This window comes from Vigna umbellata, chromosome 1 (genome assembly GCF_029865625.1).
Source record: "Vigna umbellata cultivar VRB3 chromosome 1, Vumbellata_1.0, whole genome shotgun sequence".
Lineage (NCBI taxonomy): Eukaryota > Viridiplantae > Streptophyta > Magnoliopsida > Fabales > Fabaceae > Vigna > Vigna umbellata.
This window is the reverse complement of record NC_142165.1, coordinates 33,446,260-33,590,438: the sequence shown is the minus strand read 5'-3', so window position 1 is coordinate 33,590,438 and position 144,179 is coordinate 33,446,260. Positions and strand designations below refer to the sequence as shown.

At 31.9% G+C, this 144,179-nt stretch overlaps 6 protein-coding genes, 1 long non-coding RNA gene, 1 other non-coding gene and 1 pseudogene across 10 annotated transcripts; 5 read left to right on the top strand and 4 right to left on the bottom strand.

Moving 5' to 3' along the window:
* The first annotated feature begins 27,694 nt into the window (after nucleotides 1–27,694).
* Nucleotides 27,695–27,768, top strand: TRNAI-AAU (transfer RNA isoleucine (anticodon AAU)). Its single transcript has one exon. It is a non-coding gene; the product is annotated as a tRNA-Ile (tRNA).
* A 5,654-nt stretch (nucleotides 27,769–33,422) lies between these two features.
* LOC148205213 (plasma membrane ATPase 2-like) lies at nucleotides 33,423–40,084 on the top strand. Its single transcript, XM_088103725.1, has 4 exons — nucleotides 33,423–33,575; nucleotides 35,128–35,188; nucleotides 39,477–39,704; nucleotides 39,855–40,084. Exons 1-4 carry the CDS (start codon nucleotides 33,423–33,425, stop codon nucleotides 40,082–40,084), a joined length of 672 nt encoding a protein of 223 aa, XP_087959851.1.
* On the bottom strand, nucleotides 37,614–38,108 carry LOC124823984 (uncharacterized). The gene is made up of 3 exons (XR_007027687.2): nucleotides 38,022–38,108; nucleotides 37,865–37,939; nucleotides 37,614–37,754 (listed from the first exon to the last, which is right to left on the bottom strand). It is a non-coding gene; the product is annotated as an uncharacterized LOC124823984 (long non-coding RNA).
* Nucleotides 40,085–43,056: 2,972 nt separating the features above from the next.
* Nucleotides 43,057–43,620, top strand: LOC148205212 (uncharacterized). The gene is made up of 2 exons (XM_088114744.1): nucleotides 43,057–43,389; nucleotides 43,573–43,620. Exons 1-2 carry the CDS (start codon nucleotides 43,057–43,059, stop codon nucleotides 43,618–43,620), a joined length of 381 nt encoding a protein of 126 aa, XP_087970870.1.
* A 47-nt stretch (nucleotides 43,621–43,667) lies between these two features.
* LOC148205211 (protein MAINTENANCE OF MERISTEMS-like) lies at nucleotides 43,668–44,183 on the top strand. The gene has a single exon (XM_088103719.1). The coding sequence runs from the start codon at nucleotides 43,668–43,670 to the stop codon at nucleotides 44,181–44,183; it is 516 nt and encodes a 171-aa protein (XP_087959845.1).
* A 17,517-nt stretch (nucleotides 44,184–61,700) lies between these two features.
* LOC124823987 (putative trehalose-phosphate phosphatase C) lies at nucleotides 61,701–64,361 on the bottom strand. 3 transcript variants are annotated; one of them, XM_088102904.1, is made up of 10 exons: nucleotides 63,921–64,361; nucleotides 63,661–63,801; nucleotides 63,480–63,551; nucleotides 63,290–63,382; nucleotides 63,134–63,190; nucleotides 62,908–63,009; nucleotides 62,631–62,778; nucleotides 62,440–62,510; nucleotides 62,233–62,325; nucleotides 61,701–62,123 (listed from the first exon to the last, which is right to left on the bottom strand). In XM_088102904.1, the coding sequence occupies exons 1-10, from the start codon at nucleotides 64,191–64,193 to the stop codon at nucleotides 62,058–62,060; spliced, it is 1,116 nt and encodes a 371-aa protein (XP_087959030.1). In that variant the 5' UTR covers nucleotides 64,194–64,361; the 3' UTR covers nucleotides 61,701–62,057. The 3 variants fall into 3 exon arrangements, with proteins under 3 accessions (XP_087959030.1, XP_047152292.2, XP_047152291.2); XM_047296336.2 differs by having other exon boundaries at nucleotides 63,927–64,360; XM_047296335.2 differs by having other exon boundaries at nucleotides 63,134–63,382; nucleotides 63,927–64,361.
* A 19,462-nt stretch (nucleotides 64,362–83,823) lies between these two features.
* On the top strand, nucleotides 83,824–85,815 carry LOC148205210 (uncharacterized; annotated as a pseudogene).
* A 22,830-nt stretch (nucleotides 85,816–108,645) lies between these two features.
* On the bottom strand, nucleotides 108,646–113,422 carry LOC124823985 (lysine-specific demethylase JMJ26-like). Its single transcript, XM_047296333.2, has 12 exons — nucleotides 113,324–113,422; nucleotides 113,078–113,193; nucleotides 112,554–112,653; nucleotides 112,332–112,470; nucleotides 111,867–111,930; nucleotides 111,114–111,786; nucleotides 110,334–110,663; nucleotides 109,771–110,010; nucleotides 109,441–109,513; nucleotides 109,289–109,374; nucleotides 109,009–109,128; nucleotides 108,646–108,801 (listed from the first exon to the last, which is right to left on the bottom strand). The coding sequence occupies exons 1-12, from the start codon at nucleotides 113,420–113,422 to the stop codon at nucleotides 108,670–108,672; spliced, it is 2,172 nt and encodes a 723-aa protein (XP_047152289.2). The 3' UTR covers nucleotides 108,646–108,669.
* Nucleotides 113,423–116,904: 3,482 nt separating this feature from the next.
* On the bottom strand, nucleotides 116,905–120,381 carry LOC124823988 (TPR repeat-containing thioredoxin TTL1-like). Its single transcript, XM_047296337.2, has 7 exons — nucleotides 119,170–120,381; nucleotides 118,871–119,063; nucleotides 118,467–118,639; nucleotides 117,901–118,234; nucleotides 117,603–117,807; nucleotides 117,414–117,514; nucleotides 116,905–117,245 (listed from the first exon to the last, which is right to left on the bottom strand). The coding sequence occupies exons 1-7, from the start codon at nucleotides 120,114–120,116 to the stop codon at nucleotides 117,093–117,095; spliced, it is 2,106 nt and encodes a 701-aa protein (XP_047152293.1). The 5' UTR covers nucleotides 120,117–120,381; the 3' UTR covers nucleotides 116,905–117,092.
* Between the last annotated feature and the right edge of the window lie 23,798 nt (nucleotides 120,382–144,179).

Genomic DNA, 144,179 nt, shown 5'->3' with positions numbered 1-144,179 from the left:
AAATTATATTTAATTTAATCTTTTAATCATTTAATGTAGGGACCAAATTGAAACAAAATAAAAATACAATGACCAAAATGAACAAAATAAAAATACAAGAATCAAATTGAGACAAATGCAATGACACGTGCCTTTACAATGACATGCAAAAATGTTAGTGTCACGACACATTATCATTTCCACGTGACACAATGTTAACATGACACGTAGAAATTTTTTTAAAAAAATAATAAAAATTCAAAAAAATAAATAAAATATTTTAAAAATTCAAAAAAACCACGAGTTGACACGTGGCACCTCTTTAACAGTGTTAGTACAGAACTAACAACAAGGACCTAATTGCTCCAATTTTTCAAAAATAAGGATTCGGTTAAACCATAAAGTAATTTAGAAGACTAATTTATTTAAAGAATTTAATTTTTTTTATATTAAAATAACTTGTGTGATTAAGTATTTTAAATTTAAAAAGTTTTGGAAGGTATTTTAAACTAATAAAATACAAAATTTTTAAATATCTTTAAAATGCATAAAAAATTCGAAATTTCATTCTTATTCACTTCAGTGTAACTCCACTAATGAAGGTCAAGTCGAGTTTGTCTAGGATAAAGGTTAAGCTGAGCCAAGTTCGGCTGGTAACCGATCTGAGTCAGTTTCGGTCAATGGTTGATATAATTCGACTTAGGTCAAAGGTTGATCTGAGTCAGCATGAATCAAAGGTCAATTTGAGTCAGTCCACGTCGAAAGTTGAACCAAAGTTTAGGCTAAGTCAAGCCATAGACGAAAGTCGGTCCTAGTCAAGCTCGAGGCAAAGGTCAATCTGAGTCATGTTGAGGATGAAGGCGATCTAAGTCGACCCGGGATGATGGTCGACATGAGTCGACCTTAGTTTACGGTTGGGGCGAAGTGAGCCTGAGTCAAAGGTTAAGTCAAGTTGGTCAGGACAAAAGGTTGACCCAAGTTTGTCCGGGTTGATAGTTGGGCCAAGTTAAACTAGATTAATTATCGATTTGATTCTATAACGCCCCAAAGTTTAGGGTGTCACGGTTTATTACAAAAACCGATAATTTTCAAAACTTTCTTATACAGCGGAAAATATTTTTAAAAACTCAGCATTTAAACTTGCATCAAATAATAGTTCCAAAATATTTATCCAATTGCATTATTTAAATAAAACCAAAATAACGAAGGAAATAAAATAACTCCAATTACATTGTCTTAAAAGCTCAATTGCAATAGTTTTAAATAAAACCCCAAGTCTGGCCCCCGTCATCTCACGGATCTATCATGCTTTATCTCCATCTGTAGCATCATTTGCTCCCGTATAACATCACACATTGTACGATAATCGCATTCACATGCACACACACAAACATGTATGGGGTAAGCTACTGCTAAAACAATCATAAAAATAAGATATAAACACATTGATTATATCAACCATAACAACCACCTCATACCAAATTATAATAACAATAGGATCCCTAAACCTTTAACACAACAAATCAATCACTATAAATTACTAAATCCTCGAACCCCGATCCTCGATCCTCACATATCTAGACTACAGTCTACCCGTTCACCAGCACCTTTTTTGTCTACACCACATAATCCCATTACTATGAATATAGCATTCCTTGGACCATCATCGTCATTACGATCATTCACACATGTACCTCTATTGATGGAAGCCTGCCTAAGAATTGGAACTCAGAGGTAGCAACTCCAATCAACAAGCAATGATGGTGCAATGGAATGAATGAAGATGAGTGGTGTTTTAGTGTGTTTTGGTGTGTTTTGAATGGAAGGAGTGTGTGCAGATACCTCTCAGCTCAGAAAGCCTTCCTACTATGGAAGGAAGCTAGAGGACATGGTAGATAAAGAGTGACTCAAGAGCAAATAGGGCTGGAATCAAATTCTGCAGCATTTCACTAAAGCTCAATAGTGAGAATTACAAAGGGGAGGCCCTCTTATTTATAGGTGAAGAAGGGCCTCAATTCTGAGCTAATTTCCCTCCAAAATTCAAAATAAAAGATGAGCTTGGAGGCAAAGTCAGCTGGGTCACATGCCAAAACGTGCTTCAGGCTGCTTCGCTGGCGTTGGAGCCCTCCTGTCTAAGGGCACTTGAGCGGCCTTGGTGCTGATTCCTTGAAGAATGCTGTTACCAAATCTGATTGGTTGGCCATGGTTCTTGCCTTTATTATATCCTACAAACAAAACAACCATATAGTATTATAAGAGGAATCCTTCTAAGACATAGAGAAAGAAAATCAAGAAAGAGCCTTTAAAAGTTCTTCTTCAACTTCCCTTTCCTAGCCTTAGCATGAGTTAGTACTCCTTTGGATGGCTTGCCTAATTAGGTTTCCATCATACCCTCCCTCTTGAAGAACGATTTGTCCTCAAATCAGAAAGGTAAAGAAGCACAACTTTGGTTTAGTACTTCCCTCCTGGATCAAAGATATATCTACAGCAAATAGCAAAGATGAATATTAAAAAGATGTATCCAAAGAAAAGAATACAGAATGAAGGCCTTTTATCTTTGAAAAAGACTTTCTTAAAAGTATCCTTGGCCTTTATTTTATTTTTTCTTTCACTTTGTTTTGAACATTCCCCTTCATTATATAATGAAACAAAGGAATGTTTTTTAGAAGAAATTTCAAGGTAATTTACCTTTGGATGAAGAATTTAAAAGCATGCATACCTTTTTCTCCTTTCTCTTTTCTCCTTTAGGAGGTTGTTTATCCAACCTTTCTTCTTCTTTTCTTTCTTTTTCAATTTTCATTTTTATTTTTATTTCATCCTCTTTCCCTTGTTGAGGTGTAAGAGGAATCAAAGTTATTTTACTTCCTTTGTGGAGAAAAGTTATCTTATTGGTGTAGCCATCATGAGTGGAGTTATGATCATATTGCCATGGTCTACCTAGTAGAACATGCCCAGCATACATTGGCACAACATCACATAAAACTATTTCTTCATTGTTTCCAATGGAGATAGGTATGTTTACTTGTGTTTTGACTACTATTTCTTCATCCTCTTTTATCCAATGAAGCTTGTAAGGCTTGGGATGAGGAATAGTAGTTAAGGCCAACTTTTCCACCATTCTAGAACTACAACAATTACAAGAGGACCCACTATCCACAATTAATGAACAAGTATTTTCAAAAACTTTGCATCTTGTGTGGAATAGATTCTCCCTTTGTGATTGTTCTAGTTCTATATGTTGACTTTCAAGAAGTCTTCTCACCAATAACAACTCTCCTTCACAAGGTAAGGCTTCTTCCTCAAATATGGAAGTATTTGAATCACTAGAAGAATCTTCATCTTCATTTTGATGTTCTAGGATATAAGTAGAACTTTTATTAGGACACTCAGAAGCATAATTCCCTTTGTAACCACATCTAAAACACTTGGTCTCTTTTACCCTATCATTTTTAGAAGATTCTTTAGAGGGATATTTTTCCTTTTCTTTTTCCCTAGGTCCCTCTTCTTTTGATTTGAAGGGTCCACCCTCCCTCTTGGACTCTTTCCTAAGGTAGGAAGATTCAGAGTAGTCTCTTTTAGAGGACATTTTCCTCTTCAATTGTTGCTCTACTCTAACACAAAGTTCAACTAACTCATTGATATCATTATAAGGTAAAAGTTCTACCTTATCTCTTATGTCATAGTTGAGTTCACTTTGGAACCTAGCAATTGTTATCTTTGGTTCCTCTCTTATCCTAGCTCTCAACATGAGTAAATCCATTTTTTGCCTATATTCCTCAACACTCATGTTTCTTTGTTGGAGTTTATGGAGCTTGTCCATTAACTCCCTATCATAGTAAGCTAGAACATGCCTTCTTCTTAAGGCAGACCTCAACTCATTCCAATACCTAATGGAAGGTAGGTGTCTCAATCTCAGGTCTTTTACCATGGCAGTCCACCAATATAAGGCATAGCCTTGAAAGCTCAAAGAGGCCATTGTTACTCTCCTCTCATCATCTATTTGTTGACACTCAAACAACTGCTCAACTTTCATCTCCCATTCTAAATACTCTTCAATATCATCTTTACCATGGAAGGGAGGAATCTATTCTAGTTTCCTTTAGGTAATGTTCTTTCTCTCTCTGTGATTTCTCCTAGGAGGTATTTGATAGTGGTCATCATTGTGATGACTACTATAATTCTCAGGTTCACTAGGTGGAGAGGATGTATCTCCAAGGTATTCTCTTTTTCTATGTGCAGACCCTTCTTTCCTTTTACCTTCGTCTTGATTGATCAAAAGTTGACCAATCATATCCTTGAGCTCACTAATCTCTTTGTCCCTTTGTTGGAACTTTTGCTCAAATTCCTCTCTTAGTTGTAAGCTCTCACTTTTAGGTCTCACACTTCCTTGGACACTAGATTGACTCATCCTTGTCAAGTATGGAGAAAAATGTTTTCATAAGGTTTTTAAAATTTTGACAAGTAATCAGTGAAGAGATTTTTCACAAACTTTCTTTGTTTTTTGGTGAAAGATTTCTAAAGAGATTCTAGAGGCAAAAATGTTTCCAAGTAGCTCCCAGGAAGAAGAGGTGAGTCACAATTGGACAAGCTTAGAAACCAAGTTCTTCCTAGCCATAGTTTCCTTAGCATTATCTTTTACCTTAGTTTCTAGGTAGAAATCTTTCAAAATATTTTCAAATGTTAATGAAATGCTCCTAAAAACCAAAAGAAGGTTTAGCTAGATGCTATGCAATCTTATATACCACAGAGACTTAAAACATAAAGATCAACAAACAATTTAAAGAAAGCAATAAAAATGCAAAATGTAAATGCTAGACGACCCTAAGTGAAAGTGCAAGTGACACCTGGAGCCCCTTGACACACTTCCACACTAAAGAAAAGAAATTACACTATTACAATGTTCAAATGTGATATTGGAATTCCTTCAAGAGCATTTCCCAAGTCACTTAGCCAAAAATCAAAAAGAAATTTAAACTACAAAGGTTCTGTGATATGAAGGTTCAAACAAGCTCAAAATAATGCCTAAAATAAGTGTATGCTTCAAGCTTTGGCTACTGCTATGTGCTACTCAAAAACAGTGTGAGTTGAGCTTTTTCTGGTCGGAAATGCTACTGGAACAGCAAACTACAGCTGTTGGACAGAGAAATAATTGTTGTTGTAAAGTCCTCTTTCTTACTCCAATTTCAATCCCCTAACCACTTCCTAAAAGACTACCATAGTAGGTGTAGGTTTCTACCTTTGGATGCCTCAAACAGATTGCACAACTGTTCCAAAATCCACTAGAAACAACACCAAATAAATTAAAACTCTGCACTAGTTTCAGCACATTGCACCAGATTTTACAATCCAAGTTTCTGGACTGGACAATTTAGAAGCCAAAAAATAGGGAATTCAATTGGAACAACACACAAATAATAGCAAGCACTCAAAAGGAACCTAATAAAGGCACTAGAATAGATGAAGAAAGTAAGAAAAACTAAAATTACAGTACAAAATTCATTCCAGGCGGAAACTATTTGATAATTCCAAAAGTGTTTGATGAAATGCCCCAAAGAACTTCAGATTTTGTGTTTTTGACTTTCAAGGCTTGTAAACTGGATTGCACGGTTCTTTAAGCTTTTTAACACTTGATGTTACTTCTTTTAATCATTTATTTTCATTTTCAATCACTGAACCAACTTTTTCCAAAATCTAGAAAGGAATTTGCAAATTAAAATCCAAACAGTAGCTGAAAAAACAGAATTCTGCACCAGAAAAAGTGGATTGAAATGGTGGTTTTGCACCCAAAAGCAAATGAAAGTGATTCAACAGCTCATGTGAATGACCAAACAACTTTGCTTGATGATCTTAAGCATGCTCAAACTCTTAAACAACTCAGAAATTAATTCCAACTAAAAATCACTGGTTCACTTCGAATTTAACCAAAAAAGTGATGGTTTAAAATGCAAATCTGCATATAGGCTACGTTTTGACCAAATGAACAGTGCTAGCAACTTTAAATCATCAATTTAAACTTGCTCAAACTCTTAAACAGCACAGAAACAACAGATTTCGAAAAATCACCTATGTTATACCAATTTATGCAGTAAAATGCACCAACTCACCACCAAAATCAGTTTTAAAAGAACCAAAGGATGGAATAGTGATCAAATTAACTCAAGGAAATGTCAATGCACTGAACTAAGCTAGAATTAAAGTGCTTAGTATGACCAAACCAGAATGGACCAAACCAAAGATTTAGCACGGTCAAAAACTGGAATAAAATACTGGACATCAAAGGCTATTGGTTTTTCAGGCAACCAAGCTATGCTAGATGCATTTCCTTGCTTTTAATGGTCTGCCATACCTTTAGCCACTTCCAATAACATCAAACAAATTTGTGCCAGACAACAGAATCAAATAAAACCAGTTGAAACAGATTTGATATTTCAAAACCAGATTTTAATTTCTTGAGCAGATTTGAAACAGAATTAGTTTATAGTGCTTTTACTTCTATCACCAAGGCTAGAACATGTTCTCATTGGCTTATTTGGTTGATTTAAAGCTTTTCCAGCACTCAAAACTCAAACAAACCAAAATAAAACCCAGCAGAACAAAATACCGAACAAAAACTGCAAATATGGAATGCACAAGACTAGAACATAACTGGAATTGAAAAATAAAGCTGGAAATGACACAAACAATGAAGTTTCACTGATTAAAATGAAAGACAAACATGAACACACAATGGAAACATGAAATCAGAACTGGAAATACAAATTAAGCACAAAACAGAAATAAAATGACTGAAACAGTGGACTGGTACAGGATGACAACAGAACAACACATGTACATTGATAATGGAGTAGAAAATGAAAGGAACAACTTAGCTATGGATGCGTGGATGACCACAGCTCCTGATACCACTTGATGGAAGCCTGCCTAAGAATTGGAACTCAGAGGTAGCAACTCCAATCAACAAGTATTGATGGTGCAACAGAATGAATGAAGATGAGTGGTGTTTTGGTGTGTTTTGAATGGAAGGAGTGTGTGTAGAGACCTCTCAGCTCAGAAAGCCTTCCTACTATGGAAGGAAGCTAGAGGAAAGGGTAGAGAAAGAGTGACTCATGAGCAAATAGGACTGGAATCAAATTCTGTAGCATTTCACTAAAGCTCAAAAGTGAGAATTATAAAGGGGAGGCCCTCTTATTTATAGGTGAAGAAGGGCCTCAATTCTGAGCTAGTTTTCCTCCAAAATTCAGAATAAAAGACAAGCTTGGAGGCCAAGTCAGCTGGGTCACGGGAAGCATGCTGGGTCACATGGATAGTGCTGCCAAAACGTGCTTCAGGCTGCTTCGCTGGCACTAGAGCCCCCCTGTTTGAGGGCCCTGGAGCGCACGTGAGCTGGGAAGTCCATTTGGTGCATCTACGCTGGAGCCCCCCTGTTTGAGGGCGCTTGAGCGGCCTGATGCTGATTCCTTGAAGAATACTTTTCGCAAATCTGATTGATTGGCCATGGTTCTTACCTTTATTGTATCCTACAAACAAAACAACCATATAATATTAAAAGAGGAATCCTTCTAAGACATAGAGAAAGAAAATCAAGAAAGAGCCTTTAAAAGTTCTTCTTCAACTTCCCTTTCCTAACCTTAGCATGAGTTAGTACTCCTTTGGATGGCTTGCCTAATTAGGCTTCCATCATTTATCATGACACACCCCATCATGATCACCACTATCATGATTATCCAAGTCATGAACAACCATGAGCATTTCCAAACCATAAACACCAATGAAAAGAGTCAATCTCACTCTTGTACCCTACCTCACCTATTGTAGATTCACCATACAACTCATTTGTAGATTTCCCATACAGATACATTAGAGTAGTCCTGCAATCCAGCAAGGAACATGTAATCCTGCCACACAAGGACAAGGAAGACACATTCACCCTCACACAAGGAAGGCTCAATATCCAAATAACCCTTCTGGTGCACGTAAGGCAAAAGGAATCACCTATCTGCAGATAACACCAGGATTTACTAGGTACAACAAGTAGACTTTATACTCAAGTACATCCCAACACTTACTCATGCTCCACTTGTAATTATAAGTCAAAACTGACCTTAACCATGCCCATTACTCTCATTTCTTGAGTACAAACACATTCCCCTGCTTTTTAGGCTTGAACCACGTCTATTCTTCATCAAAAATGTCATTTTTCTCAAAAATACACTCTGATAATCGATTATCACTTTTGATAATCGAATGATAATCGATTTTCTCAGTGAAAATCACCTAGAAACATCACGTAAGAAGAGACAATCGATTATTATAAGTGATAATCAATTATTCCTGCAACTAGACTCAATATCGACACGTAAATAATCAATTATCATTAATGATAATCGATTATTGCCGAAACAAAACACATCCTAGACATAATTCAAGTCTGCAACAGACATGCAACAACCCTAAATCATGAGAGAATTCCCCCAAAACCTCATTCATGCATTCAAGCATCACACACCCTTGTAAACATTCTCAAACACATACATTACAACACTTGAATAATCCAAATTCAATCATTATACATATTATAACTTAACAACAAAATTATGCATATGATTATTATTACACCCTCACACATACATTTGTATGGAAAACCCCCAAGCCTCATAACTTTATTCTCCCTTAGCATCAAACCCTCTGTTGGGATAACCCAACAACCATACATACATTCATAGAGAAAACCCAACACAAATACTACATAAACCCTATGCCCATGCATACATAAACCTTTGCCCAACAAGAGCAACATACAACCATATTCATAATCATATAAACATAATTATTAATCAAAATAACCAAGCACACATATAACATACAATAATTAACAAACAAAGGTAAGCTTCTTCATACCTTGCCCAATCCTAGGAATTTGTCTACACTCTAAAACACCAAAAATCTCTAAGGTTTATGCAATTCTTCCTCTTCTCTCACAAAACGGCCTCTCTCTCTCTCTCTCTCTCTTTTTCGTTCTAGATATATTAGAATGTGCAACCCTGGTTTCCCTTTCTCCTTTTTTCTTTTCTTATTCTATCTTTATCTTTTTAATTAAAATAACATCAACAACCACTAAATCTTCAAATTTCAGATTTATTTTCCTTTCCTTTACTTTCCACACCCCCATAAGTCAATTTATACACTAACTAATGAGGGTAAAATGACCTTTTTGCCCTTGGATCCAAAATACAAATTAAAACCCAAAAGTTTACTTTAACTCTCTTTCTTTCTAAAATTTGGCCCACACCTATTCAATCTTAAATCACCCTTCTACCCTCATTCCAACACATCATATTAGTAACACCACACCACACAAATCATCTAAATAACAACCTATCAATCATGTGTTTCACTTAATCAATAATAATAATAAACATAATAAATATAGTTCTAGAAAACATTTAATCATCAACACCAATTAACAAACAATAAGGTCCAAGTCTCATAACCCAAGTTGAATCTTCGGGAGTTGACCTAAATCGAAAGTCAAGATTATTAGTCCCAGATGAAGGTTAATCTTACCTAACTTGGGCTCAAGAATAAAGTTGGGTTTGTCTTAAAATATAAATTAAATTGCATTATCCAAAAAAGAAAATTGAAATATGAGATATTTCAATTATTCTATCTAAACAAACTATTTACAAAATGAAGAAAATTCAATTATAAATAATTTAAATACTACGTATTTCAATTTCTTGGAATTGTTGAAATCCATAATCCAAACAAAAGGTTAAGCTTTTTTTCTCTTTAGAACAATCTGGATATTGAGTGAATGAATTTCATAAAGAATAAAATATAAATTAGTGTTATATGTGTTTAAGAGATTTTGTAATGAAAATAGATATATAAATGTAAAGTTTATAAAAATTTCTAAATGAAGTGAAGATGTGACAGGTAAAAATATATATAAATTAATGAATTCAGTGATAAAATTACATAATTACCCTTATAATTAAAATTAATAGAAAATGAAATGCAACAAGTTAAAATTAATTTAAAAGAAAATTTGAATGACTTTTTATAAAAAATAATAATAAGTGTTATTAATTTAAAATAAAATGTGATTGGTTAAAAATAATTTTAATTAAATATTGAATTATAAAAACTTAATAATATTATTAATTAATTATTTTTGTCATTATAACTTTTATTAATATTTTTTATATGTTATGTTATTTTCTTCATTAATATTATTAAACTTATTATTATTATTAGATTATTATTGATAGAAACCCATTTAGGGCATTCCATTCAAAGGAGTACGAACTTAATCTAAGGCTAAGAAAGGGAAGTTGGAGAAGGACTTTTAGAAGCTCTTTCTTGATTTTTCTTCTCTAAGTCTTAATATGATTTTCTTTAATATGTTTATATGTGTTTTGTAGGGTCTAATAAAGCTAGGAGATCATGGATCAACTAGCCAAGAAGCTTGATGAATCAAGAAGCAAGGAAACTTCAAGAGTGGAGAATCAAGTTAAATCTACACTTGGATGCATTATACAATTGTTTAGCAAGCTACTCTAGGAAGCTCAATGTGAGCCATATTCCAGCAGCTTTGTTGGAGAAGAAAGAAGCCTAGCACCCAGCGGAAGGGAGTTTGCACTCAGCGGTTGAAGCTGCACCAAGCTTGTTGTCCACATGCTGTTGTTAGCTTATTGCCCACGTAGCAACTCACGTTTCTTCACACTTGTACAACTGGCATTGCTTGACAACGTTAGCCAAGTGAAGGCGTGAACCAGGAGCTTGTATTTTTCCTTTAAATAGCTTGCTTAGCCATTGTGAAAAGGACCTTTGATTTGAATGAAGAATTGTTTTCTGTTGATGTTGTCCAGAACTTTCTTCTTATTGAAGGTCACCGAGAGAGAGATTGAGAGTTTCCTCTAGCCTCTCTCCCTAGCTAGGCTTCCATTCGTAGCATTCCTCTATACCATCCGCATCATATTTCAGCACCTAAACCTCTACCTTCATTCCATTTTCTCCATCACCACTTCATCTATTTCTCATTACCGAACCATTGTTCAATTCAATCTTCCTCTGCTTCAACCTTATCTTCACCACCGAATCATCCATTCTCCTTCAATCCAGCCACCGAACACCGTTTGAAGAGTGGGTTCCATAGTTTATGCTTCCTCTGGTCATCATCATAATTTGTCTTCTTCCGCTGCCACAAAAATGAAGTTCATCTTCCTTTCCAGTTCAGATTTCAGAAGTTCCTAGAAGAAGTTCCGTTGATTCCATCTTCCACCAGAATCAGCTGGATCCTTCTTCCATCAATTATATTATTATATTTGTGTTATTTTGATTATATTATATTATATTATATATATATATATATATATATATAGGTAAAGCATTTGTGACTTTTGGATTATTTGACTTTATTGTATTAGTTGAAATTGAACCGTTTATTCAACACTTACTTAAGTGATGAAGTGTCTTTCGTAAGTATCCGATTGAGTGATACAACTAAAGGAAGAAGTGAGCGGGAGGGTGACTTGTAGGAAAGAAGAGAAGTTGTATATCAAAATTATTAGTAATAGGATTTTTAGGAAAGTGTCTCATTGTAATCAACAATGGTGTAAAAAAATGATTAAATATGTTTTTATCTCGACCTTAATGCAAAATTCAAATTCGTTCTTGTTTCAAACATTGATATAATTTTGTTTCCAAACTTTAAAAGTGAATCGTTATAGTCCTCGTGACTCAACTATGTTACATTTGTTTGACGTTTCAAACAACGTTTCAGATTGAAGTTTGAGTTGTTTACAGTGTTTGATAGTGTTGTCAAAGTAGGCCACTCGACTCGACCAAGTTCAGCCTACCACGAGTTGGTCACTTAGTAAGTCAACCCAACCCGATTCACTTATTAACGAGCGAAAAAAGATTGAACTCGGTCCGGCCCATCAAGGGTTGGTGGTTAAACGGGTTAGCTCATTGACTCACTAATTACGAGTTTTGTTTTCAATTCTAAAAAGAAATATAACAATTTTTTTCTAATTCAAATCTAAATAAATTTCATTCCAAAATGATGTTAAACTCCAAAGACAATTCAAAATAATAAAATACAATACAATCCAAAATCATCTTAAATTCCAAATACAATCCAAAAGCAAGCACAAAAAGTTAAACAAGTATCTAACATTGATCACTTTTGTGTCACTTATCCATATATAAGATTAGAGTCTTGAATGTATAAATCCATTTTCTCTCTTGAAGCATCATTTTCTTTGTCCCCATCTACAATACAATAAAAAAGAGTGTTAATTAATAATATTGAAAACACAAAGTAATAGATAATTAAATTAATTTTATAGTACTAACAATAATATTACTTGTTAGTTCAAAACTATGCAATCAATTTTAAGTTAAACTGAGTGCCTCAACATTCTCTAGAAGAATGGAGGAACAATATTTAGTTAGCACACGAGAACCAAGACTAATAGAAAAACTCACTAATAACTATAGTGATTAGATTGCTAAGAACGTCATAAGCCATCTTAGACAAGTTTGGATAACAATCTTGACGATTCCTTCAATAACTCAATACATACAACTTATCAAAAACCTTTGGATCAAGATTCCCTTCATCTAAATAAAGATTCAATCCAGACCATCTAGTGTCATAACATGTTAGTTCAAATAATCATCATATTCCTAAGACATCATGAACCAAATTTAATATTTCATTCATCATAAGTAAGAAATAAAATGTACATAATAAAATAAAGCAAGTTTGAGAATTAAAAACTTACATCAAATGTATTCATCACTGACTCATCATTAGTAAAAGAAGCTTGTTGTGTTAGAGGGAAAACTTGAGAACTTAATGTATTTGACTCATTTGAATTTAATTTGACATATTCTTACAACTTATACATCTTATCCATTAAAACATTAATATGTTATTCACAAGTAGAAGGATTAATCTTTCTATAACGAAATCAAATTGCTTCAACCTTGATCCATGGATCAAGAATAGCCCTAATAGCAAGAATGTCACAATATTGATCCTAATACTTACTAAACTTGTTCGCCATACTCAATGACATATCTTTAATCGTCGGATCAACACCTTTTACATTTTCCTATAAAGAAAATTCAATTTTTCAAACTTGCATGAAGTAACAATTAGAATCATGACCAATATGTGGAGGTCCCATTTTACAAAAGGAAATAATCCTACTATTCAACTTCAAACTAACATCAACAAAATGAGCAGTCAAACAAATAAAATTTACTTGATTTATAGAAGTCCAACAATCAAATGTCAAACAAATTCTACTATGAGATTTACGCATTGCAACCTTCATCATCTATTTGTGCTCATGAAATTTCTTTGAAATATTAGACTTAGTTGTATTCCTACTTGGACCTCTTACTTCTAGATTTAGATATACAAGTAATTATTTAATCCACTTATAATAAAAAAAATTATATGGAAGCTCATGTTAAATAATAGCCATTGAAACAAGGTCATCAACAAATTTGTGGTCCATTTCCCATCATAATCAATTATCATTTTCCCCACATCATTGTCTTTTAATTTCTTTAGGACCAAACACTTTGATAAATGACAACATACTCTGCACCATATACATTTTATTTTGCCTTTTTTTTACCATCTCAAATACCAATTTTCATAAAATGATCTCAATCACTTTTGTGGGTGGTGACAAAAAATCATTCCAATTATCATGACAACATTGATCATCTATGTTTTCAGAATTCATTTTATTCTGTAATAATTGTACAATGTTTCAGAACCTGGAATCAAGCACATTATTCTCCACTATTCTAAAAAGGCTAACCACTATAGAATGAAACTCTCGAGATTGTCTTAAGACCTAATGGAAGTGGAAGAACATAGTTGATTATCAAAGGAAGTAGAGTCATAAAAATTCCCTCTCTCAAAATACATTTTATCACAATGAAACAAAATTAAAAATGAACTTGTTAGTAAGATAACAATCACAACAAAAGATACAAACAAAAGATTTTTAAACAACAATTCATTCTACTCCATTTTATTTTCCTGCAATGAGATTTTCAAGACATATAACACAGTGAAGAATCAACAATTCATTTCTAGCACCTATTACCAAGATAATGATATCATTGTATATAATAAATCAAGTTATTTCTTATTGATGTATTTAACATAACTTAATGGATTTTACTTTAACTTTTTATTAAAATTAATCATTAGTTTCCTAAATAATATTCTAAATATATTAACTTACCTTTAGATGTTAACTGAACCTTAAATTTAGTCCTTCAATGATACACAAATTATCACATTAGTTTCTATAATTTTGCTCATTGTATTAGTTCTCCAAAACATTTTTTTGTTATCTACTAAGACTATATATGTTTGACTTACAATTTAGGATGATCCAAATTTGAAGAATAAACTCAATTTTATGATATGTTTGGCTACTTCATAAGTATGTCTTGACAATGAAATTTTAATTTGAAACTCAGTTTTGTAAAAACAAGACTTATATTTGCAATATTTGATCCAAACATCACCAATTTCTCCAAAGGTTTTCTTATACATTGGCAACCCTTACCAATAAATTGGTTAAGCATTTTTATTCAGTTATGGTATGTTGTTACCTTATTTTCAGCACTCCGTATAATTACCAATGAAATTTACTTTGTGTATGCTTACTATATTTATTTCCCTTTCAGGTGAGGAGAACTCTATTGGTCTAACCTGCAAAATCAATTTGACAACTGAGTTAGCAGAGTAATAGTGTACTGAGAGATGTGCTTACCTATTGTCTTTGCATATGTTATTCATCTCCCTTACCAATTTCCATGGTGTCTTCCTGTTAGACCCTCGGCAAGTGTAACCGAATCGTATCAAGTAATAAACCTGGTAAGACCAAGTATCGTTCTCCCAAAGGACTCACAGCCTAGACAGTTGTGTGGTTTGTTGATTAGCTAAGACTTGTAAAACCGATTGATTAAAATTTAAATGAAAATACTCAAAAGTAAATATGTATGCATGGATTGATCAATGGTAAGAAGAAACAAAACACGTGAATTGAAATATATGGATGATTATGTTGTTGGGGTTTATCAATTTCATCCTTATCTACTCTCATGTATCCAGGAATTATCTTTCTTCATTAATTGTTAATGCCACTTTCTAAATTACCTTAAACCCGATGCCTCGGCGAATAAAGCCTAATCATAATCACTAGTTTACAATGTCTTGTCTCCCTAGCAATTAATCATGCATTATACTGAACAGAAGCTTAAAGGCAACCAACCATCATACTCTTATGTCTTGGTTTATACTACTATTGGGAGAGATTCCCCAGATCTAGAGTTTCCCGTGTGTGTCCATATCAACAAAATCAATGATCATGACATCGAATGAGTTAAACAATGCATGCTTTGAGCAAAGAGGAAAATCCCTAACAATTAATGAAAGAAAACATGTATCTTAAAGAAGATTTTGAAGAACAAATTCCATACATGAGAGTTTCAAAAGGATTACATTGATTCCCCAACAACAATAAAAGTTTAGTTCATCATATTCATGGTAAAACTAGATGAAATACAATGAAAGAGTGAAAAGATAGAGCCCTAGAAAGTGAGAAAGGAGCCTTACATCCAAAATCCTCCTCCAAGGGGTGAAAGAGTGTGTTTCTGCTTGGTCTCAGCCAAAGATACTTGACCTAGGTTAACTAAAACCTTATATAATATTCTAAAAATGACAGAAAAGTGAGCCTAAGCCCATAAGAATGCCGCTCAGCGGTAAGTGCGTGATTTCTATTCTGCCCCTCAGTTGCAGTTTTGCCCCTCAACAGTGACTACGGGTCTTCAAAGTACCGCTCAACGGTAAATGGCGCTGAGCGGTACTTGCGGCTTCTTCCTTTTTTGCACTTTTTCTTCCTTTTCTGAATCCAACTCTTAGCTCCTTCACTTCTTTCACTTAATTCATCTCAAAAACCTACAAAAATAAGGAAATCAAGCATAAAACTAGTCCAAACCTCTTATTTCCAAAAACATAAGCAAAAACATGATTCCAAGCTAGTTTCTAAGTCATAAAAGTTGTTTCTTATATCAATTTTAAGTATAAAAATAACAGTTTTTCAACTGTTATCACTTCCAAAATAGAATTTGGCATATTCGCCAAAATATATTGCATGGTTTGTTCTTGTCAGAATATATGGGTTATGCTCAAAATAATCAAATTTAAAGTAAATGACCAAATTGAAATGAAACAAAAGATGCATAATACACAACACATAGTAAAAATGCTAATAAAATCGAAGTATATGTATTTTAAATTTTATGGTTTACAATGAGATTTAAACTATCTAAACCAAGGAAGATATGGATCAAATTCCCATTTCAATTAAAGAAACATAACTCTTTACTTATCAACATTGTTAAACTAATATGAAAATGGACCTACCTAATGTTTTTTATGCTACTACTCCCAAACTTAAAACTTTAATTTTGTAATGACATAGATATAATAATATTCAATGTAGTAGCTCTCTCAGCTCTATTTACTTAGATATAATAATATTCAGTGGCAGCAAATAAAATAATATGTCACTACAAAATAATATTATAATAATATACAATGGTATCACAATAGCTAAAGTAATCTAAAAATGGCAACAAATAAAATAATATTAAATGTAGTGAGGTAGACAATGTTTTCTTGACTTTGGAAAAGTGGGACTGTAACCATTTGATCACTTTCCTTTTCTAAGGGAAGCTAAAAAATCCATAAGGAGAAAATAAACCAAAACTAGAAAATAAGATTCTACAATGAACAAGGAAAACCAAAGCTATTGAAAGGTCACAATTCCTCACCCACCACCTTGAACTATTACAAGCATGAACCTTTTCCTTTTGCAACATTATTACATAATGCAATTACCACCATGTGAAGTATACCACTACTTATAAAAACAAAATAAAAATGATTGCTTAAGTGCTTTCGTTTCTTCCTATCATGAAATGAGATCAAGACATTACAAGAAGGGTAAGGTTTGTTGCTATACGAAGAGGAAAGGAAGGGTAAGGTTTTCTGTTGCGCGAAGGGGAAAGGGTCTTTGCGTTTTTAGTGTATGCATTTTTTCCAATCTAGTTGCATTGTTTTGTTTCATTGAATTTGATTAAAAAATCACGTGAGTTGGTGAGCCAACCCGACTCCCACAGTTTCAACCCTAGTGAGTTAAGTTCTTAGTGGATCGGGTTCAAAATTTACCCGTATTGAAATTAAATTTTTTTTCAACCCAACACGGCCCGAACGAGTGGTGTGCCGGATTGGCTCAAGGTTCCAACCCGTTTTGACAACACTACCATTTGACATGTTTCAACTCAAATGAAAGTTTAAATCACTGTTTAACACATAAAAAATATTTTTTCAATGGGTTAAGAGGACTATACTCCGTCATTTTCATAGTTTAGGAATCAAAATGTATTAAAGTTTGAGACAAAATTTCAATTTCGTATCTAAATTTAAGGACTACATGCATATTTAACAAAATAAAATAACCACTAGTGTTTGAATTATCTAATGAAGTGTCTACTCTCATAATTATTATCATTATTTTCTCTTAGTGATTTATTAATACATATTAGATTAGACAAGAAGTTATAACTTTTATCTTTCATCGGTCATGCAATATTATCCAATTATATTAATGTTATTATAAAAATAAATTAAATTTTATGCTTTTTTTAAATTATATATGATTCATGCTTGATTTCAAAGATATTATCTCATTACAATAGTTTACTATTATATTTTGAATGCATTAAATTTCATCACAATTTATAATATAAATTTCAATCAATGAGACTCGTTAATATTCAAACTTATGACTTTCTTTGTTTTGAAATAAACTTGACATACATGAGAAGTTAATTAAAATTTGAGAACAATTTCTTAATTATAGTTCTTCCAAAATGTCCAACTCAAAAACTTGTACAAAGACTTCTTCATCATATCCAAAATTGTATATACAGGGAATATGTATCCCTCAATTAATTTGTTATTAAAATAATTACTAAAATACAATATAATATTATTTCATTTTATTCTTTATTATGGTGTTCTACTTTAATATGTATTAGTAATATCAATTACATCACCAAATAACATTTTATATAGTTTTCATAATAGAACACATGTGGCATAATCATATATTTGTGAATGCAACGCTTATGTAATTTTCCATACTAATGTGCTTTTCACTCTTATGTGAAAACTCTCACACTATTATAGTCAAATATTTAGTACCATTTATTCTTCTAGTGTATCCTTCAAATTCATATGAACACAACCTTATCTTTGTATATAAACATCTAATGCATACTCTATTCTAGAATTCATGTATGCACAACCACACCTTTGTGGATGGACCTTTTATTCAATCTTAAACTGGAGTAAGAAAATTCAACTTATGTAGACAAATCTTTGATTCAACTTGTATTAATGCATCTTTCACACTTTTATTGGTACAACCAAACTTATATGACAAAACCTTTGATGTAATTTTCTTTTCTAGAACACTTCCTACACCCATGTGAATAAACCTTTTATGTTATTTCTATACTCCTACACATGAAAAAAGAACATACACTAAAACCGATATCACAATCACATAGGTAAACTCAATCACAACTTAAACAAGTTAATTTATTTTGGTACATTACAAATTGATTTAATGTCTTCGTAGGTCCCTATTTTTGTCCCGAATCTCAATTAAGTCCCCTTCTTTTTCGGCGTCTCAATTGAGTCCTTATTTTGTGAAAATTGCAACAATTAGACCCTTACCGTTAAATTGGGTCTAACAACGTTAGTGTTAGGTTGATGTGGCATACTAAAGTTGGTTTCTAAATGACGTGGACTTCTTTAGTGTATTTTGACGTGTCTATTTTATTTTATTTAAAAAAAACAAATTTAGAAAAATGAATTAAACATCGAGAATGAACTGGGAATTCAACTTTTCGAATTAGGGTTTGAGAAAATTTCATTCTGCTTCTTTGTAGGTTCATACAAATTGGAAATCAATTTCAGAAAATGGAGATTGATGGCACTACCCAACAACATATTTCCTGTCCTTCATCATCGGCGGCCTAGGACAACACCCAGAGAACCATCGAGATGACACCATTGATTGTCAAAGGCGGGAGGACACAAAGGGAGAAGATGGCGATAAAGACGACAGAGAAGTAGAAGGTTTTGATGGAGAAACAGAAATTGAAATGAGTTTGAACTGAATCATAGTTATGATGGAGAAAAAGTTGAATCGAAGTTAAGAAAATTGAGGGATGAGAGTGGTGGTTGAACTACACAATTACTCTGCACCTTTCTTTCTTAATTACTTTTGGAATAGGTGCTTGAGGATTCAGGTGGTTTGAAGGAGTTCTGGTCTTGTTCTATTGCATGTCATTGTTTACAAAACATTTATTTCTTTACCCTTTGATCTTTTATATGTTGCATTATAACCTCTGCAAAAATTGTGTGTAATTGTCATTTAATCGATTAAATGTTGCTGCAAGCTTTTGAACATGATAAATGAGAAACTCTTATATTTAAATGTTGTAATCCGGGTATTTAGATGAGGATAATATTTTGTATAATCTCACTGTTAAATTTTCAGTAATGTGTTTGGAATACTAGCATTTCCCATAACAATGAATATGGAAGATTAGGATCATATTTTGAGGGAGTCATGATGAACACTGTATAATTGCAATGTGTTGCTGCTGCCACAATGGTGATATAGGACCACGTTGTTAGTGCATTAGTTGTTGACAAACTATTTCAGATTAAATGAATGTTTATAGATGCAATCTGTAATTGTGGTGGTACAATAAATAAGCACATTCGACTAATATCATGATGATATAAGACCTGGATCATGAAACATAATATAAGACCTGTGATCCAAATATGATGATAAAGAAAGGTATAAAGTAACTTTAGAGGATATACAAAATCAAAAGTTGTGAAACCAATCATACATAAACATTCTTAAACCTGATTGCAGAGTTTTCATTAATTCTTTTCTTGCTCAAACCACTGTAAAAGACTAAAAAGTTTTCTTCATCGACGAGACCATCATCATCATAAACACATCTTTAAAAAATTTAGTTATTTCATTTAATTCTCTAAATTAAACTAATTATTTGTTATTAAATATTTTAGTTCCTGGCTTTATATTCAAACACACTTTTTTTAACTTTAGATTGATGTATAAATTGACAAATTAAATTTTCAAGGACTTATGTAAAGTTTATTAGTGAAATTAATGTGAATAGGCCTATTGTTGAAAGAACTCATCTATGTGCATATTAAAACTAAGGAAAAGTATTTGTAAAGAGTTGAAATAGGTTACTGAGACATTTTCCTTATGTAGGTTTCATTGTTTGTTTTCTGAAACTAATAAAATTTTCTTCCCTATGGAACCTAATAAAACTAGTAAAAATAATAAATCACCAACTCTGCCAGCACGAATCACAAACACTCTATCAAATTTGTTTTTTAAAATTAAAAAAATAGGAAAAGTTAATATAATTTTACAAAGGAGAGCTTCTAAAGGGAATCAATATGAAATGCTCTGTAAGAAGAAATAAGAATTTGCTAGATTAGTCAAACGAAAGCCCCATTACATGTCCAAGGTATATAAACACTTGAATTGTGTATATATAAGAATCCTATGATTGCAACATGCAACATTGCACTAAGCTAGAGTACCTCAAGAACCTCACCCATTTTCCTTCTATTGAATCAGATATTATCAACCATCCATGTCACAAAGGAGTAAGTCATTTCGATTTAGGATCCCATGGCTATCAGTACCTTCTGAATCCTTCGCTCGTAGTGTAAGAGATACACCAAAATCTCCTCCCCAATCAGACATAAGTGTACCTATTCATAGACCATCTAAGCCTTATTTGGTGGCACCTTCAGAGCCATTTCCTCCTTCATGAAAAATCTCTCAAATCGCAAGATCAATTCTCAAAGCTACAGTCCGTCCTTATCTTCTATTCGCAATTCAATCTGCAGAAAACCAAATCAAGACCAGCAGAAACCCTAGAATCCCAAATCGTTTCACCATCACGATTTAACCTACGATACCCTCGCACATCCAAAATCCAAAATCCCCAAATTCAAACCCCAATTTATGCAATTGATTCCCAATTTCCATCTTCTCCCTTTGTGTCCTCCCGCCTTTGACAGCCAATGACGTGGTCTCAACGGTTCTCTAGGTGTCGTTGAAGGCAGCCGGTGATGAAGGGCAGGAAATATGTTGTTGGGTAGTGCCATCAATCCCCAATTTCTTAAATTGATTTCCAATTTGTATGAACCCTACAAAGAAGCAGAACGAAATTTTCTCAATCACTAATTCGAACAAATTGAATTCCCATTTCATTCCCGATGTTGAATTCATTTTTCTCAATTTGTTTTTTTAAAAATAAAATAAAATAGACACGTCAAAATACACTAAAGAAGTCCATGTCATTTAAAAACCAACGTCAGTATGCCACATCAACCTAACACTAACGTTGTTAGACCCAATTTAACGGTAAGGGTCTAATTGTTGCAATTTTCACAAAATAAGGACTCAATTGAGACGCCGAAAAAGAAGGGGACTTAATTGAGATTCGGGACAAAAATAGGGACCTACGAAGACATTAAACCTTACAAATTTTGTTGTGTTTCTTTTTTATTTTCTTTATCTAAAAAAATGATACACCTTTATTTTAGACCCTACTATAGAAAACGCATTTAACGACAATTAAATCGGACCTATAAAGAATATTTTTAAACAATCGGTCTTTAATCGTCGTTAAAAGTCAAAAGAAATAACTATGACTTTTAATTGTCGTTAAAAATCCAAGAAACAACAACAATTCTAAAATAATTGTCGCTCAAATCATAAAACAATATGTAAAAAAAATGCCTCCATATATATGACACATTTCCCATTTTCGTATGGATAAAATTATTACCTTCATGTCCCATTTTCTTAGAACTTGTCACGAAATAAAAAGTAAAACTTTTGTACATGGAAGGGAACTTTTAAAATCTTAAAAACTAAAAAATACAATAACCCATGCATTTTTATTACCTTCTTGTTTTCCTTATTCAACCAACCACTTCATATTTACACCAGGAAAACCATCATATTAAGTGACTTCATTTCTTGCCTTATAATAAGATCTTAATCATTAACTTACTACTTCCTCGATTTGTTAAATTCAACACATTATTATGTTATGATGGATAAGAGACAAGTCTTATTTTTGTTAGTATTAAAAACTAGAAAGTCTAGAAAAATCATGTTTTAAATGGTGATTATTAGTTCTGCAAAAGGTTATCAAACATGTGAACATATAAAACAAAAGTCATTATTGTGTTGCTTAAGTTTTTCCAAAAAATCTCTTAAACAATAAAAATGTAAGAATTGAATTGCATGATGTTAACTATTTATCAATTCGATACATGTAGTAAATGGAAGTGCATCATTTTCTTAAGGGATTTACGCTTGTTTGTCTAATTATGCTTATTTATCAATTACAACTTTGATACAAGTCATGGTTGGATTCATAATGATAAAAACATATTGTAAACAACGAAATTATAAGATTTATGATATGATTCAATAAAAGCTTCATCAGGATTGGATTTCATGAATAAAATGATGCAAAAATTCTATACAATATAACTCTATCTTATTCAAACATTCACATCAAAATCATACTAGTCTCAATTCCTTAGGAGAAAGTTATAAATCTATATGTTAAATTACTAATTCTTTAGTCCATTTAACATACAATTTGCATTAAATTCAAATGTCTAGAATGACTAAGAGAGATTTAATCCATTCATAGAACCAATCCTCTTGGGTGTTCTATTTTGGTCTATGTTTCAACTCACTTTCCAATGATTAAATACATTCATATGCATGACATTCCAACATACACATTGATATTCATATACAACATATGACAAAACAAAGATTATATTGCATAAACAAATTTACATCAATTTGAGTACATAGCATCCAATCCTAATGAAATGGGAGTTTTACTACTCCTAGTCATCTAAAACATAAAATTTTGATGGAAATCGGTGAATGAATGAAGTCTTCATGCCCTAGAGAAGGCTCTGATCGAGTCTCAAGATTCTTTGTGTTTCCATACACTAGAACTACCTTTCTTTCTTTCATTCACGACTAAATAACTACTTTCAGAAATTAACCTCTCGTTGGGCGAGAATACACATTTGTTGAGTGAGAATCAACTTGTATTTCAAGTTTAACTCATCTATCTCTCTAAATAAGACAATGTACTCTTTGGCTGAGTATCTTTCTTCTACGTTGGGTAGGCAAATTATGGCTGAGCAAAAGGTTCCTAGCAACAAAGTCTCATCTTCTTTAAATCTTCATTTTCCTGCACAATAATCTACAAAAGACCACATAATATTTAACTTGAACTTAAAAAGAAAAAAATTTACATCTTCCCATGAGAAAAACACATAATCCATGAATAAATTTAAATTCAAGGTTAAAAATAATCACGCATAATAAGTATTTATCACACTTATCACATGATTAGTGTTTAGTTTAATTTGCCTTAGGTTCATTCACCTATAAGAATTCAATGGAAGAAAGGCCAGCTTCTTGTTCATGTGTTATTTTGTACCACCAATCTCTCAACAGAAAGTTGAACTTGCCATCATAATAAAATGCTTCTTTTTTTTTCCCTTCAGTAAATCAACTATTAGAGAACCATACAAACACGTTTCTCTATACATATGATAGTGTCCATGGTAGAAGTATGTGCCTACCTACACCATATTTCCAAATAATATCATTAGTGTTACAAACATATACATATACTATTTAGGCATTATGCATATAAATTCATAATAAACTTCATGTTTGATGTATCACTAGGCAAAAGTTTTCTCCATGAGCACCTAATTCGCCTTAAATGATCCTTGAACCAACATCAATAAAGGCACTCCAAAAAGGAATTGGCGACAAGCTAACTTCAGGCTACGATACCCTAGATTGAGGTCCAATATTATTGTGAATATAATTGCCACCACAAAATTGAAAATAATCAATCTGAAAAAAAATATATAATTTGAATATAAAATCAACACCAATATAACATAGTACACAATTAAGCAAACCCTATTCTCACGAAAATGCATTATTCCCAAATTTAACGCGAGAACCAATTCAAATATAGATTGTCATAACAAAATACCATAAAAGCCAACAATTAACAACTCATTATCAATAATGAAGAAGAAGAAGAAAATGGAGAAGAAGAAGGAACCTTGACACGGAGAATGACGCAAAGATCCCTAGCGTTTGCGAATACAGGCAATAGAGCGATTAATCATACTATGAACAACAATGGAGACGAAGTGAACCTAGTGGTGGAGGCCTTACAAACACCAAATGTTCCCCATAGAAAGTGGCATGGAGAAAGGATCTTATTATGTCAAGGGTGGCAGTTTAATGGTCATCGATGAAACATTACACTTCAAGATGAAAGGAGTTCGATGACATGGACAATAGGGTCAAATAAGCTAGAGGAAAAATGAGCAAAATGAAAGCACGAGGGTGAAAATGAGTGTTTTTTGAAAATAAATATGGGCTTTTCAACGACGATTCTCAATACTAATCATTGTTGTTTCCCCTACACAACATTTTTAATAACGATTACTTTTATAACCATCGTTAAAAAGTTCACTTTTTACAATTTTTCAATCACGCTTTCTTGACAATAGTGTCCTCTTAACGAGCTTTATATCTTGTTATATATGGAAGGCTTATTTTGCATTAGTGATAATTGGTTTATGTCTAAAAACTATCATTGGATGTGTGATCTTTATTTGTGTGTTGATCCTAGAGATTCACTCGTTCGACTTGACCCCTTATAATTTGTTTTGCACAACTTTGCATCTTCAGCATCTTTAGCTCGATTTCATGTCTTTAACCTCCTTAGCTCAACCACATGCCTTAGGAATATTTAAATTGTCTAACACCTTGAGCATTTTCAATTTGGACTCATGCCTTGAGCATCCCTAGCTCAACTTACTGCCTTGATATTCTCTTCTTTCACTCCACCTCATAAGCATCTTTAGTATGTATATGTCATTATCCTCTTTTTCTCGATTTTGCACCTTATATATCTTACTTAAGTGCACTCCTTAAGCGTTTCTAAGTTAGTTTAACACCTAGAGCATGTTTAGCTTGGCTCCATTTTATAGATTTTGTAGCTCAACTCTACATTTCATTCTAGCTTCCCTCCTTAAGTTTTTCTAGCTCGATCTCACACCTTGGACAACTTTATCTTGACCTCAGACCTTAAGCATCTCTAGCTCAAAATCTTACCTAAATTTAGTTATGATTTGTGCCTTTAGCTTATCTTAACCTCATGTCACGAGTATCTTTAGTTCTACCTCACACAAGGAAAAAAGAAGCACATATCCGAAGATAGAATCAAGATTTACGAGGTATAACAAGGAGACTTATCCTTCATTCTCATGATCATCAATCACATACCCAGGTACATCCTAAAACTCACTCATGCTCCACTCTCAATCACAAGTCAAACTGACCCTAAATATAACCACTAACCTCAATCTTTGATTACCATGATGTTCCACAACTCCTCAGGCTTGGTTCATGTCCATTCTTCATAAAATTCGTCATTTTCACCGAAATGCGTTGTGATAAGGGATTATCACTTAAGATAATCGATTATCTCAATGAAATTTACCCAAAAACATCACGTAGGAAGGGATAATCGATTATAATCCCAGATAATCAATTATTCCCGAAACGACACTCAAAACCAATGCGTAGATAATCGATTATAATTATGATAATCGATTATTTCCGAATCGAAACACATTTTGGACATGATTCAAGCATTCACACATACATACATCAACCCTAGATCACATGAAAACATAGTTAACACATCATACATGCATTCAAGCATCACATACCCATGTAAGCCTACTCAAACACATATAATACATCACTTGAATCGTCCAGATCCAATCATTGACATGTTATACCCCCAATAATAGGATGCAAAGGAGTCTCTGATAAAAACACCAAATAGGGTTTTCAATCATCCAAACTAGCTAAGCATAATGCTTACAAATGAGAACCAAGAAGATGAAAATTCTCCAAAACAGAGCTACTGATGCGAGGCTATTTTCTCCCAAACTACACCTCCAATTAACAATCCGAATGGTCAAAATGAAGAACCATATGTCTGAAACCCATTGTCTAAAAATCAGTCTGATCCAACGGTGAAAGACTTCATAACGATGAAAACACCATTGCAGATTTTATGAAATTCTCCAAAATAGAACTGCTGATGCGAGGCTGTTTTCTCCCAAACTAGATCTCAGATTGACTATCTGAATGGTCAGAATGTAGAATCATACGTCTAAAACCCACTGTCCAAATATAAGCCCAATCCAACGGTGAACAACTTCATAATGACGAAAACACTAGTGTAGGTTTTATCTTATGCGGGAATGACTTATTCCCTTCCTTTCTCTCTCACTTGGTTTTTCTCTCTTTTGAAATGACTCTAATATGCCCTACTAATCTGACTCATCTCCACTAAAACAAAGTGAGACCTAATGATCCACATTATTTGACCTATTCACCACAAAGGAAGGGAGCTCAATAACCTAACACTTACAACATATATTTGTATGGAAACCCCCAACCATCATAACTTTGTTCTCTCTTTGCATCAAACTCTCTGTTGGTATAATCTAACAAAACATACATAATAAATTCATAGGGAAAACCCATCACAAATATTATATAAACCCTATGTCCATGCACACACAATTTCATAAGATTTTTGTTTTTTTTAACAAAAATTAGCCTAAACTTAAATTTTGACCTGGTCATAAAATTTTTCAATTTTACAAATAAGCACAGCAAATCTAAAATTTAATTTAATTGATTACTAATTTATTTTTTCTCTCCTTTTGTAAACATACATTAGTGAAATAGATAAACTCTTTTTTTTTTTTTGTCAAGAGTTAAAATACTAACAAAAACATTATTTATGTATTTATCTAACTCGCTATTATTTCGTTAATCTTTTATCTTTTACAATTCATTAATTGTTTTAAAATTGAAAACTGTGTTGATGAAAAAATGGGAATAGTTTTTTACTTTAGCAGTGGTAACACATTAATAACTGCAATAACACATTAATAACTGCAATAGAGGCAGTATTTTAATTAAATGAGAGAACTTTGACCTCTGCTAACATGAATTATACTTTTTGTATTTTAAAACATAAAAGAAATAGTGCAGCATGATAACTATTGAATCAATCAACGATTGAATAATATCAATATTAATAAATTATGATATTATCGAAAGTCGAATTCTTCATCAGCCATTTACATTTTATAGAATTGTAAAAATAAATTCACATTTCGTTGATAGAATAAACGTACGCCCAAAGTCAGCAATCGTCAATGAATTCAATGAACATTTAAGCCCAATACCAAAAATATCTGAACCTATTTCTCGTCACACTGAACTTAAATATTCAAGCATCAAAATTTGTCAAAATGTTTTAATGTTCATTAAAAAATCTAATATTACGAAAAATATATGGCCTATTAGCTCAGTTGGTTAGAGCGTCGTGCTAATAACGCGAAGGTCGCAGGTTCGAAACCTGCATGGGCCATTTTCTTTTAGATTTTTTAAAATCTGATTTGTTATTTTTTTTACAAAAGCCCTATGATGTAACACTTTATTTATCTCAAAATATTTCACTTAAATATATAAAAATAGAACATTGAATTATACAATATAATATTTTTTAGTAAAACTTATTATATTAGTGTAGAGTTTTTAAGGTTTCTAAATATTAAATCACCTCTTAATTAATTTCCACACCGATTAAATAAAGATAAAAAAGTTTTTGTCCCTAAATAAAAATATAAAAATAAATAAATAACATAGCAATTATGTTCTAACAAAATATACACTCAAGACACTAATTTCCAAACAAAAATTCGAAATCTTAAACCTACTTTACTTTTAAAATCCTTATTTTTTCGGATCTTACACATTGCATAGCATTTACTAACCTTTTTGGAGTCTTCATAAGGGTCAAGTATTGAAAAACAATTTCGTATTCATTGAGAAATGATTCAGGGTTACTTTAACTCTATCTACTTTCTTAACTACTAACTTGATAATACTAGAGTTTCCTTGTAAAATAATATTAATTTGATAACTTTAACAACAGCATATCAGGCTGCATTTTAGAAATCCTACATAAAAGAGAGAAACAAAGAGAGAGAACGTTTTTGAAAGAGAGAAGAGAGGACTGAACGTGGGAGAGGGAGGATTCAACTGAAGAATGAGAGAGTCTAAGGGTTGTTGTGATCTTTGTGGTTAGGGAAAAACCTTAAGCATTGACCAAGGTATGGGGAAGCTTACTGTTAAACTATCTTTTTATCGCTAAAATCATAAAAAGTTGGTCCCCACTAATGCATCATAGGGGCAACCAAGATATCAATCCTAGGACTCGACTAAAATTAATTCAAAAGAGTTAAGTGTAGTCTTTATCAATCCTAGGACTCCTTGACATGCTTGCCTTTAACACAAGTATCAAAAGATATCTTGTCATTCAATGACATTTTTAGCAATCCTCTTACGAGGTTATGACGTTACAACTTAGAGATTAATCTCATGTTTGCATAACCACATTCACTATGACCGATCTTAATATGATCTTTTATTAATACTTGAGTTTATAATTCATGAAGATCTATTTTTTACAAGTTCCCTTGTCTGTCAGCAGAAATATTTGTTGTCCTTAGTTGTCTAGGACTATACACTATCATTTTTCAAAGGTAACATTGTATTCAATGTCATATAGTTGACTTATGCTCAACAAATTATGTTGAAGCCTTCAACTAATAAAACATTTTCAGTGGAAGGGGAAGCATTTTATACCTATCTTGCAAATACCTATTATCCTTCCTTTTTGGTTTCCTCTAAAGGTCATTGTTCCTCCCTTCTTCTTCTTCAGGTCTTGGAACATAGACCTTTTTCTCATCATGTGTCGTGAGCAACAACTGTCCAGGTTTCATGATCGACGTTTCCTTTCGATCATTAAACAAATCTATAAGAGAGATAATCTTATTTTTAGCTACCCATTTGGCATTGGGTCCTACTTTTTTAGTATTATATGTCTTTTTCTTTTCAAAAGTAGATGCAATATTGGAGACTTTCTCTCTAGCTTTCATAAAATTAATAAACTTTGAATATGGCATATAATGTGTTGGTCTATCTTTAAATCCAAGACTAGTTTTTTCGAAGAGATGTTTAAAACCCTTTATTAGAAGGCCTAGATACTCATTGCTATCAAACATTCTTGTTAACACCTTGAGCAAGGTGTCATTTTCGCATCGTAGACATTTGGCTTCTTCAACAGTTTCAATGTTTTTTCTCCAACCTTTTAGTTTTCACAAAATGTTTTTCCTCCTATTGTTTAGACGCACAACTTCATGTCAAGGTCGTTGTTTCACTGTTTTAGGATGGTTATGATGTCTTTCAACGTTACCAAATCTTCATTCAAAGGCTTCGTTTTTTTTGAAGCATTTTCAAAACTATTTTCTTTTAAAAGATTTTGAAAGTTTGGAGGAGTTAGACAACAACTCATTATATGCTTTAGTAACAGAGTGACTATCAATAAAATCTACCTCTTCGTTAGAGTCGTTTGACGTGTATTCAAGAATCACTACTATAAAAAATTGCATAGATAGCATTTTTTATCATAGATAGCACTTAAGCGCTATCTATTAATGGATAGTGCTTCTAAAACAATCGTTATCTATTGTCAGGCACAAATAGATAGAGCTTTTTTAAATAAGCGTTATCTATTGTCAAGCACAAATAGATATCGCTTATTTAAAAAAGCGTTATCTATTCGTCTAATTTTTTTTAAAAAAAAAATAATTAATTTTACAATAAAAAATATCTCAAAAAATATAAAATATTTTTGAAAAGAAAATATAAAATATTAGTTCTATTATGTACAAACTCACCCTATCTATTGGTTTTATTATATACAAAAAATTTAAAATATTGAGAAAAATATAACAAAGGTCTCAAAAACAATGTTCATTAATATAAATAAAACCTATTAGTACAATAATATTTCAAAATATAATCGTTAAGTCATCTAATACGTGTCATGACATGACATTGTTTTATAATATAATATATACAACCATAACATATATATCCTATCACTACTTATAAGCATGTACATCACCATAACATAACCTATAAGCATGTAGTAATTACATATAAACACCAATTTTCCCTAACTTCAATGATTTGACTGTCACGATATTGTTGACATCTGCAACTAAGAAAATACTACAAGAAAGAAAAATAATTTATAATTAATTAATTAAATTTTACTACAAATTAATTATGACAATAAAGATAACTTAATCAATTGAAATTGTTCCTCCACAGTATGTGATAATTTCCTTTATATATCGACACTTGTAATACCCACAATCATTGTCGTTGGGTTGATTTAAACATTAAAAAACTGAAAGTAAAAAACATCATTATAATTTGAATATAACAGAAAACCAAAACTCTAGTAACACTAGTGTAGAAAAGGCCTTTAACGTCACCCTTTAGATGTTTGACCCTCGAATATCCAACATAAAAAATGACCGGTGACATTTTCGTAAATAAAACATTTAGACGTCAGTTATGGGGGGCCAGACGTCTAAATACTCATATACTTCGGCTCCCCCGAATGGACGCCAAAACTAAATGAAAGTAAAAAATATTAATTTTTATTCTATTTTGATGTTGGCTGTGGGGGGCCAGACGTCTAAGTACTCAGTCCATAATCTAAAAAGTCACTTTTTTACTCCATTCAGACGTCTGATCCCGCCACTCTAACGTTTATAGTCATTTAAACATTGGCCACCCCCATCCCCGAACATCTAAAGTATGCACCAAAATAAATTTTTAAATTCTTTAAACGTCAGCTAGGCAAGGGAGCCGACGTCTAATGGTCTGCTATTACCACACCCGCGTGCGAGGCAGTAGTTACGCGCACTCACTATTTATCATCTTCCTCGAGTTTTCTCTCCGCGGGCTACAATTTTAAGGTTCGTTTTCTCACTTTTGTACTGTTCAAAATTAATTTTACTCTGATTACATTACTCTTTGATGAATTATCTTTCATTTGAACCGATTAAAATGCGCTTTCGTTGCGTTTTGGTGCAGTTTTGCTCGTGTGCTTGGTCTTCGTGGCTACTTTGGCCCTACACAAAAACACTTAATCCATGAGTCAGGAGGCATTGAGGAAGATGAATAGTCAGTGGAAGGAAAGGCTCAACCAAAGCATGAGATCAATGGAGCAATGATTCATGGAGCAGCTACAAGAACAAAAGGAAATACGAAGAACGCTTGAAGAGAAGCTGCATTCCATGACGCAGGTTACCCACTGAAGCTCCTACAATAGAAGTTTGACCTGTGTAGTCCGACGTCTATATAGACATCTGACCTGTGTAGTCTGACGTGTATATAGACCTCTGACTGTAGGGTCCGACGTCCCATTAACGTCTCCTAGACAGACGTCGGGTCGGGATCAAATGTAAAAAACACAAAACAATAAACGTTAAAAGCCTTTTCTGCACTAGTGTAAACTCCAAACAAATTCAGTGCATGGTAACAAACAACTATATACCCTACACAAGTTTAAAATCCCAATAATAAGTAAGTCTTGCTTTCAAATCATATCTCTAAAACTATCATTCCCATTTATTTTGTTAAAACAACAAAAGACAAAGTAATTATCATAAAATATTAATGTTAAGTAAACATCAAAAACAAAATTATTGACAATATTAATGTCAAGACGTAATATACCTATTAAAATAGCAACTGGCATAACAAAATAAAAATAAAAATTGGCATAACAACATAAAAATAAAAATTATCATAAAACTATCTGAAAAAAAAATATTGCATCTAAATTCTCTCTGAAATCTAATAATGTAAATAGATTAGTATTAATATATTTAATTAAAACTCAACTTTAATAAAAAGAAAAAAGGCTTAATACCTCTTTGTGTCCCTCTTTATAAGGGAAATGTTCAATTTCGTCCTACCTTTTTTAAAAAGTTCAATGTGGTCCCAAGTTGTGTAAAAAGTGTCCAATTAAATCCTTTTTTGTCACGGCGTTAAATATTTAACAATCCAGCTGACAGCGTGGACTAATGTGTGAAACGTGGCTGTTTACCTTCGTAACGTGGCAGTGACAGTGTTTTTCATTAACTGAGAACGTGGCAGTGACAGTGTTTTTCATTAACCGATAACCATGGTTTGAGTGAATTTTTTTGGAAAAGCGTATATGACATTTGTTGTTCTATCATGTTTTCCACCTTCTTCTTGTCACCATCATCCAAATTGAACTCTATTTTGTGGCTAAGAGTGAAGTATGAATCCCACTCGCCGCTGGGAGTAGGACGACTCGTCCCTCCTTCAGTTTCCTTCATTTTCTTGGGCATAACGCCCGCGGAGTCGATGACCTTGCCTCTCCGTTTTCTTATCAACGGCCTCTCCTCAACGACCGCTGCTTCGTCAGGAGACCCCGCCAGAACAATAGGAGGGGGTGGCAGAGTTGGAGTAGTTCCTGAGGAGGGGCCTGGATGACCGACATACTCCTTCTCAACGTCGATCGACCTAAACCAATTGCGGACTGGTCCGTTTCTTCCCATTATCTCTGCAAGAACAAATCCCTCCAACATGGTCAGCAACAATCCAATAACATACCAAAATAAATGTAAGAGAACATACTGAATACCCTCGAGTCGAAATCATCATGCTCAAGACAATTTATGAGCCGACGGGAAGAAAAGGGGCGTGGCAATGCCGTCAACACATCCAAAGCCTCTAATTCTTCGATCGTCATCTTATCCTCATCCCACGAGGTGAATTTCAATGGATCCTGTGTCCAGTACAAAGGAAACTTCGGACTCCCACCTTCGTCAAAAAAGTACGGTCGCCCTGAGTCGAGAATCGACACTTTAAAAATTTTTTCCTTAAAACCCATGTACGACTGCAAATAAAGCTCCAGGAGAGCATCACCCGGCTCGGAGATTAAGGATACCCAACACTTCTTAGCAACCGGACGACATCTAAAGAACCGCAAAAACACTGCCACAGTCGGCCTAATAGCCAATGCTTGACACATGACAGCGAACGCCTGCATATACCCCCAACTGTTGGGATGCAGTTGAGTAGGTGCCACATTTAGGGTTCTTAATACTGCCATTTGAAAAGTTGTCAATGGAAATCTCAGATACAGATCATAAAACGGCGGGGAGTAGCAGTAGAAAAAATCGTTGGTTGCGTTTTCTCTTCCATGAAAAACTCTCTCCTCCTCACGACAGGCTACCTAACGGACAATTTACTGACTTAAGCATGGAGAACCTTTGGCAGGTACACCTCCGGATGGTAGAGCGAAGACGGACTAGAAGAGCAGTTACTAGATGGTGTCTCAGGAGAAATTGTGCAGGTGTTTGAAGTGATTGGAACTGATACCCAAAACAATAGGTTTCAATTCTGGAAGAGGGTTTATTTTCCCGTGGGTTTCGCTCTTCAACAAACATCAATCACACCGTCTATGTGTTGTCCATTCGAAACTTAAACTCGCCAGTGGGATCGTTGGCTAGATTGTTTCTCCTTTTCTTCTCTCTATTTTTTGTTTTGGCTTATTTTTGTGAACATGGGTTGTGAAACATGTAGAACCATGTGAGTGAGGTTAAGTGAATGGTGCTAGAATAATGTGATGGAGTTAAGAATGTTGTGGTGAATGTGTTTTGAAATGGTATTGTGTAAAATGGAGAATAAGATGATGAGGACGAAAATGATAGTGTGAGAAGCTTGTTCTGAAAATTTTATGTCTTGTGAAAAAAATAGATATCCTACGAATGAAGGTTGGTAGATAGAGGAAGAAAATTATGGTTGTACTGGTGAGGGGTGGTTTGGTGTCAGGGAGGGGACTCTAATGATGAGTCTATGTTTATGTGTAAGTTGGGGAGAATGTGATTAGTTATGATGGAGGAGAGTGTTGTGTTTGTGGTGAATGGTGAAAGAGAATGGTGGTTTTGAGAAGATGATGGAATAGGAAAGGCGAAAACTAGCGTGGTAGAAGAGTGATTTTGCTCTACTGGAACGTCAGGTGGTGAAGGGGAAGTTGTAAGCAACCAATCATTGCTTCTTCTCATTCAACCATCCTTTGGACGTACAACACGTTTTTTCTTCTCTCATATATAAAGTGATGACAGCCTAAACTAGTGCATGGCTAAACACGTTTTAGTTAACCAAATGAGGAAATATTTTTATCCTTTTGTCTTATTTGTAATTGAAACAATTTTTTTTCCAATTTTAAACATCAATAATATTTGCTTAGTTTTTTTCTTTTTCGCTTTTTATTAAAATATATATATTTATATTTTATTTATTCATAACACTTGAATTATAAAGTTTTGTTCAAAAATTAACTTCTTTCTTTCTTTTTCCTTGAATAAAAATGAAAATAGGACAAAAAATAATAAAAATGAAAATAACAATAAGAATAAAAATACAATTACACATAAAGATAAAAAACATATTTAAAAAAATAAAACTATAAACAATAGTGAAAAAAAGAATTAAAAAAATGGAAATAAAAATAAGAGTAAAAATAATAAAAATAAGAGAATATATATTCTTCCTCCAATTAATAAACACAAGTTCTTTATATTTTATATTTATGTGTTTCTCTTATTTTTATTTTTATTTTTCTCATCTTCATTTCTTATCTTAATTAATTTGAGGAAATTTGGTGATGACATCTATATTAAAAAGTCGAGAACATGGATTTTTGATAAATCACAACGGATGGCTTAATTGATTGTAAGTAAACATGTTTCAATAATTTAATTGAAAACTTGTTATTCAATTTAAAAACTTCTAATTATATATGATTCCTTGTTATAAGATTCTCTAGTTGAGAAATATACTTAGGGTAGTTTCAATCCTCATGATAGAGAGGATATTCTTAATATTGCTTTTGGATGACCTGGATACCCTGAATGTGTTGTACTATTGGATATGGTATAGGAGTTCGATCTTACTTTGGAGTCTTGTTGCTAAGTCAATATCATTAATCCACTTATGTTCCTCTAGAGGAGTACATGAAGAAAATGAAGTGTGACCTCACTGAATATTATTACATATGCAGTATTTAGATTCCTAACTTATGTCATGTTTGTTTTGTGCATAGCAACATGAAACAGAGTTAAAAGTCAATACAATAAGAATATTGTTTCTCGAGGATCCACTAGCCACATTGAGGGAGATTATAGCATCCATAGGTAAAGACCCAATGGAGATTCAATGGGAAGCCACTGTTATTGGCAAACAAAGCGAGCTTTCATTATACATTTACCAATTTGATTTGGAGGAGATCTTAACCAGAAATCAGGAGTTAAACATATCTATTGTGCAACTATTTACGATGTAAGTTAACTCTCATTCATTTTTTTGTTACCTTGTACACATTGAGGAAGGTATCAATGTATAAAATTTAGGTACTTGCATGGTTTGTTATCTAATGAGTTTAACAATGTTGTTGTGCAATAAACAACACTACAAAAAAAAAGGTTATTTAGAGGAGGTTTTTTTTTCGATTTGTGGGGGTTTTCACCCTCCGCAAAATAAATTCCGGGGGTTTTTCAAACCGCCGAAGTTTGAGTCGCCACAAACTATTTGCGGGGTTTTTTGCGACCCCTGGTATCACATTCAATTTGCGGAGGTTTTTCTGCGGAGGGTAAAAACCTCCTCTATTACTGACTATTATTTTGTGGGGAGTTTTAACCTCTTTTATTTTCAACTATTTGATCACAAAAGTTTTCTATATTTTTTTCAGTTTTTTTATTTAATGATTATTAAAATATATAATATCGTTTTTTATTTAATGATTATTAAAATATATAATAACTACCTATTTTCACCAATTTCTTTCTTTTCTTTTTCTTTTAATTTGAAAATTTAGTAAATTTTTTTTTAAATTATTAATTACCAAACAAATATGATTTTCCTGAATAAAAAATTGATACCATAGAACAAAAACCCCTGAGTAGGAAGGAATTTAGAAAAATAAATTGAGAGACAATTGTATGTTACAGAAGGATAGGCTAGAAGTCAATGTAATCCTATTGCAGAAATAGTTACAAAGAAAGAAATGTGATCCCAATTCATAATAAACTAATATAGTTTTATCCTAAAACAATATCATAAATTTCCTAAAGATTACTTCCATCAGATGATTGTCTTGTTTCCAAAGGAGACTCTGGCTCATTTGCATCACGAGCTTGCTGAAATAATATAAAAAATATTAATAAAATAAACTCAATTACATGTGCTCACATTTTGAAAATAATATATAAAAAATCAATCAAATAAAATAAACATGTTCTATCAATCAAATAGAATAAACATCTTCTATCAAATAGAATAAACATGTTCTAAAAAATCAATCTTATGTATAACCAATTTATAACTTGAGGACAGCCGCTACAGGCTATAAATATACAGATATACATATTTGAGTCAAAATCATCTTATGTATCGACATTAAAATACAGTACAAATGCTGTGTAATGAATATATATATATATATATATATATATATATGTGTGTGTGTGTGCATGCCAAAAGATTACCATGAAGATTGCTGAAATTAACCTGCGTGCAAACCAGCTCATGTGCATTGCACGTTGAGCAGCAATCGCTGCTTCCACTGTTTCAAATTGCATATAGACAAAACCTGCACTTTTTCTGTGTGCATGCCAAACCAATTAAAGAATTGTAAGTTGTGACACATTAAAGTGGAATTAATTTAAATTTAATTAAAAGTTGAGGCATGTAGTAAAATTGTTCATGATTATTGAAGGGCGTTAAACATTTATGAACGTACTTGTAAACAAAAATATGCTTCACCCGGCCATATTTAGAACACTTTTCCTCTACATCTTCTTTAATGTCTAGTTGCATCAATTTCTAGTTGCTTCAAAAGTATCTAATCTAGAGTTGGTGACCTCCTACATCATCATTATTAAAAAACATACTCTCTAGTTCTAGCTCATCAAGTGACAAATTAGACACTATATTCTAATTTTCTATTTTTATGTTCATTACAGTACATTAAATCATTTTAAAATTTTAACAATTGTTTTTACTTCAATACAATTTAAATTAATTTGTTAATTTTTTTTATAGTAGGAGTTTCCTAGAGGTATTGATACAACATTTCTGAAACTTTTTGCTTTGATAAATATTTCTAACTTCTGGAAGGACAAAACACTACTTTTTAAGAGTTACATTGATTATCATACATTTTTTAAACACATCTTTAATAGAAAAACTTTCTTTTTCTATAAAGCACAGACAGTAATTTTGAAATATTGCACGATGAGGATTAGATTTAAAATTCTTAATAACGTGCCAAGTTGTAACCAGTTTTGAATACTTTATATAACGAAACAAACTTACCAATCCACCTTCATCATCATCTAAGTCTGCCGATTTTGCGGTGGTATCTTGACTTCCAACATGATCCGTTACACATGAGACCTGAATTTGATGAACAACATCAATCAGAAACACATGAACTAGCAGAATTGTCATCAACAAAACTTAAAGATACCAGGTTAAAACTAAAATGTACAACACAATAATTCCACCTTGATAGTCCTGCCAGCAATCTCCAATTTTCCATTTAAACTCTGAGCAGCCTTGGCATGTTCAAGATGGGTAAACTGCCCAGTGAAATTAATTAAAGAGATAAATACAATTATGTCATAGAGCAAAGTTTTGCAAATTTAGGTGTTAGAAATGAACTTGAACAAACCCAAAACCCTTGCAGTGGCCTGTTTCCAAGTCAAGAGGCAGTTGGACAACCTCAACAGGACCAAATGGCTCAAAAATTTAGAACAGAAAAAAAAAAAGAATGTCAAGTGGTGATAAAACTGTAACAATAAAAATCAAATTGGTAACAATCTATCAACAAACTAGATCTAGTTTAGAGGAAATTAATTGAAACTACAATGTACTAGTTACCACAATCTAACAGAACAAACAGCATCATCCCACCTAGTACAAAAGAATCTTAGTATATGTCTGTATACTGATGAAAATATTGGTCAAAGTAATTCTCCCAGCATTCCTATATTGGGAAAGTTCAAGTGAAGAGCTAACATTACCCCACCGAAAATTTACAATTATGTTGGAACTAAAGAATAAAACTATACATTACATACTTTTGTTATAAGAACCGGTGATTTCACAGGTGCAGATGATGTTGGAGATGAGACCTTGGGAACCGGTGATTTCACAGGTGCGGATGATGTTGGAGATGAAACCTTAGGAATTGGGGATTTTGCAGAACCTAGGGTTTAGGTGAGCGGAGTGAGCGGATGGAATGAAGGGAGAAACTAGGGTTCAGGTGAAATGAAGGGAGAAATTGTCAGATGATTTTTAGAGGAAAATTAACTTTTAGAAAAATAATGGCTTTAGGCAGAGATGAGTTTTAGATCTGGAGGGAATAAAATTTTAAAATTGCTAAAATGAAACTTAGTCTAAAATTTTTAGAGGGAAAAATGTAAAAGAATTAGAAGATGATGAATAAAAATATATTTTTATTTGAAGAGGTTATAAACCTCTCTTGAAAGAAATTAAAACCCCCACAAATATTGTCAGTTAGATAATTTAAATTAAACATCTTAAAGTATGTTAATTTGAGGGGGTTTTTTATAACCTCCTCAAAATAACCCCCTATAAATAACCTTTTTTTTGTAGTGCAAAATGGTAACTTTGAGTGTAACTACTACATCATGCAATGGATAACAACCTTTGTGGAAGTTGGTTATGAAAATTGTTCTGATGAGGAAATATGATATATTCCATTTAAACATATGCGGTAATTCATTTTCATATGTAATAGTATTAACTTCAATTTACTTTTGTAGAATTTTGTTGACGAACACTCAATGGATTCCAAAGCACTATCCTATATTCCGACAATGTGAGCAAAGTATTTTCTTTCTAGATATAAGAATTTAGAAGTTGATAGTTAGATTTAGTTTAGTAGTTTTAAATGTTTAAAAACTTTGTGCAAAGATTACATAATTATTATACTTATTTAAATTGGCCGCAATTTTTAAACTTTTAACATATTTTAGGTAAAACAAAAGTGTAAATAGGTAATTTAAAAGAAAATATCAACTTCCATGATGATTATAGAAAAACTATCGTAATATATGTTACTTTCATGACGTTTATATAACAAATATCATGATCATGATATTTGTCTAATCTTATTAACACCATATACTCCTCGTGATCTCATTTATTTCTTCCTTTTATTTTCAGGGGATCAGCTAGCCATAGGAAAGGAAACTGGCCGGCGCTTGGGAATGGGTACCAATATGTATCCTTCATCTGCATTTCTTGGGCAGGACAAGGATGAGTCCATATCTGCATTACCTATTGATGAACTGATTGAAAATGCAGATGGGTTTGCTAGTGTTTTTCTTGCTGTGTTTCTATCTTCATCTTTGCAATGGGTTGTTTTTAATACTATTGGTGATCATATATTGGATGAAAGATTGATTATCAATTGGAAGAATTGATCAATATGCGCTTGTTTTCTCATGTTGATTTATATTTTGCCAGAGCACAAGTACGAGATTGTGAAACGTTTGCAAGCCAGGAAACATATTTGTGGGATGACTGGTGATGGAGTGAATGACGCACCTGCACTCAAGAAGGTCGACATTGGTATAGCTGTTGTTGACGCAACTGATGCAGCTCGGAGTGCATCCGATATTGTTTTAATAGAACCTGGCCTTAGTGTTATTATTAGTGCAGTGTTGACAAGTCGAATAATTTTCTGTTTAATGTAGTAAACATGGTTGGTGTTGTGTAATTGAATTTAACATAATTTTAATTTATAATTATATTTTTATTATTGTATTGGTGAATGCTGCTCCTTAAAAGAGAATCAAATATTAGTTCCAATATTTTTATAAGGTGGGATGTTACTAGCAAAGCATGATATCGGGAAAAAAAAATTCTCCAAACCGAGGCATATGCCTCGGTTCACCAGGAACCGGGACCAAAAGTCTGGTAAAAAAAAGTGAAATAAGGAACATCTTTTACTGTCTCGGTTGTATTTGAACCGAGGTAAAAACATACATTTTTATGCCTTGGTTGTATTTGAACCGAGGTAAAAACATGCATTTTTATGCCTCAGTTGAGAACCGAGGCAAAATGTGGTACACTTTTTGTCTCGTCTGTATATACCTCGGTTGCAGAACCGATGCGGATAAACAAAAATAACCGCTGTCATTTCCTTTTACTGTACTAGTGTGATGATATATGCTCACTAGATTTAAATTATTTGAGTTTCAGATCAAAATATCTTAACATTAAGAAGAGGACTGTGATAGTTTAATTTTAAATTTTAATTATTTTAATGGAATTTATTTCTATAACAATCGTGATTTATAATGTTCATGACAATGACCTATCTGTTGAGTTAAATTTTGCAATATGCATTATTTTACTCAGATTGCAAGAATCTAAAACTCACTAACAACAATACAAAAACAATTACCTTTGAAAATGTAAACTTTGGTTTAAAAGATCTTGAATATTTTTGTCATTATTGTTTCCAAAACTTTATTTACTTAAAGAAGTGTTTTTTAAGTCCAAAGCATTTCAAATCAAAGCTCTAAGTCTGAAAACATAATTCTGTTAATAAATTTAAATTTATTTAAAGGGAAATGCAATTATTGTTCTATATAAAGACTATAATGATTCAAAAACTGCAAGAAGGAAGAGGAAGTTCATTGTTTAATAATAACATTATTAACCTTCAAAATACGAAAACATTATCTAGTTTAATTTTGATAAGTCATCTTCTTGGTTTACAATTTTTTTATTCCAAAAGTTCAATTCTATCATTACAAATATTGCACCCAAATCACCACTGTTGGTTATAACCAAAGGAGAATATATTGTAAGTATTCACATTTAGTATATTATTCAAGTTAGAACTCTTTACTAAAATATATACAATTGCTTGTTTATATAGAAGATTCATAAACTATATTAATATTATACAAGTGATGATTGTATTCATTTTCTTACTTCAGATGGCAAGAACCTGCACCTCAATAACATCAAAAGTAGATGATATTGAAAGTGCATATTTCATTCAAAATAAATTAAAATGATAGGTATAACCCTAACACTTTTTTTAGGATTATTGTTCAAATATTTAAATCACTGCTTGCAAGTCATCATCAGTTGATTATGAATACTATTGTAAACTTCTAAAAATTCATATATGATAAAGATTTATCATACATTGTTATGCATTATTCAATATTTTTCATTAATTTTATTATTATTTTGATTTAAATATATAACATAATCCTTATCTAAATGCAATTGAATTTATTTTCATATAATAAAAAAATTGGAATCTAATTAACACCTGCATTTTGCACGAGTACAAATACTAGTTGTACATTTTAGTTATTAAATCTTTTATCCTCTTGATCATATACTATCTGTATGTATTTTGTATTAAGAGTAACAAAAAAACTAAACAAACTATTGACGTTGATAATAGGAAATTAATTGTTTTTCCAAAAAGGATCTAAACATAAGATTGTTTCATGCAGTTTTAAAAAGTAACGAGAGGGTGAAGAAAGAAAAATCACTAACGCTTCCAGTACTCTCAGCAAAGAAAAGGAAGGAATAAGGGCGTTGCTCCCTCCACCCCCACGTGCTTCTCCCTCCACCTCCCCAATTTTATATAATTCCAATTATGTCCTGACCCAATTTTATATAATTCCAATTATGTCCTAAAGTTAAATTTTTTTACTTTTCTTATTTTAATATTTTAATTAATTTAAATTTACTTTTTCCTAACCCTACCAATCTTCATCTCTCACTTCTCACTTCCCACTTCCGTCACTCTCCCTCACTTCCGTAAGATTTCTCACTTCCGTAAGATTTCTCACTTCCGTCTCCAACTTCTCCATTTTTCTCCATTTCTTTCTCCATTTATTTCTCAATTTTTTCTTTGTTTTTCGTTTTTGTAGAAGATCGTTTGGTGTGGAGCAACACTGGTGCGGAGGAAACAGCGTGTGCGGAGGAAACGAGCAGATCTGCGTCCCAGGTTCGTCTTTCACCCCGTGCTTTGTCGACGATGTTACTGTGCAGGAAAGGCTGAAACGGATGTGGGACATCCGTTTGCCTTCGACGGATGTCCGACTTCCGTCGACGGATGTGGGATATCCGTTGAAGGCCAATCGGATATCCCACATCCGTTTCGGCTGTGCTGAATTTTTTTTACGTTTTTAATTGTTTTTAAATTATTATAACTGAAATATATATTTATATATTTGATATATTTATTGTTAAATGTTTTTAAATTTTCTTTTGACTTAGATTATTATTTGAATATTTTATAAATTTTTTTATTTGTAGTTTGTAAATAAATTGATTAAGAATTAGATACGAAAATTTTTATATATTTAAATTATTTTTATTTCTTAAAATAAATATTATCAATTTAATTTATTTAATATTAGTAAATTTGTATTTGTATTTATTTTATTTATAGTAAATTTGTATTTGTAATAATAATTAATTTAATAATAATTAAATGGAAATGTATTTAAATATATTATTTTAATTAATTAGCTAATTGTTTCTTTTATTTAATTTTTGTTGTAAGTTAATAAATTAATTATTATTAGTTTAATTTATTTTGAATTGCATTTTTTATAGTTTATTAATGATATTTGAAACAATAATTTATTTTAATTTTTGAAATTAAATAAACAAATTATTGTTAGAAATGGCAAGAACACGTGGTGCATCTTTTAATTCTCGAGGTGAGAGTTCTCGAGGAGAGAGTTCTCGAGGAGAGAGTTCGTCGCAGGGCGAAGCTCGGAGAAGACCTACCGTTTCTGCTCGTAGAAGTCGGGCAGCTCCTATCCAGCATGACCCCATAGCTGAGGAGCGAGCCGTTGAGGAACAAACATATGAGGCGTATGAGACTCATGGAGAGGAGCATGCAGATGTTCATGACATACAAGAGGATGTCGCTGGATTTCCTGGAGGTCCACACGATCATTCATTGCTGACGCACTATGTTCAGCATGTAGCTTATGCTATTTCCCAAGGCCGGGTGAGTGCAAAAATAAAATTTATTTTATTATTTTTTTAATAGAAAATTTATTAAATATTGATGTGTAGGATCGAGGGGACACACTGAAGTTGATCTCCCACGGAAAAAAAGTAAATAAGTTAGGACCATGCCACGAGGGAATTCAAGACATTGTCTTGAATTCCAGTTTGATGCCTCTTACAGGGATTTGTTATGATTACGTTGATAAGGGGTTACTCCTCGGATTCATAGAGAGGTGGCATTTTGAGACCAGTAGTTTCCATCTCCCTATAGGGGAGATGTCGATTACTCTTGATGACGTCTCGACATTACTTCACCTGCCCGTGATGGGACAAATGTGTGATTTGGAGGAGTTGGAGTTTGAGGAGGCTCGTACAGCCCTTGTGCAACTGCTCGACGTTGATGGTGGCACAGCAGGTGCTGAGATGGAGGACGCACGTGGTCCGAAAGTCAGACTCAGCTGGCTTAGAGAGATATATGTTCAGAGGTGTGAGTCGCAGCATTGGGACTATGCTGCTAGAGCATATTTGTTGCATCTAGTAGGATGTACGATTTTTGCAAATAAGAGTGCCAGTTCTATACGCATGTCTTACTTATTGTTATTTAGAGACGTACACGCGTGTGGCAGATATGCCTGGGGTGTTGCTGCACTCGCCTATTTGTACGAGCAGCTCGGGGATGCGTCCAAAACATTAAATACAACATTAAATGAGTTTAACAATTTCACCGCATCAGGATGTGTCCAAAACAAGTCAGTAACAACCTTTGAATCATCAGCACACCTACTCCAGTGAATGTACTTATCCCGATCCAACAACATCATAAGTTGTTGTAGTTCAGTTCTGGACCCTCTTAATGATCGTTTATACGCATGCCTTGCGTTGTAGATTTGTTTAATCGTTGTGACATTTCGATCATTATTTTGTTTGAGTGTTAATAAAATATTTGCAGGTGTAACTTTACTCTTTGTCATATCAACCAGTAATGACTTCTCACTCGTATTTAACCTGCCAGCATAAGGGTGACCCACTAAAGTTTCAGCCAACTCATGGTTGTGATGTCCACACATCACCTTCAACACCCATCCGGCCCCATCTGAACATGGTTTACCCTTTAATCTAAACGGACATTCACATTTACGAGTGCCGTATACACTAGCCACTGCATCAGCTTTGTATTTCCTATATTTTCCCCCTCTTTCACATCCAAGTATGACATACGTTTTTCTCCCCCGTACACCAGTAGCTATGTCAGATCTTACTATTACCACAACAAATCCTAAATCAAAAGCCATCCCTTTTACCCATTGAATTAAGTGCTCCCATGAATGAAATATTTCATTTGTTGTAAATCTATTTGTTAAATCTCTCTCTACAACTTTGCTAATTGATGAAGACAAATCAGATTTCAAACTACAACCAATCTGAGAATCCATATGAAGATATTCATTCATTTTTAATAATAATCACCTACAAAATTATAATGACCCTTATTAACATAATTAATAATTAATCAAACAAATATAAAAATATTAATATAATTAAATTATATATTTGATATAAATAGAGTAATAAATAATTTTTTTATATAATTATCAAATTATTAAAGAATTAAAGATACAAAAATCATCTATAACAAATTCATATTTTAACAAAATTATTACGTTTAAAAACTAACCATATATAACATTTAAAATTATAAATTTAAATATAAGTTACTATAAATAAAATAAACAAATAAAATAAAAACGAAACTAACCATATATAACATTTAAAATTATAAATTTAAATATAAGTTACTGTAAATAAAATAAACAAATAAAATAAAAACGAAACTAACCATATATAACATTTTAAATTATAAATTTAAATATAAGTTACTCTAAATAAAATAAACAAATAAAATAAAAACGAAACTAACCATATATAACATTTAAAATTATAAATTTAAATATAAGTTACTGTAAATAAAATCAACAAATAAAATAAAAACGAAACTAACCATATATAACATTTAAAATTATAAATTTAAATATAAGTTACTGTAAATAAAATAAACAAATAAAATAAAAACGAAACTAACCATATATAACATTTTAAATTATAAATTTAAATATAAGTTACTGTAAATAAAATAAATAAATAAAATAAATAAATAAAATAAATAAATAAAATAAATAAATAAAATAAATAAATAAAATAAAACCGAACGTAAAAGAAGCTGTTTCTGGGATGACATCCTTCAACGGATGTCAACATCCGTTGAAGGCGAAACGGATGTCGACATCCGTTTCGCCTTCAACGGATGTTGACATCCGTTGAAGGATGTCATCCCAGAAACAGCTTCTTTTACGTTCGGTTTTATTTTACTGTTCATGCAAAGATTATATGCTTGATATTAAAAAGATTATTGGAAGTATGGGAAAGGTTTAGGGTTTGGGATTATAGGAAGGATTATGACTACGTACCTGGAGAAGAACCACAATAAGGACACTACACCATAAACACACTGCACCACTGCACTGAGAACAAGAGGAGGAAGATTGCTTGATAATTCTTTTCACGATCACCAAGCTTTTCAGAAAAATATTTTACTCATACAAGGAACTACGTAGGTTATCAGTGAAATATGTTATAAATGAATAAAATTAAAAAACAATAATTTTTAAAATAAAATGTTACTGAGGGGCAAAATAGTAAAAGAAAGATAGAGGAAGGGGCAAAAAAGTAAAGGGGAGGTGAAGGAAGAGATGCGTGGGGGTGGAGGGAGCAACTCCCAAGGAATAATACTAGGCTAAAATGAAGTTGATAACCCCATCAAAAATATTTATCCTTCTTCTTCCTGCACCTCCTTTTTCTCTTCTTGCACCTCATAAAACTTAATATTCCCAAATTAAGCTAATTTTTAAATAAACTAGTCGTGCAGAAACCACACCTAAAATTATATTGGAAAAAGGAAGAAAAAGTGGTACAAATCAAGTAAACAAATTACATCAAAATTTACTTGAATAACAAACTTATAAAAAGAAAATTCGTAATTATTACTAATGATCGATTAAAAATAAAATTAATTGATTAGCAGTAGGTCCTAATGCAAGTTATTAAAATTTAATAGCTTAAATTGCCAAATAATCAATCTAATTGTCAAATAGTTGATTAAATTGTAACATAATTTATGTTTATGTTATATTTATCTAATCAGATAAAAGTAATATACTATTTACTTAATATAACGAATTTTATTTTATAAATAAGTTTTTCAACTTAAACCTAACACGAAATAATCAATTAAACTGATTACTAATTAGGTGAATTAAGTTAGTTAACGACTCACCTACAGAGTTTAATATCTTTCCTAGTTATTCATACTTTATCAAGATAATAATACATATAACATTAATAAAAGAATTATTTGTGAACAAAAATAAATTTACTTAAGTTCGTGAGATTTTTTTTTCGCGAAAATTAAATAAAGAAAAATTCTTTCAATTTTTATTTTATTTTATGGCAACCAAAAACAAGTAACCTTCAATAAGTACTTACGACAGAATTTTAACATGTCAAACTACCAATTTCAACAATTGACACAAGTTCATACAATTCAAACATACTAAGTCAAATTAACAAATTGCTAAAAGCTTAGAAACAAATTATATAGCTTTCCTTACTTAACATATGATTAAAACGTTTTAGAAAGCTTAAAACAATTCCAAACATACAAGAAGTTTTATCTACTCATTCGAACAATAAAAATACGATCATGACACATTATTAGAATCATTAATCAACAAAGACTTAATCTGATGACTCAAAAGACACATGTAAGTTAATCGAGAACCACAAGCAACAAATACAAGAAAAGACCAAGAAAAAGGGTTGAAACTTAACTTACTCAAATGGAGAAACTGATCACTCCAATTTCAAGAGCTCGTCGCAAGGTTGAATCCTATGATCTCGATTTTATAATCACACGAACAAAGGATGACAACTCCCAAAGAAAAGTTAAAAAACTATAGAAAAGTGATTTATAGAGAGATTGTGTGTTTTAAAAATAATAAAATTCATTTATAACAAAATTATTTATATTAAAACTCTTTAATATAAAAATAGTTGAGCTCACTAGTTTTAAACCACTACGACTTCTAAATTGTCATTTTTTTAAATCTTTACAAATTTATTACCTAATAAATTGGAAGTCTATCAGATAAATTGGAGAACCAATTAGCCTTAATTAAAAGAAAAAATCATGGGCAACTTTTTTTATTATATATATTAAGAATCTCTCATTCCATAATTAAAGACCAATTCTTTTAGACATAAAAAATAACAAAAATTGTTGTTTTTTTTTGTGTAGAAATAATTGTTGATATACATATGGAATCAAACTTCTTGGTAGAATAGAATAAAAACTCAACCCGCATTCCTTCCTTAACCACATTAAATTTATCTTTTGTGCTATTTATAATTATATATAAAATAAAGTTTTCCACACACAAAAAAAAAAATGTATTACCCATATTAATCAAATTGTAGTTTTCCTTCAACAAGTTTAGTTTAAATTGAAATACAGGAAAACATTAGAAATGGGACTTTGAGTAGTGTTTTAAAGTTTTTTCGCAAATAGTGATTAAGTTATACTTTGTAGTGGTTAGATGGTCTACGCAGTAGAATAACACTTGGTTAAAGAAAGTGTTTGAATGGAAACCGTTGTTTAAAAACAAATACAATAAATCACACTTTAGTTTTATACTAGTTCACTCAATTTGAGTTACGTCTAATTCTCTCTCAACAATCTATTAAGAAGTTTCACTAATACGAGTTTAACCACTTCTGGTTTACAACACTAACCAACTAGTTAGACGAGTTTAACCACTATTAGTATCAGCACTAAACAAACTGTCTATAACATTTAACTCCACTAAGCTAAACTATACAAGTGTTTAAATTCACTTTTGAATCTAAACAAAAACAAGTGTTTTTGAGTTCTTACAAGATAGAAGATAACTCTTGTAGAGAGGACAAATAATACAATGAACTTCTAAAAACTTGTAAAACATCTTTTCATAAATGAGTTTCAAAGAAAATAGCTTAGTTGAGCATATAATATTCTTAACAATAAAAGTTTTCTTTCTTTTCTTCAACATTTCTCTTTATATAAACATTTTCGAAAAAGACTTGTTACTCAGAGCTTTAACTTTCTTCTAGGTATGTAGCCTTTATGATAGAGTCAGACGCTATATTGCTTCCTTACAGAGTAATTGTGTTGTGTACGGATGAGACAGACAAAAAACATGTATGAAACATTATTTGAATATCCTCATGTCTCTAAATATTCTTTTGATTTTGAGCAGACTTTTGAATAAAGTTAATAATTTGCATAGGAAAAGAGAATACAACACAAGAGACAAAAAATATTTGAACATACATGCATTCAAACCATTAGACGACCTAGGCATTTAATGCGTTAAATGACTTAAGTGTTTAACCATGATGCTTAGTATAATCATTTGATGTAAGTCTATTTTGAGTAACTTGTAAAATCGTTTTGTTATATAGCGTTTAGCAAAACTTTTGTTCAAATGCATTATTGTCAAACGTTATGACGATTAGATGTTTTGTTAGGAGCTTTACAGTGTTTAGCACTTTTTATGTATACATTAGTCGTTGTTGTGATATCAGACGTTCCCATATTGTTATTAATGGAAAATTATTAGTGAGATTTGTTATATAGTGTTTAGCAAAACTTTTGTTTAGACGCTTTATCATTTTGTCAAACGTTATGACGATTATTAGATGCTTTGTTAGGAGCTTTATAGTGTTTAGCGCTTTTTATGTATACATTAGTCGTTCTTGCGATATCAGACGTTCCCATATTGTTATTAATGGAAAATTATTAGTGAGATTTATTTATTAGAATAGTGAAATTTTGCATTCTTATAATAGAAATGTACAAATTTTTAAAAATTACGTTTAAGTCATACTATGATTTGTTTTCAAGAAATCATGATTGAATAAAGTAAATTATTTGAACATGACACAAGTTTTGCAAAAATGTTAAAATAGTGTAAGTCAAATTCTACTTTGATTAAGATTAAGCAAAATTTAATTTTATAAATTAAATTAATTTTAATTCCAATTTTTATTATTCAATTTTTTTTTTATTTTTCATGTAGCTTTATTTTTTTTTCAAATATCATACAAATTAAATCAATAAAAAAGTAAGAATATCAAAATCTTAATTTCCATTATATCTATTACAGATACTATATTCATTCCCATGTTTTAAAATATATAATTTTTTCTTCAATTGTAACAAAGTTATAAATTATCTTATGTCGCAAAGTTCCAACTTTATTCTTAATTCTATATTTTCTCTATGACTTATTTTTTTCTATAATTTATATAATATTAATTTTTATATTTGAAAAATTAATTGTATGTAAACAATTAATAATACCATGTAAATTATTTTATTTTAAATGGTAAAAATAACTATTGTAAATAAATTATCATTGAACAAATGTAAAAAATCATAACACTGTAAAGTTGGGTCTTAAACAAATGATTTCATTTATAAAGAAAATGTACAGAAGTTGTGTTATGGTCTATCGACTTCAATTATTTTCATAATGTACTAAAGTTATCTCAAACGATGACTTCAACAAAACCTAATCTCAATTGGATTTATGTTATTGTCTCATGACTTTTACTAAACTTTAAATTAAGCTTCTCTTAACTTTAACCGAAGTCTTGTTTAACTAGTATGACTTTAGTATTTTCACAAAAGTTATATTATGTTCAGACAACTTCACTTTATTCCGTCTGAAATCATGTTATCTTATCACATTTTTTTAAAATAAAATTATCTTAATTTTTTATATTATTTAACCATATTCGTAATTTTTAAAATTTGAGTTTGTTGCCTAATAAAAATGTAAAATTGCATCTAGTGAATAAACTGACAAGTGACTTTTATTACTAAAATTTGTCAAATAATAAAAACAGCCTCTCATAAGTAGTGGTGATGAAAAAATGTCTTATAATGAATATGAGATTATATAACAGTTAATTTAAAAAGACAACCAACTTTTATGTTTCTCATTGAAAAGTTAAGGATAACAATAATAGTCTCGTTAATAATGATGATAGGAATTAATGCAAAATGATATCAGTTACTGCAAAACTTCACTTATTGTTTTACTTTAAAAATTTGTTGGGTAAAAAACAATGTTATTGATAGGGACATGACACTTCCTTTGAAATCTCACATATTTTAACATGTAAAAATAAGTTTTAATCATCTCACATCTCTATTTATGTAGGATTTTTTTAAATAGGTTCTCGTATTGTAAATGCTCTCGATTAGGTCCCTTATTGTGAAAAATTGAATCAATTTAGACCTCGTCGTTAGTTTCGTACTAACACCGTTAAAGGAGGTGACACATGTCAGTTCGTGGTGTTTTTGAATTTTTTAATTATTTTTTATTTTTTTAAAAAAATAAAATTAAAAAAAATATCACGTGTCAAACTGATATTGTGCCACGTAGCAATGACAGTGTGACATGGCACTAACAGTGTCACGTGTCATTGTCAGACCACGTGTCATTATATTAGTCTCAATTTGGTCCCTGTATTTTTATTGTGTCTCAATTTGATCCCTGTATTTTTATTTTGTCTCAATTTACTCTTAATTTTAAAAATTAAACAATTTTATCCCTCCTCAAATTCAAGCAAAATTTAAATTGTATATAAATCTTAACAAATATTTTTATTAAAATTGAATTTGAGGAGGGCAAAATTGTTTAATTTTTAAAATTAAAACTAAATTGAGACAAAATAAAAATACAAGGATCAAATTGAGACACACTACAAATACAGGGACCAAATTGAGACTAATGCAATGACACGTGGCCTGACAATGACACATGGCACTGTCAGTGCCATGTCACACTGTCATTTCCACGTGGCACAATATCAGTTTGACATGTGGCATTTTTTTAAAATTTTATTTTTTTAAAAAAATTAAAAATAAATAAAAAATAATTAAAAATTCAAAAAAACCACGAACTGACACGTGTCACCTCCTTTAACGGTGTTAATACGGAACTAACGGCAATGTCTAAACTGATTCAATTTTTCACAATAAGGGACCTAATCGAGAGCATTTACAATACGAGGACCTATTTGAGAAAATCCTACAGAAATAGGGATGTCCAAGATGATTAAACCTAAAAATAAATGAAGAAGATCATTTTGTAAGATACCAATCACATCATATTTAACAAAAAAATTAAATAGTAGATATTAAATTGAAAAAGATAAGTTTTCAAAAAAGATTAATAGATAATACCCGAATTTCACTTAAAAAAAATTATTTAGAGGAGATTATTTTGCAGAGTTATCAAACCTTCCTCAAATTATCAAAATTTAAAAGATTTAATTTAAATTGTTTGACTCACACTAACTGTGGGAGTGTTAATAGTTTTCAAGAAAGAAAGGTTTATAACCTCTTCAAATAATAATATATATTTTCTTTTGTTTCTTTTCCTTTATATTTTGTTTTCACTATAAATTTTGAACTAAGTTGTTTTTCTCAATTGTAAAATTTTTTCCTAAACTTGTCAGAACCCTTAAAATCCCATGATATTGGAAGACACGTGTAGGTGCAAGGTGTCAGAAGCCTTAAAAACCCTGTGTGAGTGGAAGCCAGGTGTTAGTGAAAATCAGAAAGTGGAAGACAGGTGTGAGCAGCGGAGTGGCCAATCAGTTTTGACGGTTATGAAAAGCTTAAACTTTCAATTTTTTGTGCCACTTTCTTTGCATGCATCCTTCACCTTCAACCTTTTGAACCTTCATTTTCTCCTCCTTCTCTCTACAATTTTCTTCTTCTCTCTACAAACTCTTACCTTTTTCTTCTTCCAATCTTCAATCAGACCACGTCTGAGTCTTCCTGGTGCCAAGAGCTTCACTTTGCACCGGTTTAAGCTAGTAAGTTCATTCTTTTCTCAGCCGTGTAGTTTTCTGGCACATGCAAACCAAGTTTTGGTATGGATTGATCACTTTTCTATATGTGATTCTGATAGTGTTTTGGTCCTTTATTTTGGTCTAGTTTTGTATTTAGTGAATTCTAAGGGTAGAAGAAATTGTAGTGGTGAACCAGTATTCTGCATCTGTGAGCGTTCGGTCACGTTAAGAGGTAATGGAAGCTTATATAATTTAATTATGATTCTTGTTCTATATGGTTGTTTTGTTTGCTGGATTGTTGGATGAATATGAAGTAATATTGGTACTGCATGTTTGAATGTATGTGTGTATGAGCTATAAATGATGGGAATTGAGTTGATATAAGGTTTGATCTTAAGTTTGTAGTTCTCTGTGAAATCCTGTGGTTGTCACCGAAAGTTATTATTGACCGTTCGGTTTTTCCTTTGAGCATTTGCTCTGTACTGCATCCTTCCTTTTGGAAGAATTTCAGTTGATGACCGATCAATTTTATCTTAGTATACTTGTAAGTAAGTGTCTGTCTAAGTGTAGTTGTCTCCTTGTATTTGTTATTCAATATTACTTACACATATACTAGTATATTTATCTTCCCTTAAAAATCCATTATTTGTATCTGTATTTAATTCTTCATTCTATAAGCTAAGTAGTGCTCGATCTTAAACCCGACACTTGGTCTAAGTGGTGCTCGGTCTTAAACCAAGCGCTCGGTCTCGTCTCAGTAATCTATCATTACCATTCTTTTAAAATAAGAACGTTAAGCCAAACTCAATAGTGTTCGATTTCTACAGTGCTCGGTCTCAGACTGGCACTCGGTCTCTTCAGTGTTATGTCTTAAGACTAAAAACTAAGTATTATTAGTACTCAAAATCTTTCTATCTCTCGGTCTTTTCATAGTATTCGGTTTGCTATTAGTATTCGGTGTCAAACAATATTCGGTCTCATTAAATGTTGTTCGGCCTAGAGTCTTAGTATTCGGCCTAGGCTTTGTAGTGTTCGGTTTGAACTCTTAAGGGTCAGTTCATTGAAGTGGATCAATTGTAAATAGCGCTCGGTCATGTTAGTTTCTAAAGAGTGTTATTCCATTCGGACTTGTTCTATGACGAGAAAGTGTGGTCTTATTTCAGTTGAATATATTGATGATGAAGTATGATGGAATTTGAAATGTGATATGAATGAAATAGTTTGGATATGAAAGAGTATTCCAGGGAGGAATATCTCAGAAATTGGTTATTGAATGGTAAAGTATGAATGTGGGCAAAACTTAGCTGGCGTTTATCCTGATATTCCGTGATTACTCATTCTCACGTAGAGAGGAGTAACTCATGTGTGGGAATGGAAGGAGGTCCTAGTCCATAAGGTTAACTTGGATGGAACAGATTAACCTCGGGTGACAGCTGTTGAGGGTACCTCAGTTACTACATCACCCGAGTGCACAAACGTTGTAGCTACACAAAATTCATACAGTCCGGACAGTCAGAGTCAAATGGTTGTTTATTGCATGCAATAATGTATGATTGATTGTGTATAATTGACTTATTGATTTGTATCAGACTTATGTGATATACATGTTGTTCCATTAATTAAATTACATAAGCTTACCCTATTTCCTGTCTTGTCTGTATTGTCGTTCGGTTGTCTGTTCCTGTTGCAATGATCATCTTGTGGATGTGAGCAGAAGGAGAAGAGTTGCTGGAAGAAGCTCTGGAAGAAGTGGAAGTGAAGATCGAACCTTAGGGCCGTTCGATTATTATTCTGCTTCTAGTTTTGTAGAATCGTTCGGTGTAGGTAATTTTGGAAACCGTTCGGTCTAGTAAGTATTTTTGTAAAGTTTAAATTCACTGCTACTTTGTAAGGCCGTTCGGCCATATTTCTACTTAATCTCTTTTGAAAAACTGAACTGTTATATTGTTAATATGTGATTATTCTATTATATGGTTTTATGCTGTATTTTTGGGATGTTACAAAATCTCCCTACCTCTAAAAATCCCTCCGAACCCTAAAATATTTTTGTCCCTTGCATTCCTCCACAAAATTCATAATAAAATTTCAGACCAAGTGTGCTTTCTCCCTTGCACGTCCGCCTAGTTCGTCTCTTCTTTCCTCCTTCGTCTATTTCCTCTTCTCATTAATTTCTTTGATTTTCCCTTTTGATTGCCCATGTTTCATTTTTCTTTCAAATTCGCAGTCGCGGAAACATAGGCAAACGGAGTTGCAGTGGACTAACAGACGGCGTGGCAAAGAAAGTACTAAATCGGTCTGTGTTGAGTTTGCAACTTTATTCCAAGTACAATGTCTTGGTTTAAAGCTTTCTCATTATGATAATAGATAAACACTTATTTGTTCTTTATTTGTATGATAACATAGGTTTGAATATACTTTGCATGCTCTTGTATTTTTTTTGGGTGCAGTATACTGGAATGATGTTACTTGAGGAGATGGCCTCAATTTTCCTCACACCACACTTGCTTCGGTTACATTGCCTATTTATTCATTTTCTTTCAAAAAATCACTCGGGTTTTGCTACTCTTTTACTTGTTGTATTTTATCCTGCTTCAAACTTTGGTGGAAGTTTGAAGGAGTAACGTTGATTGTTTTTTCTTGTTAGGGGAGGGGGAAGGAGCGGGGGAAAGGAATGAATTCATTGGAAAACAGTTAAGTGTTATCCAACTTCCTTAGCTACAGGAAGACAATTTCTATCCATGTATCTAATTTTTCCTTTAAAAGTTGTTTCCATGTAATGACACGAACCCTGTGTTTTTCCTTTTTCCTGTAAAACTGATGCATGGAGTCTCTTAATCCTACTTTATAAAATCAGAGATTGTCCTACTAGTCAACACCTAACTTCCTCAGCGTTCCAATCTTAATTTATATTGGTTGAAGCTTTTTGAAATTATCAGCTTCATTATTTGTAATCCTCAATTCTGAGAAACAAACAAACAATCTCTGCAATAGTGTCAATGTGGAACAGAACAGAGATGGACAACACAATTATTTGTGAAATAAAGATTTGAGAGACATGATCTCTTCTCTCTTTCTCAGAAACAATTCACGCACCTCCATTCCTCTCCCTAACTTTCTTATAGTTTCTCTCTGTAATTTGTATTGTTTAATTAATGTTCTTTACAATATTCATTAAGTTGTAAGGATGAGTTTTATTTTAAATTGCCTTTATGTTATTATGATGATTTTCACATTGGAATTATATGAATTTGTAATGTCTTTTGTTACATTAATATGTTTTAATATTGTTACAAATAAATATTTTTGACCTAAAAATATAAACACCTCAAATGATGACATAAATTAAATAATGTTAGCAACTAAATAATACAAATAATACAAATGAAGGAGGCTACATCTTCTACAAGATAATTGTCAAATTAAATAGCATATATTAATCTCAAAAAATAGTGTAAAAAATACAGATTTTTTTGTAATTAAATGGTTGAAAATAAAGGAGGTTAAAAACTCCCACAAAATAGTAGCCAGTAATAGAGGAGATTTTTACTCTCCGTAGAAAAACCTCTGCAAATTGAACGTGATACTAGGGGTCGCGAAAAACTCCCGCAGATAGATTGTGGTGACTCAAACTGTGACAGTTTTAAAAACTCCTGGAAATTACTTTGCGGAAGGTAAAAACCCCCGCAAATCGAAAAAAAAAAACTTCCATTAAATAACAATTTTTTTGTATTGTTTATCAAAGAATTCAAATTTAATTAAGATAAATTAAAATTAATGAAGACTTAATTACATTCGGAGATTCTTATTTGAAACAAAAAGATTCTTATTTGAACCAAAGAGCTATAAGGAATTACATTCGGAGATTCTAAAATATTTCCATAGATTTTATTAGATTTTCAAAACAATAAAGTTTGTGCTGCCAAATGATAAATAAAATATTCAAAGGCTTTTTCATTGTGTTTAAAGAAGTGAAATATTTTTAAGGTTGTATGTTATAGACATTAATGTTTTGTTGGATAAGGTAATTTAGAAGTCGAAATTTTTCAAGAATATAAAATTTGTTACTTTAAAATGATTTGTTTGAATAAAATATAAAATTTTTAAATACAGTAAAAAGTATAAAATAAATTAATTTATCCTAAAATTGAAATTTTTATTCTTTTCACTCCACTTTCTATTCACCAAGTCATGACTAAAGATTGATCGAGTCTTATTGGACTAACGATTGATTTGAGTTAACCTAAACTAACGATCAATTCGAGTTAGTTCAAGCTAATTTTTGATTTAAGTCTAGCTGAAGGTCGACTTGAGTTGGTTGGGGTCGAAGGTATATTGAAATCAGCTCGAGACGAAGATCAACTCAAGTAGGCCCAAACTGAAGGTCAAGTAGAGTCGGGTCAAGCTGATGGTTGAGCCGAGTCAACATAAATCGAAGGTCTGGCCGATTCAGCTTGTGCCAAAGGTTGAGCCGGATCATCCTGGGCTAAAGTTAAGTTGAGTCGGTCTAGGCTGAAGTTGAGCCTAGGACGAAGTCGAGTAGAGTCGGCCTAGACTGATGATTGGTCTGAGTTAACTTGGGCCAAAGGTATAGTCGATTTAGCCTATGCCAAAGGTTCAGCCGGGTTGGCTTGGGCCGAAGTGAACTCTGGTTGGTTTGGGTCGAAGTCAAGCCTAGGATGAAGTATAGTCGAGTTAGTCTTGCATTGAGTCGTCCGGGACGAGTCACCTAGTGTTTAGTTACCCTGGGTTGATGATTGGGTTGAGTCGCCTCGATTCAAAGGTTGGGTTGAGTTACCTTGGGCCAAAGGTCAAAATGAGTAGCCTTGAGACAAAGGTCGAGCCAAGTCGGTTTGGATCGAAGGTTGGGCTAAGTTGGTCTATAGCAAAGTCAAGTTGAGTTAACTCGGGCTTATGTCAAGCCAAGTCGACCAAATCGAAGGGCGAATTGAGTCGTCCCAGGTCAAAGGTCAGGTCGAGTTGTCCTAGATGAATTGCCCTAGGCCGAAGGTAGAATCGAGTCAACCCATATCGATTTTCAAGCCAAGTTAGCCTTAAACGAAGTTGAGTCGTGCCAGCCTGTGTTAAAGTCGAGCCAGGTCACCCTAGGTTAAAGGTTGAGCCTAGTTGACTTGTGCCTTAGGTCGAGCTGAATGGGTCTAGGCTGATGGTTGAGTCGAGTTTGCCTAGACCAAGGGTCGAGCCGAGTCGACTCAAATTGATAATCAAGTTGAGTTGGCCTTGATTGAGAGTTAAGTCGAGTTTTCTTGTGTCGAAGTTCGAGTCGAGTTGACTTATGTTGAAGGTCGAACTGAGTCGGTTTAAACTGAAGATTAAAATCAATTGACCCTTGTTGAAGGTCGAGATGAGTTAATAGGACTAATGGTTGGGTCTAGTTGGACCTCTTCGACCAAAGTTGAATCTTTGATAATTGACTCAAATCAAAGATCAAAATGAATTGTTTCGGATCGAAAGTTGAGCTAACTCAACTCAAATTCAATTATAAAATTGAATTTGGCTTAAAATAGAAATTAAATTGCTTTATCCAAATAAAAAAATTAAAACAAACTTTTTAAGAAACTAAAAGAATTGAATTGTGAGTAATTTAAATATCATATATCTTAATTTATTGGAATTGTTGTAATTCCTTCGGGAAGTAACAAATTTTCTCATTTGTCATTAAAAGTTAGAATTTTGTAGGTATGGAAAGGTGCGGTGCCAACCCATTAAAGCATTTTGTTTGGCATTGTGTAGTCACCGAAGCTAACTGCTTCCTCGTTATGGCAACATCTGTCCCATTAGAACAACTGACTCAGTGCACTCTGGCCGAAAGCTTCATAATAATGCTCACTCATCTTTTAAATTTACCTAGTTTTCACTTTGTATGGTTTATAACTACCACCTTTCTTTTAACAACCTAGCATGACTGAAGGGCTAGATACGAGCAATAACCCTTTTATCAAACTCAAAAGAGTCACTATTTGCTCCCTCTAACACCAGCAACTATTCATAACTCAACATAATCCAAAATTTCAATGCTACAACTAACCACACTATTATTTCACATTGTACAACATTAAATGAAAAGTAAGATATAAAAGTGATAAACGTATCGGTATATTCTCTCCATAATGTGTTAACAAAGTAGTTGTTGATTCGTTAATTATTGTGGTGTGGAGAGTGATTAAAAACACAATACTGGTAGACTATGAAAGGCTAAATAAATATGCTCATTCTTCAAGTGGGGACCATGGGATCGATGTCCTTCATGAGAGAGCAGACAGGTCTATGGAGATCCATTATTGAGTATCTCTATGGCAATGGCAAATAATGCATTACAGAGAGAACCATATGCCTTGTAGCTTGCTAGCTAACTTAATTATTAAAGCACAGAACAGTACTTGTTCACTAATAATTAAACGAGGTAGCATGAGTATTATATGATGGGAAGTGTGAAGAAGGGTTTAGAAGAAACATGGCACAAGATGGGTTTTTGTTGTTTTAGCTTATGAGTATATAAAAATAGTTTTGTGGGTTATGATAAAGAATGAATTTTAATTAGCAATAATACTACTATGAAGGGTCCTTTTCTTTTCTTTTCTTTTTGCACCTTTTTTATTTCTCAGGTGTGGTCTATTGGGAGCAAAAAGGTCACAACTGAAAGGCAGTCAGATATTCTGAATGGCCTCGATAATCACCCCGTAAGATGCAAAGAAGTAATAATATGATTTGCATATGTTTTATCTAACAGAGAAATGATGCAGGAGTGTGCATGATTGACAGATTCATGAGTGCAAGCTGTTGGATTTTGGCATAATATGAGAGGGTTAAGAAATGGGCATTTCATTGCAATAATTGGAGCTTCTAAGGGTTTGGCATATTTAATTTAAGGAACCAATGATGAAACTGAATCTAGTGGGAAGGTTTCTTTACACGTATGAAAATGAAGGTCAGGGGGTTCCAAGGCTTGGAAACATGTTTGGTGTCCCCATTATGAATCCCCCCTCGTGTCTTCTTCAAATCAAGCACTTTGAGTGGATTCCAACTCCTCCTCAACCATTTATAAGATTCACCAATTAGTGGATTTCCCTTTCACGCACCTAACCCTTTGAAAACAAGCCATTAAACTATAAATCAGATCTCTCACATTGTTTAAAATATTACTGTTTTCAGATACCACTCTGCTGATATTTCATCCAGGTTGGTTCTGTCAAATCAAATCAGGGTGCCCAATGGCTAACATCTCTTTACTAATTATACTTCTCTCTCTCTCTCTCTCTCTCTCTCTCTCTCTGCCTTCAATATCCTAATTCAACAAGGATGGGGGCTATCAATACTTAATTCTAGGCTACGTTAGGAATTAGGATCATCAAGATCACCCAAAGTGTTTCTTTTAATTAGTTTTATCATCCCAGATCTTACTCTCCTTATCTTTATCTCAATCAGTCTTAAAATATATACCTGCGATCTTAATAAGGCTTATTAAAATTAACCCTTGTGGCTGTGTCTTTTTCCAACTTTGTCTGACAAAAGGGTGAATGTAGATGCCCTGTATACAAGTTGGGAGGTACAGGACCAAGCAGGTTTATGTACTGTGAAACTGAGACTATAATTGTCAAATATCTTCTTCAAAATGACCACCCTTTGTTTGGTAATGGCGTGACCAACTCATTTCACGCATAGCACCTTGACCATAAGAATAGGGTGGTTGGCAATAATGGAAGTAATTTTCAGGGCTTAGTGATTCAATGGTGGGACTTGGGTTTTAGCTTAGGGTTACTTCTTTCAGAATGTTAGGTGTGTAGCTTGTATAGTAATGCAAAATGTGCACAATTGGAGTAAGGAAAATATGGCCAAACAGAAACATGAATAATTGCAAACCAAAGGTGGCCATCACGGTTTCTTGCCAGCTTGTCATAGCATCTACCTTTACTCCCACCTAAATTTTGAAATTTTATATCTTTCAACAATTATTACACGCTCATTAAGATCAATGCACACCATGATCTACTTCGCTTTTCGTGTTCGTTTACACAACGTGGATTTTTAGTCACGGTTGAATTTTTTAGGCTACTCCTACTTACACATGACTCGTGATCATGATAAGGACATGTTTGCATGCAAAACTCATGGACCAGTTAATCTCACAAGAGAGATCCATCTCCACACAACCCTACTATTTTTTTTCTTTTTTGTCATAACTGTAGTATATTGTTCACATGAAGACTTACAACACATTTAACAAATTTCGAACTCAAGAAACATGCACACAGAAAATTATGATTTTCCAACTCAATTAGCCACTCGCATTTGTGTCAGTGTTGGCATGTCCTCCTAAAACGACAAAGCTCCCAATTATTAAAGCTCCTACCATTTCTTTTCAGGATAAATCCAAATGTCAAAACAATTTCTACACGCGTGTACTTCTCAACCAGTGAGCTCTATTTTTCCTGCATGACAAGGGGTATCTTGACAACTGTATTCTCATGTACAGCTGTCACTACTCTTGTGAAAGATTTATCTGCCTCAGATTCTGGAAATGAGGGTAGAGAGACACCAAGTTCAAGATTTCACATGGTTTTCGTTTCTTTAACTACCTTTTTTTCTGTTTTTCACCTTCACTTCATTGGCTCACACACTGATTAACCTATTCTTCTTTAGTATAATAAGCAACCCGAGAACACCACTATCCATAAGTTTCTCCAGTTATAATATTCATCGCACATATGTGTATTCTTCTTGCTCCCTCACTAACCTTTATTAAGGACCTTAAATTTATTCCAACATCGAAATCAGAATATAAAATTTCCCTCAACAAATCGCTGCGACCGAAATGTTGATGACAAGCATAATGTGTCCACAAATTTTATTGGTTTTTGGTTTATTAGAACTAGTGCTCGGTTGAGGATATGCTATATGCGCCAATATCAATGCATTTCTTAAACTGACAATCAACATAGTTCGAACATGGTTGCTTTAGTTTAATTGAAGAAGTTGTTCTTTCTTTGTTTCTTTTTTTATTTTGAACAAGTAACTCCACCGTACAACATTTCATGCGCCTTTGTTATCTATATTTCCGAAGTTGGGAATTATATATAACTTCTCTGCTCGATTTCATGTAGCATATACTCTATTCACCCTCTCAACGTTATTCACGTAACATCTTCTGCCATCAAGTTAGGTTAGAGTTTTATTTGACGTTTGCGTTCCTATTCAAAGGAAATTATTATTTTTCTTTCTTTCAAGAAGCGCCGTTTACTGTGAAACAGATACAAACAGGTTATAAATATGAATTTATTTTGTTTTTTTTTTTTTTTTAAATTTCGGTACAAAGTCATTTTGCACTTGTGATTGTCTAAATCGCCTTTTCTAGTTGAAGTTGGTGATTTTCATACGATAAGTACAGTTGAGAGCAAGAAGGTTGACGCGCCATTCGCAATTGCGGCATAATACATCAGTTTCTTTCACTGTCCGCATGCGCATGCAAACGTGTGAAGGAATAGACTACATTTCGAAACAAAAAATAATACGAAAAAAAAAAGAAAAAAAAAAAAGAGAGAGAACCTAGCTATTTGAACTTGGTCCCTCCCTAAAACTTTAAATTATGGAACACACTATTTCCTATTTCCAACAAGAAAGGGATATAATCGGAACCACCCCTTGACCAAATTCTGGGTTGGCGTCAATTTCCCTGATCTCATCAAGAATCTACAACTTGTGGTATTGGGTACTCGTTCTTTTCCACTCCACCAAATGCCGCAAAAACTGCCCAACCTGCGAACAAAACATCATTTTGTTACCTCGGATTCGTTGTTAGCATGAAAACGATGTTCATGACAATGCTTGAATACAATATAATATTAACGTTAAACATTGATCATACCTCAGTTGGATCTTGCAGAGTGTAGGAAGCATCGGTTTCTTTTGGAATTTTAGAAACAAGAATCCCAATCCCTTGACCCCTCTTCCGTAAAACCTGATCATTACACGTAGTAAGTCAGAACAACATAACTATTATAATACGTGTAATATACTAATAAACACAAATTATAACAAGCTGTGTAACAAGGTGGTGGTCTATGTTAATTACCTTAAAAGCATCTTCGTCAGTTCGATCATCACCAATATAGATTGGAAATACATTATCAGAGTTACCATATCCTGGAAATGCAAAAAGAAAAACAAAAGGAGAGAGTGAGGACATGTAGCCGATGAGACACGTATAGAAGCAGCAGCTTTATTTTTGAAAGAAAAGAAGGGTATTGATGCATGAAGAGTTACCAAGTGATTCTAGCAAGAATTCAAGAGCCTTGCCCTTGTCCCATTTTATGGTTGGTCGAATCTCAAGCACTTTTCTTCCTTGAGTTAGCTTTAGTTTGGGGTATTGATCGAGGACCAAGCTAACTTGTTCAGCCAATGGTGCCCAACTCTGAGTGGAAACAGGAATAAAATAATGATGATTAGATATAAAACAAAAATGTTAGCCGTCAATTATAGAGTGTCTCGTGCGTGTGCAAGTGGTGTGTGAAGAATTAAATATTTTGGTGAATGTTGGTACCTTTTCGTCAACACAGCGAAAGTGCACGGACAAACAAAACTTGTTATTTTCTACCTTAGCCCCCGGGACAGACTTTGTTTTATCCACCAAGATGTTGTACACCTGACCCCATAATAGAACAATGATAACGGCACAGTTAAAATCGTGTGTAAGAGAGGAGAAAATGAGGAGGCAGGAGATTCCTCAATTATATGTGGTAGTTAAAACAAAACAAAGATCAACAAACCTCATTGATCATGGGTAAGAATTCACTAGCGGGTTGGAAGAGTACTGCTTCGTTTCCCTGGAAAAAAACAAAAAAACACGAATCTATGATGAGAGGGAAGGACACCATGATAAAAATCTTGCTTTCATTAATTTGGTTATGGAAACTTTTTCTCACTTTCTTAGTACTTCGCCTATTTGTTGGTCCCTTGATGTCCATCCCATGGCTCCCAGCATAGTACAGTTCACCCAATCTCACAAAGCCATAAACCTAAAAAAATTTCAAAAATTTCAAAAATTCCAAATCAGTTCTGACCAAAATGATAATATTATTATTATTTTTTTTTTGGGAGAAAAAAAAAATGTACCTTGTCTATGCACCTTCCACTCACGATGGCAGTGGGGAAATGCCTTGCTATGTCCTTGAGTGTGGCCCTCATCTGATTTATTTACGGAAAGGAAGAAGAAAGGGAAAATGAATTTCACTATTTTCCCTTATTTTAACAATTTGAAGTTGGTGAATAAAACAAGAGAGAACAAAAGGTGTACCTTTTGACTCATGTATGCTTTATCTGGGTCTGCAACAATTGGGGAGAGAGTTCCATCATAGTCAAGAAAAGTGACAATCTGCTTCCCTTTGGACTCACATACAATCTGATCAAACAGGTTCAGTGCCGAAGGGTGGTAAAGCTGCACAAAGTTTGCGAAACCAAACAGAGTCAAGTCTGACACAATAAAAAAAAAAAAAACAACAAAAAGGTTCGATTACAATCACAACATGTGTTCAAAAACAAGGGTTTGTGTTTTACGCTTACAGTCCAAGGACTGGGGTCTTGGTTCTGTGTGGATTTGACTCGAGTGGGAGAAGAAGCTCTCATTGAATCAATCCATGTGTTAACTTTGGTTCCTCCTTTTCCACTTCCATCCTCCAAACTTTTCAAAAACAGCTTTTTCTGGGGTAGACCTAAAACCCCACAAAGCAAAGCCATTATTCCAGGCACTGCAGCTCTAGGTAGAGCACCTGAGTTTGAAATCGACATTGCCAACTCCACGATCGTCTTATTCACATTACGGTTCGTCATTCTATACCAACACCAACACCAACTTCAACAACAACAACAACAACAGTAATAATAACAGTGAAAGAAAAGGTTGTTGGGTGGAGTGAATTGAGAATGAGAAATGGGAAGAAAGGTCACGGGATTATATAGAAAGAAGGCAGAGAGAAAAACAGAGGAGAATGGTATGTGGATGGTTCCTCTGATTAACGTGGAATTTATAGTGGAAAAAAGTTTGAATAAGAATAAATTATAAAAAAAAAAATGCACTCGCTTTCTACTCGTTGCGTTGGTTCAAGTCTCGTATAAGCGAGGAGTGTGTGGTCAATTCATAACTTCGGTTACACGGGCATAAACCGACGAAACTATCACCTCTTTTCAATGCCCTTGTACTTTTCAGTAACTATACTAAATAAGAAAGTTGGAGGGACCACATAATAATCGCTCAGGCACCTCCTTTTCTAAGTTTTTTCTGCAACAGTTTTTACACAATAATAATAATCACCAACTTTTACTGATAAGTTCTTTCATAACCATTTTCCCACTACCTTGCTTTATCAGATTCTATTAAGGTAAATAAATACCACCCTGCTTTTATCATTTCTTTTTGCTAAAAGTAACTCAAATAAATACTACCAAGTCTTTTCGGTTCAAATAAAATTAAGAATAACTTTTTATTCGAATACATAATTTCTGTACTCAATTCTTCGCACTGCTTAATCACACATCTTAATGTAAACAAATAACAGTGACATGATTATTTAAATTATCTTTTCACCTACCGAACTCAGTTTAAAAGGGTCGGTTTATCAAATATAGTGAATTAAGATTCAAATTTTTATTAAATGAAGTATTTTTGCTTTTTGTTTTTCAATAATGTTTTTGAAAGCAGACATGTGTTTTAAAACAGTCATGTTTATAAAAACAGTCATGTTTAAAATGCTACCAAACTAAATATGTTCATACATTCCTTAACTATATATGATTCGATCTTTTGAATTCTCTAACATTTGAAATTTTGACCCTTTTTCGAATACAATTTGCTTTTGAAAAAAATAAAACTCTTGAAGCATAATTCAGAGGGTTTTTTTTTCCTTAAAAGAAATAACCACTGGCTGGGAGTATCAACCGAAGGAGGAAATCAATCCCATGGAAATGGATAATTCAGGATTTTATTCAGATTCTTTTAGATATTGGAGCAAAGCAGTATTTACCATTTTTATGGGTATTTTACAACTTGTTATTCTTAAATGTTATTTGAAGAGTCTCCTTTTCACAAAAAGACACAAAAGAGCCTCTTTTTAATTTTTTTAAAATTTTTCTTTACTTAAAGGAACAATGGCATTAGCAGCATGCTTAACACACATTTTTCTTTTTTTTCTTTCCCTCCATTCCCTTCTCTTTCTCTAACCCTTCACCAAAGGTGAAACTTCAAACATGTTGAATTGAAACCACATATTTTTTCCCACTTTCATTTTCTTGGTGAGAACTTCAACGGTTCCAAACAAATTTCGGCACCTTTTTATGTTGTAACATATTTTAGAACGTAGGTACTAAGAAACAGAGTGGTAGCAGGAGTTAGCACAGTCGCCCCTTGTATGGTTTCACAGATATAAAAAACAAGCAGCTACAACCTAACTTGTATGCAATAAGCTTCAAAACCAACGGCACAACGTAACCCATCATCACCAAAGTTATATTAATGATAACAACTCCTTCATGCACGTGTATAATTTTCACACGTTAGTTCGAAATTTAGTATGGTCGGTTAATGCTCATTATGCCATTACATTTCATTTGTCAATCCAAACATTTACAAGAGTTATTGGCCTCACATTAACTTTAAGACGCCTACCTAAAATATCTATAATTGGGTGCTAAAAAGTACGTATTTCATGGGGGGAAAAGCTATTCTCTGGAGCTTTATGGCTAATTAAAAATGTAACAAACAAAATCATTTATCTTCTGCCTCAGTAACAATGACATGAAGTTGGAAACTTGTGATGAAAAATTAAATTAATAATAATTAAAATTTAATATAATTTTTTATTTTTTGAACTTCATTATATGTTGGATAATAATAAAAAATATTTGTGATAATTAAATTAAATTATTACATTATAATAAATAAAATTTATTTATATAATTATAGTTATAAAAATTTCACATGTTTATACTATTTCAAATCAGTATTTTACAATTATAAGGATAAACAACAAATAAAAATATTAAAAAAATAATTAAATGTATATCTCAGAAAGAATTTGATAATTTATTAAAATGAAATCGCTTAAAATTGATTTTAACGAAACAAAAGAATGATTCAAATAAAAAAATAATAATAAAAGAGATAAATTTTTACATTGCCTAATAAATAAAAAGTTTATGTTATTGAATACTTTACTTAGGAGTGTTAAACATTCTCATGTAAAAAAAAAATATATAATAAATAAAAAATATTCAAAAAAGTAAAAATATTCAAGTTTAAGACATAAAAAATATTTAATTAACCTACGTCATTTAAACATAATTACATAAATATTGTGATAAAAACAATTATCTCAGAGATATAAAGGAATTTTATGATAAGTCAAATAATTAAAAAAAATACATTTAAAGAAATAAATTTACTAATAGCTGCATTGTCGAAAATTGTAAAAATCCATAAATAGTTGATATTTTTTTATAAATATTATTTATGATAATTATTGACAGATATTATCATTAATTATAAAAAAAAATATCTTCAAATGATATATAACATGAAATACAAACTGCGGAACTCGTGTCAATCAATCTATCAAACTATTATACTAACCATACATACAATTAAAACCATTTTGATCTTGTAAATTATTAAAAGAAATATATAAAATATATATTTATAATATGTAAAGAATTTCATACTTTAATTAACTTTTAATTTTTATCTTTTATTTTTGTTGGTGTGTGTCAGCTTTTTTTTTTTTCTCTTGTAAGACAGTGCACGTAAGACAGTGCACGTGTGAACTTCAAGAAACTTCCTCACGTTTAGAATAATATAATTACGTAATATTCCCGTTATTCCATTCAACATTTCTTATTAAAATACATTTACCTTCTCTATACTCATTTCCATCTACCTTCCTTCACACATCTTATCATTTATTATATTTGTTACTTTTTCTCATTACATTTTCTTGGTTATTTCTTTAGGAATTTAATTTTAAACTATAAAACATCATTTTTTTTAATTCTGTTCATAAGACCATATTAAATTATTATCATTCATTTTTACAAGACTCTGGCTCAACACCTTTTATTGTCATTAATTTTAGACTAAAATCTCTTTAATCAAAAAATTGCACTACTAAATAATTATAAGAGAGTTTAGAACAAATTTATTGTTATGAAATAAATTAACTATTTTTATTCATCATAAATTGGAAATGGTTGTGCCATGTAAATGAAAAAGAAAAATAGAAAGAGTATCTTTCGGTCTAATATTATTTTTCTCTATCCTTTTTTCTATTTCTTTTTTCTTTCAATTCTAATATACCTAAAATGGAGTATACATTTATATTTTTCTTTTATTATATTACATCCAAAATAGTCTATACGTTTACAAATTTCCTTTATTAATTGCATCTAGACCACTCTTTTGTGTTGTAAAGTAAAAGAAAAATACTTGTCAGCACACCTTTTTTCTATGCCCAAACAAAAGAGTATAAAGTGCAAAAAAAATAGCAAGAAAAATAATAAATCTTTGAGTATATAGTTGTTACTTTCATTGTTCATACATTGATGAGATATAATATATAGTAGGCACACAGAAATCCATTTATCTTTCTTAATATGAAATATCTTCTACATTTTTGAACCATTTTGGTTTAATTTAAGTCAACTCTCTTAAAATAAACGATTATGTTTTCTTCTAATATCCATATTTTTCAATCCAAAGACTTTAATCGAAAGAGCTGTTAAAAATAAAGTTTCTTATTACACGACAAGTCTCTTTCATCCCATTTACTTGTCACAACCTTCTATTTGTCATAACTTCATCGTGTCAGACATATATTCATTTTCATAGGTAACTGATATCTTATATATTAAGTATACGTATGAAACATATTTACAATTTTTTATGTAAATAAAAATATATACAATAAAAGAAAATAAAAAATATGTTATTAGCCAGAAGAAGAATGCATTTATATGTAATTATCAAATTTTAAACTCGCCCTCCACTTATTTCTTAACCTATATTGAAATAATGCACTCTTCTAGAAGAAAATAAAAATAACAGCATAAAGCTAGTCCCTTTCTTGCTTTTCTTGATCTGAATTAACAATTTATGCTTGAACATATAATTGTTTTTTTTGGGGGTACATTGAATAATGATTAAATTAATTTGCACGTTCAAATTCATATAATATACGAAAACTAGACCTAACCTTCCTAACTGTGACTATTTGTCAAAAGCATTGCATCTCTCATAAATAAAGTAAATGGAATAAGCCAACCGACCCAAACTCCTTTTACAATTGCTACGATATTTGAACATCCAACCATTTATGTCTCTATTGCTTAATCAAGTCCTTGAGTTTTTCTTTTCTTTTTTTCCTTTTTTTTTCTACTAATTTACTCTAATTATAATCATCAGACCCTCGTACTGATTTTTTTTAATCTAAAATTTCATCCAATAATTCGTCGTTATTTTTTAAAAAAAAAATATAGAAAAAAAATAATAAAAGCAGTTATTGGTTTGTCTTGTTTCATATGTACAACTCATGGTGCATGTTGAGTCAAAACTAAAAACCGGTGCTTTGGAGATTCTTTGAAGCAACCTCGTGTGAATGGAAACTATTCAGATTTGAAATGTTGGGTGTTACTCTTGTTTGTTTCATGATGATAATAATTTTCTTTTATGAAAAATGAACAAAGTACTGTCAAAAGGAGTAAATACCCATGTTTAAAAAGCACTGCAGATCCTTATATTCTTTAACTTATAAAAACTATTTTGGTTAGATTCAAAGTTTCTCGTTAGAACACAGTTCCTATATCTATCTTTTTTTTTCAACAATACAACGTAATCTATTATAGTCATCAACACTTTCTTTTCCTGCATATTTACATGAAACTTCGCACTAGTAATTGAGTGAAACAATCTTATTAATGTTATTGATAACGTAAATCTTTTACAATTTTCGTTTTTAAGAAAAAAATATATTCAACTTCATATTAATTTTATATTAATTGCCTAATATGTAAAATGAAGACTAATTTTAGCAACTGTTATTTTAGGACCAATCATTAATATATAATTAACTTTACGTATTTCAAAACAGAAATAAACTTTAGAAAAACTAGGTCCATTTTACGTATAAATCCCTAGAATAGGACATACCATATTATATTTTTTTACTGATAAAAAAACTCTAAATTGGGATAGTTTTGTATACGATAGATATAGGAAAATCAACTAAAATTAATTCGTAGTGTTAAAATTAGACTATGGTCTATGTTAGAAAAGTGTGTAAATTTAAGTCATAAGTAGAAAAGAGAAGGTTGAAAAGTATGTTAGAAAAGTATTCATTAACCTATTTGATAACTATTAACTACTTTGTTTTTATTAATCTATTTTGATCATTTAAGGATTCATAAATCCTTATAAGAAAAACCATGAAATATTATTATTTAATTATAAATTAAATAGACTTACCGGTGTCATTTTAAAAACAAAACTGTAACCAAATTTTAGATTCTAAAAGAGATAATATCTCGTATATATAGTAAAAGTTAATGTTAATAATGTGATTTGAAAAAGTTAAAATGGGATAGTAGTGTTAAAAATAGATTAATACGTGATAAAAAGTTAAACAAGATATAAGAAATTTATAAAGTGATGAGTGATTAAAATTATTAGATGGGGTTGATATGTATTTGATATTGTTGAAGTGAAGAGGAAGCATAAGGTTGATGGTTACGTGGTTTGAAATTGGATGGAAGTTAGGAGGGAAGATGGGAGGTTAGAAGAATATGAAGGTTTGAGTATTTAGGTGAAGCAAACTGCCATAACTGCTTATGATATTGCAAAGACGGTGGACTTTTGGGGTGGTTTTGGAATCAAATATTTGTCCGTGTTAGAAAGGAATAAAGAAAAGTCGTAAGCTAAGTTGTGTGGTGGTTGGGGAGGAAAATAAGAAATTGAAAAATGGTGTGGAAAACGACAAAGGAATTTTAGGAAGTAGGGTGCTTTTTCTCTAGTACGTGACTGGATTCTTATGTGTAAATTTGCCAGTTGCCCCCCTTCTTTTGTTCTCACCGTATAACAAGTGTTTGGGGGAAAAAATTAAAAGGATTGGTGGGAAAATGATGGGATTGATTTGACTCCTTCCTTCGTATGGGCACGTGTATTCACCATGGCCTTATTGCAGTTGGGCCACTTTCACCTTTTATACATTTCATTGCTTTCTCATTTTTTCTTCTCCTTTCCTTCTTTCTATACTCTTTATTATATCTACTCTATTAAACCTTCTTTCATTTTTAGTATAATTAGAGTACTATCCACTTCAGATCCTCTTCTTTATCAATATATTTTCAAGATACACATAAATAATACTAACGGAAATTCCAAATTTCCTTATTTATAACATATTAAGTTGGAATATTTTTAATTCTGTTACTTTTTATATAAGTATGATATGTTATAAAAGCCTTTTTATTCTTTTTATATTGAATTCATAAGTTGGTGTTTTCAATAAATAACAAGTACATAGAGTTATAATTTTAATATAAATTGAAATTAATTTTTTTTTTTAAATTTTAACTAAATTTTGTTTCTCAACTTATAAAATATATTGATTTAATCATTTTACCAATTTTTGTGAAGTTTATTTGATTTTTAAACACGTTTCTTAGTTAATACTAAAGCAAAAATGTGTCAAATAGTATAAACAACTCAAATGTTATCATAAAACACATTTGAAACATCAAATAAAGTTAACAAAATTTGGTTAAAAAGACTAAATCCATATATTTCTAAAGTTAGAGAATTAAATTGGGTTAAAGTTTTGAAAAAAGACTAATTCCAATTTTGACTAAAATTTAAAGGACTAAAAACATATTTAATCATTTTTATATTTATAATAATTAACTATAAAATATTTATAAGTGTTAAAGGATTTAATTTACAATTCAATAAATATATATATATATATATATATATATATATAAATAGTAAGAGAAAATTATTATATTTTATTTTAATAATATTTATAATATTTCATACGTATAATATAAATAAAAAAATAAAAGTAAATAAATTTGAAGAACAATCCACTTTCTTTGTAATAGCCTAAGTAAAGTGGACTAGGTTAGTTAAATATGTAATTTTATCGTCCGCAATTAGGGTCATAATTTTTTAAGAACGAAATAGGGTTAATTCATGGATCAAGTTAACCGTTATAGTCTTAACCTACCTTATTAACTTGGTTTAGGTTCAAGTTAAGATGGGTTGTTTTGAACAAAAAATTAAAATGGGTTATATATCGAAGATCAAGGATCAACTTAGGCTAAAGGTTGAAATGAGTTGGCCAAGATCGAAGGTTAAGACCGGTCAATTCAAATTGAAGTACGAGATGAATTAGCTTGAGTTAAAGATCAAGATTGGTCGACCTATATCGAAAGACGAAATCGAGTCAAAGATTGAGATATATCGATCCAAAATAAATATTGAAATGAAATGGTTCATACCGAAAATTGAGACAGATTGACCTAAACCAAAGATTAAGATAAATTTGTTTAGATTAAGATAAATTTTATTGGATCAAAGTCGTGAGGGATTTGCTAAAGCCAAAATCTTAAGATAACTATATACAAAGTAACGTAATATTATTTTACTATTTCACATTTTTTGCACTTATGAGTTTAGCATTGATAATAAAATTAAAATAAACTAAGTAAGCATACACATCAAATAAATATGTAAAAATTAAACTTTTCATAAACAAGAAAACATAAAAATAAATTATTGTCTAAACTAAAAAGTTATAGCAATTTATCTGCACTAAATACGACAAAAGATTTAGAAATTCAAGTACAGGGTGAAACAATAACAAAATAAAATAAAATAAAAGACTTCTACCTAACTTAGAAACTAAAATATAATATTTTGTTTTTTGAGTTACGCAAACAACTCGTGTTACCCATCATTGGCTCGCACGTCTTGTAGATTATACGAAATGAACTTAAGCAGATCATCAGGTCAAACTCATGTTGTATCGCATTTTTTGTTGCGAATTAACACATCAGTCTATATTATCCACCTTATATTATCATCCCTATCCAGAATAATTTAAAATTAATTCTAAAATCTTAGACTCTATTATTAATTATTGAAAGAAGTTTCTTGACAAAAATATTTAATGATTAACACATAATTATTTCTTCTTATAAACGTAAAAATCCAAAATAGACATAATTTAATTATAATTTAACCCATTTAAAATCAACAACCAACAATTTATATAATCCAAAACAGTTTTTAATTGATCATGTAATTTTATAAAGTTATTAATTGGTGTGCATATGTGTATATATTTTGGGTGTCTTGTATATAGTGACAATACTAACAAAGACATAATATTTGTAAAATCTGGGATTTATAATATTTGAAATCCAACAAATTCCCCTCCCATTGAGTTGCCCAATTGAGGTGAAGCAGTATCACCCTTTTTTAACTTCATGCAAAAGTAAACAAATAAATATCAAATCTTGATTAAAAGACCTATGCGCACGTAAAAAAAAGTACCCATGTTATCATTATTAGATTCATTAGTTATATGAGAAAAATATTATATATTTTCAATTATAAAATCATATTTTGTTATATAAACGAAAGAGGATTTGATTTACATTCATGTTAAATAACATAAAATGTTTAAACGTTTTGAATGGTTAATTTTCACCCTATTATCTAATTAATGTAAATATTGTTAACTAATTGTTATAATTCTTAAAGTAATTACTGTAAGAATTGATAACTTTGTTATACAGGATGATTTATTTTGGTTGGCCATATAAAACCATTTTTCACTTAGATACATTTTTTTTGAAGTCTAATGTAATCAAACATTTTTCTCGTAATTAGTACATTTCTTGAAATCATTAATTAGGTTATTTTAGTTTTGAAAAATTATCAAATTAATGGGCTTGAGATCTAGTGATCAATCTATATACACACTCGAAAAATGTTTCATTATATCCAATACAATGTTGCAACCGCTTGTACTTGATGTCTTATATCTTATTAGGTTTTAATTTGCAAATTATTATGTGACATTCACTTTTTTTGTTGTCTTTATTAACCACTTTGCAACTGTTTTTAATAATGAAAGATTATATTTAATAATGAAATAAAATAATAATAATACATAAGAGGTGTGACGTTATGTTGATAGTATTGAATTCTTAGGACTTGATAGACAATAAATGAAATGCAATGATATAATAATATTAAAGAAAAGCAAGATATAAAGATGTTAAAAGAGTTAGTTTATTAGAAGATTAGATTTTTACAAAATGGAAGGTTTCATAGATTCAAAATTCGTATTTGAATGTAACTTTTGGGTGTCAAGTCAAAGAAGATGGTTGGCATGCACATATTGACCATAAAGTCCTTTGATATTTAATGCATGATATGGCATAATGCATGAACCTCTTTGGGTCAAGGATAGAATCTAATGCTTGAAAATTGTATTGCCACAGAATATGTAGTATCTTTAAAAACAATGAGAGGTTCCTTGCTTAGGAGATGGAAGTTATGGTATAAAGAATAAAGTCTTAATTTTCCTAAAGCTTCATTTCGATCGTGATACTCTTCTAGCATAAGCCATCGTTTATGTTTTCCTTAGTTTTATTGGTTTCAGTTAAAGCATCAGTCCCATTCAAATTACATTTTATACTTATTTTCCATATTCCAATCTTTTTTTCACTCCTTTTTCCAAAACTTTCCACACGACAAGTAAGGTTGCATATACAATGCTGACGGCCTAACTCCCAAAGAATCCAAATAATTGCTTATCAATTCTCATAAAAAACAAAAAATGCAAAATGGTTTTCCTTCTTCTTTTTCAAAACTATTTTCTCATACAGGAAACCAACAAAACCTCTTTCGTCGCTTCCAAAACTTCAATCCATTTACAATTTTAAGCTTATCACTCGTGCAACAATTCATTTCCAAAATATATGGTCATACTTTTAATGTTTTTTTATATATTCTTAAATAAAATAACTGACGTATTTTTCTTTCCCTTCGAATTGCATTTATTGCTCAAACTTAAGTTTTTATTATATATATAATTTTAAATTTATCATATTATAATCATGATAACTAAAAGTAAAAAGATAAGTAGAACAATTATCCTTTTATATCATCGCATATTCTTGTGAGAGAACCCTTAAATAACTTTAATAATCCCTCTACCTCTTACTCATAATGAATGTCACGATACATAATAATGTAATGTCACACACACACACATGTATATAAAGTTATTTACCAATCTCAAAATGGAATTATCCTTTAATAACCACATATAAAAGGTCTCATACCCTTTAAAGTACACAACTGCCAGAAATAATTTAATATCATTTGATTATTTTTAATTTGACCTAAGTATCTTTAATATCTTTAATTAGTATATAAATATTCATATAGGACCAATATTGAAGTAATGATCTAGTAGTTATGATCGATTTCCTGTTTCCATTTTTATTTTTTTTCGGTGTTGTTATCATTGTTTTTACTATGTCATCATCACTATTGCTAACCAATGCTAAGATTGGTTGCAGTAACTGTTTTTTTTTCTCATGGTTCTCTCTATTTTTCTCATGATATCTCTATATGGTTATTGATTTATTAACCTTTTTAACACCTTATTAAGTAGATGACATGTTGATGGTTAATTATGAGTTTTGCTTCCTTCGTGTTTTTATTTTCTTTCTTGAACCAATGCTGGTAGTTATTGTTCTATTGAATGTGGTTGTATGGGGTTGAAGGATGTCCAAAAAAATTGCATTGTTTGTTGAAATTTCATTAGAATTGTAAGATATATTGCATATAAGTAACGTTAGTTTGTCACATGAGATTCAATACAAAGACAAAGTATTACCTCTATTTTGAAATGTCTTTCTTTTATATGAAAATGAGAGAGTAATTGTTATATTAAATCTTCATGTTTGAGGTACTGGGTTTTCTCATATTGAGATGCAATTTATGAATAATCAATTTAAAAAAAAAATGTGTCATAACCTCAATATAAGATATATCTTTACATAAATAGAACATCTCCAAACTAATACATAGACGAATATTGTTAATCGGGTAATATTGTGTGGTATGAAAAGAAGATTACAAACATCTAAGGGTGGTTGGCTGAAGAAAGTGCCATGAGTGTTATGGTGCTATCATACTACTCCTTAGTACACACATTTATAGTTTAGTCTATGGTATTGAAGTCATGTTACCAATTGAAATAAGCGAGTCTTCTCTTCAAGTGATAAAGTTTTCCCTTATCCATTCACAGGAAGAAATCTAAATGAATCCTGATCTGATTGAGGTCAATGTGCTTGAATTTTGTAGTGAAGCTTTTAAAAGAAGGATGGAGTTTAAATACAAAATCCAATTCATACCAAGAAGCTTTAAGTATCAGATCTTGTGTTCTCAAAATGGATAGATCACTATAGAACAAGGAAGTCATCGACAAGGGAACATACTAATTAAAGACTTTTAATCGTGTATAGGTTCCTCGAACATAGAATGGTATGACTTTTCTTAATTTAGTTGATATTTTTGTATGAAAGTATGGCACTATTTTTTCTTAAGTTTTTCAAAAAAATTTCTCAAAAACTTTTAACAAGGTCAACCACATCAATAAAATTTGTTAGTCTCATTTATTAATGTCTTTACAATATGGTTATCTCTAATGAGGGAAATAAATGACCCAACTTAATTGGAGATTGGCCTTATAACAACTAAGGCTAGTATTGACCCTAATTCAGTTAGAAACTAACCTTAGAATAACTAAGTCTAATACTAACCCTAGCTCGGCTAGAGACTAGAACAACTAAAGCCTTAAATTAGTTTGTTGAGAACAAAGAAATTGTGTACAATACATTTCAAACACAAAGAAACTCCAAGGTTAGTTTTCTAATTATGAATAAAGCTTCAACTATTAAATCTATAGTAAATAGTGGCATGGATTACTTAAATAAAAATGTGCTTAACTAATAATGAATTAGGATACGATGGTCTAGAAAGTTTTTTAAAGTTAACTTAGAATACAACACTCATTTTCGTTATTGGAGATTTATAGGTATGTTTAGGTCATTATAGTACAATTGATTTGCTAATATAAAATGTAAGGACATGAAGATGTGAGAAAATTCCTCAAGTTATATTACATTAAACTTTAAAAAGACAAATATAAAACAATATCATCACATCAAAACATTAAAGGAAAAATAAAAGAGTTTATTCTTCCTTGAGTTATTCGTCTACTACTATCTTGCAAGGATTGATGGCACAAGGGTTGAAGGTCGAGTATAACGCATGCACTTGTTCGGTTGTTGCCTTAAAACCCATCCTAAAGGAATTGGTAATTTCATCTTTTAGAGACTCTACAATGACTTTCTATTCTTTTTCCTAGTAGAAACGAACTTTCTCTATTTCGTCCTTTTCTCTTTAAGGCAAAGAATTTCATCATCCTTCTCCTTAAAACTAAAGGACATGGTGGACTTCTTCTTTGCCCATTCCTCTACCTAATCACAAAGACAATTTATTTCAATAATGTTAGACCTAAGGAAATCAATCTCTTTCTAAGACTTAACAAGTTGTTTTTCCTTATTTTTCTCAACTAGCAAAATCTTCTTAGTTTGGGTTCCCGCTAAATGTGCTATTGTTGTCTCTTTGTTAAGAAACCCTTGGAGACCTTTGAAATGGGCAACCACATTTTGTTTCACCATCATTTTAGCATCTTCCTTCGAAAAACTATGTTCTTAGTTAGTAGAGTGATAAAAGTTGGGGTATCAAAGATCCCTTTGTCTCTAACAACAAGACCTTGGGGATCCTAGTTCTCTGCAAACAATATCTCTACTTTGTGATCCTTGTTTGTCGAATTTTCAATTTGCAAAGTGCTTAAGGACAATTTCCTTAACAACTTTTCTCACCCTTTTTCTTTGAAGTTGAAGGTCCAATGAAGTTGTTTCGGTCTTGTTGGACTTTACAACATTTCTCGAGCTCTGTTCCATGATCATAGTATTCTCAACATCCTTTAGGGCCTTCATTTCCACGAAGTGGCAAGCAATTTCCTTTGAGGACATTGCCATTTGATTATATGCATGACAAAAAGATAATTTAGAACATTAAAAGAGTTAAGTTACTAGTAAAATTATAAGAGGAAGGCATATCCCAATGTAGATTTTCATATTTATATCACAATATCCAAGCTTTAATAAAGTTGTTGTGCCAAATAAGGACTCCAACTTTTCTAGTTTCTCACATTTTCCATGCTCGAATTGATAAAGAATATTCAAGTGGTATGAATTTGAGGACAAATTCTCTTCAAGAAGGAGGGTGTGACAGAGGACTATCTCTTGAACATATATGAGAAGAACTTGAGGAAGAAATTCAAAAGATTTATGACAAAGTCAAAGATCAAACCATGTCTCGTTGAATCTTATAACGTTCCATGAAAGATGAAACTTAAAGAACATGAAGATCATGAGCACGATTAAGAATAATTTAGGAAATTAAATAAATTGTAATTTTATTTTAATTTTACATAATGTTAAATTTATCGAGCAAGTGGGTCTCACTAGGCGAAAGTCTGCGTCTGTAATTTTTGTCTTCTATTATTTTATGTGTTTTGGGCTTTGAGCTTTATTTTATGATTTCTTAAACTTATGTGCTTATATATAGAGGCATCAAAAGTTTATGTAAATATTTTTGAGTCGTATTATATGCATTTACATTCTTTGAGAAATGATTCTCTTGGTTCTTAGGTTAGAACTCTTATTCTTATCAAAGATTAATGTCTTTGTGGTGAATGTTCACTTAACTTATCAATTTGCTAGATTGTGACGTCCTCATCTCTGTCTTATTTCATATTTTTCTCTAATTTATTTTTTGTTGTGTCTCTTGAGGATTCAAATTAAAAAGCAATTGTACATTTTCCTGGACAAGGTTGTATCACAAACAATTTTAGCTTTTTCAATTTTCGAGCCTTTTGAACATGAGGTTTGTGTTCAATAAAGGAAAAACTCTCTATTAGGGAAGGATGTGAGAAAGGGGCTCATATTTTTTGGAAACAACCTTCAAAGCGTTTGCAAGATAATTGAAAAAAAGGTCAAGAGACTTCGTCAGCACTATTTAGTGAGACCTACAATTGCTTAGACAAAGTTTTGAACTCAAGAAAATTAAAAAAAAATGTTTGAAATCGGTATAATACCAAAGTGTGTGCATAATAATGAAACATAACGAGGAAGGCCCATCTATTTGGATCTCATTGGGCAAAAGAAAAGTTCATAATTATTGGTACCTCTTTCTAGAAGAAATCCATAGGCAAGCTTGATAAAAATTGTATAATAATAATAAAGAAAAAACTTACATCGTTAGACTCATTCTTGCAAACAGGTTCACCCAGTTTGAAAGCTTGAACCTCTACATCTTCTTTTCTCAATTTTACTATAATGGCCTAGATGGTACAAAACCCTAAGGTTTGTTTGTAGACACCTTAATGCTTACCTTAACAACTTCATCATAGCCTAGGGATAGAAAGCATCATAAGTGGACATGATTATCAAGACAAAGCTTTGAAAAACTAGAAAACCAAAAAAAAAAAAGTAGACAGGATGGAGAAAAACACCAATGAACCACAAAGAACAACTCCAATGAAGAGAAGAAGGTTAATAGTAAAAGAGTGGTGAAAGGAAAGATATTAGTGTATCTATTGGATTTATGAAAGGAGTAAAATGGAGTCTGAAGGTGTAATTTGCTCTGAAATTGAAGAAGTGAGGAGTGAAGGAATTTTATTTTAATTTATTGCAATTTGAAACAATGTGGAGTAAGAGTGAGACTAGTATCGAAACCACTCAATAATGCATCAATCATGGGAGCACACATGAAAGGATAAGTAATATGGGATAGGGTTTTGAAGTGATGTCATGATTGAAAAACCCTATAAATGTGATAATTTTGAAGACTTTTATAGAGGTTTCTGATACTTTGTAAGCCTTTTAACTCTATTATGCCTAAGGATGTGCATTGTCATAGACCTAAGGTTGGTCTTAAGACATATTGAACTAATGTCCTATAACTTGGTCTTACCTTATTGTGTTGGTAGAAGGGTATTAATCTTCCTTATAATAATCACATTAATAATCTCAGTGAGAATGACATGAATGACACTTTGTTACTGAAAAGTCAGCCAACATCTATTTATCAAAATTTGTTAGTAAATCGAAATTACCAATGACTTAGAGATGACAAAAATTTTGTCGATAAAATGCTTGTTGATACATTTTATCGACATATAGGAAAACATGTCAATAACAAAATCCATTATAATTATTCATTGGTAACTAATGACAAATTTTGATGTTGACAAATATCATGATTTGAAAATCTTTTTCCTCTTCCTCCTTTTCTTCTCTTCCTTTGTTTTTTCTTCTTCCTCTTCTTTTTTCTTTTTCTTTCTCCTCCTCCATTGTTGTCGCCTTCGTCGCTAGCATCGCCACATCTTCCTTCTCCTCATTCTCCTATTTTTCATTATTTTCCTTCTCCTTCTTTTTTTTCTTCTTTTTATCACACATTTTCAATAAATTTATAATAAACATTTTGTTCGATTTGACGAGAAAGTAAACACTTATTGATGAGTTTAAAATATACATAATTCTAGATAAATTTATTGACGAATTTTAAAAAATTTGAATTATTAATTTTAAAAATTTAATTATCGATGAATTTATTAATGAATGTAGAAAAAAAAAATAACCATCACTAATGGATTTATCGAAAAATTAAAAAAAATTCATTATCGATGAATTTTATTACAACATAATCAAATTTATGAATGAAATTTTTTTCCCTCATTTTATCAACAAAGTTCACTTACAAAAATATTCATCAATAATAAACATTATAAATTAAATACAACTTTTACCGATGAATTTATCATTAACAAATATTTTTATTAATAATAAAAATTATAGATTACTAATGATATTACTACAAATGTTACATGTGTTACTAACAAATAATTAAAATTTAAAAATATTTTAATAAAATTATCAATAAATTTTGCTGGAAAAATATTCATTGATAATTTAAAGGTTTAGAAATATTTAACTAAATTTTTACAAATAGATCTTCATCCATGCTGCGACATTAACCATATTCTCATCAAGTTTTGCTAGCTTGATAAAGAGATTTTATCTAATGACACGGTATATCTTGAGAGAGAAAGATAAATTGATGGATATTAACATTACACTAAAATAATAAACATGCATTTAATTGTTGGAAATTAAAACTAACTTTCGTTGATATCAGAAATATTTTTCGAATAGAATTTTTCTTGACTTGAAATTAAATTATGCAATTTGTACAAAGTGGGTAATTGAGTTGCTCGGGGGTACAAAGGAAAAGTTCGAGAATTATATAAAATCCATCAATTCAAATAATTAGGTTTTGAAAACTGAACTGGAGGTTAGCTGTCATTAGAAGCAATATTTGACGCAAATCCAATGTAATATGTCAGTTTTCCTCAAAACTTCAAGTAATGATTAATCAAGTTACATCGTGGTCGAGTAGTAATGTGTGAAATAATTACTGATTTTGTAAGATTATTAATTAATCTGAATGAAAAAGTTTAATCGATTAGGATTGCAGCTTAAATATGTTGGATGGTTTGATGGAATTTGAAAAAAGAAGAAGAAGAGAGTTAATTTGAAAATGATGATTTAAGTGAGGAAAGGACGTAGAATAACAGGAAGTGAGTAACTGAAAAAACTGCCAGGGAGCACTGAGAGGGGTTTCTGTTAATGACAGAGTGCATGGTCCCATTAAGGAAGGAAAAACCAGTCGCTGCAGAAGTTGGCCCCCACTCTCACACCCTTTTGTTTTTTTTTTCTTTTTTTCCATCGATGTGACTTGCCAGCCAGCCACGATGCCTTGGCAATGATTCATCATGCAGATGCAGTCACAAATCATGCTAGTGCTTTCCCCACTTATCCATCCCCACCATTTCCCACCATCTCAACAAAACCTATCTTTTTCATTCTTTTCTCTCTTACCTTCTTTTCTTCTTCTTCTTCTTCTTCTTCTTCTTCTTCTCTTATTCCATATTCATTTTCAAAAAATAAATCTCTTATTACATACGTATTTCACCCACCCTTCCTTCCAGTCGTATTAAGCACGCAGCATGATGAGTAGTGGCACCTGTTACGGTGTCATGGAAAGAAGATTTTCAAGGATAAAAGAGTGCGCTTTATGCTTCTAATTTATGCCCTAATCATGCCTCTAGTTACTACTCACATTATCAAATCCACTACATGCATAAACTCTATGATATTTTTTCATACACCTTTTCCACTTTTTTATTACCAACAATCCTGTTTAGTGTACTTAATGGAAAACGGTGAACATTCTACAAACAAAATTATTCTCATAATCTAATATATCCAATGAACTTATCCTGCCTTAATTATTAAATCGATTCTCCTTTCGATCTTTGTCAATATCGAAGACTTCATTTTCATCTCTCTCGTTTTATTACTAATAGTGCCTCGGCACCAACTAGAATGGTCCCAAATATATATAATTAATTGATCGTCCTATGCCCACTAATATACTATATAGAAAAAAAAAAAACACATTATGTATATCTTATAATGCTACATTGCTTCCATGCCTAGAGCTGGGTCCACGACCATTATTGAATGACTTTGTACCTCAATCTCAAAGGTACTATGTTTAACCATTGTTTCGCAATGGTCCAAATCCACCATGAACTCCACAATATTAAATATATTTATATATTTCTAAAAGGGAAGGTTTAAGAGAAATATAAAAAGGGAGTATAGTTGATTTGAGATTAAGAGACATTGATTTATTTTTTGTTGGATAAAGACTGTGTACTTGTTGAGCAGGAGAAGCTTGAACTTTAATTCGGGACAGCTAACTTCCATATATGCACAAAGTTTGACATGCAAGAAAGATAATAAAAACGAAATCTGAAACGAAAGAAAAGGAAAAATGTAGAAAAATGTAGAAAAATGAAAAGAAAAGAGAAGGATAATATATTATTATATATCCTTGGGTTTGGTGTGGCTTTATTATTGAGCAGAAGGAAAAAGAAAATACATAGTTACCGACCCACGCGAAGCCGCGAAAAAGAAAAAGGCATGCATGGAGAGAAAATATATTTGGGAGACACGCTTTAATATTTGGGTGACAACCAAATCAAAATTATGCGCATCTCTATCATCGACGCCCAAGAGCCCCAAGGAAACTCATATCAAAAATATATAATGTGAGATGCATTTTGCATGATCATAGATTACAACGGTCCCAGCTCGGTACAATCATCTATATGCTTTACTGCTTCAATCTACACTCTCCTATTTACTTTTATTTTCAAAGGACAAGACATTTATACACTCAAAAGTTTTTTAATATTTTCTTATTAAGAACAATTAAATTCACCCTCTCTTGCTTCCTTTCAAATTCATAACTTCTTACATTTTTCATTATCACTTCTTATTCAAGAAACTCATTTCATTTACTTTTAGATTCAAATATATTTCTCTCGTAAAATCCACATTAAGCCTATATATGAAGAAGAATAACTTTTTTTTTATGTTAGAATCAAAGGTATTTATTGATTAAAACTATATTTACATAATTCCAAATTTATGATATTAATTATTAAAAATAAATAAGAAATATACCTATATGCATAATGATAGGAGAGTGGCCTAGTTTGTAATCTTAGTAGACTTTTTTTTCTGTATTGATAATAGGATATCAAAATATAAGATAAAACATATGATATGGCATTAACATATTTTGAAAAAAAATAAGGTTATTTATTAGTATTTTTATTTTTATCCGTCCAAAAATATAATAACACCTTATTTACCATTACAATGTCTTATATCCTTATATGAATTGCCTCCTGAAAATATATCATTATATTATAAATATGGGTCGGATAAGTAAAAAGGTAATGAATTTTACAAGTTTCAATATTTTTTTGTTTGACTAAATTTCAGCATATTTCTTTTATTCTTATTTGATAATTTTTTATTAATTTTCATATTTCTTTTTCTACGCGAGTTCCACATTATTCCCTCTGTGTTAACTTTTTAAAAACTTTGTACTCTATTTAAATTTATTTTAAAAAATGTCTAATACTTGGTGACATCTTATTATTATTATTTTACTTGTTGTAAGAGGTTTTTAACAAATAGCTTACATAAAATAAACTTTGATGAAACTTTCAATCATGTGATGAATTTAGTTATGTCAGAATCATATTCATATTCAATACCATTTTTTATCTTGGTATCAGAACTCTAAACAAACAGCTCTTGATTCATAACCACAATCATCATGTCTTTTGCTGCTAATATGAAAAATGGCCTACCTTCTACAATTTTTGTCAAGTTAGACAAAGACAATTATCCACTATGGAAATCTCTAGCCTTATCAATGATTAGAGGATGTAAACTTGATGACTATATACTAGGGACAATAGAATGTCTAGACCAATTCATTGTTGCAGAGAACATGACAGCAAAGATCAATCCTAGCTATGAGGACTACCAAGCCTAGGATCAATCCATTATAAGATGGTTGAAGAATTCTATGTCAACTGACATTGCAACTCAATTGCTTTATTGTGAAACACCCAAACAACTTTAGGATGAAGCTCAAAGCCTTGCTAGTGCACACACTAGATCCAGAATAATTTATCTGAAATCTGAATTTCACAACACACACTAGTACAAAAATCGCATACAACGTTGAATATTTTGGGCTTTTAACGGCGAATTCGCGAACGACGTCATATCAGGAGATGCTAAATTTACGTCGAATTTAAAAAATTCAACATTAAATTAACGTCGAATTTTGTTAATATACGACGTTAACTTAACGTCAAATTTTGTCAATATTCGACGTTAATCAATTATTTTTTTAATTAATTGTAATCCTTTTTTACAACTCTACGAGACCTAAAAAGCAAAAAAATAACAAAGTTCAGTTTTTGATATTTTATAAAGCATGAATTATGAACATGTAGTGTAGTATCAACAACAAACAATAATAACCAACAACAAACAAGTTCAATCAAACAACAACAACAAACAAGTTCAACTAAATAACAACAACAAACAAGTTCAACAAAAGAACAACAAACAAGTTCAACAAATAAGTTCTTCAAAACGAAAACGAAAACTAACCTTCAAAAGATGGGTTCGTCCGAATATAGTTTCATCATAGTGAGAGAAAAAGCAGAATGCGCCTATGAAGGATAAGAGTACAAAAATAATCGGTTAAAACAAACAAAAATCATACATAAAGTAATTAATTAACATGCATTTGTATCAAATGAAAGAAAGATTACATGTGAGGCTCGTCAAACTTCGTTTGAGAAAAGTTTGAGACAAGAAGAGAGTATCGTGCGCTAAGATAAAGTGAATGAATTTTCAATCTCCCGCTCAAATTTTTATTGAATTCACTAGCCTTTTGACGTCGAATTTAAAAGTCATTTGACGTTTTATATCCTTTTACGTCGAATTACAATTCTAAACAACGTTTAATAATTGCATTTATTTACAAAAATGTCACCGCTCATTTTTAACGTTGGTTATTCACTGGTTGGACGTTGAACGCGTGACGTTATACGCTGTTTTTGTACTAGTGACACGTAAAAGAGACATGAAGATGAAGCAATATCTTGGCAAGATGAAAAATCTTGTTGACAAGTTAAAGCTGACAGGTTCACCAATCTCTAATTTTGATTTAGTGATTCAAACACTAAATAGTTTGGATTCTAGTTATAATCCAGTGGTTTTCAAGTTGTCTTATCAGATTAACATTAGTTGGGTTGAATTATAAACTCAATTATTAACCTTTGAGAGTAGATTAGATCAACTCAATAATTTTAGCAGACTTAACTTGAATGTCTCTACAAGCTTTGTTGTCAAGAAAGAGTCTAGAGACAACAAATTTGGATCCCAAGGTGATTGGAGAGATTCTAATTTCAAAGGCACGAGAGATGGCAAAGAAAGAGGTAGGATGTCAAAATCAATATGTTAGGTATGTAGAAGGATTGACCACATTGTTATACAATGTTATTATCGAGTTGATAAGTCCCATACAAGAAAAACTCAAACTGTTGAAAGTGAAAAACAAGGCACACACAATGTATTCATAGTTTCACCTTATCAAAGTCAGGATTATGAATGATATTTTGATAGTGGAGCCAGCAACCATGTGACTCACCAAAGTAACAAAATTCAAGAACTTGGTGAAAATAATGGTACGGGTTCTTTACGTATGGGTAATGGTGAAAGACTCAAAGTAATGGCCACAAGATAAACCAAATTGAATAAATCTTCATATGCATGATGTTCTTTATGTTTCAAAAATCACCAAAAATTTGATGAGTATTTCAAAATTGATCGTTGACAATAATATTCTTGATGAGTTTGATTAAAATTGTTGCTTTGTGAAGGAAAAACGAACAAGAAAGACTCTTCTAAATTGGGAACTAAAATATGGCTTGTATCAACTATGGGACAATAAAGACTTTTATGTCTACATGTCTCTTAAAGAAAATTGGCATAGAAAACTTGGACATCCCAAATACAAGGTTCTGGAAAATGGCTTGAAGGAATGCAATCTGAAAACATTATCTATTGACTCATTCGCATTCTACGAAGCTTGTCAATTTGGAAAATTACATATGTTGGCTTTCAAAATCTCTTCCTCACATGCTAATGAAATTTTAGATTTAATTCATATTGATGTTTATTTTTTCTCCATCTAGGTTCAAATATTATGTTAATTTTATTGATGATTTTAGTAGATTCACATGGATTTTTCCTTTAAAGTAAGAAATAGAAACTATAAGTGCCTTCACTCTTTTCAAAGCTATGGTTGAAAATTAGTTTAATAGAAAAATTAAAGTCATTCAATGTGATGGAGGTGGTGAATTTAAATTTTTCCAAAGGATTGCCTTAGAATTAGGAATTGTTTTTAGAATGTCTTGTTCCTACACCTCTCAACAAAATGGTAGGGCTGAGAGAAAACACAAATATGTTGTTGAACTTGATCTAACCCTGTTAGCACAAGCCAAAATGTCATTACACTACTGGTGGGAAGTCTTCTCAATTGTTGTTTATTTAATCAATAGATACCATCATCAATAAATTTAAACAAAAGTCCATACTTCTTGATTTACGAGAAACAACCTGACTATGGAAACTTGAAACATTTTGGTTGTGCCTGTTATCCTCGTCTTAAACCATACCATCAAAATAAACTGTAGTTTCATATAAGTAGGTGTGTGTTTCTTAGTTACAGTAACTCATACAAAGGATACAAATGCATTAACTCTCATGGAAGAATTTTAATCTCAAGACATGTGATTTTCAATGAGAATAATCACTTTCAATTTCACGAAGGTTTCATTGATACAAGAAGTTCTTTAAAAGAATTAACTAAATCTATGTCAGTTTTGCTTCAAATTACTCTACAGGTACCACTGTAAACAATACTCTTGAACCAAACAATAATACTACAAGTGATAGTCCTGCCAACAATGGTACAAATGAAGGAGATCTTGATGAATCTTTTATTGATACATTAAGAGAAATTCAAGAAGAAGGTTCGACATCAGCAGAATCAATATAGAACAACAATCAAGCTTTAATTGAAAGCAATCAACCTAACACCAACGTTCATTGGATGGTGACTAGAAGCAAAGATGAAATTTACAAGTCTAAGCAACCATATATAGGATTGACAAAGGTTCGTAAAGATGACAAAGAACCAGGAAATGTTAAGGAAGCTCTAATCTAGCCAAAATGGAAAGAAGCCATGGATGCATAATACAAGGCTCTAATGTCTAATCAAACTTGGACATTAATATCATTTAAGGGTCAAGAAAACATCATAGATTCAAAATGGGTCTTCAAAACCAAGTATGAAGCAGATGGTTCAATCGAAAGAGATTTTTAGAAAATAGCAGACATAAACTTTGATGAAACTTCCAGTCCTGTAATCAAGTTCAGCTCTGTCATAATCATATTTTTTGTCTATTTTCAAGAGAAATTTCACTATTTCAAAAAGCCACTTATATCATAGAAAATAAAAAGTTTCGTTATTTTAAAATAACTTTATGGTGATACCAAAATAAGGTTATGTTTAATTTAGGATTATATATATATATATATATATATATATATATATATATATATATATATATATATATATATATATATTACTTTGTGTAATGTTAGAAATATATTTCTTATTAGTTTTTGTAATACGTTTGTCCTTTTCATGTTTTTAATATCATTTCCCTTAGTTAAGTTTATTATTCTTAGTATATTTTCTCAATATATATGTTTCTGATATATATTTTGTATTTCAAGTTTTGTTTCTAACTCTTCACTAGTAAAAAATAACGTTTTTAACTCGTACATTATGACTCGGTTTTTATTGAACCGAAGCATATCAAAACGCGGTGGCAGTCTCGTAATTTTAAAAGCATTATATGCCTCGGTTGTTAAGCAACTGGTGTCTAAAAAAAATATTGGTTCGGTTACCAGAGTGAACCGAGGCATAAGTCTCACGTAGCAAAGATACGGCCTTGGTTGGCATGGACCGGAGGCATATTGGGCTGGACTGTGGCTTAAATCGAGAAAAACTTGGGTAGCCTAATCATTTCCCCAAAGCACCTCTCCTCTTCTCCGCCTCTTCTCATGCGATCTTCTCCTGCGATGTGCGATGTGCGATGTGTGACAACCTCCTCTTCTTATGCGATGTGCGACGACGGTGGACACGGCGAGGCAGCACCGATGGTGGACGCGGCGGCAGCGAGGACGCAGTGACGAGGACGCAACAACGACGAGGACTCAACGACGGCGAGGACACGGCGATGAGGACGCAGCGGTGACGGAGGGAGGTGACGGAGGGCAAATCTGGGCGCATGAAGGGGCGGAGGGCAGATCTGCGCGCATGGAGGGGCGAAGGGCAGATCTGTGACGAGCGGAGAACCACCCGAGGACGGAGGATTCGTGGAAGGAGGGGGAGGAGAGGAAGTCAGTGACGGTGGCGAGGAGGGTGGGGACGGCGGAGGGGGAGCAGAGGAAGTCAGTGATGGTGGATGCTGGCAAGCTTCGTGGGGGAGATGGTGGTGGTCGGAGATGCTTCTATTGGGGGAAGAATAGAGAAACCCATGTGCAAAGAGGAAGAAATTTGATCTAAAACGCTTCAACTTAAGTCCACCTTCATCTCTGCTTCTGAGTTTCTGCTTCTGAGTTTCTTCTCATTAGTTGTTGCTATTATCACTTTGGTTTTGTGGGTTGTAATTTCGACATTGGTTGTTTATATGTATGAGCTCATGATGTTTGCTGCTTCTCTAGATTGTTTGATTCCTGTTATGGTTTTCTTGTTTGTTTTAGATTCTTGAGCTGAAATTGGGAAATCTTGAGTTTGTTTGGCATGACATAATGAATGAACCGAGTCTAAAGTCTGAAAAAAAAACACACGCTATTGTCTCGGTTATCTAAGAACCGAGGCATATTCCTGTTTCGTTTTATCTCGGTCTATAACCGAGGCATAAAGCTTAACCTTTTTATCTCGTCCACATATGCCTCGGTTGTAGAACCGATGCCTATAAACATATACAACCGGTGCCTTTACTCTTTATTGTACTAGTGCTTTTTATAATCTTTATATTTTTTTAATTAGTAATATTAAACAAAAAAAGTTAAAAGATGAATTTTATAATGAACAATGAAACTAATATACACACATTTCTACTTTTTAAATCTCTCATATTTAACAAATGGTTTAATCCTTTTTGACGTCCCTATTTGTGTAGGAATGTCTCAGATAGGTCCTCGTTTTCTAAAGTGTATCAAAATGGTCCTTAATTTTGAAAATTTATATCAATTGAGTCCTTTCCGTTAAGTTGGCTGGACGGCGTTAAAAAAATTGATGAGTGAGATGCTGAGATGACGAACGAACGCTCGTCCACCAGCGAACGAACGCTCGTCCACCAGCGAACGAACGCTCTTCGACCTCTTACCGCTGGACGACCGTTCGTTCCACACTGGACGACCGTTCGTTCGCTGGTGTAGTAAAATCGCAATAAAAGTTAAAGTAGAAAAAAAAAATACAATTTAGTAAAGTTAAAGTAGAAAGAGACAGAGTACACTTATCTTTCCACTAAAATGGAAGTCAATTTGGACGCATAGATAATACACGTTTGGCTTAAAGTTAAGAGAGTTTAAAAGTATTATTGCTTTTGAAACAACAAACTTTTCTTTTTCTTTTACTCACATAATTTTACATAAAAATCGTTATTCGGCATAAGGGGAGGGGAGTAACCAGGGAAAAGTTGAATAAATAAGTCATAAATTACTAATATGATATTCTTTTATCACTCAATTTTTTTTATGTTTAGATAAAATATTTTATAATTCATAAGGTATTTATTATAAAATAAAAAATATATATATCAAAATTAATACGAAATATAAAAGATAATTATTCAACAATTCTAATAAAATTGATATTATTGGATTGAATAAAATTTAATCACCAAACACTATAGATAATGAAAGTGCAATCTTTATATTTCAATTGTATTACAAGTAAATAATACAACTTGATACAATCTTTCCCTTGACAATTGGTTTGTGAGAATCAAATCATTTTAAATTAAATATTAATTATTGGATAACTCACTTATAACTAGACCAAAAACTAAACAATTATTTACGAGACAAAAAAAATACTATAAACTTCAATAAAAAAAATAAAGTTGACATTATTGAAAATAATCCCATCAATATCGATTGAGAAAATCACCATAAACTTAAATGAAAAAAAGTTAACTTTGACCACATTGACATATAAGTAATACTAATAATATCAATAGAAAAATAAATATATCACAATATCATCCAAACATAACAATAATTTTCATAGATTAGAAACACTACAAGAAAATTCTTAAAAAGTGACCAATTTGAATGACTAAAAATATGTTTCCAATTTCTTAATTAGAAAACAATTTAGATATTAGTTTCTTTAATAGCCAAAATTTCGATAGTTATTATTAGTGACTAATTTAAATATTAATCCATAATAAAAAATATTTTAATTATCGTAGGAACCCATTATAACTTTTTATTCATAATAAAAACTATTTTAGTTACCAATACTTTTTAATTTACAAATTGGTATTTAAATTGGTTACTATAATAACTAATTATTTTTAAGAGTTTTCTTGTAGTAAAAATAGTTTAGCTAACTTTGATAACAAAAAAAAACATAAGAATTAATATCAATTTAAATTATTGACATTTAACTAATAAATTATATCATGATCAAGATGGAGTTAAAAAGAAATATAGAAAAAATAGCTATAGATTATTTAACAAAACATATAGAGAATGTGAATTTCAAGTAAAATTTGATATATTGTAATTTTAGTAACTAATTTACTCTTATAGATTTTTAATTCTTTTTTAAATTTCCTATTCAAACAATGTATTTGGTTGTAAAATGTTTTAGTTTCTCTATGATTAAACACTTTCTAAAAGTTTCCCGTTCAAAAACACCACAAAATAATAAATTTGAATGTCTTTTTATTCTTATTATATATTATTCATTTTATTTACTGTTATCGTATGTAAAATTTTCAACTTATAGTGATAAAAAAAATACTTATGCAACTTTAAAGTAAATATTTCCTCAGAGTTTCTCGTGTGCTTGTATAAACATATTGCTATGCCTCTTCCTTTGAAAAAAACAAAGTAAATAGATACATTTCTGTAAATTAAAAAGTACTTACACAGTTATTGATATGGATATTATTAGTAAAAGAATGGCGAACTTAAAATAAAAATAAATAAAAAATATAAAAACTTTCTTCATTGAATGGAAATAAGAATATTTGAATGAATATCTTAGAGATCATTGACCATAATATTTGAATGCTATTATGGGTTCTTACGTAAATGCTTACGCACTGTGTCGACGTAGATGACTCACATTACAGTCACATTGACATTATTATAAATGTGTTTTAATTAACTTATTTTGGAGAAATAACTGATCCTTAACTTAAAAAATAATTTCTGGAAAACATTACTTCTCCAGACATACATCAGCTAATTATATATTGGGTAGTTATGGGTTTAAATGATGATAATCTCAATATGTGTTAAGATGTATGTTTTTGTGAAAATAAACACAAGATAAATTCCTACGATATATGATTTAAGATATAAGCATATTTGACGTGCTTCATTTTTACTCATTAAGTTAAGAAAAGATGTCAATTTTTTTAAAACACCGTTTATTATATAATAATAATAATAATAATAATAATTCATTACTAAATTCCTAAATTAGAGTCCATAACTTGAGTTCACAAATGAATATACAAAACAAGCCCAAAAATAAGAAAGTACGAAACATGAGTATGGGCCGAGCCCAATGGAGTGATAATTTTTTCAAAAATTATTTCCGCAACCTATGCTTTTTCTTTTACATTAATAGTTTGAGACAACTTATTTAAATTTGTTTTTTATGATGACTAAATTTGTTTAAATAATATTTTAGTGTACAATTTTATTTGAGCTAAACTTTAAAATTAATTTCTTTTATATAAATTTATATTTTAAAGATTAATTCTTTCAATGATTTTATTTAAAATGAAAAATAAATTATAAAATATTTCACATATATTTAAACCTACAAGTATAAAAACAACTGGGAATATATTTTTACAGACTTTTAACGGATAGTAACAAGATGGATGTTTTTAAACGTAATAGTTAGACATTACTGATATTAAACTTGGCCTGTTGTCTGTCTATATATGTTTTATGGAAGTGCAAGAGTAATCCACGAGGCTGCAAAACGAAATAGTTATTCATACAAGTGGACTTGGCCCGTATTCAAACAAGAGCAAGTCAAAAGAGAGGGTTTCACATGCACCTCCAAGCATTTCATACTCCACCTTCAACTATTTTCAGAATGTTAGTTTTACCTTTACTTAACGTTATTAATATTTAAATTATTCAATGGTCAAAGATTCTCTGCACTGGTCAATTTTTATTCTTCACGATGTGGTTAGTTTTTATTCTTCACGGTGCTTTCAAATCTCACTGTCTCACTTTCACTATTTCTCATTTTCGAAAAAACCCTTGCATCTCATTTCCAGGCACAATTTTCGCATCTCATTTCAGTCGAGCACACACACAACACAATTACTCTTCTTCGTCTTCTTTCACCCACTACTTCCATAGGTTTGTGTTCTTCGAGTGCTTCCAAGGCACACAGACAACACCTGGTGGCCAAAGGTTGGTGGATTGTGCCATATTTATTTTGATACTGTGTTGTAGATATAGTAGTGTAGATGATTAGAAGTTGTTACGGTGGTATGATATGCGTTTGGTGGGATATGCAAAGGCAAAGGGGCTGAATTGGATCTGCATATCTGATTTAGACTAGATCAGTTTTCCATATCTGATGTAGGCTGAATCGGATATGCAGATCTGATTCAGCCCCCTTCGACTTTGGATATCCAACCAAATGCATATTCGCTTTTTGCCTCTGTTTATCCTCTGTGTATGCTAGTTCTTCGACCTTTCCCATATGTTTGTACATGACATACTCCATATTAGTATATATTAGTATGTTGTGGTATATTTGAATATGTTGTTTAGTTGTTTAGTAGCATAATAACATCTTATTTATGTAAATAACACTCTGACTCCGACATTAGTGTTGCATGAGCGGAAAAAGTGAGTGTGATGTGGTTGAGTTAAGTAGAGAAAAGGAAGGAGTTTTGTTTGGTGAAGGTGTGTGATTTAGAATGTCTTTTAGAACTTATGGTGGATGAGTGGGAGCGAATTGATCTCATTGTGGCCACTAGCAGCCATGGAGTAATTTGCAAGATCAGAATATATATAAAAGGTGTTGTTTCCCTTCAGGTCTCTATGGAATGCTTGGACAAATCCATTCTTGTATTTGACAGTTATTGAATTCAGAGCTTTTTTACTAGTAAACAATGCCCACGTCACAACTCTCATCGCGTCGTAATCTGGCAAGAGTTGGAACATACTCAAACTTGTAATTGAAAATGGAATCAAACATAAGAATTGTTGTATAAGCTGACAATAGAAAACAAAGATCAGGAACAAAGGATTTCCTGAGGCGTGTAGATCTCTGTCCTTAAGGACTTATCCGCGGTGTATTGCGCAAGCCCCCATGATACAACAGGAACTTCTTAGAATTTCTGAGGATCTCAGAACTAGCAAGGATCTCTTAAAAAGAGAATAAAAATAAACCCAAAATCTTTTTAGGAAAAGAAGAAAAGAGAAAGAATGAAACTAAGAGAAGAGAGAATGAGAGAGGAATAACTTCTGATCATATTCTTTTGGAGTGAATGAAGTACTCTATTTATAAAGTTGGTGAACCAGGCCCATGATCCAAAAGATCCAAAATATCTAGCAAAATATCTTTTGAGAAAAGATTTTTTTTTAATAATATGAACGTTGCAAACAAAAACAAAAGAACATTGGCAATAATGAAGCACAAAACTTTCGGTAATATCACAACGTTAAAATAATAATGTTCATCCACAAAAATAGCAAATGTATTTTGAAATACTTTATCCTACGTGTACAACAATCCCCCACATATTGCAAAATATATATCCAAACGAAAGAGAAAAGAAATTATTCTGGGTTTCACAAGATGTAATGCATCAGAGCTGGTATAACAAGCTATATGAACCAGTCCTAGATCGAGAAACTTAACACACAAAATAGTTGGTATAGCAAGCTATATGAACCAAAGATACTTGAGTGTGTTAGAGGTTTATCAATCACAGTACACCCCCACAATCCTTGCTATTATCGTTGTGATGCGCTTACTAGGCCATGCGCGTGCTCGGTATTCATGAGTGCTCTAGAGATTATGCCAAGATCTCATGCAAGCGGCCCCACTTGACACTCATATAGGTGATTTCATCAAGTGTATGCTGCAAATCATACACCACCCATAAGGGATATGAAGATCATTAAAAACTTTGTTTAATTACAAAGTTTAACCTCTCAATAATGCAGTCTCTAACACTTTCACACACACACACACCATAGGAATGAACATATTTGATTTAAAATCAAATTAGTGCTATCAGAACTAATAAATGACTTGTTTTTACCCATATGAACCTTATTCATGGGATCTCCAATCACAAAGGTTGGGTTACCATCATTTGTTTGTTTGCCAGTGGCTTAAGTCTCATTCCCCTCGATGTTTCTAATATCATATTTCTTCCCAAGGGTTTTGTCAGAGGATCTGCTAGATTCCGTTATGACTTCACATAGTTAATGGAAATAGTTCCACTCTTTAGTGGAAAGTTTGCTAAGAAGTTTTCCAACCACTCAGCCTCACTACCAGCCATCTCAAGAGCGACAAACTCAGATTTCATTGTTGATCTTTCAATAATTGTTTGTCTGGCTGATCTCCATGTAATCGCACCACCACCAAGTGTGAATACATAACCACTAGTGGATTTTGTCTCATCTGAATCAGAGATCCAGTTAGCATCATTATACCCTTCTAGTATAGCGGGAAATCCACTATATTCAATGGCATAATCCACTGAACCTCTTAAGTATCTCATAAGCCTGGAAAGTGCATCCCAATGTTCTTGATTTGGACATTGAGTGTACCTACTCAGTCTACCTACTGCATGAGCAATATTAGGTCTAGAAAAGCTCATTAAGTACAGTAAGCTCCCAATTATCTGGGAATACTGAGGCTGAGATAATGATTCTCCTCTATTTTTCATTAGTTTAGATTTAACATCATAAGGGATACTCTCTAGTTTTAGGTCATAAAACCCAAACTTCTTAACAAGTTTCTCAACGTATTGTTCTTGTGATAGTAATATACTATCTCTCATCCTTATGATTCTAATACCTAAAATCACATTGGCTTCACTCATCACTCATGTCTTTCATTTCAAAGTTTATTTAGTTCTAACAAAAATCATTCTCATTCTCTGTCTAACACTATTCATTCACCATTATCTCATTCAAAAAGATAATATCCTGAATAGATTCTGCTCAAACAATAATGAGAAAATATAAATAAATATAATTCAATATTAATTCAAAATAATAAATCATTTATTATTTTAATTAATCATCTCATTACTTTCCTTTAAACTCTCATTCCTTCCCTTAGGTTTAACCTATATTACTTTCCTTTAAACTCTCATTCCTTCCCTTAGGTTTAACCTAGGGTGTGTTCTTTTGGGGGTATTTGGGGGAGATGATTTGAATGAATTTGAGTGGATTTGAGGGTAATTTTTTCGTTGTTTTTTTAGTGGATTTGTGGGTAATTGAGAGTGGATTTGGAAGTAAAGTTTATGAGAATTAGTGTAGAATTTGATTGATGTGATAGATTTTAAAAATTAGTTTAATTGGTAGAAGTTAAAGATTACCAAAATGTCCCTAGTTATAAAAGTAATATAAAATATTATTTATAAATGTTATATTTAATTGTAAAAATGTTTATAAAGAGAAAAAAATTATGAATAATTTATAAAATTAATGTTTAAAAATTATAAAAACAATTAATAAACCATTTAAAACATCGATTTTAAGATTAGCAGTCTAGTAACTAAACCAAGGTAAAATAATATTAATACATTATATAAAAAAATAGTAGAGAAATACAGTATCAAAGTTTAATAATACTAAAACCTAAAATAACAAGTTATACAAGGTTTTAACATTTTTTAATGGTAAAAAAATAAAATACTTCATAATGTTTGAATTTAAAACCCAAGCATATTCCTAATTTTCAATTCTAACGTGAAATTAAAATAATGTATTTTTAAAATGCATTAACTAGTATTTAGATTTTTTGGATGAATTTACCACCTTTTCATGTGAATATTAGTTTTATGGTTCAAAAAGCAATAGGTTGACACAAATGCCAAATGAAAATGGATGTGGTTAAACCATATCTGCTTAGATGAAGGTTATAGATACAAAATTTTCCATTCTAATACGTGGTACATTCCAAACAAAACTGTTAATCCAAAAGACTGCACAATGTTATAAACATGAAAGTTAACTAATGTACAAGTCGTCCTAAAAGGGGAGGGTGGCCTGAGAACAGAGAAAAAGTTTATTTATATTCCAGTGTCAATTATGAGCTCTGCTGCAGCACCCATTATACCTATCCCACGAACGGCCAACAGAGCAAGTGCAAGCTCCTCCTCGTTCAACTGCCTCAACCCATTGCTTAGTCTCTTCAACACATGCACATCTACTTCCAACACCCAGTTAGGTGTGCAATCTACCATCAAACTCACAAAACTTGACACATAGGCACGCCATGCAGCTGAATCACAGCCTAGAGATATCTTACCATCAAGTGCACTGGCCAGAAACTCCATGTGGGTGCCCAAAACCTTCGGACGTCGCTTTGAGGCTGAGGATGACGAATCAACTCCCCACGTAGGCGGTGAATCGGGTTGAGCCTGCACAGGTACCTACGTAGTGTAGTGTCGATCGCACATTCAACATAGTGTTCAGACTCATGTGCCTTTCAGAACCAGGGGTCTTCCAACCACCTCTTCACGTTTCAACCCAATACCCCTCCCCGTAACCAAAATAACACTTTTCAGGATGGTCTTTAACCGGTTACCACTTCCACGTAACCGATTACACAAGTGCACATAATCCTTCACACCATTGTAACCGCATAACCAATGCCTGTAACCGATTACGCCTACCACTTTAGCACTGTTCATCATCTTCTCAAACCCGCGGATCCATTATCTTCATCTTCAACAACCAGCTTCTTCATTCCATCAACACGCACAACGTCGTTCTTCCTCCTCCTCTACATGTAATCGGTTCTGTGTTGCACTGTGCTACGGAATCGGTTTTAATCTGCTAATGTTGACTGTTCTGGAATTTAAGAAAAAGGCCTAGGACACACACGACATTTCGCTCACAATCCGTGTAAATCTCTTCTCATCCTCAGGTGACCAAAAGTGCATCCATCTCGCAAATCCATCTTCGCTTATCTTGCTAATCCTCTCAAACGAACAATCAATCACTTTCAAAATCTTTCGCTCTCTAATTCGCATTAACAGTAAATTCCGTTCATTCGAACAGAAGCCTTAGGCTTAACCTATAGCAACCTAAAGTCCTCAGAACACGTCGCCAGTGGCCATCATGAACTCTCACCGCCGTAAGGAAAGGAACGACCCTATGCTAATTAACGCAGACCCCAAAACACGCTAGGAATCAACAGGAAAGAATTTACCCCATTCACGAATCAAAACTCATAAAGTAAAGAAACCCCAAAACGATCAAGAACACGAGATTCCTAGAAACAGAGATTCACTTCGCTGCCGTCACATTGTCCGCACTCATCCCGTCGTCAGTTCTGGATCAAGGGGCTTCCGCGATTCCCACCGCTACAAAAGCGTCCTCAAATCCGCGGTGGGCCGCCATTGCGGCGCACACTGCTACGGAGAGAGCGTCGCGCCTGGGTCAGCGGAGCTCGCCTCTCGTTCCTGCGAAACCCAACCAGACCCAAAGAAAAGAGGAAAGTCTCCCTGATGTGGGACGAATCAGAACCAGTAAAAGAAGAAGAGAACTGCGCCAGAACTAAAGAAAAGAATGGGAAAACGGCGCCTCCTGTTGCAAACGAAACAAAGGCAAACGATTTGGGGAAGAAGAGGTTCCCTACAGGTCCGAACCAGAACGAAAAAGAAATCATTTTTCTGTCCGTGAACTCCCTAGAATGGGGAAGGAGAGAAACCTCCACAGCTGACGCGACATAAAACCCAACTCAAGGGTCTATGCGTGAAGAAGAAGAAAATCCCAAATCAATTTGGGAAACTTTCGAAATTAGGGTTTAAAAATACCTACTACATAAGATGATTTAGAATTTTAATTAAAATGATCAAGAGTTAAAAAAAAAACTTCTACAATACCATTATTTCTCTCTCAAGGAAAATAAATTCCTTCCAGATTTAAACACAAATCATTAATGATATTAAAGCCTTAGATTTTTGTGCTTTCCATTTTATTTAAACCACTTATTATAATCTCGCCATTAATTCCATGCAGAAAACGCAAAAACCATTATTCAAATGGTCTTAGAATTTCATGATCACAGATACTACCAAAATTCAAGAATCATTCAAATAAAACATCAGCATTTAATCGTAGTTTAAGGCATTCAAAATTAAATTAATAACTATAATCATCAACAATTAAAGAAGGTGAATTTTCCTTACTTCTATGAAATTTTAAGAATATATTCACATTATCAAAGAATAAGATAACAGTAAGCTTTCCATACTTTTTTTATTGACTTTTGACAGTAACTTGTATTTATGTAAGTGGTTTCGCAAATATGTTTTCAGTTCAGAAATGAACAAAGGATTTCCTAAGACGTGTAGATCACTGTCCTTAAGGACTTATGTGCGATAATTGCGCAAGTCCCAAGGATATAACAGGAACTTCTCATAATTTTTAAGGATCTCAGAACTAGCAAGAATCTCTTAAAAAGAGAATAAAAATAAACCCAGAATCTTTTTAAAAAAAAAAGAAAAGAGAAAGAATAAACTAAGAGAAAAAAGAATGAGAGAAAAATAACTTCTGATCATATTCTTTTGGAATTAAGGAACTAATCTATTTATAGAGTTGGTGAACGAAATGCAAAAGATTCAAAACATCTAGCAAAATATCTTTTGAGAATTTTTTTTTAATAATATAACAAAAGAACGTTAATGAAGCACAAAACTTTCGCTAATATCACAACGTTAAAATAATAACGTTGAACCATAAAAATAAGAAATGTATTTTGCAGTAGTTTATCCTACGTGTACAATAAGAACAACATAGCAGGAGTATAAACAATGAAAAAATTAAACAGGTACCTCAACCTCAACTTGGTCTACTTGAGTGGGAAGGTTGGTGGTGTGGCTTCTGATCACATACTGCGACAGCTTAACCTGAGTAGTAATAATTTCAGAAGTAGAATTCAGAATGTTCCACATCCTCAAGATGGGGCGTTGCAGAAGTTCATAACGCAGGTCGTATAAGCCAAGCTGTTAAGAGATTTTGTCGTATAAATCTCTATGAAATGCCATGTGAGGAAAGTGAGCAGATCAATCAAGATGGCTAGCATTGCCTGGAAAAAGCAAAAAGATAATAGCTTAGTCCATCACATTGTGACTTCAAGCATAGTAACACAAAAGGGTCTAATCTTTTAATCATTATAAACAATCTCTGCACATGAACCATATTGTAGCTGCAACTACAACACTCGATTATATTATAAATTCATAAAATTTATAAACTTAAATATAATTATAAAATAATAAAATAATAAGTAATATAACTAAAATTTTATATAAATGAGTGGTTGTGTCGGATATGGACATCCGATATATATATATATATATATATATATATATATATATATATATATATATATATATATATATATATATATATATATATATATATATATATATATATATATATATATATATATATATATATATATATTTTGCATCAATCCATCTTCAATTTTTAAAACAAAAAACAAATGATAATCCTTTATAATGGAGTATTGCTTCTAATAATTCACTATTCAGCCTGGACAATCAAGTTTCTTTAGAGAAAAAACGTTTATGTACGGTGAGCTGAATAACTAAACACCTTTAGTTACATTAGAAGAGATAGGCTAAAAATAATGTTGTTGTATAGGAGATAGACACCGCAATAAATGCTGATGTAGAGGAGACAATCTTAGATATGAAAATCGATATATAATCGATATATGTATATATAATGGGATTTCCATATGCTTAGTAACATATAATTTTTTTTAATCTAAATTAGTTTTATTAATTTTAATAAATTTATGAGAAAATAATTTATATCACTTAAAAAATATTAATTTCATTATAAACTAATATAAAATCATACATAATATTAAAAATAATTATAAACTAAAAAAATAATTACAAAAAAAAATATAATTAAACTTTTATATATAACATATTAAACATTCATCCATCGGATATTGAAATCCGAAATTGTCACCATCGGATCTTCACATCCGATTCCTACCCATTCGGATTTTTATATCCAATAGGGAATTAAGTTTACTTTTTTTTCAAAATCACTTTTATTAATTTTAATAAATTTATAAAAATTAATTTATATTAGTTAAAAATTATATAATTAAATTATAAACTCATACAAAATTATACATAATTTTAAAAATAATTAAAAACTAATAAAATAATTAAATAAAAACTATAACTAAACTTTTATATAAAATATTAAATATTAGTCGGATTTCTACATCCGAAATAGTGGTCATATGATATCCACATCTGATTTTGGTATATTTTAAGTTTTTTTTTTATTCAAAAGTTTTATTAATTTTAATACATTCATAGAAATTAATTTATATTAATTAGAAATTATATAATACATTATAAACTCATATATAAAATTAAAAAAAATTAAACTAATATAATAAGTATTAAAAAAAAATTAAACTAATATAAGAAGTATACAATATGTATGGGTGTAGGATTTCTTTATAAAAATGAAATGGGGTGTAGGGATACAAGGGTGCAAGGGTGAAGGGATGCATAGGTGTAGGAATGCATGTTTACTGATTGAAGGAAAATGGAGGTGGATTCAATGGTACGCACAAAAATTTTCAATAATAAAAAAATTATACTTTTAAACCACTTATTAATTAGGGATTAGGAAATTGGAGGTGCAGAGTAAAATGCTTGGAGGTGCAAAGTGAAAGGCTTAGAGGTGAAACGCTTAGAGGTACAGTGTGAAGGGTTTTACTCTCTACACCACCCCACTTTGCTCCCTGCACCACCACATTTTTTTAAAATTCCAAAACTATCCTTTATATTTTAAAATATTCTACACTCCCACTCCTTTTCTTCAACGGATGTCAACATCCGTTGAAGAAAAAATTCTTCCACGGACGTGCTACATCCGTTAACGGATGTGGCGACATCCGTTGCCTTTTTTGTTTTTTAGTTTTTAGTTTTTTTATTTTTTTTGTTTTAAATTAATATATAAATATTATTTAATTATTTTAAAATTATAACTTAATTATTTATAAATTAATTTTATTTTATTTAATAAAATAATAATTATTAATTTTAATTTATGTATTATTATTTAAATAATAATTAAAAAATTTATTATAAATATATTAAAACGGATGTGCCACATCCGTTAACGGATGTGGCGACATCCGTTGCTTCTTTTGTTTTCTAGTTTAGTTTTTTTATTTTTTTGTTTTAAATTAATATATAAATATAATTTAATTATTTTAAAATTATTACTTAATTATTTATAAATTAATTTTATTTTATTTAATAAAATAATTATTATTACTTTTAATTTATGTATTATTATTTAAATAATAATTAAAACATTTGTTGTAAACATATTAAAACGGATGTGCCACATCCGTAACGGATGTGGCGACATCCGTTGCTTTTTTTTGTTTTTTAGTTTTTAGTTTTTAATTTTTTATATTTTAAATTAATATATAAATATTATTTAATTTTTTAAAAATTATTATTTAATTATTTATAATTTAATTTTATTTTATTTAATAAAGTAATAATAATTATTTTAATTTATATATTATTATTTAAATAATAAATAAAAAACTTTTTAAAAATATATTAAACGGATGTGGCACATCCGTTAACGGATGTGGCCACATCCGTTGAAGTTTTTTTTTTAAATAAAAATAATAAACTAAAATATAAAATATGTAAATGGATGTTACGGATGTCAACATCCGTTGAAGGTGAAACAGATGTTGACATCCGTTTTATAGAAGGACAAATAAGGTATGGGGAGGTGCAGGGAGCGGTTGGCGGTGGTGGAGGGAGCAACTCTCCAGTATGAAACACTCCTTAAAAGATTAGAATTAAGAAATGAATGTTGCTCCCTCTATCAACACACAGTACTTCCTATACTTTCCTAAAAAAAATTAATTCCAAAATTATCCTTTTTACTTTTAACATTTACCCTTTTTATCTCCCTTACCTCCATGCATACATCACACATAACCTCTCTCATATTTTCCTACTTTTTTTCCTTCCCTCCTTCACTATCAACCAGAAGAAAACTCTGCCATTAATTTTCCAAACACGCTCCTCTCTCTATCCTGTCCATTCTCAAACCATCAACTCTTTTATCTTCGTTAAATCACTCACCTTTTCCCAACAATTCTCACACACTATTTTTCTATCTTCCTTTCTCCTCACCAACAACGTTCAAAACAACACCCACTCTCCTTTTATCAAAACTCATCTTCCTTTTAAACTTGAAACTTCACCATTCCATTGTTACCATTTTCTTTTCTCTTCCTCTTACAAAATCTCACGTACCACACTCACTACTCTCTTCTCCCTTTTTCTATTTTCTTCTTTTCTCGTTTCTCTTCCTTTTTAAATAGCCCATCCTCCTCTTCCTCAACATTCACACTCTCCTAGCTCTCTCCTCCATCAAAATCCACTCTTTTAGTACTCATTCTCTCCTTCTAACTCTTTATTTCACTGACCACACATACACATCTCTGTACGTTAACACTTCCTCATCCTTTGGCTCCCATAGGTTCTTCCACTGCCCCTCATTCTTCTTTTCATTTTACTCACTCTATTTTCTTCACTCCAACTACTTCCTTCCACTCTACGTGATATACCCTATTTTCATATTCTCTTCTCTTCTGACTTACTTCATGCACACAGCACGCCTTCCTTCTCTTATCTCTTTGCTGCGATGCGTGCTTGCGTTTTATGTTTGTGCAAACGAAGAAGATAACCACAAACGGACATGGAACATCTGTTTGGTCTTGAACGGACATGGAAGATCCGCAAAAGCTTTCTTAAATTAGTTTTTTTAACATCTTCTCTATTCTTCTTCCTATGCAGCAGCGGTCAAGCGGGAATGGCAGTCGTAATGTTCCTTGTACTGCGGAGTGTAGAAAGAAATTTGAATGGGTGCATGAAGCAATTTCCAAGAATATGTAAAAGCAGGGCCTGTACTTTAGAGCCCAACTTGTAAAATGGTAAGAGGGTTACTCCCTACACCACTCCACTTTTCTCCCTACACCATTACATTTTTTTTAAATTCCAAAACCATCCTTTATATTTCAAAATATCTTACACCCCCACCTCTTTTCTTTAACGGATATCAATATCCATTGAAGAAAAAATTCTTCAACGGATGTGCCACATCTGTTGAGTTTTTTTTTTCTTTTAATTTTTAATTTTTTAATTTGTTGTATTTTAAATTAATATAATTTAATTTTTTTAAAATTATTACTTAAGTATTTATAAATTTATTTTATTTTATTTAATAAAATAATTATTATTACTTTATTTTATGTATTATTATTTCAATAATAATTAAAATATTTTTTATAAATATATTAAAACTATGGATGTGGCGACATCCGTTGAATTTTTTTTTTGTTTTTTTAGCTTTTAGTTTTTTAATTTTTTGTATTTTAAATTGATATATAAATATTATTTAATTATTTTAAAATTATTACTTAATTATTTATATTAATTTTATTTTGTTTAATAAAATAATTATTATTAATTTTAATTTATGTATTATTATTTAAATAGTAATTAAAAATTTTGTTATAAATCTACTAAACGGATGTGGCGACATCCCTTGAATTAGTTTATTTTTAGTTTTTAGTTTTTTTAATTTTTTATATTTTAAATTAATATATAAATATTATTTTTTTTAGATTATTACTTAATTATTTATAAATTTATTTTATTTTATTTAATAAAATAATTATTATTAATTTAATTTATATATTATTATTTAAATAATAAATAAATTTTTTTAAAAAAATCTATTAAACAGATGTGGCACATACGTCAACAGATGTGATCACATCCGTTGAAGTTTTTTTTAAATAAAAACAATAAACTAAAATATAAAATATGTAAACTAAGGAGGTCCTTTGAAGGTGAAACAAATATTGACATCCTTTTTATAGTAAGGACAAATTAGATATGAGGTGATGTAGGGAGCGATTGGTGGTGATGGAGGGAGCAATTCTCAAATAGTAAATGTGAACCATTTTGATTTCGAAAGACAAAGAATTTACTTTCTGGATATACATTTGAATATGTAATTTAGAAATTACAAAATATTATAATACATCATATAAGTAAGAATAAATATTTATTTTATATGATTAAATTTTATAATAAATTGTGATCACTATATGAATAATATAAGAAATTAAAGTTCACATTAAAATTTTTTTAACGTATAACTTATATTTTAGATTTACAATAAAATAATCACACATAACTATGTATAAAAGGAACTTAAATATAATTGAAATTCTCAATCCACCACTAAAAAATTTGACATCTATACATTTTTTGTATTTAATCATTTTGCACACAATCACTACACATGTTACCAAAATGGTTTTACTAATTTTTTTATATATAAGAAAATGTCACTAAAAAAGTACTCCTAATATCTTTCCTTCTTCACGAAAATGTCACTCACGTTATTTACGAAAATGTAACTCATATTATATTATCATTATTATTATTACTTTTATATTATTATTATTATAATTATTACTATTACTACTATTATTATTATTATATGAATATTTTAAATAATTATATTGTCATAATCATAATTAATAATAATAATAATAATATTATTATTATTATTAATATTCTTATTCCTATTATAATTAATGTAACATCCCAAAAATACAGTGTAAAATTATATAATAGAATAATCACATCGAACAATATTACAGATCAGTCTTACAAAATAAAGAACGTTCGCTTGTGGTTGAACGGTCTTATAAAAAGAAAAAAAAGTTAAAACTGTACAAAATAAGCAAACTCCGACCGAACGGTTTACAAAAGGCTATACCGGACGGTCATACAAAAAGAAAAGGAAAAAAAATGATCGAACGATCATCTTACAACTAAACTAATATACTGACCGAACGGTTCAACTAAGTTTTCTTCTTCCAATGCTTCTTCCAACAGCTCGTCTCCTTCTGCTCACATCCACATGGATGATCATTACAATAGAAAGACAACCGAGCGTACAAAACAAACAAGACAAGAAGCATAGGATAACCTTATGTAATTCAATTCATGTATCAGCATATATTTCACACAATCAACCAAACAAGATAAATCATTAACTCTTTCATGCAAAGCCTAATACTAGATTCTGACTGTCCAGACTATATGAATTCTATGTAGGTACGACGTTCGTGCACACGGGTGATGTAGTAACTGGGATACCCTCAACAGCTGTCACCCGAGGTTAGTCCTATCTGTCCAAATTAACCATAAGGATTAGGACCTCCTGCCATTCCCACACATGACTTACCCTTCTCTACGTGAGAACGAATAATCACGGAACATCAGAATGAACCGCCAACTTAACATGCCCACATTCATACTTTACCAAATTCCAATATTCATTCATGAGATATTCCCTCGGAATACTCGTTCATAATCATACTCATTTCATCTACATTATATTCCATCATCTTTTCTTTTCAAACTTCAATTTGAACGAGGATCCTAGGATACCAAATACCGAACGTAAAACTTCAACACCTAAAGAAACCAAACACTTGGACTGAGACCGAGAGGTTTCCAGTTCCAGAACAGATCAAAACCGAGAGAGAGTTACTATCGGGGTTGGAAAGAAACCGATTTCAATAATATTTCTCAAGATTAAAAAAATCGAACGTTATTTCAAAGTGAGTCAATTTAATGAACTGACTCATGAGCGTTTAAACTGAACATCTTAAAGCCTAGGCCGAGTACTAAGACTCTAGGCCGAAACCAATGGAAACGGACACTGCAAGCCATTCAAAGGATCGTACTTTAAAGAATCATATGAAGAAAACGAACGCTATAAATACTTAGCTTATTTATGAGTTTAACATAAAAAAAAACCGAATGTCAGTCAAAGACTGAACACGGTAGAAAGTGAACACTATAAAGTTTGGACGAACGCTTTTATTAGCAAGATAGATTATTGAAAAAAGAACGAGCGCTTGGTGTAAGACCTAGCGTTAAATAGTACGAGCACTTGGTGTAAGATCGAGCACAACTTAATTTATAGAATAAAGCGATAATTATATGATATTAATTAACTAATGTTCAAGAACGAACGAAAATACTACTACATATAAATATACTTAAATTTATATCAGAATGCCAATGAACGAATATCCTTGGTTGAAAGACTATACACAAATTTTACTAGATGAAGACGCCCAGTCCTCAACAAGAATTCCCTCCAAATGAAAGAATCCCATTCTAAATGAGTCCCCGAGAAAAACCGAATGGTCAAAGACCATTCAGTAACGAACATACATTATCTTAAGGAATTTCATACTTAGAATCATTTATCTCAATTCATTTCTCAACATTTATTTTCATAATTTCATACTTCCATATCATAGTAAATCCTCATACTTCATACAATCAAAACATAGCAACAATCATATTTCATATTAATTCAGCAATTCAACGAACATACATACATTCCACACAACAAAAAAAATCAAATTATATAAGCTTCCCTTACCTCTGAGCATGACCGAACGTTCACAAAGACAGAATACGTTTTCACAACTACAAGTCCTTCTACCCTCAACGCTCAACAATTTCCAAACTAAACCAAGTAAAACCAAAACAATATCAGAACCTCTTATTTTTAGAAAAACGATCAACACATGAAACCAGAACTTGGTTTGCATGTAAAAGAAAACACACGACTAAGTGAAGAGAAGAACTTACCAGCTCAGCTTTACAAACCGATCAACTCAAACTGAAGCTCTTGACACCGGAGGAGTGGAATGGTGCCTGAGTGATGATCGGAGGAAGAAACAGTGAGGATTTCTTAGAGAGAAGATGAAGGAGATGTATATAGAAGGAGGAGAAAATGGAGTTTTTCAGAAATCTGGAAAAGAAGGGTGCATGCAGAGAGTGGCGTGAAATTCTGAAAATCAGAGTTTTCCTTCCAACGTTAAAACGAACGTCCACTCAGTTGCTCACACCTGCCTTCCACCATCTGTGTGTCGGACTCCCTTCTTGACACATGTAATCCACTAAGACAAACCTTGAGTGAATTGTAATGATTCTGACAATTAATAATAGTAATAATAATAATATTATTATTATGAATACTAATATTATTATAATAATTATTATTGTTAATATTATTTTTATTACTAGTATTAATAATAATAATAATAATCTTCTTTGGTTCTTGACTTTTGCTATCATGATCAGTCTGTTGATTCTTGCCTTTTCTCATCTTGTGACTTTTGAGGTGGAGAATTCTCCCCATGAGGCCACTCCCCTCCTTGTTCTTCTTCTTTGCTTTTCCTGCCATCAATTGTTGTTCAAGAGGTCCACACAAACAAGTATATCTGCTTGTTCAGACGCAGAGAAAAACGAAACAAAATCAACCAAAGAATAAAGCACAGAAGTTGAAAGATATATGAGATGAAACACTTTGTTATGCAAGAGGCTTGCCCTGTAGAAGGCGGTGTTTATGTGCATATATATATATATATATATATATATATATATATATAATCCTTAAAGTCTTATAGAGTGCCTTCCAAGAAACTACTTTACTTCTTTGACTTCTTTCCGCGCCTTTCGGTACACAAAAACGCCAAGCCTCGATGATTCAATTTCAAGATTAGTAGTATGATAAGATGATAACATATGAATGTAATTAAGGAAAATTCATAACATAAGTTCTGTGGTGTTATTAGTTGAAATTCTTTTACTAACTTTTTTATGATATTTACGAAAAAACTTTAATTAAAATTGCCTCCAAGTTCTTTCATTGAACATTACAAAAAATGTTAAGAAATTAACAAATGAATAAAACTGTACCCCCGAAAATACCATGAGCATTCAGAAGCTCAAAAGCTAGACTGGGTTTACAAAATATGGAACTAATCACTAAAATTTACACTTTCACCGGTCCCTTGTCTGCTAACCTGTAAATTGAATAATTGAATCAAGTATACAAGAAATAATCAAACAATATACTCGGCAAATGCAAGTATCGTACAGTTCGTTTCAAAGGGCATGAAGTTTGCAATTACTAACCTCGCTCTTTCCAATTTTCTTATCACATCTTGCATAGCATATATTGTCATCTTTTTCACCTGTTTCAAATGCAGTAATCAAGGACAAAAGTTAAATAAATTTACCTTGTATATGATCAACACTATATTTTCACATTTGAAACTTCAAACAGCATTAAAAAAACCGTTAAGAAACTCTACTCTGGAAGCCTCTCGTGCCATCTCCAATACCCAAATCTTCAAACACTTAACCAACATACACAAACAAATACAAATAGATTGGCATACCTCCAATTTGTCCTCAGCACACCCATGATTTATTGGAAGTGTACGAAATTCCTCGGTTAAACCAAAACACTCCCCAACACTTTCAGGAGAAACAAAATCCATTGCAACCTTATTACACGACTGCAAAAGGAAGTCATATATCATGGATTTACACACAACATTTCAATATTACTTTCCATAAAACTTAAAAACCACAAATTCAAACCTCAATGTTGTCGATGTATCAACTATCAAAAAATAAAAATATAAATTACCTACAACGAAGATTAAAGAAATTTACCTTGAGATTTCTAACTTGGTGAGGACAACCAGCTGGAATGAAAACAGCTTCTCCTAGCTTCTGAATAAATGTCCAGGGTTCAATTCCTACAAGAAAATACTTAACTGTAAATTTGTAGAGCAGAATTGAAATCCAAAAATTGTGGTACTGACCATACTCCTCCTTTAGCTTCCTCTTGTGCTCCACAGTCAAATAGAAGGTCTGGTCATGGATGGGGTGAATAACCTTCGTTACCGAATAACGTGAGCCGTTTGGCAGATGCATTAAGAAAAAATAAAGTCTAATGAGTGATGCATTGTCCATGTATAACAAGTATTGTCTGCCAAATACTTCAAACTAACTATTCACAATCATCTTTCATTCAATCCGTAATGGCATGTACTTAATGAAAATTTCCTTACAGGAAAATGAGAGAACGTGAGAACCTCCAAATATTACAATTGGTATGAACAAAGTTTTACTAATATCCACAAGTACCTTACCTGCTTTAAAGGACGACAATGGATATGCCTAAACTCTCTGAAATGTTTCCTCAGATACTCCTGCAATTTAGGTACGTCCTGCCTCCGAAAAATATCCCACACTGCACCATCTGAACCATCACTACCAACACTCAGTAGCTCCCTTTGCTCTTGCTCCAACTGCTTTTCTTTCAAATTCTCAATGCCAGTAAGATACTTCGCTTCCAATTTAACTTCAGCTATATGCGTCAACACATTTACCTAGCACACAATAATATTAAAAATTTGATCAGGAAAAGCAAGGCAAAAACAAAAGGTCCAAATACAAAAATGTCCTGATTAACTATGGATGAAGACAATGCACAGAATAGAAAAATCATGTGAATTGAAACAACAATCAGCTGATTCTGCTCTTAACAAACCAAACAGAGAAATGAAATGTATTATCAAATACAATAATGAACAAACTATGCACTTTCAAACATGAAGCTCGATTGGAAAATGACACACTAAAATAATCAAACAATTTAGAATAAATCCATGAAAATAACTGATCAAGAAGCAGAAAAGGCAATACAACATACTGCATCAGACATATCACAATGGAGCTTAGTTACAGAATCACCACGTCCAAGCTCATGAGGGAATCCATAGGCAATATATGTCTTCGGCCCCAAGTCTGGTTTTAGACACTCTTCAGGCAATTTCGCAGCTAGGTTGAAACAACCTCCAAATGGATCAGTATATTCCTTGAATGGTAAGGAAGATATGAACTCGGCACAATGTCGAGGTAAGCATTCCTCTAATAAATTAGTAGATGGCCAGTCTTTTAATTTCAACATGCGAGGTCGACCAAGGCAATCCACACGACCTTCTTTATACCCAGTAAAAAATTCCTCGATCTTAATTTGAACCTGGATTTAACCAACACAAAAAACTGCAGAAATCAGAAGCAGCAGAACAGACAAGTCAAGTAAAAGCAGTAAGGAATTGCAGAATCAGTCAAATAAAGCATCCGTGACTTATTCTAGTCTGCTTACAAAAAAAAATAATGCAAGTTGAAAAGAACAAGAAAATTGAAAAGCATTTTACGCCAATGTATTGTAATTTTTAGGTACTTTGCAAAACATTTCTCGGACACTCAGCTCAGACAAGTTCATGGAAGTCAGCAATTGACAACATTAAAATAAATTTGCTACAAAAATAAACTATACTTTATTGGACATTTGAAGCATAGTTGTTCCAGGTAATGTAAGTACCAATATTAAAGAATTTAAACATAAACTTCATGAGAGTGAATAATGAACTTAAGAACTTTGAGCAAAAATCACTCTGGAAATTTAAGATTAAAAAAGTAAACAAACCTCGCACAAATCTAAGCAATCAATTGCCTTCATATCCAAATGTTGTGGATGCGTGCTCTTAGCTATCTGACACAATGCACGAGACATGACAGATGGTTCCCAGCTTAAACCAGAAGTACTATCAATCGCATGGCTAACAATAACAGGCTCTCCATTTTTCCAATGCCATCGAAAATGTCCTAAATCCTCATCCTGGGGTTGTACAGCCCTAGGACAGTACAAATAGTTGTCACTAGAATATGCACGTGATGCAGCCTTCCTCATACCATGATATCTAACATCTGTTTTTCTGTCAAGCCTTGAACACGTACAGAAGTTGTCAAGTGTCCCAAGTTCGTGTCGTTGTGCTAGTTCATTTGCTTTACACAATAAATCAGTAATAAAATTTTGACCTAACATGGTTCTGAGTTCTAGAAAACCATGGTTACATTCATCACTAACTTTTGGACAAGGAATTCTACCATTACTTTCGGCATGCCATCCAAATCTTGACCATTCACGAACTACAGGTTCAGCAACATCGTTTGATTCAGTTTCGTTTACCCTTTTATTTACTACTTCTTCACCTAAAAGCTGCCCACTACGAAGCTCACGACAACAGATGAGACAAAGATCGAATGTGCATAGTGTACAGCTTCTGTGGTAATCAAATATTGACGTTTTACAATTATCACTGCAATAGATATTTAAGATAACAAATAAAAATACAAGGGTAACTGGGAATAAACAATAAAATATGAGAAATATACCAACCAATATACTCGCTCGTCCTTAGAATATACTGCATCTTTTACTCTAAGCTCAGAGATTGAGATACCTTTAGTTCATAACCAAATAGCAAATTATACAATGCAAATATATATGGAACTTGTACTAAACTCTAACTGGAGCATGACATGAGAGGCAAACTTAAGCTACGTTGCTACAGTGCATACAATAAAAATAGCTCAAAGTTAAGTGATCCAAGACCAGGACACATTCACAAAACAAACTACATTAAAAGGGGAGCAAACCAATAACAAATGGATTTTAACTTACAACAAATAACCTGATCATGTCAGAATTTATTGCAAAGAGATATTTGGCTTCATGGCATTCAAAACAATGGTTTAGTTGTGAGTAGCATAAAGTAGCATATCTATAGGAACAAGCATGCATCGATCAAAATCTTGATTCAAATATTAGTAACCTAAATCAACACTTCTAATCGAAAAATACCCTGTATCTTAGCTTCTGTTTCATTCTCAATCATTTGTTCTTCATCCAACAATCTTAAATGTGGAAGAAGTGTCTGCAGCAAATACACAGAGAATTCAACATGCTCATCTTCTTTGGTTTTTGCTTTTTTCTTCATTTCCTACCACAAATGAAACGATAACATTTTAAATGCTGAACTAAGAAAATCTCAAGAAAACCGTATTCTGAAAGGGGAGACGTAACTTTAACAAGTACATCGGATCTCAAGCATGCTACGCAGTTGCAATTTCCTCGGCACACGGGACATGACTCAAAAATGCCATCCTCTTTCAAATGAGGATACCTAATGACACAGAAAATAATTCAAGGAATAACGGTTGGTCAAGTTATCATCATTCAGAACCAAAACTGCCAAATATTGCAATATTCCACGATTTGATCTCAGAATCGTTTCTATCAGTTAAGACTTGTTCTCCCTAACATAAGAAATGGTTGCAAATTAAAACAGAGCATATAATTTGTAGAAATTCCCCATAGAAAGTATTAAACATATGCGTAAACAACTGGGCATGTCATTCATGCAAGGGCTTTCCATTTTAATTCTTTCCAGTAATCTGTATAATCAATCTCTTACAGCATAAACAATATGTCAGCAACACTGACTTGGTAGGAGGCAAGAGATAAACCTCGTGTAGATTATCCAATATCATAACATTACAATTGATACAGAAAGAACAAATAAATATGCAAGAGAGATGAAGTTATACCAATTTCGTATACATGGTACGCAATATCTTCTCATATTACAGTTTCCGCACCTCACAGTCTTCCCTCTAACCTTTATCCGACATTGATGACAAAATAAGAATAGTTCTTTAATCAACTGAGAAAGAGATACAGAACACTAAATGTGAGCTAAAGTAAATAGGAAAGTTAAACTCAAATGAGCATACATATATTTTTATTGAGTAATAAATAATGTCACCTTGCTGCAAGTTTGAAACACCTTGTACCTTACTATATTTTGCCTCTATTATCTGTTTTCTCCTTCTTCGAAAGTATTTTATAAGAAACCTGTCCTTCATTTGTTGAGTTGTTGTATCAGAATCCATGGTAACGTGACTCTCAGCAATGGAGGATATCAAGTGTTTACCAATGTGAAGAAGAAAATCAAATGAACAAAACCCCACTGTGAACCCTAAGCCTGCATTTTTGTTCCGCTATCAGACCTGGGAATAGACATGGTGTAATTATGATCTTATAGAAAGGATGATATGCAGTTTTCATACCTTTTCAGATGATGTGATTATGATCTTATAGGAGAGATGATAAATAAGGAGACTTTTCAAATCCAAATTTAGGCAACTAATTGGCTGGAAAATTATTTACCATTACAGTGGATATATATTTTAGTGTAAACATGATTTCCTGGAAATTGTAGAAATCCCACTGTGATGTGTACAAAAAGAGACGTTACGAGAAAAACAGGAGTAATCTCGAGGATCTTGTTGATATTTTTCAATGGAAAATTAGATTTTTTAACTATCTGTTTTTTATTTTTGTTTTTATCTTTTGAGATATTCTATCAATCAAATCAATTAACTAATAAAGCTCTCTTTTATAATATTTTTTTATATTGCCGGTGAAAAATCCAGAGCAATTGATTAATTAAAATTTTGAAAAGTATGTTTTGAATTATTTTAACTGTTTTCAGTTTTTAAAACATCTTATATTAAAGGGTTAAATATGTTTTTAGTCCCTAAACTATTGACCGTTTCTGGTTTTCGTCCCTCTTTCAAAGTAAGGTACAATTTGGTCCTCATTCTTTAGAAAAACGTTCGTTTTAGTCCTCAAAATTTTGTTTTTAGTCCTCGTTTTAGTCCTCAAAACGTTCATTTTTTCGACTAAAACAAACGTTTTTTAAAGATTGAGGACTAAATTGTACCTTACTTTGGAAGAGGGACGAAAACCAGAAACGGTCAATAGTTTAGGGACTAAAAACATATTTAACCCTATATTAAACTAGAACAAAAAATAAAATTAATTTGAGATATAATGAATAATTTTTATTAAAGAATATAAGAATATAAAATAAGTATCTATATCATTATATAAAAAATATTATATATATATATATATACATATTTATAACTTAAAAAAATTACAGTGTTATTATTTAATTTTTATAGTATAAAATAACTTTATTATGAATAAGTTTTAATATTTAAAAACAAGTTATTTTTTAAATTATACTTTTATAGTTTTTTATTTCCTTTTAACGGGTTCCTCTGGTTAAAAAAACAAGAAAAAAAAATTATCTTTAGTTTGAACACATAAATTTTTCTTTTTACATAAGTTGAATTTTAGTCTTTTTTTTCTTTTATTTGTTATATGTAATTTTTATTCTACCATCTTTTAGTCATATATATATATATATATATATATATATATATATATATATATATATATATATATATATATATATATATATGATCATTTCTTTGTTTAGATAAAACAATCTTAAATTGAGAAAAGTTTTGCTAGTTAGAATCTTGTAATACTTAATTTTTTTTTCATATGATCAGTCTCTTTATTTAAATATTATATTTTAAAATATATATAATTATAACACTTAAATATAATTATTTAAATAAATTGTAATCCCAAAAATAATAATTATATTTATTTTTTAATATAAATATAAAACAAAAATAAAAAAGCACAACGACCTGCGTATATCTAATACGAAATATAAAAACTAGTTCAAAATAAATATAAAAGCTTGGAGAGATATCTAATTCAAAATTAGAAACGAAATCCTAAAAGGTTTATCATATAGGATAGCTATCAAAATTTATATAAAGTATTATTCAAATAGTTTCTCAATGTTAAAAAAAGAACAATGTTCTATTTTCCAAACCTTAACTAATGATTATTTGTTTGATTTTAAATTACAATTAATAATTTTTACAAAAAATATTATCCTTTGAATACTTTTATTTTAATTTATAAACATAACACACTTTATTTAAGTTAAAATTATACGGTGGGATAAGCTAATTGAAAGTTTATAAACTTGAAACTAGTTTAGCTAATATTTGGTTTCAATAATGTTGATATTTTTAGATTGTTCAAATATATATGCTTTTAAAAAATACATTATAGAATAATAATTATTTTTTAATACTTTTAGATTGCACTTTTTTAGAATGTGTTAAAGTTTAATACTTTTATAATATATTGAACTTTTAATTCATTACACAAAATACCTTCAAGAAGTTATTTTTAGAAAAAAATAATAATAAAGTGAGGTAAATTAATAAATTGTAAAGATTCTGGCATTTTGGAGAGTGCAACAATTTTGTGATTTCTTTAATAGGGCTTTTTGGAAATTTCTTTTCTTTTTCAAATTCATGCTTCTATTAAATATTTTGCTAAATTTTTTTTTATTTCCTTAAATAGTATATTAAAAAGAATTGATTGGAAGCGACCCAAGAACTTAACTTGTGGACCTCAATTTTTACTCTACATTTTAACCATTTATTATTGATTTATATAAATAAGCATTCAATTTATACAGGCTAAGGTGGAATTAAAAGGAGTTTCAGCTAAAAGGGAGTATCACAAAAAGAAATTGTCATATCATGTAAGAGTAGGGTGTTTCGTATTCAATTTTCCAAAATATCAAATGTGATGGAAGAAGAATAGAAATTCAAGCATCAATTATCAATGGACACTCAAAATATTTAAGGCTCGCGAGCTTTAAGCCGTAAAACGAGAAAATACCTTAAATATAGTAATTGATTTTATTAATGTTATCAATAAGTTAATTTTAAGTATTGTAAAATGTGTCACTAATACTGACTAAATGACGGTATTGTAATTTACAAATAAACCTATTGAAAAAACCCATGATGTTACAAAATTACTAAATTTTTTCATAGACAATTGGCCAGTAGAGAAATTATTTTAATAAATTATAAATTAAACTATCTGGATCGTAATACTCAGTTATTATAAGTCACTAATGATTAGTGTACTAGATTATAACTTTCTACATCGAGATCTAACAAAATAGGATAACTAATAGTGAATGTTCTAGTTAGGATACAAGAATGTTCCTAAAACTTTAAGATCATCTTAGAAAAAGATCAAACATAGATCTCTTGAACATGTAGAGGGAGGAGATCAATATCTTCAATAACAGTTTTTAGTGTTTGATTTTTGGCTTATGCAATATCGTGTGATAAGACTAACTAGCTCTTTTGATATCAATTAATAAGCATATAAATTGTATCAATATATATTAGCTATATATAAAAATAATAGTAGATTTTTTATTAATGTATTATTCATTTTAGTTTTTATTTTATTTTATTTGAGGTTGGGTTTTAACTCTTCTCGAATTCCTGTTAGAGCTGCTGAACTGATGAAAAGAACTGAAATGTAACTCATGAAGCCAGAGCAACAAATGAAAGGACAGAAACTCTTAGATCTTCCTCTAAAAACCATTCCTGTTAAGAACATGTAATATTTAAAACAAATACAATGCGTTGGTTAGGTTTTTCGAACCAATATACATGGAGTTGAATAATTAAAGGAACATCCGATGCATTGAAAGAATCTAAATCTGTTACTGACACATAATTCCTTTTTCTCTATACTTTTTACATGCTGCAGTGATACAATGCCATACCCTCTGGGGTTTCCTCAGCCCTTAATCTAGGGCGGGTAATTTATGAAGGAGAAGCAGTTTGTAGGAATTATATAAGTGCAAACATCTCATCTACTATATAATTCAACTGATCTTTCTAACAACTCGTAGTTGTTGCCTGAAATTTCTTTGACTCTTGATCCGTTTTTGTATACTCTGAAAGCTGGGATGGAGCTCACACCTTCAGACTTTGCTAAGTAAGGGTGGTCTTCGATTTCCACCTAAAAAAGTATCATTTAGATATAAGTACGAAAAACGAAAGAGACCCAGAAAACAAAGTTAAAGGATTGATGTTGGTTAATGTTGGTTTTGGTAAGTGAAGTTGTTTCTTTGCTTTCTTAGTTCATTCCTTCATAGAAAGCTATTTGGTTTTCTGTCACATGACCAACCTTGAGGAAATGAACTGATGGGAATCTTTTGCTGGTTTGCTCCAACATAAGTAACACTTTCTTGTGGGTTGCCTTGTTGCTAAAGAGCACCACAGCCATCCCTGTTCAATAGCCCTCACAACTGGTTAGTGTATTTGTAGTACTCATGTGAATGCAATTTTCCAACAGAAGAAGCCAAATATGCCTTACCAGGTGAGGTTACATAATGTCTGAACCGATCATTGCTTGAGATGAAGACCAAGTTTGAACCAAATTTCAAGTCCTTGATATCTTCACCGCGTAGCATCTTGAGTTGGAGTTGAGCTTCAAACAAAGCCCTTGCCACTTCCTCATCCCCTGGCCTTTCTCTCAATAGCATTTCATAGTCTTGAATAGCAGCTTCCCACCGTTCTAACTACATGCACACAAGAAAATCACAAAAGGGTCATTGTTACTGCGATGAAGCATGTAGCGGAAGAATTGAATCATAGCATATAAATTAAAGTACCTTGGCATTGCAATCTGCCCTCCTTAACCTTGCTTTGCTATAACCTGGCTGAAACATTAGTGCGGCGTTACAATCTTCAATTGCTTTCTCATATTGGCCAAGCTTAGAACGACAAGCAGCTCTGTTGCATAACAGAACTGAGTTGTGAGGATCATGATCAAGTCCTTCGTTGTACACGGCACATGCTTCGGTGAATTTTGAGGCCTTGAAGAGCAAGTTCCCACTCATTCTAGCTGATGTTGCTGCTCTGGCCCTCCTTACCATTGCATTCACCTCTCTATTTCCTGGATCAACTTTAGCTGCCTGCTGAGCTGCTGTCACAGCTTCCTCAAACCTTTTATACATCAAAGTTCAATTCATCTTCAGATTCTGATCTAATTAGCCTCAGAAAATGTAATAACAAAGCATTAACAGCGTTTTGCTGATAATTTCTACTGTTTGGTGTATGGAGAAATGTTATGAATTATTATTATTTTAGAATACATCATTCCTTCATGTGAACTTCCAAATACATATATCATGAGAAGAATTTGTCAAACACATAAAAATAAAGCATTCTCACCAACCTGCCAGCGGCCAAGTAAACCATTGCCCCTATCATCAACAGGTAAGCGCTCCGAGCCGGACCAAATACCTTGGTACACCAATCAAGTGGAAATTTTGGCATATTTTCATAGATGGCATAAGCCTCTTGATATCTTAGGAGCTTCAGAAAGGCTTCAGTTTGTAAAGCATAGACCTATCATACATGATCAATTTTTAATTAATCAGCATGAATCATAGCAGCTGTGTGCTGTGTATTTCTTGAGACAAATATTAATGAAAAGGGGAATTCTTGATATTTCCAAATTGACAGAATTATTGGAAAATTGAAGGAGCGTTGATACAGAATCTAAGATTAAAAGAAGAACTATTTGGGGTTCCGTAAGAAACCTCAAAAATAAAATGCTAGACCAAGGAAATGACTAACCTGTGGAGCTGAATCAGCACCTAAGGATATTGCAGACTGTGTTTCCCTTAGTATATCACTCCATGCATTTACTTTCCGTGCTTCTGTGCATTTGTTAAGGTGATTTTGGAGAGCCTGAGCTTGGAAAGCAAGTATTGAACCAGCACTTCCGGTTGATTGATTGCAATCCAGTGCTTTTTCTGCTTCTCCCAACCTGCATTCAAATTTGCAGTATCATAAGTAAAAATACCAAACAGAATACTATCACGATGCAGAGCATACTTAACATCATTGAATAAAGCATTATTATGACTGAGTACCTGAAATATATTGTGGCCAAACGGTTGTGAGCTCTGACATACGACGGGTCTAGTTTGATAGATTCCTCACACTCAAAAATTGCTTCTTGAAGCCTTCCTAAGCCAATTAAAGCTGCACTCCTGTTGCAATGGTACGTTGCCATATTTGAATCAAGAGCAATTGCTCTGTCATACAAAGACAAAGCCTCTTCAAATCTTCCCTGCTTGTATGCTTCATTTCCCATGGATTTCAGCACTTCAGGGTCCACTTTTTTCTGCCTTGGACTAAAAAACTGTCCAAGCTCATTGCCAGTGCTGTTCCTCCTCATGATATTCCCCATCAAGCCTTTGCTTGTATTGGAATAGGAAACGGGCACATAGTTGAACTCTGCATTTTTAGGCATGTACTCCACACTCTTTCTCCTTGGGGTGTTATTCACTAGCAAATTCCCAGTGAGCTTCAGTTGAGACTTATTGTTCTCATTGCCGGTGCTTATCCTAGCAAGTGCAAGAGAATTTTCAGTGGGGTCTCTATATGGCTTGCTCTCATGATTCTTGTCCTTGTTTTGTTGAACCTTAGTGTGAGTTGAAATTGAAGTTCTAGGAGATGACGTTGATGATGTTGAGCTTCTTGCAACAACATCCGAATGCCTTTGATTTTGACTGTTTGGGTACGTACTAAGTTGTTGTTGATGAACAGAGGCAGTCTTTCGTGCCAGTTTCTGTTGTGCACCACTCAGTCTGAGTGGCTCAGTGTCAGTGCAGCTTTTTTTTGTAGCCTTTAATTCTTCACTTGGGGTTTTCTTTGATTCTTGACTTTTGCCATCATCATCACTCAGTGGATTCTTGAAGGGTAGGGAGTGAACAGAGGCTTTTCTGAGCTTGTGGCTTTTGAGGTGGAGAATTCTCCCCATGAGGCCACACCCCAATTCACTCCCTACCTTGTTGTTCTTTGCCTTGGCTGCCATTAATTATTGTTGAAGAGGTTTTTGAAGTGCCAAAGAAACAAGTATATGTTCTTGCTTAGACGCAGGGAAAAACAAAACAAAATCAACCAAAGAATAAAGCACAGAAACTGAAAGATATCTGAGATGAAGCACTTTGTTATGCAAGAGGCTTGCCCTGTAGAAGAAGGTGTTTATGTGCATATATATATATATATATATAATCCTTAAAGTCTTATAGAGTGCCTTCCGAGAAACTACTTTACTTCTTTGACTTCTTTCCGCGCCTTTCGGTACACAAAAAGGCCAAGCCTCTATGATTCAATTTCAAGAGTAGTAGTATGGTAAGATCATAGCATATGCATGTAATTAAGGAAAATTCATAACATAAGTTCTGTGGTTAAACAGAGACCAGGTTAAAAGTGAAATTTCACAGATTTGAACATGTCAAAAAGGAACTAAAATTCACATCTCACAGAGACAGCGTCGGATTTAAAATGCTATTATTTGGCTCAGCCTTTGGGAATCAAAGGCTGAGGTAGAATTAAGTGTCTGTGATGTCAATGGTAAAGAAAGATGTTATTTGTAGAATTGTTTGTGGGTCATATATTATTTTATTAATCAAGTTTGTTAGGATGTTCCCTCGTGTAGGACCAAGGACTTGAGTAGTTTAATTGACATTAAATAGAAAGAAAAGGTTTGTTGGATTATAAAAATAAGGTTTGTAGCACAATCTTTAGGACCGATAGAAACATGTTAGCAAACAAGATAATCGTTTTATCAATTGCTACTAACCTCTTCGAACCTTCTTGTGAATCATGATTAAATTCAACATTTTTCTTTATATGTAATTAATTTTTAGACAAACCATAAACGCGAGATATAAGTGTATCCTAAAAAATATTGTACGTTGTTTGTTTCTCATTGATGAGAAACCACATTCAACTAGGCTTGAATCTCTTATACTTAATTTCATTACATGATTAAATTTTTTAAGCTTAATTAAGTTTTAAATTTTCATAAATTTGAGTATTTTTTAATTAATCTTTTATTGAAACTTTTTACTTCATCAAGTATATACAAATTTTATATTTTTTACTTGAATATCTATGAATTGATTTTATCTTCAAGTAAATTAACATAACTATTTGATTTTATACTCTCAAGCACAACAATAAAAATTATCTCTACCCTAACTATTTTATAGGAAATGATATTTTTTCATTCTTTTAAAAATTGAATATTAAATAAAAAATCAATCTAACTATTTTTGGATAGGAAATAATATCATTTCCTAAAATAATTAATGTCCCACAATTTTCTTCTTATCTAAGTTTGCGATGTGGTGTTTAACACTGGAAAATCAAATTTTTGTCATTCAAGTTTATGGAGAGATCAAACATAAAAAGGAAAATATAATTATCTTACATATTTTATGTAATCAATATTTTTTTAAAGAAATTTAATTCAAAATAATTAAATTTATAAGAGACTTAAAATATAGTTATACAATTATTAAACTTTTTTATTTTTATGTGAAGACATATAACCAATATCTACCAACCACGTAACTAAACTTATACTTAAACATTTAATGAAACAAATTAATTTTTTAATATAATCTCTCTTTTGGCGTGTGTAATTTAGGGCAACTATGTAAACAAATGAAGATATATTCCATTCATACTAACTTCCGATCAATCTTATAGAATGGAACCTACTGAAGATTATGGGCAGTTAGATGTGAATTGATTTCTTCTATTATGTCGTAGTGTACTTCTAATTATAGTTATTTATATGTAAAGTTTATGTTCGGTTCAGGTGTCACATCTTTACTTTAACCAAATACTAACATTTTGACCTATTCCTTATCTTATATTTATACAACTTCACCTAGTTACAATTTTCAAACTACAAAACATAATATTCTTCATTCACAACATAATTTTATATCACCAAAAAATATAACTATACATATAATTAATTAAGGAATGATACAAGGTCACTTTGAATCATCGTATAGGGCACCACCATGTAACCTCTCCGTAAGGTTCATGGAATTACGTCCATCAACCATACTTTGAAATTACATACTTTGAAATCATCAACTTTCACTTTGGAAAACAACTTACAACAATAATCAATGATATAACATAATACAACTCAAACATACTTCATAAGACACTCAATAGTTCATTTTAAACAACTTAAGACTAAAAGAAAAGAGTGAACTAAACTTGAACCATTTGCATAGCGCACACATTCGTAGAGCGAGACCAGAGGCTTCTCGCACAGTGACCCAACTCGTTGTGCGAATCCTTAGACAGAGACCCACTCCTCAAAACCATTCACACAACGGTTAAACTCGTTATGCGAATAAACTCTGTATTGTATCAGACCCCAAACCCCTCGCATAGCGCCCCAAATCACTATGCGAGAGCCCTAGACAGTGGATCAGACTCCCTAAACACTCGTAGAGCACACTTATTCGCTATTCGAATAAAATTGACAATAGTCCCACTCCCCAACCAATCGCATAACACCCCGATTCGCCATGCATATCATCAAACAAAGAGCAACCCTCTCAACCCATTCACACATTCACTGTGCGAATGCCTTGGCAGAGAGCATCTCGCAAAGGTGATTCACTATGTGAATCCATTCGCATAGTGAGTCTGCATAATCTGCAGAATGAAATTTTGTAGAATTATGCAACTCAACCAACAATTACCAATTCTAACCATTTTTTCCAACTTCTAACACCCCTAGATTATTTTATATACTTAATTAGACTTGACTAAGTGATTCTAAACCTTCTCAACATCAATCTAAAGTGTTTATGAACCAATTCCTACTCTAAAACATCAAAATCACCAACTTAGGGACCCAAATTCAAATCTACCGCTTTTAACTTGTTTTTGACCATTTTGATGACACATATAACTTACTTAAACTGTCCCAACAGACCAAATAAGCACGTAACCTCTAATTCTCAATTTCACTACCTCAATTCCTCTAAAAAGACTCAAAACATGCATAATTCACTATGCTTTCTATCTAGTTAATAATGCAACAGATTTCTCACATCAAGTACCTCCAATATGTTCAATCACAGCAGCTAAATTCATCCAAATTAGTTCATAAGCATCACACTACAGTTTCACATATTAAACATTCCAGCACATACAACTCAATCTACTCAAAATATAAATAGTGACTCAAAACAATATACCAATTCAGAATTTATCATACATACATATCATGCAACCAATTTAAAGAAAGTATCTAACTCTCCTTACCTTAGAGACAACCTGCCCAGCTCACGAGATTACTCCAACAATACCTTGCACCGCAAGGAAACTCGACAAAATCCTACAAACCACCAATTGGTGATAGAAAATAGCTCTTAGAAACTAATTTGAGCTAAGAATTGAAGGATAAAACTACAAGACACATGCAACCAGCAGAAATTGCATGATCCAGGTTAAGAACATGCGGAGAATTGGGAAAAACAACTTACCAGCTAAAATCAAGAAATTGATTGGTCAGTTGTGTAGCCCTCTACGCCGTGAACGTCTGACCACCTCCTGATCGTTAATCAGACAACTCAGTTGAGAGAAATCCTAGAGAGAAGCGAGATAAAGAGTAGAGAACAATATTTTAGAGAGATGAAGTGTTTTAGATAATAAACCGAGTTTTAGAAAGTTCTATTTATATTATCATATTATTTTTAAGGTAAAAAGCTCGTCTCATAATTTTAATACACTTATCTACTCTAATATTCTATTTTCTAGATTCTTATAATAGGAAAAATATATTTTCCTCATAAAAAACAGTAAATGACCCACAAGATTGAAGTTTAAATAAAGTAATTATTTAATGTTTAATCAGTGATATTTTATGAGATAAAACATTGACTGCCTGATACAAAAGGGTGATTTTACTTGTCTGAATGTATCACTTGTAATCTTCTAATTAAGCACAACAATTTCCTTTTAAACGAATTTGTCAATTCAATAGAAAAGTTCACTAAAAGTAGTTACTTTAAAATCATGAGAATATATTCACATATTTATTTTATCTATTTAAAGTAAAAAGAGTTAAAAAGAATACATAAAACCATACTTTTATTTTTGTTTTGAAATGAAAAACACCTGGAATCTATTTGAATTTGAAATGGGGTTTACAATGGTCACGTTTCGCCAAACCGTATCTTTAAAAATTAACTATGTTATTGATATAAAGATTCATTAAATTGGGTAATAATGGTTTCTTATATAAAAAAAGTGTAATTATCTTTAATATGTTTTTATAATAATTTTTTTATATAGAAAATCCAAATTGGAAATTTGAAATGTAATTTTACTGGATCAAAATGATGATAATTAAAGATTTGTATATATTAGCTTGGATCCATTGAAAAACTAAAGGATGGTGTTAGGTGTTGATTGGTGATTATGAGGGGTGTTTAAATCTGTTGAAGCTACAATCACTGAGCGCTTTTCCCAATTCAACTTTTGGATAGTTGTGAAACCAATCACGTAACTTTTGTTTCTTTTTCACCTCATCTTTCTGTTGGATTTGACAAGAAAAGCATTTATATGCTGTGCCACAAGGTTGAATGAATCCTCATAGTATTCAATTGAAACCATTTCATTTTGAGAACCCATTTTGCCACCTTCCTGTCTACTCGATTTTGAAGGTTGGTGAAGATTCTTGGTTCTTGTTTTTATGTGACACTGAAACATGAAGGATTTCACTCGTTTTCATTAGATACGATTAGTGCTTGGGCCATCTATTGTTCCTATGAAATCAGACTTCAGATTTTTTTCTCCATCACTCTGCCCCCACCACCCCTCTCTCTCCAACTCATGTCGGTGTCCATTTGTGAACAATACACCTTCCATCCTAACTTACTCAATATATATGTAATAGGAGACGAGGGTTTAGTACGTAGTTGAAAAAAAAATTAAAATATTTTTCCTAGACAACTTGTTAAAGATAAAACAAATCTAATAACAGAAGTAAAAGGGTCCTTAATTTTTATATTGGGTCATATCTTAATTAATTTTATGTCTAATTCTTATTAATAAAGCGTACGAAATTTTACTAAAAGAAACTTTATATATATATATATATATATATATATATATATATATATATATATATATATATATATATATATTATTAATGTCATGTTTTTATCTTACAAGTACAAAACTTTAGTAATTGTTATTACAATACCAAAATCATCGTATGAATACCCTTTAAACTTTTTATAGCAACCTACTTTTAAAAAAAAAAATTCAAAACTTGGATGTAGCTTTAAACATACTTTCAATTTTATGCCTTCAAATTAAGATATTTTAGGTCTATGTTTTTTTAAGATTGAGAAATGTTTGTAGAAGACACTTTAACGCTCAAGTTGGTAAAGTGCACAAATAGTAATAAATATTATAATAATGAATTTGTAAGTCATTACCTCGTGAATAATGTAATATACTAGAGTTACAGGCCTTTACATGGTTGGGTTAGGATTTACGAATAATTACTTTAATTAACCTTGATTAGCAACCTGTCTAATCCTCCTTAACCATAAGTCATGTTTCCAGTTAACCAAAAATGATTTGAGTCATCTTAGGTTGAGAACATCTAGATGCTATATGTTGTAGGCCATCATAAACTAAGATATGTCAGGTCATTAATAAACCGAGATGTATCAAGCCAACATAGGCCGACATGTATCAATCGAAATGTACCAAGATGTGTAAGTCGAGATGGTTTCAAATACATATAGTACACTAGCCCCCTAAACTCGATATGATAAAAAATGAAAGTCTTGAAATACCAAGATGATGTAGGCCACAATGGGCTAATATGATGCATAGTAATGTAAAGACAATTTCATATTCTTCTCGTCCCACGAGTATATTAAACCCCGAACCTTGAGGAGCAAAGTTCCGAAGAGGCTTAATTGGAATGTTATTACATTATCAAGTCGTTAGCTAGAGGTAATTATAAGTTTTAACCAAGATCAAGATGAATCTTAGTAGGAAACATTTGATGAATGTCCGATCAATCTAACCATGACCAAGGTGGACCTTAGTAAGGAACTTAGAAGCATATTCAATTAGGTCAAAGTAGGCCAAACCTATGATTGTCGATTATGGACTTCATTACTTATTAGCGAGTATATCTACTGGTAATATTGTTTGTAAACATCATCAATCATTACCGACAGACGATGATTTTTAGTAAGTTATTTAAGTTTATGAAATCAGAACTTGGTTTCCCTCTTGGTTGAATGGATTGCCTTCTTGTTTTGGTTCTAAAATTGGTTTAATGGATTGCCAATGATGCTTGCTGCGAATTTGAAATTGGTTCGTAATAGATTTGTTATTACAATGATGCTTGTTGTCAAATTGGAATTGGTTTAATGGATTGTCTTGGCTTAAATGTGTTTTAGTAATAGTTGTTATAGGTTTGGTTTTCATATCTTTCTGCATTCTAGATTAGTCATTATAATTGCAATCTAAACCCGTTTCTCATGAGTTTTTTTGTTGTCGAGGGATTAATGTTGTCGAAGGTTCGTGCTTGTTGCATCTTCGTCGAGGAAGAGCTGTTAGCTGCCTTATGGACCATTGAGGTAAGTTTTGAGTCCTAAGTGCTCAAGGTCTAGGTTTTTATTTAACTGTCGCACTTGATATTAGGGTAGTAGATAAAAACTGATCAATATCTATTCATAGATATTGGGCTAGTAGATAAAAATGGAGCTTCACATTTAGTGGAACATCCAATGATCTATTTAAGGGTATTCAAATTTATACTAAACAAAATTACTGTGAATATGATGTAGAAAATAAATGGAAAATTAGATTTGAATTCTATACAAAAGATGTATCTGAATATATGCTTGATTGTTTGATTGTCTGGATATGGATTTTCTATGGTTTTGTGTAGGTTTGATGATTATATGAAATTGGGATAGGCAAAGTACAAATTGCATTGGACTCTGCCTGACACTTACCAACATATATACTAGTAGATATATCCTTTGATAATTACCGACGACCGTTATCCTTCAAAATTATCGACAGATATATCCACTGATAATTATCGACGACCTATATCCATTAGTAATGGTTATCAAAAACAAAATTACTGACAAATATTTGACCGTCGATAAGTTGTCAAAAATAGTCCATTACCGACAGATATTGGTTGTTATTGGCAGGTTTTGTCCGTCGGTATTTTGTTTTTTTTAATGCAAGGATGAGAACTCAATGTCGAGATGGCAAGGATGAGAGCTTTAAGGCCAAGATGGAAAGGAGGAGAACTTCAAGGCTAAGATGACAAGGATGAGAACTCAAGGATGAGATGGCAAGGACGAGAACCTAAAGTCAATATGGCAAGGATGAGAACTCAAGGCCAAGATAGAAAGGATAAGATATCAAGGATGTGAACTTCAAGGTCGAGGTGGAAAGGATTTAAAGTTCTAAACTAAGGTGGCAAGCATAAAAACCCAAGGCTGAGAGGTCAAGCATAATATTTCAAGACTGAGAAGTCGAGAAACTTTAAGGTCGAAGTGGAAATGATTTAAACTTCAAGACTAAGGTAGCAAGGATGAAAACCCATGGCTGAGAGGTCAAGCATAATATTTCAAGACTGAGAAGTCGAGATTGAAAGGTTGAGATTGGGAGGTTGAGGTCAATAGGTAAAGGTTAGGAGGTAGAGGCCAAGATGTTAAGACTAAGAAATTGAGGTCGAGAAGGCAAGGATGAGAACCCAAGGTCAAGAGGTTAAGGGCGATATGTTAAGACTGAGAAGTTGAGACTGAGAGGTTGAGACCAATAGGGCGAGGCCGAGATGTCGGGGCCAATATATCGAAGTCGAGAGGTAGAGATCGAGAAGATGTTAAAACCAAGAAATTGAGGTTGAGAAGGCAAGAATGAGAACCCAAGGCCTAGATGTGAACAAAGTTCTTTTGCATTGCCATTAGTATGATCATCTCACTAGAAAGATTTCCAACTTTTCTTATACTTGGCATCTTATTTCTTGTAGACACCATATACCTTTTTTTCTTCACAGAATATATCTCATCCTTACATTAGGCGCCAATGTTCTTACAAGACCTAAATCACCATGTGAAGACCTTCAAACTCCTTATAGCAAAATGTCCTTGTTAACTTTTTGGCAAGTATACCAAATCGTTCCAAGTAATACGGTGAATAAGTAAAAGTATCGTCTCCCAAGGGACTTGTGCAACACATGACAATTCTTCCTTTTATAACTCAATTAGATGTCAAAATGCACAAAACAACACAAGAAACTATTTTTGGTATTTTATCAAACAGTTGGTGTGCAAAGAATTTATATTTAAAAGAAACTTCGTTGGAATTGGGTTTCATGAATCATATGAATATAAAACTCTGTTCAATATTTCATTACTTCATTCAAACATTCACATCAAGACATACTAGTCCTAATCCCTTAGAAACTAGTTCTAAATTAATATATTAAAATGATAATCCCTTAGTCAATTTAACGTACAATTTGCATTAAGTCCGATGTTAAGAATGATCAAGTTATTGAGTCTATCCCTAGATCCCAATCACTTAAGTGCTCTATCTACGCTCATGTTCAAAGTTACTTTCCAGTAATCAAAGACATTCAAATAACATTATATTTTCATACAATGATAATAAATTCAAGAAAGAGCATATGAACGAACAACGATATATTGAACAGGAAAATTAAATCACAGTGAGTTCATTACATCCAATCCCAACGAAAGAGAAATTTAACTATTCCTAGTCATCTAAAACATACACATTTGAAGCAATCCCTTGCAACAATGGTGTCTTGATGCCTTGGAGTAGTCTCCGGAAGTTTCTGAGATATTTTTGTTTCTTTCTTTTGTCCGGAACTTCTGTCAGCCGCCTGTTTCTGTCTTTCTGTCACGTCTTTTAAAGCCACTTAATTTCATTAATTCGCTCAACGCACATGTACTGGTGCGCTATGCGAATTTTCTTAACTACTGCACTTTAACTGATGTTATTCGCTCAGCGCACAGGTACTGGTGCGCTATGCGAATTTCCTTCTTCATGCGAATTTTGGCTTTCGCTTTACGAAAATTGGCTTACAGAGTCTAAATAATACACCATTTCCTGTACAATATTTTACATAACAATCTACTACCTATTACAACTTTTCAATGAGGAACAACATGAATAATTACAAGATTGAGCTCATTTATAAGTATAAAAACAACTCTTTTTCACACTTATCACTCCTTACTCTTCAAACTGAAATGTTTTAAGACTTGGATGTAGGCTCAAACCAAAATGGGGTGTGCTTCCAACTTCACGCCTTCAAGCTTAGATGTTCTAGGTCCACATCTCTTCAAGACTGAGAAGATACTTTGACACACAAGTTAGTTAAGTGCGTCAGATAACAATAAATGTTGTAATAATGAATTTGTAAGTCATTACCATGTGAATAATGTTATTTATACTAGACTTATAGACCTTTACTTGGTTGGGTTTGGACCTATAAATAATTACCTTAATTAACCTTTATTAGCAACCTGTTTCATCCTACTTAACCCTAAGTCAGATTTCTAGTTAACCAAAATAATCTAAACCATCTTGGATTAAGAACATTTCGATAATCATAAGCTGAGATGTTCTAAATCATCATAGGCTGAGATGTAACAGACCACCATAGACTTAGATGTTCTCTAGGCCACCATAGAATAAGACGTATGAAACCAACATTCAATGTATTAAGTCAACATAGATCGAGATGTATCAGATCAACATAAGTTGAGATGTATCATGACAACATAAACTGAAGTATACCAAAATATGTAGAATAAGATGATTTCGAATAGATATACACATTAACCTTTCACATCATACTTAAAATTGAAATACAAATTTTATATTAAGGTAACAAACACGATAAAATTAATAAAATAATAAAAATAATTTAATTTAATATCTCACAATATTATTTTTTGCAAGAAGTCAACCAAGAGAATAGAAGTTTCTTGAGTAGACATTTTTGGAGAAGTCTCAACTAACTTGTGGAAAAAACATTAAAAATATGGAATCTGAAAAGTCTACCGTGGAAACATTTATCTATTGCATTTATCAACAAAGAAAAAATTCACACGAGATTACCAGATTGGTCTCGTGTTTAAAAATATTAGAGAAATTGCTTGCTAGTACGTCCAATAAAAGTAATATTCATAATGTGGAATGAATTTAAATAGGTTTTAAGATTTTACAAAACAATATTTTCAATAAAAAGTTAGTTTTTTTTAATGAAATGTTTTAGTGTATGGCTTTTTTTTTTGTCAGCATTGAAAAATCATACTTAACAAGATTACTTGGCGAACCTTATGGGTGAAATTATTGCTATTTGAAAATCGTGAATATATTTATGAGATATTATTGTTTATAAAATAACGAAGCTATTTTTTTTAGTACAGTATTTTGGGGAAATAAAAAGTTGGGTTTATTAAGATCTTCAAATTGTTGTAATGATTATGCATTTAAAAATGATTTGATTTCACAATATTGTGAAATGTAAAAGCAAAAATCTGAAGTAAAGGTTATAAAATTATATTGAGCGGAGAAGGTAACTTCCCATTTGTGAAAAAATTCAAACATCTTCTTGAAGGAATTTATTAGGATATAGGAAAATTACAGCAACAATAAAATATTTACATAATTCAAGGAAATAGTCAGTTTCGAAATATAAAACTAGAAAGTATCATGAGAAAAAAAATGTTAATTATATCTCCAATTAAGAATGTTAATATTATATCCATGGTTATTAATGTTCATTAAAAGATTTACTATAAATAAATATAAAAAGGGTGTAAGAAAATATTGATGAGGAAATTACCTAGTATTTTGTTTAAAATACCCGCAATTTTACTAAGCCTAAGACCATGTAAATTTATATAAAAATCTATAATTAAACTAAGCCACATGAAAGTGAGTCAACCACTTTCAACTCTAGAGAGGGAATAGAACGTTTTCATGCGTCTTGTTAATTCTCGATTAGTTTATGCCGACAAAAACCAAGAACACCATACACGTACCTATAAGGATCACATGATTACATGCATATTTTCTGACATTATCAAAAGTAGTAAACCTTTACGATGAATGAACGGTTGAAAAGTCTGTCTTAAAAATTGTTGTCTCAAAAACACCAAGAGAAAAGGCATGGCAGGTTGCATAGCCCCATGCGCATTTTTTGTTGTTGATTAATTTAGAGAGTTTTGAAGTTCAAGCAAAGACAAAGGTGAGAAACAAAAGAATAAAGAGAAATTTGTTGTCGTGTGCGTCGGTGTGAGTGAGATAATAATGAGTTGGTGAGTCTAATTGTTAGTGTTATAATATAGGAAGAGAAGGTAGGGAGAGTTGGTGAAGAAAAGGACTAAACGTATTTAAGATTTTGAATATTATGCGTTGTGGGGGTTAGGGGTTTTTTCTTGACCATATGTTTGTTTTGGTCGAATAAAAAAGTAGTTGAATGAATGCATTAACGAAATGCATGCATTTGTGAAGTGTTTTCGTCTTTCCTATCTCTTTCGCTAAATTCCGATAACTCCAAGGAGTTGGTATGGTATGAGGTGAACAAAAACGCTGAACCCGCGTGCGTGCGCAATGATTGGCATTCAATTGCTATAATCGTGTATATATGGTTTTAGTTTTTTCCCTTCTGTTGTCATCTAATCTATATATAACTCCCAAGTAGTTCACATTTAAACAAAGTTTATCGATTAATAAAATAGTATCTGTCTTTGAAGTAGTCTCATATATATACATATTACTAGTTCTAGTTCTGCTTACCTATGTATCAATAGAAATAAGATGATCAAAGGAATATTATGGATTTTTCTTTTCAATTTTTTGCCCAATTTGTTTCATGGAGCTAAAGTGCATTGTATAATCTTTAGGTAATTCAAATTATCATCATTATTTTCATATCTGTCTCATAGTGTTTAAAATGTTTAAGAAGTAATTAAATCCCTTATTTATTGAGATTGTACATAATGTATATTCACTTTTTGTGATTTCTACTGTTAAATATATTTATTTTGTTCTGTTTTTGTTTTTAATTGCATGACTATTGATTGTTTATTTTATGGTATTTGATTATTGAAAAATAATTACTTTAATTGGAATAGAACAACTAATAGATTTTTTCTTTAGACATAGTTGAATCAATTAATCATTATAAACATTTGAATGTAATGCAAACTTGTAGTAAAAATATCTATGAAATTAGGTTTTTATTAGTAAAATATCTATTATGTCATGTGTTGGATAAAACTCATCGTTCGAGCTGCAATTAGAGAAGATTGAACAGAGATAATATATACCTTTCAAATATTAGAAATCACATCAAACCTTAAATATTAATATCCATACATAACGAAGTTATGTTATTTTTTCAGCGATTCAAAAATTCATCACCTATAACGGATGACACAATGAAAAAAATAAGATAAAAATGAGTAATATATCTACTGGAACGATGAAGTTAGAAACCATTATATTCGTAGTACTTTACTTAAAATTTTAATAGAAGAAGATTTTGATTATGAAAGTTTTAGTTTTGTATTAATAATTTTAATTTTGACAGCTTCAATGTTATTAGTTACATTTTGTCTTAATAGTTTTAGTTTTGATATTGTCTTAATAGTTTTGGTTTTGATATATAATCTCTTTGTATTTGAAATTTTTTTGAACTATTAGAATATTATCTACTTTTTAGGTTTCAGCAAATTTTAACTATAAACATAACTTTAAAAAAAAAATAGTTAATGTCGACTAACGTTTGTTAATGTACTTACATGTGTAAAATGTTGCTCAACTTTAATTGGAAATGAAGCCAAATGGATAATAGTGTATTATTGTGGTTGTTGTTAAGAGATATTGGACTCTAATATAGCTGATGTTCCTAGACTCTGCAATTTTGTACCACTCATTTAGGTCATCCACCACTATATTGGACGTAATTATTTTATGACTTTGGGGTTTGTATTATATTTATTATGTTAGCTTAGTCAATGATACAAAATTTAGACTAGAGAAAAAGTCGGATGGATTCAACCAAATGACTAACAATGCAGTTGTAAAAAGTCAATGATTGCTTAAATTTTCATAAAACTTAATTTTGAGACAAGACAAAATGACTAACAATGCAGTTGTAAAAAATGATAAAAAAAAATAAATGTCCTCGGAAGAAGGGAACTCCTTATTGATTAAAATTATATAAAGGAAAATCAAGCCAATTGTGGCAATCCTTTTAAGCCAATCATTTCCATATCCATCACAAATTTTTGAACAAATTCATATCTCATTCAAACTCTTCCCCCGATTCCCAAACAAATTCATATCCCATTCAAACTCTTCCCCCGATTCCCAAACTAGGGGGCAACTTTGTAGGTTTTACATAACCTTTTCGCCCGTTCTCCAAAACTAGGGCAACTTTGTGAGTTTCATATGTTTTGGCCCTTTCAAAATATTGGGCAACTTTGTTAATCTTACAATTTTTTCATCTGTAAATTCAAAGCTCATACCAAGACTGGGGCATCCCGTGTTGGGCCTCGCATGATCTTGGTTCGCCCTGAATTTCATAAATCTATTACCACCAAAATTTGGGCAATTTTTGTAAATCTCACATGATATTCTCACTCCCTGGTACATAACTTATTCCCTCACATTCCTTTTCCCAAACACCAAACTGGGATAACCTTTGGGTACATCATATTTCACATTGACATTCACATATTACATCTTCATTGATGATTGTATGAGGAATGATATGCCCAAAATGTTACCAATGAAGAGCATTAGTAAATTTGAAGATAAATGATTTTGATGATGCTGAAAGACGATACATTGTTATAGTTGTTTTAAAAGCACTTTGTAGATTATAAATGTATTAGGAAAAGCCTTAAACATGTAATACTTAGAAAAATTCGTATTTCTAGAACTACTACGCATTTAATCGATTATTGAAAGCTATAATCGATTATCCTGAGCCCTTCTGAAAAACCTCGTTGCTTTGGAATAATCGATTATGACTCCAAATAATCGATTATCACTAGTTCTGATGAGAACTGCCAAAGTCTCTGGAATAATCGATTATTCCTCAGGATAATCGATTATCAGTTTTTGAAAAACCCTGTAACAGACTCGAATAATCGGTTATCATAACAATAATCAATTATCTATGGCAGTTATAATTCATCTTTGCGAACTTAGACCAGTTGGGTATATAGGTTAGTTCCAAAACTCTTAGAACATAACTTTGAGCTTTTGAGAATACAGTGTGATCTGAGGAAGTTCCAGAAGCTAGTTCATTGCACTGCCTAGTCTCGTGAAAAGGAGAAGCTCGCGCTTTGTGGGTCAAAGGTCGGAGCGATTCTCTTCGAGTTGGCAATGCTACTGTTCTTCCAGTTCGTTGGTCGAAGGAAGAACTGTTCTGCACTGTTCCGGTTCGTCAGTCGAAGGAAAGTGTGATTGCTTGCTTCCAGTTCGTTGGTCGAAGGAAGGTTTTATCTCTGTTTTTGATTCACTTTTATTGTAATTTGTTGAAACTGATTTTAGTGAAATCATTAATCACTTTTTATAGTGATTAACAACTGGATGTTGATTCTTTTGAATCGAACCAGGATAAAAATCCAGTGTGTCAATTTTTTTTCTCCCTATACTCTTTTCTGTTTTATGCACATTAACTGTTTGATAAATTTTCTCTAAGAAAATTGTTTTTCTAAAACGGACCATCTTATTACAAGTTTGACCGAACACGCTTTCCGCTTTCTATATTTTATTCCGCTGCGCGACTCTATAATGGTACCGATTGTTCCGACAATTGGTATCAGAGCTTGCTTTGATATTCTTTCAAACTTTTGCAAAAATGGCCGGTCATCAAAATCAAGTATATGCTGAGGGTGCATCCATCAACAAACCACCTCGTTTTACTGGTGATAACTATGCCTTCTGGAAAGTCAGAATGGAAATTTTTATGGGGTCTGTTGACAGAGGCATCTGGGAAGCTGTGTTAAATGGTCCCTATATTCCTAAAAGAATAGTTGATGATGTAGAAGTAGAAAAACCATACTTTAACTGGACTCCTGAGGAAAATAGAAGAGCCCAATTTGATATTAAGGCTCGTAATATTATTTCATCTACTGTAGTACTTGATGAATTTTATAGAATTTCAGTGTGTAAGACAGCACAGGAAATGTGGGAGGTCCTCAGAGTCACACATGAGGGTACAGACGACGTGAAACGTGCAAGGAAGAATACACTCATCCAGGAGTATGAGATATTCAGAATGCAACCTGGAGAAACAATTTCTGATGTCCAGAAGCATTTCACTCACATTGTGAACCACCTAACAGGTTTAGGTAAAACTTTTGACACTGATGAATTGAATGTGAAAATATTGAAATCATTAGACAGGTCTTGGCAACCAAAGGTGACTGCCATCTCGGAGTCTCAAAACCTAACTCAAATGTCAACGGCGATTCTCTTTGGAAAGCTTCGTGAGCATGAGCTTGAGCTGAGAAGATTAACTACAGAAGAGGATCAAGGCAAAAGAAAGACACTTGCCTTCAAGTCTGAAATTTCAAAAGGAAAAAGTTCTAAGAGAATTGAGAACGATGATTTCGATGATGATGAGGAAAACATGAGTCTTATGATTAAGAAGTTTGCTAAATTTATGAAAGCAAAGGGAAAAGACAAATACCGAGGAGAAAGGAAAGAAAATCAAGGATCTCCATCAAGCATTAAATGTTATGGATGTGGAGAAAGAGGTCATGTGAAGACTGACTGTCCTAAAAATAGGAAAAGTGAAGAAAAGAAAGAAAGAAAGTTTCCAAAGAAGAAAGCTTACATAGCTTTGGAAGAGAATGCTTCTAGTTCTTCAAGCTCAAGCGATTCAGATGAAGAAGCAAATTTGTGCTTAATGGCAGACTTAGAAGATGCAGGAAGCCAAGTAAGTGATTCTAGCTTAGAGTCAAGTGATGAGTTTGATTTACAAAAGGCATTTCTTGATTTGTTAAATGAATCTGAAAAACTTGATCTTGCTCATATAAAGCTAAAGAAAGAGCATAATGAATTGAAATTGAGGTATGAAAAAGTACTAGATGACGAAGTTGTTTTGAGAAACAAAGTTAGTAATCTAGAAACTAAATATACTGAATCTGATGTTATTGTACAACCTGTTGAGTGTATATCGTGTAAGAGTCATATGTTTGATATTGACATTCTTGAGAATTTACTGAGATTTTAAAAATTCTACTGAGATTGCTTTGCAAGGTGTTAGGCATAATAACATTTACTTGATTGATATTGAAAGTGCATCTAGTCATAACATAACATGTTTAGTTGCTAAAGAAGAAAATCCTTGGCTATGGCATAAAAGAGCTGCATATATTCATATGCAACATTTGAATAAATTGATTTCAAAAGATCTTGTGATTGGTTTGCCTAATTTAAAATTTGAGAAAGACAAAATCTGCTCTACATGTCAAAAGGGAAAGCAAACAAAATCCTCATTTTCGTCTAAAACCATAATTTCAACATCAAAACCTTTAGAACTTTTGCATATGGACTTGTTTGGTCCATCTAGAATTAAAAGTTTTGGTGGCAACTACTATGCTCTTGTGATTGTTGATGATTACACTAGATTTACTTGGACATTTTTCTTAACCTTGAAAAGTGAAGCTTTTAAAGCATTCAAATCGTTTGCAAAACATGTTCAAAATGAAAAGGAATTGAAAATCAAAACTTTAAGAAGTGATCACGGTGGTGAATTTGAAAATGAATCTTTTGAAAAGTTTTGTGAAGAACATGGAATTGCTCATAGTTTTTCTTCTCCAAGAACTCCCCAACAAAAATGGTGTTGTTGAAAGGAAAAATAGGTCATTAGAAGAACTAGCTAGGACTCTTTTAAATGAATCTAATGTGCCAAAATACTTTTGGGCTGATGCAGTTAGTACTGCTTGTTACGTGTTGAACCGAATGCTAATTAGGCCTATTCTTAAGCTAACTCCCTATGAGCTGTTTAACGGTAGAAAACCAAATGTATCTCATTTGAAAATCTTTGGATGCAAATGTTTTGTTTTGAATAATGGTAAAGATAATTTAGGCAAATTTGATGCTAAATCTGATGAGGCAATCTTCTAGGATATTCTTTAACTAGCAAAGCATATAGGGTGTTTAATAGAAGAACCTTGAAAATTGAGGAATCAATGCATGTTGTCTTTGATGAAATTGTGGACCTTGAGGTGAACCCTTTTGAGTCAAATAAACCAATTGCAGGTGATGAGGATTATTTGAGGGAAGCTCTTGAAGAAATGTATCTAAATGAAAACTATCCTCCAGAAACTCAATGAACTTCAAGCCGTTGCTCCTAAAAGCTATCAACAACCAAGAGGACTTTCTCTGGACAACATCATCAGAGATATATTAAAAGGGGTAACTACTAGACACAATCTTAATAATTTCTGCTTAACAGTAGCTTTTGTATCTCAGGTAGAACCTAAGAACATAAAGGAAGCTCTTCAAGATGATAAATGGTGTGTTGCTATGCAAGAAGAACTGAATCAATTTGAAAGGAATGATGTTTGGGAACTAATTCCTGGACAAGATGATTATCAAATCATTGGAACAAAGTGAGTGTTTAGAAACAAGCTTGATGAAGATGGAAACATCACAAAGAACAAAGCCAGGTTAGTTGCAAAGGGTTACTGTCAAGAGGAAGGTATTGACTATGATGAAACTTATGCCCCAGTATCCAGGTTAGAAGCAATTAGATTGTTACTTGCTTATGCATCTTTGATGAAGTTTAAATTGTACCAAATGGATGTGAAAAATGCTTTTTTGAATGGTTTTATTAAAGAAGAGGTATATGTTAGTCAACCTCCTGGTTTTGAGGATTTTAAATATCCTGATCATGTTTATAAGTTGAAAAAGGCCTTGTATGGTCTTAAACAGACACCTAGGTCTTGGTATGAAAGACTTAGTACTTTCTTGATTGAAAATGACTTCTCTCGAGGAAAGGTTGATTCAACCTTGTTTACTAAGAAAGTAGGAACATATATCTTGATTGTTCAAGTATACGTAGATGATATCATTTTTGGGTCTACAAATGATTCATTGTGTGAGGGATTTGCACAAATAATGCAAGGTGAATTTGAGATGTCTATGATGGGTGAGCTTAACTTCTTCTTAGGATTGCAAATAAAGCAAATAGATGGGGGAAATTTTGTCTCCCAAACTAAATATTGTACAGAAGTGCTTAAAAAGTTTGGTATGGATACTTGTAAAGAGGCCAACACACCTATGGCAACATCTTGCTATTTAGATAAGGATGAATCTGGTGAAGGAGTAAATGAAACCATGTTTAGAGGAATGATAGGATCCTTACTGTATCTAACTGCTAGTAGACCAGACATTATGAAAAGTGTGTGTGTGTGCTAGGTACCAAGCTAATCCTAAAGAATCTCATCTAGTTGCTGTCAAACGGATTTTGAAATATCTTAAAGGAACCACATCTTTTGGACTTTGATATCCTTCTAATGCTTTACCTAGTTTGATAGGTTATTCTGATGCAGATTATGGTGGCTATAAAATTGATAGGAAAAGTACTAGTGGAACGTGTCACTTTCTGGGCTGTTCTTTAGTATCTTGGCATTCAAAGAAACAAGCTTGTGTAGCCTTGTCTACCACTGAAGTTGAATACATTACTGTTGGAAATTGTTGTGCCTAAATCTTATGGATGAAACAACAACTGGAGGATTTTGATATCTTCCTTGATCACATTCCTCTGAAATGTGATAATACTAGTGCTATTAACCTAACTAAGAACCCCATAATGCACTTAAGAACTAAGCACATTGAAATTAGACATCATTTCTTGCGAGATCACATTCAAAAGGGAGATTGCCAAATTGAATACATTGACACTTTACATCAATTGGCTGATATCTTCACTAAAGCACTACCTAAAGATAGATTCTATGAGCTTAGAAGAGAGTTAGGAGTGTTAAATATGTCCTAAACTCCAGATTTATGAAATTTTCTCAATTCTCGCAAGTTCAGCGCTTTTAATCGATTATCCTAGGATAATAATCGATTATTTTTGGCTTTGGCAAAACCTCTATACGCAGATAATCGATTATACCATAGAACAATCGATTATTCATATTCAAACCGAAACTGGAAATTCATGAGAAGATAATCGATTATCTTCATACATAATCAATTATCACACAATTTCTGGAAAGTGATTTATGAGTAGATAATCAATTATTACTTATAATAATCGATTATTACGCGATCTGTTTTAAAAAAAAAGCCGTTACAGTGACTTCTAACGACTTACAACGGTCATAAACGGGTAGTTTCTCCATTTTTCTTATAAATAACACCCTATAATCGATTATTACTCACTTCTTTGCACCCAGAAAACTGCTGCACCCAAATCTGAACCAAACCTCTTCATTTTTTTTCTTTCTTCCAAAGTTTCCTTTTGCCCACTACTCTCATGGTTGATTCAAGAAGAACCCGAAGGAGGACTGCTGGTGCTTCTTCCTTTCGTTCCCGAAATGTTCGTCCTGCTTCTATCGAAGGTTGGATTTCAGATGAGGAGCAACATGGTGACTATGTCCATTTCTGGCAAGAACGATGAATCATAGCGGTAAAGTTCATCCGCCTCGACTTTTATCGTTTTTATGGCTTTCAATTTCCAGATCTGTTTCATGCTCAAGGACTTACTCATCTCGTGGAGCAAAAGGGGTGCATCTACCCTGATCTCATTCGTGTCTTCTACTTCAATATACGTTATCGTGACGACATCATCACAACAAAAGTGAAAGGTGTCCCTATAATTCTGGATGATGGCATATGGACAAATGTCGCACAACTCACACTATGGGATGATGCTGTCAAAATCCATCTTGGAGTTCCGGACTTCAATCGTCTCCTCGCTTTTCAATCCTTTTTGCGCCATCCTGAACAACAAATCAATCGTCGACAGTTGCTTGTGGGTGGATTCAAGGTTGAAGAAAGGATGATTCACTACCTAATTGTATGGATCCTATGTCCTCGTGCCACTAACCATGCTCAATGCTCGGAGCAAGATCTTCTACTACTATATGGGCTTTTAAATCACATCCACATTGATTGGCCAGCCCTCATCTCCGACACAATGGTAAAGGCCAAGAAATATTCTTCTTATCATTTTCCATATGCCCTTCTCATCTCTCGAATTTTAGAATACAAAGGTGTAAGTGTGGACGGTGAACTCACTACCGCTATTCAAGCAATTGGCACTAAAATTGGTGAGACAACATTTTGCCAAATGGGTTTTGTTGCTCGTGGCCGTGTGATCATTCACAAGGATGATGATCACCATGCAGAGGCAAATGACGATATGGATGCCCATATGGCTGATCCAATCCCAGCTGCTACCTCTGCTAATGTTGGTCCTTCTCCCATGCCTTCCACTTCATCCCTGACTATGGAGGAGCATTTTGCAAACTTGTCCAAACAACTGGAGGATATGCGTCTCTTTCAACAGACTCACTTTGACCAAATATATGAGTGGCAACAAAATCATGAAGAATTTGTGATCGACCAGTTCAATGATCTTGATACTCGCATTGGAAACATTGAAAATCACTTTAATCTCCAACCTCCAGAGAGACCACCAAGTCCTGAATTTTAGATTTAGAATTTTATGTTAGTGTGCTTTCATGTTTGTGTGTTTTTGAATTCATAGGATGTTTTATCATGTTCATGTCTTGCTTTATGTGCCTTTGTAATCTTTCATGTTTTCATGAATAAAATGATTTATTATTTTAGTACATACACTGTTTAAATTGAGGGGGAGCTCATATTAAGGGGGAACATTATAACTCTTTTTGCCTATGATAAAAAAAGGGGAGAAATATGTGCAGTTACTACTAACTCCTACTGTTGTCTATCAGTTTGTATCTTTTGCAGATAACCCAAAGTTGCTTTTAAAAAGTGATTTTTGATCATCATCAAAAAGGGGGAGATTGTTACCAATGAAGAGCATTGGTAAATTTGAAGATAAATGATTTTGATGATGCTGAAAGACGATACATTGTTATAGTTGTTTTAAAAGCACTTTGTAGATTATAAATGTATTAGGAAAAGCCTTAAACATGTAATACTTAGAAAAATTCGTATTTCTAGAACTGCTACGCATTTAATCGATTATTGAAAGCTATAATCGATTATCCTGAGTCCTTCTGAAAAACCTCGTTGCTCTGGAATAATCGATTATGACTCCAAATAATCGATTATCACTAGTTCTGATGAGAACTGCCAAAGTCTCTGGAATAATCGATTATTCCTCAGGATAATCGATTATCACTTTTTGAAAAACCCTGTAACGGACTCGAATAATCGATTATCACTAACAATAATCGATTATCTGTGGCAGTTATAATTCATGTTTGCGAACTTAGACCAGTTGGGTTTATAGGTTAGTTCCAAAACTCTTAGAACATAACTTTGAGCTTTTGAGAATACAGTGTGATCTGAGGAAGTTCGAGAAGCTAGTTCATTGCACTGCCTAGTCTCGTGAAAAGGGGAAGCTCGCGCTTTGTGGGTCAAAGGTCGGAGCGATTCTCTTCGAGTTGGCAACGCTACTGTTCTTCCAGTTCGTTGGTCGAAGGAAGAATTGTTCTGCACTGTTCCGGTTCGTCAGTCGAAGGAAAGTGTGATTGCTTGCTTCCAGTTCGTTGGTCGAAGGAAGGTTTTATCTCTGTTTTTGATTCACTTTTATTGCAATTTGTTGAAACTGGTTTTAGTGAAATCGTTAATCACTTTTTATAGTGATTAACAACTGGACGTAGATTCTTTTGAATCGAACCAGGATAAAAATCCAGTGTGTCAATTTTTTTTCCTCCCTATACTCTTTTCTGTTTTATGCACATTAACTGTTTGATGAATTTTCTCTAAGAAAATTGTTTGACCGAACACGCTTTCCGCTTTCTATATTTTATTCCGCTGCGCGACTCTATAATGGTACCGATTGTTCCGACACAAAAAGCCATCTCAGTCTCCTCTGAACTCTTCAAAAAATCTTTCTTACCATTTTAACCAAACTCTGATATCAAGCATGTATACACTAGTATTTCATCAGAAAATGTCTAGCACACAAGCTTCATTTTGAACATTTGACTTTAGAATTTGACATCCATTGTAAAAAAGAAAATGAAGGTCTAAATCTTCATAAATTTGATGATTTCAAAGAAAACAAATTGACTCAACAAAAAAAAAAGTGTCATAGTTTCATAATTTTCCATTATGGACAAAAAAATCACAAGTCAACATCATGTACATTTGTTTTCATGAATGTTTATCAAATCTTCTTCCTTCAAAAAGACAAAAAAAAATCAACACGCATCAAAGTTTTCTCCTCCAATTTCAAAATTTACATCAACCATGTTTCTCTTGCATATCGAGGTTTCAAAATCCTAATCCTTGTACAAAAATACAACACCTTGTTTATTGATTTCAACCTTATGGAAAAATTTTAAAACCTTGTTTCTCATTTCATAAAAAAAATGGACACTCATTTTTATCTCAAGAAAAAAATAAAAAAAAATCCAACATCTCAAAATTTCAAAACTAAAAACAAAAGCTCATTAAAAAAAATAATAATAAACAAATTCAAAAGTTTCCAATTCAAAACAATCAAACAATTCATTTTCTTCCATTGGTATCTCGGCCCTCTGCTTGGCAATGGTCGAATTTAAGTTTTCTTTTGCGATATTGGCCCTCTACAAGGCAATGGTCAAATCCAGGTTGTTGTTCTGCGATATTGGCCCTCTGCAAGGCAATGGTCAAGTCCTGGTCGTTGTTCTGCGATATTGGCCCTCTTCAAGGCAATGGTCAAGTCCAGATTTTAGTTTTTCTAACGGCCCTCTGCTTGGCAATGGTCAAATTTAAGTTTTCTTCTGCGATATTGGCCCTCTACAAGGCAATGGTCAAATCCTGGTCGTTGTTCTGCGATATTGGCCCTCTTCAAGGCAATGGTCAAGTCCAAATTTTAGTTTTTCTAACGGCCCTCTACTTGGCAATGGTCAAATTTAAGTTTTCTTCTGCGATATTGGCCCTCTACAAAGCAATGGTCAAATCCAGGTTGTTGTTCTGCGATATTGGACCTCTGCAAGGCAATGGTCAAGTCCATATTTTAGGTTTTTTAATGGCCCTCTACTTGGCAATGGTCAAATTTAAGTTTTCTTCTGCAATATTGGCCCTCTGCAAGGCAAATGGTCAAGTCCAGATTTTAGTTTGTCTAACGGCCCTCTGCTTGGCAATGGTCGAATTTAAGTTTTCTTCTGCAATATTGGCCCTTTGCAAGGCAATGGTCAAGTCCAGGTTTTAGTTTTTCTAATGGCCCTCTGCTTGGCAATGGTCGAATCCAAGTTTTTGTTTGGTGAATCGACTCTCTTTGGGCATTGGCCAAGCTTTTTGTTGCGTTGTAATCTCCTTCCTGAATTCGATCATTGTATGCTGACTTGATTGTTATTCTCCCTCTTTCTCTTTGAAACCCACACGAAATTAGTATTTCTATCTTTACTTATCTTTTACTCTAATAATATAAAAACTTTGTTTGTCATATTATCTAGTAAAATCTAAGTAAAGAGGGGCAGCTGTGATTACACTTTGCTTGTTTTTGAAAAAGGTTGAGTCATTGTAGTGATTGTTCTGAAAAACTAAGTTACAATTTGTTTTGCTTGAGGACAAGCAAAGTTCTAAGTTTGGGGCTGTGATTACAATTTAAAATAGCGTTATCTGTGATGTAATTTTGATACTAAATGTACCTTTTTTAACTTAGAAACTTGCTTTGACTCATGTTTTTGCTTTAGTTTTGTGAATAAGAGAGTTGAGGTTATACTTGATGATTTTATCACCAAATTCCCTTGATTTTGTAGACTATTGGAATTATTTGAAGGAAGAGTTAAAGTACCAAATAGTTGGAATGCAGAAAAGTCAACCAGAAAAG

Coding starts and splice junctions, on each gene's coding strand:
- LOC124823985 (XM_047296333.2), bottom strand. CDS start 113,422: ATGGATTCTGATACAACAACTCAACAAATGAAGGACAGGTTTCTTATA. Junction 111,931..112,331: donor AACAGAAGCTAAGATACAGG/GTATTTTTCGAT, acceptor TATGAACTAAAG/GTATCTCAATCTCTGAGCTT. Junction 110,011..110,333: donor ATTGTGATATGTCTGATGCA/GTATGTTGTATT, acceptor ATTGTGTGCTAG/GTAAATGTGTTGACGCATAT.
- LOC148205213 (XM_088103725.1), top strand. CDS start 33,423: ATGGAAATCTCAGATACAGATCATAAAACGGCGGGGAGTAGCAGTAGA. Junction 33,576..35,127: donor GCATGGAGAACCTTTGGCAG/GTACACCTCCGG, acceptor AAGATTCTCTAG/TTGAGAAATATACTTAGGGT. Junction 35,189..39,476: donor GAGGATATTCTTAATATTGC/TTTTGGATGACC, acceptor ACAAATATCATG/ATCATGATATTTGTCTAATC.
- LOC148205211 (XM_088103719.1), top strand. CDS start 43,668: ATGTCGATTACTCTTGATGACGTCTCGACATTACTTCACCTGCCCGTG.
- LOC124823988 (XM_047296337.2), bottom strand. CDS start 120,116: ATGGCAGCCAAGGCAAAGAACAACAAGGTAGGGAGTGAATTGGGGTGT. Junction 118,640..118,870: donor GTGCTGATTCAGCTCCACAG/GTTAGTCATTTC, acceptor CATGTATGATAG/GTCTATGCTTTACAAACTGA. Junction 117,246..117,413: donor CATCAGTTCATTTCCTCAAG/GTTGGTCATGTG, acceptor ATACTTTTTTAG/GTGGAAATCGAAGACCACCC.
- LOC148205212 (XM_088114744.1), top strand. CDS start 43,057: ATGGCAAGAACACGTGGTGCATCTTTTAATTCTCGAGGTGAGAGTTCT. Junction 43,390..43,572: donor ATGCTATTTCCCAAGGCCGG/GTGAGTGCAAAA, acceptor TGCCTCTTACAG/GGATTTGTTATGATTACGTT.
- LOC124823987 (XM_047296335.2), bottom strand. CDS start 64,193: ATGACGAACCGTAATGTGAATAAGACGATCGTGGAGTTGGCAATGTCG. Junction 63,383..63,479: donor GTGGAAGGTGCATAGACAAG/GTACATTTTTTT, acceptor AAATTTTTTTAG/GTTTATGGCTTTGTGAGATT. Junction 62,511..62,630: donor ATTCTTGCTAGAATCACTTG/GTAACTCTTCAT, acceptor TTGCATTTCCAG/GATATGGTAACTCTGATAAT.